At 37.8% G+C, this 144,179-nt stretch overlaps 3 protein-coding genes and 1 pseudogene across 4 annotated transcripts; 2 read left to right on the forward strand and 2 right to left on the reverse strand.

Moving 5' to 3' along the window:
* Positions 1-1,481: 1,481 nt before the first annotated feature.
* Positions 1,482-58,902, reverse strand: sh3yl1 (SH3 and SYLF domain containing 1). The gene is made up of 10 exons (XM_015358232.2): positions 58,789-58,902; positions 42,356-42,466; positions 41,262-41,375; positions 37,555-37,619; positions 21,139-21,251; positions 19,063-19,191; positions 18,556-18,709; positions 16,213-16,285; positions 15,423-15,473; positions 1,482-2,885 (listed from the first exon to the last, which is right to left on the reverse strand). Coding segments are annotated over exons 1-10 (1,005 nt in total). The 5' UTR covers positions 58,790-58,902; the 3' UTR covers positions 1,482-2,691.
* Positions 58,903-59,090: 188 nt separating this feature from the next.
* On the forward strand, positions 59,091-81,075 carry acp1 (acid phosphatase 1). Of its 2 annotated transcripts, none has more exons than XM_006626391.3 (6): positions 59,091-59,196; positions 60,313-60,386; positions 61,120-61,233; positions 75,723-75,784; positions 77,259-77,364; positions 80,655-81,075. In XM_006626391.3, the coding sequence occupies exons 1-6, from the start codon at positions 59,154-59,156 to the stop codon at positions 80,730-80,732; spliced, it is 477 nt and encodes a 158-aa protein (XP_006626454.1). In that variant the 5' UTR covers positions 59,091-59,153; the 3' UTR covers positions 80,733-81,075. The 2 variants fall into 2 exon arrangements, with proteins under 2 accessions (XP_006626454.1, XP_006626455.1); XM_006626392.3 differs by lacking the exon at positions 61,120-61,233 and adding an exon at positions 61,295-61,408.
* Positions 81,076-87,261: 6,186 nt separating this feature from the next.
* On the reverse strand, positions 87,262-92,564 carry alkal2b (ALK and LTK ligand 2b). Its single transcript, XM_006626393.3, has 6 exons — positions 91,767-92,564; positions 91,011-91,345; positions 90,375-90,428; positions 90,202-90,282; positions 89,703-89,776; positions 87,262-88,089 (listed from the first exon to the last, which is right to left on the reverse strand). The coding sequence occupies exons 2-5, from the start codon at positions 91,288-91,290 to the stop codon at positions 89,712-89,714; spliced, it is 480 nt and encodes a 159-aa protein (XP_006626456.1). The 5' UTR covers positions 91,291-91,345; positions 91,767-92,564; the 3' UTR covers positions 87,262-88,089; positions 89,703-89,711.
* A 31,831-nt stretch (positions 92,565-124,395) lies between these two features.
* On the forward strand, positions 124,396-128,193 carry LOC138225513 (uncharacterized; annotated as a pseudogene).
* The last annotated feature ends 15,986 nt before the right edge of the window (positions 128,194-144,179 follow it).

Below are 144,179 nucleotides of genomic sequence, written 5' to 3' on the forward strand. Positions count from 1 at the left end.
ACCTGTTCTGACTTCACACCTCTTGATTAGCCTTTCTGTCCCCTGCTCCCGCCTCTCACTCCTCCTCCCCCCTCCCAGCCTTTCTTCTCCCGCTACATTACCTTTGCCTACTGCCTTGTCTCTCTCACACCTGAAGAAGGCTCCACGGCCGAAAAGTTGTTTTCTTCTTTGTTTTTCAACATGGGATAAACCTATTACTTGTTCCAGTAATCCAGATATATAAGTCTGCATATTCTGTTCATGATGGTTTTGCTTTTTCAGAGAATTAGTGTTGGTAATACAAGACCTCTTTCAAAATGGTACTGTGCATGACATTTGCAGGTGATAATCTTATTACTAAAATTATTGGAAATACAAATGATCTGGAATAAATGTAAAGATGACAGATCTGTTATAATGCATTGTCCAATGTCTTATGCAGAGTTACAGTATTATGCTTTCAATTTCCCTCCCTACCTGAAGCAATTCTCAGTTCTTTGGGAATGACTAAAAGTGTCATATTCCTCATTTCTTCTAACTCAGTAGGATGCATACATAACAGCCAAAAAGAGGTACTCCTTTAAATTGCTTCTAGTCTCTCCAACACTAGTGCTTCACTTATGATAAGGTCACCCATGATGGTGTGAAGATCTCCTGTTTCCTGGGGTAAAAAGTTCATATAAAAAAAAAATACAATGAAGAAACTTCTACTAGAAATTGGTATATCTTATTTCCTTTCCTTCAAACATATATACAGTATAGAAAATATAGTTGTGGTAGATGCACAGCCAAGTGTGCCCTCCTTAGTTATAATGGTTCTGTAAATAGATAATTGGTTTTCAAAAACAGTTCTAACTAGGTTGTTAAAGAATAGCCAAGGGCAGAACTAAAAAGTAGTGAACTATCAATCAATTTCTTACTGAACTGTGCCATCATGCAAATTTCACATTGAAATTTAAACAAAGATGACGCCATTTGGCCGGACTGGTTTGTTTTGTTGCTAAGTAGATTGTGGACACAAGAAACACATCCAGCTGTTTCTTGGATTAAAGGTTTTCAGTTTCAAGAACATGGCTGGGTAGTTTATTCCAGATTCTAAATGTTTTTTCACAGTTTTCCCTAGTGTCCTATGTTTAGTGTTTCACTGTTGGCTCTGAGAAATTCCCCACAGGTTCACTTTGTCAGTGCCTTTGAGGTGTTTGAATACCTGAATCTGGTACCCTCAGTCTTTTCTGCTGTCACTACTGTATAGGACATTCCTTAATCCTTGCAATGTCTGGACTCCTTCCAGAGCAGTAATGTCTTTTTTATCAGCTTGACCAAACCTGTATACAGTATTTTAAACACGGTCTTATTAGAGCATTGTATAATTTAACATGGGCATGCCTTGATTTAACCTTTGATTAATGTCACACACTCCGTTTCATCATGACAGTACTTTCACACCCACACATGCAAATTGTAAATTGTATTTCTTAATGAAAAGAAAAACAGTGCACAAATTACAATCACAATGCAATGTCTTTATTTTAAACCATAATTTCTTCTAAAAATATTTCCATTTGCAACCAATTACATACATGTTATGTTTGAAGTGGTTTTTTGTAATCAGAATATTTTTTATAAATTATCTAAACAATCTTTAAAAGTACATTACAAAAACCAGGCAGTAATTAATCTACATTATAACAACTTACACTTTTATCAATCGTAAATGCATTAACCTGTACATTAATGAGATTAAGATTGCCACAGTAATTTTGTGATATAAAGAAAATGAACAAATTAAAAAACTTAATACATCAAAGATAACTCTCATAGTGTTAGTGTTCACACATTTTTAAATAAGTGTTCCAAGATGCTGCACTACAGAGTAATGCCAGCTTTCTTTTGGCAGCCAGTGTTACAAGGTGACGAACGCTGAAGGCTTTCTTATCAGCCCATGTAGTGTTAGTGTCTCGTTTTAGGCTGTGGCTTCACTGCCCGGTACAGTTTGGTAGAGTTGTGGAGTTTACATGATTTCTTGTTGTGAGTTTTAGACTTCCTCATGTGTTGTTTCCGTGGTATTCTATTTCCTATCTAACAAACAGTACTTTTATGGTAATGAGCAAGTCATTAATGTCTCCAGGCACAGAAATTAAAACGTTAATATTAAGAGGTCACTGTAGCCTTGCTTTTTTCTTCAACATTTTATGAGTTTCCACCTTGCAAAGTGTCCATGATGTGCGAGGGTAGTGTTAAAGGGCAGAAGGACTGGAATAGTGACACACTGTGCCTCATAAGTTAGCCCTTACAGTTTTGCATATTGGGCATTCTGTTTTAATCAGATACAAAATCTTTTCTCGTAATGTTAAGGCTACAAGAAGTGACTTTTGCAAGCAGCTTGCCAGTGCATTATGGACTTGAAACCCCACCTCAGATCAGTCCATCTTCACATACATATTAAAATTTCAATTTCCTCTCAATAGATACCTCATTATACAAATTATAAATAGACAATTGTTTAATCAAAGACACTTCATTTACACCCGAGGTTAAGTACAGCATAAATATATAACAAACACAAAAATAAAATAAACCTACAAGGCACACCATACACATTTTAAGGCGGTTTTTCCCCTTCATTTTAAGCCATGAAAATCCAAACCCCAATGCAGAAATGTGAAGCAGCTTTACCAAACCCAATGTTAGAACAAAGTTCTTCTGTTGCTTTTAGCTGTAGGATACAAAGTTTGCTGGGAATATCCCAACCTCTCCTCTCAGCTGGCCCTCCCACCAGTCGTACTGGGAGTCCGATTTTGTGATCACTGTGATTTTGTCTCCAACGTTGAAGCTGAGGTCTCCCGGCTGTTGACCTACGAATGAGTGTATCGCCGTAACAACCAGTGGGCCTTCTGAGGGTCTCCCTGAAAATGTATACAACCATGTTTTATGTCGCCTTCAAAATATCAGAAAAATAAACTGAGCTCGTTAATGTTATTGTTACAAATCCTGTGGTTGTCTATTTTGGTGATACATTCAAATATATTCTGAATTATATGTATCAAACACATATGATATACATCATGAAATATAACTAATAAAATATGAAATGAGAATCTGTCCATTCTAGTGAGTATAGAGAAGTAAAGTTCAGTAGATGATGCGAGACAGAATTATTTGAAATATGTTGTTAGACCTTCCTTAGAATCTGATTTCACAGATTTGACCATTTTCATAGTCAGACAGATCTTAAAAACCTTTATTGGTATTATAACACCCAACGTTTTTCTTCCAATTTTGAATTAAGCTACAGTCCCAAGTCTTGCATTGTATTATTTTTAAAAATCTATTTTTAATTTAATAAATAACACTATAATAGTGAATCATGTGGTAAGGCACACTAACTTACATTTCAGTGTTTTCTGCAATAAGTCATGCACTAAGCATGTGAACCTGTGTGCTAATTTTTTTATGAATAATATCAGCAGCACTGCATCTGTGATTTGGACAATTTGTCAGACTTCCAGTACTTTTGTTAAATATTTCCAATCCGCTGACATGACTAGGGTCTCGTCTGTGCCAGTACACATGTACTGAACAAAACTACCCTGAGTCCTGAATGGTTTACTTTCTAATTACTTACAACTTAAAGCACATTCCCCAGACAAACACCGTTTCCAAGATACCACTCCTATTTACAAATGTGTTGTAAGAGAACAAGAACAAATTCCATTAGCTATTGCCCTCCACATATCTATCTTCTTCTGTAAACATTTTCCTTAATGATTCTGTTCAGGCTTATGGCAATAACAGCATGCTAAGTAAACAGAAGATTAAACTCGTAACAGATGCATCAATTGATTGTTGTCTAATTACATTATTTATCATTGTAAAGGAGAGATCAAAGTCCTATACATAAGATTTGAGACATCATAAAAACCACCTTGTCTAAATATTTTAAAGAATGTGGTGCTGAACAGGGCAAAGGAGCTTTGTTTTTGTGTGCTAGGGGATGGCTAAGGTAAGCACTTGCAGAATGCAGAGTTGCCACAGGAATCTCAAATGTAGTGAAGTTTGTAAATCAAGACTCACATCCAAGTTCACTTGCAGGGAATATTCACACTGTCTGTGAGTTTTTAAAATGTTCAAAGGTACATGTTATCATGACATTGACCTGCCAGGTGGCTACAAGTGTAACTGGCCGCCACCATATTATTGCTATAAAAGAGCAAAAGTAGCTTCGCCATATCCCAAAATCCTAACCTTAAGACAAGAGGGGCTCGCTTGTTGAAGAGATTGTTAATGTTTACCATGCAAACTGTTAGTGGTGTCTTTTTTTGTTAAAAATAAGAAGCAGAGATGGACTTCCTAAGTAATGCTATCAGGGAAATTTAAAAGTACATTTACTGAAAACAGTTTAACAAGCACTGCCAAAAACGCTAAACTTTAGACACTAGATGGCAGTGTACTCATTCTGAAGAAAGGGACCCATTATAAGTTTGTATGAAAAAAGGAAATTCCTTGAAAGTTTCATACTTATTAGGTTTTATGTTAAATCTCCTTTGTCAGAGTATAGAAGGTATGCCAAAATAATTATATTTTTCAGCTAATTTGTTTAATTTTCTGAATGCACATCCTGCAGGTAATGTGAATCTGAGATCTTGCAAAAACAACTACTCTTCAGTAAGAAAAGGTTAAGTATTAAACTTATCCATCTTCACTTGCATTTTATTTTACTCACAACTCAAAGAACGTATATATATTTGAATGCATTATTATTACTCTTAATTAGTGTAGCACTCCTGTACATGGGCATATTTCAACACAAGAAAAGAGCTGTGTTTAAAAATTAATCAAGGGTTTTTAACTGTAAATCTGTCCAAACAAAATTAGTGAAAAAAAAAGATTAACCAAAAACTGCTCTCTTAACTTCTCAAATAATTGCTAGAGAATGTGCCAATTGTGAATCAGCTTGAATGAAAAGCTAGATTCTCACATGAGGCCATAATACATAGTCTAGTTCTTCGCATGATAAACTCTTCTGTCTTAAATCTGCTAGACTAACATTGACATCTTCACGAAGATCAGCAGCTTGAGCCACACGCATAATGAAGGCTCCACAGCTGAAACGTGTTTTGTCCCCGTCTTTCTTCCAGCATGGAATTAACCTCTACTATACATCTCGTATTCCGACATCTCCCTACAGGCAGCAGCTGCAGAAAACAACAACGGCATCAAACTGCAACATCACACAAGGTGAATTTTCAAAATGAGCATGACCGGTTTGAAGTGTGGAAGTTTAAAAACCCTTTGGGATGTAACTAAAGACAATCAAAACCAAGGACATTTGACCTAAACATATGCAGATGTATATTATGCAGTGTTTATGGCACCGTCCTACTCTCTCTGCAAGACTCTCTACAGACTAGAGTAACTGAACCTGTACTAGTGCCTGAAGGTTCTCTCCTAAATGAGTCAATGACCCTCCCCTACAGTTCTTTCGTCTCAACAGCAAAAGGTACAGATGTTGAGGACTAATTCTGCAAAATACATTGTCAATACTGTATTTCTAACTACTGTACAAATGTTCATCCAAAGACAATCTTACACCACATGGACATAATAAATATCCCTCTGCTTACATTCCAGCTATGATTTGCATACAGATCTTATCACTAGAAGGATCAGAGGTTGTACCACAGCCAAATCACCATCCACCAAGCATAAAGGTTCATTCAGGACTGTTGTAAACAGTATGAGATCCAGATCTCCGTTCACAGCAACTGTTATGGGTAAATTATTAAAAAAAAACTTAAAATTCATTTAGTCTATAGAAGTTGAAGCCTCTTACTACACCCCTTTAGGACCAAGACACTGTGGAAACTGTAAATTCCAACCATTTCAAAAAGCTTTCATGACTGACAGTCATGTAGTTTAAAGACAATTAAATAGCATATTATTATGTATTTAGAAAGGGAAGAGGCTTTGTAAGGTCCATCACTTGCTTCACATAATTGTTTTTTTTTAAATATGTCAAAAGGAGGAACTCAGGTTTTCAAAAGTACATTCCAAATAGAAAAGTATTCTCAAGGCTTTTAGTGAGCAGGAAAGCATCTAAGGTTTTGTTCTGCAGAGGGAAGATCTTATCGTTTTGGTGCTCCAATCAGCTAACATTGAAAGGCCTAAAATAGCACATTCTGTTCATACAGAAGTACTAAAAACAATATGTATATTAGCGTGGATGTAAGCTTATCCTGTTAGCAGATATAAAGAAATATAGTAAAAAAAGATAGTAAAAAAAAAAGTTTTCATTTTGCTTTGCTGAAATTTCACAGTTGACTTGAATTTGGAAGCACATTAATATTTATTCGCAAACTAATTAAGGAAAATACCAGAACGACTTTCCATGTAAAGGACTGGTTTATTGAACATTGAGGTAGACTGTGTTACACTAAGCAAAGGGATAAAGACATCTAGCTAATCGGCACATTCAATACTATATTGGCACCAACTGTGAAAGCTCTCTCTCCCACACTAGTACTTAATTATTGTGATCAGATATCCAAGTTGTCAGAGATGTTCATAAATAGGAAGATTCCTCAACCTGAGTGGATTTGTCTTGCCATTGCTTTTGTTTCAGTAGTATTGCTGAAATAAGGACTTCTATGAGAAGTGAAATTAAATGAATGTATGTATATTTATATATAATTAAATGAATTATTATGTGAATGTTTGTGAAACATGCAGCATTTTGAACACATCCCAAAGCTATATAGGCATATACTGCAGGATTTGGTTTCTAAATGTTATCAATTCGCTTTAGGCTTTCTTGGGATATAAAACTATTAACACATTGTAACAACTTCTCGAAACTCAGAACATTTCAAAGGCTTCTGAGTTTCAGAAGCCTTTATTGGACCCTTTGTTTCACGTTGGGGCTTTAAGCTTCAGACTTTTGCAGCATATACAGGTAGCTCAGCTGTTGTAACTCACTGCTTAGTGCGACGGGGCTCAGTGGACGAATGACAAAGTGTGGAGAAACTGCAATCCAGGCAGCTACCCACTTGCATTAGGTGCACTTTCACTTGCGCAAATATCCCAGGAAGAGCAGACAGACATAAGGCATGTTTTTCTAGTGCACACTCTTATCAGGTGTTTTGAAACTTGTCCTCGTATTGTCTCCAGTGTTCTGGATGCCTTCTGAACTACATGCAATAATTTTGTTTGCTACATTTTTTTTAATAGTGTAATGTCTTCATCTATTTAGAATACAAAATGCCCTCACTCAGGCACGTCTCCAGTAAGAAATACAACACATTCCGATAGAGATTGTTACAATGCTTTCAGAAGATGTCAATTATGTCATGGCCCATAATTTGAGAACCATTGTTATAGTAATTGCTCGTTTGTACTGCGTTTCAGTTAGTTTGACAGGTGACATTCCCCTTACATAGCTCGACAATCTAATCCTTACTATAATTACACTTTTATTAAAACGCCGCAGGCCTAACAATGTCAGAAAAATCAAAAAAGGGCTTTGCCCATTCATTTGCTTTGTTGAAGTATTAGAATCCTTACTTATACCTTTATTATTAAGTGAACTTTATAGTTCAGCAGTTGACAAGCTTTATTACACTGCTTTTTGTTTAATATTAGGAATATTAGCGGATGCACTTTGTTAAATTTGAACAATTGCAGCAATATTTATACATAACTGTGAACTGGGATACAATGCAGAATGGCTTTCCAACACTATGATAATAAAATATTAGCACGTAATAAAGGAGTGTCTATATACATGGCAAGTGCTACTTATTGCTATATAGTGAGTAATGAGGTTACTGAAAGAGCCTACTGTTAAGCAACACCAGAACCCATTTAATCAATACAGAATTCATGTGGATCTCAACAAGTCTGTCAGCACAAGGACAACTTATTCAAGATACTCCTATGCCAGCAAAATATTGACTCGACCAGTACAGGATGAGAGTTGGGGGTGCTGGGACATCCTGAGCTTGTTGGAGGGAAGTTGAAGGGTGTGTGAGACTAGGCTGCCATACTGTCATGTTATTTGTCCTCCAATCCTATGGAAGCATCTGCTGGATCTCTTCGGTTTTGTATTGTACTCTATAGACAGACATACAGCTCAGAGCAAGGCTAAATATTTAGAGAGCAAAAGGGGAGCTATTATCAGATAAAAAAATATTTTGATTTGGACACACACAGCAACTTTAAAAAAGGAAATTTAATAAAATTCCCTTACTCAGTTAATAATACCACACGTACTTGCATCAACATTGTAATCCTACATTTTTGGGCATATAATTGCTTCTCTTTTAAAGAGCGCTACTCAGGGTTAGACTCCAGCCCAACTAGAGCTTCATCCTGGTTGATCACTTTTTATTTCACATTACAAAATTAGTCTACAGAAAGCCCTGTAGCCCTGCGGAGTTCTACAAAACATTTATTGCTCCTTTTCCCCAGTCTATATTCACTCTTTGGTTATCACACTCTAATGCACTCTGTTGCCTTGTTATAGGATATGATATATATAGGTCATGTGAATTAAAATAAACCCATAAATAATATTATCTTATCAGATACTGTACAATCACACTCACTAAATCATGGTGTTTGATGACTGTTTATAATAAAGATAAAAGAAAGAGGGCTTTCATGTAACGCAGTGAGACCAATGAACTTGAAGTACTGAGGCTACATCTAGGTGATGGCGAGAAATTTAAATGGTAGGTCCTTCAAAAGACTGGTTTACCTTCAATATCTACACTGATAATTTTTCAATTGAAATTATAAGCACTCAGTTATACCCCAAACACAATGATGCAGCTTCCTCTACAGTCTGCTTGTCTATGGTGCAAAACCGGAGAACCCAAGACAATACTGGCTTGTTCACGTTAAAAGACCCCCTAGTATTTTCACTGAAATGTATTATCAGATTCCTTCAAATTCAAAATAAAATAGAGGGGTTTTACACCATCACCCTTTCATTTCACAACCTAAATTTCTAGTTTTCTAAAATCGAACTCACTCCTTGGGTGTTCCTCTAGCATATCCTAAGAATAAAATAATGTGCATTTATTAAAATTAATTTCTGCATTTGTGTGTGTGCATTTTGGTATTTTATAAAGGCAAAAATTCATTAATGCGCCTTAGGAATTACTTTCTTTAGGGAATCATGACAATGCTGATAATTAAAAGTTATTTTTCAATATTGTATTCCAAACGAGCATTACATACACATACATTACACATTGAACTACAGTATAACTGAAAGGTAGATGAAAAGTAAAAAAGACAGCCATCTCAATCCAGGATGACTATTTTAGTATCTTCTGCAGCTGCGTCAAGGGACACAACAAATGTATTTGTAGGGCATTGACTACTACCAATTTAATGTGGCACATTGATGTTCTTCGTATTCTAAATAAAAAAGTAATAAAATAGTTTATACTTAGAAGAAAGGCAAAAACAAGTCGGGAATAAAAAACAGAAAAACAAACAACTGTTTAAAGGCCATTATTGCAATTCCTAACAAAGCAAACATCATAATTCAGACAATGATGAAGATGTCATGTTTTTCACATTGTTGCAAATGTTTAAAAAAACGTACAGAATTACATGTGTATTTACACATAAATCAACATCATTATGTATAGGCTTAATGTAATTAATATGCAATTTATTTTAACAGCATATGCAACTACATGAATATAATGGCTATCTATTATTGTAATAATGTATTTTTACTGGTCTGATTAAGAAAAGAAAGGAACAGATCAGAATGAGTACTTAAGGGTTGATATAGGAAATTTACCTTTAACAAAACAGAAGTAAAATGATCATAGGTAGATCGTTATACACCATGAACCCACTTACACACTGCCAAAACACACGCATTTAAATAACAGTGAGCAACAATTTCTTCTCACTATTGTGTCATGTTATTTTGAATGAGAATTATTAGTAATGGTTAAAGATAAAAACTCGACAGATAATTCACAGATTAATCTTATAAGGTATTCCACCATGACGGGGAAAAACAAAACTGAGCCAATTTAAGAAGACTTTTCAAACAGAATACTGGCTGACTGCCAAAGAGGTTAAAATGACAGACATGCCTCAGTCTCTAAAATACAGTAAACAATGCAGAAAAGTAGCATAGCGGGATGAGGGTGCCATGACTCTCATAAGAGAGAAAATTGCACAAGAGCATTCTTTATGAGTGACTCACAAGCAAAAAAAGACTTATGTCTCCAAACATCTATAAACATCATTTCTAAACTGTATGTGCACAAATTTACAAACTCAATTTTGTTTGATGTGAAGCTGTGTCTATTAGTCTTATTCACCAATGAGATGAGAGCGAGCTTTTCTTACACCAAAGAAGGACCAAATAATTAATATTAATATTTCATTTTTGTGGACTGATTTGACTGAGTGTAGCCCTTTGTTGAACAGTTTTTTTTTTAGGAATTTAAAACGAGGAAACGCAGATCATTTTGTACATTTATTTGGTGCGTGTTGCCGTTTTGTTATTGGCCTGTATGGAAGTGATGAACAATCTATCACAAACCAAAATTACAACAGAGGGTTTAGAAAACAAAGTTTTGATCTCTATGAATGATCTTTTTTACATATATATTTTATATAACACTACGATAATTTCCAGATGATTGCAATTACAACAACCTTACGCCTGTACTCGAAGCACTAATAACCTGGCATATGTAAAAAGTTGTTTATGTTCAAAACACTTGTGAATATGTCCTTGTGACTCTGACACAATGCCTAGATTGCAGGCAGCTACAAATTAGGTTTTTGATAAAGGCAAGAAAGGAAAATCATCCAGCTACTGAAAGAAGGGGCTACGTGGGAATGAGAATTTTAACTTCTGTTATTTGTCTATAAAGAGAACTCTGCTAGGGGAAACGGGCAGAGAAAGAAAAAGGAGAGAAGAACTTTTTCTTCCCCTCATGCTGCTGTATGGTGCCTTAACATCAGCTGAAGCAAAGGCCTGGTGATTGCTTCTTTCAGCTCCATAGCCTGGACTCCCATTCTCTTCCAATCTCCTGAAGAGGGGTTACCCTCACCCTTGTGCCTTCAAAAGCCATAGAACAGAGAAGGCCCACATTTCAAATATAGATGTAAGATAAAAGGACGCTCTGTGAAGCATGATATGGAAATGTATGGATGGCACCGTACTCCAGTGGCTTGTATAACTGCCTTGGGGCCCAGCGTTCAATTTTTGGGGCACTATCTGTGAGGAGTTTGCACGTTCTCCTCATATTTGTGTGGGTTTCCTCTCAGGGCTTTGGTTTCCTCTCACAGTACTGGTAGTTTCATTGGCTTTTGGGGAAAATTGTCCCGTGTGCATGCGTGTGCCCTGCACTGGACTGGTGTCCCACCCAGGATAGGCTCCGGCTCCCCCATGACATTGTATTGGATAAAAGGATTACAAAGTGGATAGACATGGAAACTTCAGTCCAGTCCTGCGATTAAGACATTAAAGCTTAAGTACAAAATGTCCTGTGGCACAAAATATTACATCAGATATTTTTGTTTAGTAATGCTTAGAGGTCATTAGCTTTGCTGGTTCTTAGAGGCAAGTACAGAAATATCAGTAAAGGTTACTTTGCCTCTGATGACCCACGGTGGTCCTTGAACAATTGCAGAGTACACTGAAATACCGTAGGTATCAAATGGCAGCACTTCATCCTATAGGCTTTAGGAGATTCACAATATTTCCCAATTAACCTCAAGGGCTGAAAAGAACACCTGTCCAGTGTTTATAGGTGCTCATTAAATGTTTACGAAGTTTCCTGTGCAGCTTCCAGCAACAAGGTAAAATTGAAACCAAACATTCAGACTTCAGCGAGGGACAGGATGGGACTTGGAGAGAGAAAATGTTGCAATAGAATTTAGAAAACTAGCTATTCTGCAAGTCTGACTTTGCTGAGCACACCATTATGAACAGGTGACACACGAGTTCCGTTTTCTTTACTAATTTGGTGTAAATATTTGGCATCCACATTTTTATGGAGAAAAGTAAATGTCTTTCTGTAAATGCGATGCAATCCTCGATAACAATATTAAAAATACAGAAGAATTTTTTAATGCTAAAAATTGAGAACAAAACATGATTTACCCATACTGTGTATGTTTGGTATTATACAGCATTAATATTTTCAACATAAGTAACCTGAACCTGAAAGAATTTCAGATGTACACTAAAGAAATAAACGTTGTTCCCAAAACTGCACTGAATTACGCAACTCAGAATTACATAAAGACTAGTAAAAGAACACATTCTAACAATTAACACGTTCTCAATAATGTTTTCATTTCAGGCACCTGCAGTAAAGTGAGAACTAAAGTGACTATGTCTTACTGCTTCTAAGAAATGTTTTTACAGACTGCATAGTACATCCAAAAGGCAACTTTTGTTTTACTGCCACTCCTTTTCTATAATGCATTAGAAAGGTATGCTTGACTTTACTTTTAATTATGCAAGAGAACCATAAATGATTACAGAAAGTTTTGAAAGAATGTTGTCTAACAAATGTTGTTGTGATTTGCTTAACAGGTCAAACATGAATTGAATTTGTCCAAAATATACATAAGGAATTTGAAGAGCTCCAACTTGCTGAAATAAATAAATGGAAGTTTCCCATTTTACAGTGCCTCTATTCATTATACTCTGTTTCCTGCGTGTAATGCACTGCAGGGAGCAGTGGTCCTTAAACAAACCACTGTATTATTCCACTTAATAAACTCTCAACATTCTCAGGACTGCCCTCCAAAGATGAATACTGATCACTGCTTTGCAGTCTTTCATTTATTTGCTCTAGAGATGAATTTGTTAGGTGATTCGTTAGGCGATACAAGCAGAATATCCTCTCCTCCACTGCCTTCTGGTCTTTTCTGTTCTGTATTCACAGCATGTATGGTCACTTGCTTTGTCAAGCGCCTGGGGCAACCTTGTTGTGACAACCAATTCATTCTTTCATTCCATGGCTATCCTTTTCATTTTAACAGTGAGCCAGATGTTCACTTACTGTATGTTGTTAGCAATCAAATTCTATAAAAAACAAAACCACCACAAAAACATTTATGCTAATTTTAAAACCACAACTCTCTTAAGTTTCCTGATGCAAACTCTTGGAAAGTATGTGAAAAATGTACACTATTTAAATGAATATCCTTGAGCATTTGAGTTAAAAGGGTATTGTTAAGTGGAATTAAGAATGAGCCAATACACATTTTTTGGTAGAAAATAACAGTTTGGCAGTTAACTAGTTAAGTACTGCACAGTACTCAAACTCAGTACTCACTGAATAGTACTCGGTACAAATATTCAACCTTTCTTTAAAAGCAAACTGACATAAAATATATTACACATATATGGTATTTTCCTGAAGCTAAACATCAACTGATTTTTTAAAATCAGCGTTTGTTCAATCTTCCATTCTAAAATACATTTGATTGTATTGTTACCTACAGTATTCCTCACTCTACACAATACTGCAATGCATCAGTGTGGTAGCTCTAATGATACTGAAATAAACAGACCAAAGGATTTTTTTTTTGCTTGGTGTTTCTTTATAAGTTCTTCTAGCTCAAGGACACCTTTGGTGTCAGCCCATCCTTGGTATCCTGGGGACATCCTGGGAGCCATAGGCAAAAAGCCAGGCACTCACAAAGCCTGAGAACTAACATTGAACGTACAATAAATTAATTACATAGAGTTCAATGTTCCATGAGTCTTAACTGATTGCCTTACGGTACAGAGGCAGGGAAGCAGTCCAACAGAGCCAAGCAAAAACGCCAACAGTCAGAAGTGCTCATTTGTGATCACTCATCTCTGCATATAACCCTGCGGCAAACCACAGGACCCTGCCTGACACCTTTTGACAAAATTAAAGCAGGCTGTCATCTAGACCGTGATGATCAAGACTACTCAAATATACACCACATTTCATTTGCAACTTCCATGACAAACAGATCATGTGAAAGCCCTAATTGGAAATGGCCTCAAACACAGAACAATGAAAAGAGATATGGTGACACGCAAAGTCAGCCCTTTAAATCGCATTGTTACACTTACTTATTTTCAGTTCTCATCTATGGGAAAATGTTAACAACCACAACATTGAAAGCTTTTTACCAATTTTAAGCACACTGGACCAAATATTTCTCGGAAGACTGAGATGGGAAATTATGCAGTCCTCAGTATCAAACATCTGTTTAAAATGTTATTTATACTGTATAGTGCATCACTAAAATGCTTTTTAAAATGTTTATAAGCAAAGTTTAACTATTCAATAGTCATTTTGTCTTGTGCTGTAGAATCAGAACTCTTTACGGCCAGAGTTTTTTAGGCAATAATGTAATGATGTGGTATGTTTATGAAATTATAAGCTTTTAATGTATTTAAAGGCTTTTGGATGAACCATGCAAGAATCCTTTGGTAAGATGTAATACAAACAGCTGGGAGTAGGTTAATTCTTGCAAAATTCATTAGCATTTCACACACTCACAATAAAATGCGATGCTATCATAGGGGTAAATGACCATCCCAAACCTCTGTGATCATGACCTTTTTTTTTTTTGTGTGGTTCAGCTGAAATCATACCTCTCAGCAAAGCTTGGAATGGCGTGTGGTGCTTCAGATCTTAAAGGTCTTGAACTGTGTCCTAAACTGTTAAAATCACTTTTTCTCTGCCACGATTTGAAGGTTCCACATGCCAACAGCTTTGGTTGCATTTGGAGTTAACTAAATTGGTAGAAAGTCTGTAGAAGCTGTGAATTTCTACACTCAAGTATCTTTTATTATTATTAAGACATTTGTTGTTTTAATCTGTATGCATTAGCATCTGCTTATATGGTGTATTTATTGCACCTGAAAGAAAAACACAAGTTGGAGGTATGAGATATAACAAGAAACATAATTCTTTGTATTTACAGTATATAGAGCTTCACATATAGAAGACCTACTTCTGTCTACCACCAGATCTACCACTGAGGTGCAGCAGCTACAGAAATATTGTGTTCCAGCAGTCCCGCTACACTGCACATCACGTATGGAAGTGAGAAGCTGCTTCACCACCTGAATGCCATTTACCTCTACGACGAGTGTATGACAACAGAACGAACAATAAAAAATAATTAGCATAATTAGCACTGCATTTCTCTTAGAAGTACTCTTGGAACAAGTGGTTATTGAAATTACTGGCTCCAACACCTGACTCTACTTTAGAATAACTAAGCCCTAATCAGTTATTTGGGGAATGTGGAACATCACATTTTGCAAGCAGTTTAAATGCATATTTGCCATTTCCCTGAAGAAAGCACAACAATCTTGGTTAATAATCAAATTGACTTACAGAATCCATGTTTAAATACATTGCTTTATAACATATTTATCAAATCTGCCTGCTTACCCATGTCTGATCTGTAATCGCTGATACCAGGGTAGAGATTTGGTTTTTGATCTAAAACATCCAAAACACAAATGTTATTTTTCTTGAATAAAAGAAATAAAAACTGCTTAGTCTCTAGAGTTCACAAGATGCAATGTGGGATAAATTGATAGAAGGGGTAAGCTATGGGAGCAGTGTGTGTAAATACTGTATACAATTAAAACAAAAGGCTGCAGGATTATTGGTGGGCCAACTGATAGTTTACCTTGGTTTAATTACATGCAATTGTTTCATACTGTGACTGGATATTTGTGTATAAAAGGCTGGAACAAACACAGGTGCAAAGCTTTCTTTTTTGTAACCTTTCTTGCTGGCGGAGTGATCATTTGTTGGAAGTTTAGAGAACTCAAGATTTCAGAGAAAAGGAAATCAACAAAAACATAAAATTACGTGACAGGTAAACTACTGTATTATCTGAAAGAAACATGGTATTTGTCAGGGTTATGTTTTCAGAGTCAGCAGGTAGATTTGCCTACAGAATGATGAAAGGAGTACAGTTAGGACTTCATATTTCATATTTCAGTGTTCTTGAAATTTGCATTCTTCCTACAAATACATGCATCTCCACACCAGCACTAAACCTGAAACACCTTTTTTCTTAGGTTAAAGGAAGCCAGCCTTCTCCACAGCAACCCAGAAGCACAATTTACACAGTTATCTATATAATATCTACATACATTATTTTCTAAGGAAACACTTGTTCAAACAGTGCAATTGCAGTTGCTGTTAATGTTTATTTACTGAGTATTACCTTGTGGTCTCTGATTCACTGATGATCTCTGTGACTGTGGTCTTGATAGAGGTCTTTCTGGGGGATTATTCACCTGAAATGAGACGGCCACAAGTGAGTTTTTAGTTGCTTCACACAATTGCAATTCTAAACAACTAAGCAGTTATCTGGTGTTCTTTCACTATAATTCCTGTGTATTTCTTCTAAATAACAGTATACTTCAACTTTGCACACTAAATCATATTCAGTGCCATCATATGCTTCTCCTTTTTATACAAACGATATAGGGACGCCTGAATAATTTAGTTGACTGCATTAACCTCCACAGACCAAAATTCATGAGGACAGATTTAGACTGGCATCATTACCATGTTTTAAAGTAAATTCCACACCATAAAACCTACCTCCCTGCAGATTTTGCAATAGGTACATTCAAACAATCAATTCCCCAGTTTTCTTCCCAAGCCCCATCCATTAATAGAGATGAAAAGCTGCAACTATTTTATTTGTATATGAAACTCTTCCCTTTTAGTAATTAGAACAATCTAGAGAGTTACCGTACATTATGGCTGTTTCCTGTGAACAATTCTTAGCTTTTAAAAAATATCTTTTCCTCATTAATGGTGAGAAATTATGCTATACTGGACGTGGATGAAGGTGCAAGCTATGAAAATATTGACCTTATACCTCTTTGGACTTCACTAGTCAAAATGTTGCCTTTTTGCAATAACTCTTACGGAACATTCATTCTTGAGTTGTGAACTTTAGACAGTCACCATTATCATTTTGTCCATTACCTTCGAGCTACTGACACTCTACCATACACTCTTTCTCTGCCCCCTTTCAGGGTCCCTGTTTAGCAAGAACTTGACAACTACTTAGCTATTAAGCAATAGCTGTGTCTGCAGCTTCCTGAATGTGCGTTCTTATATGGGTTAACATTCTGGGAAGAAACTGAAATAACATCTAATGAGGTTTATTAATACAATCTATCGTATTTTACAGCTCTAAAGAGCTGAACCCACTTGCTCTAGATGTCCGTAGATTAAATAATGTGCAGGTATTTGGAAAAGTTAGCTTCTTTGCGTCTATGAAGCCTTGACATTTGTAATTCTTCTATAGCTTTTCTTTCCTGGTATTAGACAGTTCTGTGAAGTTATGCTGATCTTATGCTATTAGTTGTCTGTTCTACAGCTTTTAAGAAGATATTATATACATGTGATCATGTAGCTCCTCCATATCTGATTATATAACTCAAATCCCACAGACTTCAATGGGGAAAGAGTCAGTTCTGATTGGGGTGGGATGACGCTCAAAGCAGTTAAAATCTGGCAGCTATATGGGATTTAGAAATAGCAGTCCAGAAAAGGGTAGGATAGTACTACTATACTGTGTTCGTTTGTTTTTTTCTAATTTCTTTACTTACATCATGACTAAGTCTGAAAGAACACACGGTCATCACATCTCAAGAAAGGAATCCAACTGACTTAAAGCCCTCACTAACAAACACACTTCAATGGAGAAAACAAAATCAGTGAATAATATTGTTTCAGATAAATTGTCCCAAAATCTAACTGTGCAATTATTTATCCATGTCAGAAGATGCATGTTGAGCAGCTGAAAGCACCAGCTCTGACGCATTGCATTTTGTTTAATCAGGTTTAAGCAAACACTTACATTTGTTTGGCAACCATTCCTAACAGTTTAGTGGCACAATGCTGCAGCTGAACTTTATTATACAATTACCACCTCGTAAATATGCTATCCATATCCAAAAGGAAGTTAACTTCTTGGCATAATGTGCATGCCTTTGTTTCCTAATATCTTTTGCATGTTTTCAGTACTGGGTGGAGAACAGATGGGTTTACACTCATTATGTGAGCATGCTTTAATGCCCAGGAATTGTGTTAAACATAGGACCTTCTAATAATCCTTGGTTGTTCCGTGTATTCTCAACTGCAAAATGCACATTTTGAGTCACTGGAGACAGAACAAAAAAGGGTCAGCTGGGTTTTCCCACCATCCATGCATTAGGCAAACCACTGCATATGAAGCAATCTACAATCTAGAATTACCCTTCCTTTGAAGTGAATGTCTGAGGTGGTCTCTAAGGTAGTGTTACTGCCTGGTACTAAAATACTCCCCAGTGTGGATCCGAACCTTGTTTATACTTATTACAGTGCATCTTCAAAGCAGCCAACAACATTTATTTGAAGTACATGAATTTCAGTGAGTCTGCAAAGTAATCTCGTAAAGTAATACACAATTACGTATCATGAATTCCCTTGATTTCAAAGCATGATAAGAAATCTTGTAGCAATGTTCACACCACACACAATGAATGCATGAATGTGTTGTACAAACCTTACGTGAGGCTGCCCTCAAGTTCTTACGTTGCCAATCAGTTGTATACTTCTCAGTGTAGACCTCAAGAATTTCATAAAGATTACTTGCAGCTGGGGGTGGCTCCACATCACCATTCAAAATGTTAAAGGCACGGATATCTTGAGCATAAAATCTATCAGAAAAATACAATTAGAAATATAATCTAATAACATAGGTTTAAAAATTAGGTCCCTGTAAATTTCTGGTTGCAATGTAATATAGAAGATATGTCAGTAATGATGATGACCTGATAACAGAAGTATTTTTCCAATGAGCTTCACTTCTGTGTTAAAGCTATAATCATTTTCAAGAAACGGAACAATGTGAAAATGTGGCTCATATTGCAGCCTCTCAAACATTAAAAGCCTTTGTTCAATATAAAAAGCTTTTGTTCAACGAACATTACTTCAGAAAACTGATGGACAATACTACAACACTGTTCATTACACAGTAATTCCTTTATGACAACTGTTGGAGATCACCTACTTCCTGTTGGTTTCTCTCCTTTCAATTAGATAGGATCCTTCCAGGGAAATGCCAGCAAATAACCCTCGTGACTTGCAGTATGTGTACACAGCTGCAGTACTTCTTAAGGCAACATCTGCTTCAACATTTCTGTAACATACATGCATGCATGTTAAGTTAGGAAGTCATTCTCCTTTGGACTTTGGTACTGTACTTTATATTCCTCTATTCGACAGGACATCAAGGAGTCCACAGATGTGGGGAAGCCTTTTGGCTCATTGAGGTGGAAGTTTAAGAACAGCCTAGGAGGTAGGAGGACACCATGACACCAGGTAGGTGAAAATCCAAGCTCCAGTCCCAGTTTGAGACCTCCATTAAAAAAAAATACAGATCTCATAAGGAACGTCTGATTACACCAGAAATAACACTTTTGGGATTCTGCTCTTGCTCAGTCAAAAACACCAAGTATTAAATACATTTTAAAAAGCCATGTTTCATTTTTTTTCTAATCTTACATACTTGAGGGTTTTCTAAGTTAAATGTGATTTAAAGACATTTAGCAGAAGATAATAATAATGAACTTCATTTTAAAAGGGGACTTCTCAGTGCTTTACAAAACAAAAACATATACACATGCAAAATATATACACAATGAGAGGAGACAGTAGATGGTTACTTTAATGTAAAGTTTATAGCCAGAAGCAAAGGTTCTTCAGCACTACAAACAATGTTATACACTTTTGATAAATCATGGCTACTGAGCCCTAGTGGTTCTAATGTCACACCAACAGCATTTTTTAATCAGGGAAAGAATGTCATCATGTACACAGTTGAGTCAACTTCACAAAAGATCACCTAACACCATCATGTTGCAAAGTCCTCTATTTTCTGTGCTGGATAAGAAGATGTGAAAATTAAACTCTCCTGAAAAGTGTTTCAGCTTCATAGCACTGCCTGGGTATCTCAGCATTTAATTAAAGGCAAACTGGTCATTTTAACAGGAGTGCAGAGAACTGACTTTGTATGACTTTGCCTGATGGCTTGAAGATAAGATTCTGTTCAAGACACTGTTCCACAATAAAAAACATTTTTTTACTCCTTTCAAGATTCTTTTAAATACATTTAGCACTTTTAACTTTCATGTTCTACTTCTGAATAAATTATTTGCTTATTTTATGGGCTGTTTTTGTTTTGTAATTTCAAAGCCAACTCATGCTCTTTTTAATGTGCCCTTTGGACCAATATGCTACCTTAATAGCAAATAAATAAGATGGTCTTCTGTTGCTTTTAAGATTTCTTACGTTAACCTCAGCAAAGGATGCAGAGAAAGAAGAAACCACAGACTAAAAATCCTTTTTCTTTATTTGTGACTGTTTTTTGTCTCGATAGTTTTGCAAAGAACTTTGGCACTCATACTGTTGTTCTCATTTATTTATTCATTTATTCTCATTTCTGGCATGTTTTATTCCATTGGATCATTATAAAAGACTTTCATGGTGTTGAGCCTATATATTTAAAAAAATATGGAATTTGTAAGTGAAACATTACCTTTGTTTTCTTTCTTTTTTTAGAGTTTCTGACACACTTAAAATGCATTATTTTGCATTCTTTGATCTAACTTCAAAACAAAAGAGGAACAGATGTTTCCAGAATTCATATGCAGCAACAGTATGAACATTTTTTTACAATAATGATCTTACAAGAGCTATACTCTTACCAAATTGGTTAAAGCAATGTGCTACAAATGGCACTATTGCATTGAATAGCAATATATCATAGGTATTCGCACCGATTTACATTTTCAGCATCATTTCAATAGATTTAAAGCCTAAGCTACTGTATAAGAAATTATTTATCAAAACCATGAGTCAAAGAACTGACTGTTTGCTCAGGCTTAAAATAAAACCACATGTTCTTCAGTATATTATCCAAAACACATTAGAAAGGGGAACTGTTCTATTGAAATCAGCTCTGTAGTTTAATGCTAAATTAAAAATAACAAATACATAAAACCCATTTAAGCACTGATACTTAAATCTACTTAACTTTGTCTGCCTTCCACGAAGGATAGCTAGAATTAAGAAGAAATATTCTTACCTCCCCAGGGGTCCAACTGCCACTGTACAATTCCCTCCTAGTGTGAGGTTACCCCCTTTCCCAAAAGCTTCAATTGCTCTTCTGTGATTCAAGATGATGACCAAATCTGACACCTGTCAAAAAAATGTTATTACTTTTTATTCTGATAAAAAGTGAAATACATGGGAAATTATTATATCAATATGAATATCAGATTAACAGATTTTTGCAAATTGTATTTTGAGAACGACTGCAAATGTCAATAGTTTTTTTCTGCGTTTTTGACACTTTTTGTAGGTTCTAAAATTCAGAGGTAGTCATTCTATATTATTATGTCTTTAAAAAGTGTCATTATGCTTTAATTTCCACTTAGCCTTACTGACATTGTATTACGGCAGAACAGTTAGGTCTAATCAGGGGAAAGCTAGCAATCTGTATGGAAAGGCTTTCAAAAACAGTACAGCATCTTAATAGACATCACACTCCATAACTTCCCTTTCACTGAAGAAATTGCAGCATTATTCAAAAGTTTGGAAAAGCCAAACAGTAGGAACAGCAAACAGCAGCGAAAAACGTAAATTATCTCAGTACAATCAATAAAACAATAGGCTTTTCCAAACTTTTTAATAAACACTTCACATAGTAAAGATTTCCACATTCCAAGCACTAACATTTGCTCAAAAACAAACAAAACAAATTGAAGAAAAATCACAACACGGATTTACAGATGAGACCCATTTTCCCAAGACACACATGGTTCTATTTACTACCGAGGCGCACATGATTGTTAATTTCTAAGAAAAAGCTGCAGCACAAGAATAATTGTGGAAAACAAATTACAAGTGACCCCTGAAGGTGCCTGGAGTGCCCTGAAACATGTTTATGAAAGTAAATCAGCAAAAGAAAAGCATATCTATGCTATAACCCATAACCTTAAGAGATACTGCAGGTACAGCAGTTTTAAAATATTAAATGCATGAGACCAAGGGATGTTATGGTAAAATTATATAATGCACTATAAAAGCCTCTTCAAGAATATTGTGTACAACATTACAAAAAGATTCTGCCGATGTAGAATATGCCCTGAGAACAGCAAGTAGATACATTCTTGGGCACTTGTACACTAACAGGATAAAAGACCAGAACCTTTTTTAGTCTTGAACAGAGAAACTATGAGGAGACCCAATTTAATTCTTCAAAGTCCTCAAAGGAGTTGAAGTAGTCACTCCTATGGACTTTTTTTTTTTTACAATCAGCAGGGAAACACAAGTGGAAGCGATTTTGAAGTACATTTGAAATAGAAAAACAGGAGGTTTTCTTTGTTTTACACAAAGGGTTGTGGGAAAAGTGGAATAAGCAACTAGCCATACTGTTGAAACCGATATCCTTGAGTCTTTTAGGAATGGCTGAATGGCTGCCTCCTGTTTTTGCAACTTTTCTGATGTTAATATATTCCTATGACTGGAAGAAACACATGGAATCACAACCACAATTTATTTCAGACTGAAAGACGATTAACCATACAGTATGGCTTCCACAAAGAAGCTCTCTTGAAACCCTTAAAATAGTATAACATTTACATTTCAAGACCGCATACCCACTGAAACATAAGTGACTGACAGACTCCACAAACGTCGGATTTGATTAGTCTAAAAGTTGAGATTTGTGAAAGGTAGACTCAACACAGAAAAGGAATGATGCAACATCATGTTTCCATCCCACAGTAACATTTTGAAGGGTCTTAAAGTATTTTGGGCCCAAATTTTCAAATGAAGAATAACTAGATTCTTCTGTACCTAAAAATAGAGCTCAAATTACAGTAATAGCTCAAAGGCTGAGTTTTCAGCATGACTATTATACTTTTTAAGAGTAAAGAAAAAAGGATGAGCTTTGAAATGCATGTTAGGAGACAAGGAACACTGAAGTAATATGCAAGCAGCATAACAGCATGCTTGCAAACAAACAAGCTTAAGCCAGGCTGGGCTAATGCAAAATAACTCAAAGTGTTGTACTTGCAGTAGCAGGAATTAAAACATTACAACCTTCTTCATTACTATCAAATTCCTATATAAACACAGTGTATCAAGTGTAAAAGACAAGTGTGTATGTGCACATACAGTATCTCTTAAATCATGCTGACAGGGGTGTTTCCACCAACAGTCTTTCATCACCAGAAGAATCTAAAAAAATAATTGACAGTTGACGACTACTTTTTATTTCATCACAGGAACATGACACCAGGTTTGGAACCATTCCCATGTTAATAAACTAAGTTGTACCCCTTTTGTCATCTTTGCATGCGAGACTGCTTCCCTTAAGCTTTCGTGTAAGACAACAATTATCATACATAATATCGCGATTAAAAACAGAATTATGGCAGCTAGTGTATTACATGTATATGGATGGCCTGAAAACTTGAAAAAAAGTATATTCAATTCCTTAGAGTTCTGAAGCTGTACATGTGCAATAAAGGGCAAACAAAAATGCATACTTATCATGACTTACACACATCTAATCCACATATTGCAGTATGTTGACATTTAAAAACATGTAATAACAATAATAAGTTCCTTACATTTACAGTATATAGCACTTTTCTGGACACTCCACTCACAGCGCATTACAGGAAATGGGGACTCCCCTCCACCATTACCAATGTGTAGCCCCCACTTGGATGATGTGACTTGAGCCAGTGTGCCTACTCTTTTTGAAAAACGCCCTGGGATTTTTAATGACTACAGAGAGTCAGGACCTTGGTTTTACGTCTCACCCCAAGGATGGCGCCTTTTTACAGTATAGCGTCCCCGTCACTATCCTGGGACATTAGGACCCTCACAGACCACAGGGTGAGTGCCCCCTGCTGGCCCCACTAACACCTCTTCCAGCAGCAACTTTAGATTTTCCCAGAAGGTCTCCCATCCAGGTACTGACCAGGCTCACCTCCTAATGTTATGATGATATGGCTGCTAGCTACCATACTGTGTAATATGAGGATTGACGAGATAAAGGCGATGGGGCCTCATTTGCAAGTAAGATACAACATGATGAGGCTTATACAGAAATAAGCCTATACATAAAATACAGTCCTTACTGCACAAGGACATTAATGAGGCCTTTACTGTATCCGTTAAGAACCAAATTAATAACACTAGGTATTTAAAACAGTAGAACAGAAACAGCAATGTCATAGGACATCTTCAATGGCTCCCCGTTACCCTGCACATTCAGGGAAATATTTTACAATTAACTTTCTAAAGCCTTATGCACCAACTCCTTACAAAACTGAGCATCTCTCCTTCTTCCCTGGGTACCAATCAGGGTTTTACACTCAGCCGAAGCACATCATTTAGTACCTTTTTACAGGTAAAAGCATCTCAGTGGCACATGACATAAATATAAATATAAATATTAATCCTTATTCTGCAACATTGAAGTTCTTGCCACCATGCAATAAGTCACTAATCCAATCAATAGAACAATTTTTGATTATTCAAATTTTTAATGCCAAATTTTTCAGGGCACAAAACACATTTCCAGGGTCATCTGGTGTACTACAGTTTGAGAATGACTGCTTTAGTGCAAGCGAATTCTGCTACTACGGCTTATTAATTTGAAATATTTTCATGAAACCGACACACACAGGGAGACAATTTTTTTGAGACACCCTTTCAGGTATTGCATAAAAAGAGCAACCTTATAATCCACAAAAACGCACTCATAAAAATCAACGTTGTTAGGAGCCCATGTTTCTCATTTGCTTACAGTGCCTAGCGAGCAGGTAGGGCCGCTTTCACGTCACAATTCACACAAATCTCCCTTTTGTTTGTGGAGAAACCAGGAGTTTGCAATATAGCAACCATACAGTACTGTCAAATATTTCACGATTTTTATTTGACACAAAATTTGTCAAATTTTGTGATATGTGTCAATTAATTTATTTGGTTACCAAAATGTAATAACTAATCTGAGAAATGGGACTGAAGCTCCCCTTTAGTCCTGAACCCTCCGTTATTACATTTATTTTCAGTTCCCAAACCTCGACCTATATCTGGGACTGTCTGCAGGGGGAAAGAACAAAATGAGATACGGATTGGATACAGTGTCTTGCCGCAAACATTTCTTAAAATCATTATAATGGGGCGGAGTGGTGGCAGTGTGGCTAAGGATCTGCACCTGTGGCTGGAAGGTTGCCGATTGAAATCCCGAGGCCAGCAGAGGAATCCTACTCCGTTGAGGCCCCTGAGCAAGGCCCTTAACCCCAGCTGCTCCAGGGGTGCTGTACAATGGCTGACCCTGCGCTCTGACCCCAAGCTTCTCTCTTCCTGTCTGTGTGCCTGTGTGTCTCATGGAGAGCAAGCTAGGGTATGCAAAAAAAACAAATTCCTAATGCAAGAAATTGTATATGGGCAATAAAGTGATCTAATCTTATGTTATTATACTGTAAGTACATTACACCGAGCAAAACCAAATCAAAACAATTAAAAGTAGTAGTAAAATACATTAACCATGGAACTATAGGATATTGAAAAAATATTTTAAAACAATTAGATAATTGATAAAATTAGATAAAAAAGTAAAGCTACAGCTGATTTGGTAACGAATTAAAAGTTTACTTAGTTAAGGAGGGAACAAGGCTTACTGTTTTACCCAAAAGATTTGGGAGTGCAGTGAATCATCCTCCTACAGAGGCTTCAACAAACCTACAGAAAATAAGTCATTGGTTTTTATTATCTAAGGAAATCTGATGTAATTCATACAATTGGTTCTCGCCTAGCTTGGCAATTTCTATTGCAACCTCTGCAACTTTTCAGCCTGCGCATTTGGAGGTGATATATCATAAAATCATCAGGATGGCCAACTTCGGGAAGGCAGTTGTACTTGTCTGTATTGATTTTTTAAAATTAAGTTTGCAGAGGAAGAAGTCCACCACTTATTAGTGTGGAATACTTCTGGACAAGACAAGTTATTTTTCTTGTCAAGCAATTATTTTCACCTTGCTGTGAAGCTCTTTTTATTTTTTTACAATTTAAAGCCAGAAAGCCTAATTTCATATATCATAACTTTGTGGATGATATATAATTCAGCATTGGTATGTTTTCAGCTTATTGCTTATTATGGTGGACTTAAATGCAAACTCAATTACTGGCTGGACAGGTAAGAAAACATATGTACATAACTCATAACATTTTAAAAATTAAACACTTCATTTCCTTGCAGATGCTATTCAAACACTGAAGAGAGCTATGCTTCTTATCTAATGCTCTTGAGATCTCTCAACTCTAAACTCTACCAGTTTCTCACTACAGAGAAAGACAAAAAACTCAGTCATCTTCTACAAAAGAAAACCATCAACACCCCGGACACCCTCACCAACCCTAACCTTGTTGTCACCATACCTTCTGACCTTTCCCTTTCACAGGATGAGCGATCCCTCCTCAGCAAAGGGCTCAGTTTTGTACCAGTTCCCAGGAAGCTGGACATCCCCCAGACCAATGTTGACCTTAACCGCTTTTACCGCAGGATCCGTCTCAGAGCACATTTTGCTGACAATTCCTCTTCACAGGCAGCTGATAACTACCTGGTTATTAATGTCATTAACAACATTAATCCCAAACAGAGCTGTTGGACTCCCTCCTCTGGCCGTTTTCCACCAGTTGATTATTTCATCAACAAATGCACTAATCAAGCTCCCAAGGCACTCTCTATACCCAGTAAACATAAGTCTAACCTCACCCAAGGAGAAAATCAGGCGCTCCAGTCTCTCCGCAACAGGGATGATATCGTCATCAAACCAGCGGACAAAGGAGGTGCTGTTGTGGTGTGGCGTAAGGATCTATATATCTTTGAAGCCTCTAGACAACTAACTGACACTTCTGCCTACCTCCCTCTCCAACAGGACCCTACCACTGACTACCAAAAGGAAGTGGTATCCACCATTTCCCCTTCTTATCAGCAGTAACGAGCTCCCCCAGGAGGCGAACCGGCTCATCATTGAACATCCACAGGTATCTCAATTTTACCTCCTCCCCAAAATCCACAAACCGGACACCCCATCGTATCAGCATGTAACTGTCAAACTACTTACATCTCAGCCTTTCTCGACAGCCTCATGAGACCGCTGGTTGAAGATCTTCCCTCATACATCAAAGACACCAACCACGCGCACCAACTTTTCAATGATTTCCAATTTCAGGGTACCGAATGCCACATTTTTACCATGGACATCACATCTCCGTACACCGTCATTCCCCATAATGACGGCCTTACAGCCCTCAAGCACACGCTGGACAAACGCACAGTGCTTGATCCACCCACCCACACCCTGGTACGCCTTGCAGAATTGGTCCTCACACTGAACGCATTCTCTTTCAATAATCTTTTTTACCAACAGGTCAGTGGAGTTGCCATGGACACTAGAATGGGACCCAGCTATGCCAACATTTTTGTCGGCTGGGTAGAAGAACGCTTTTTCGCCTCCTACACTGGCTATGTCCCTGACCTCTACAAACGATATATTGATGACTGCGTCGGTGCCGCCACATGCTCCAACGATCAGCTTGAGTTCTTCCTGCACCATTTCACCAACTTCCACCCGTCCCTCAAATATACGGTTAACATATCTTCCACCACTCTTCCGTTTCTAGACATCCACTTGTCTATCAACTACCCCCGACTGTCCACTTCAGTTTATTACAAACCCACGGATTCACACAGCTACCTCCTGTACAGCTCATTTCACCCCAACCACACTAAAAACTCTTCCCTTTTCACAGTTCCTTAGGTTACGACGACTATGCAGCGACGACATCGACTTCGAGAACCAAGCCCTCGAAATGTACTCATTTTTCATCAACAGAGGATACCCCAGCAGTGTGATTGACAGGGCCCTTGCCCGAGCCAAAAACACCCCCCGGACCATCAACCCGATCAGGAACTCCCGCCGTAACAACCGCATTCCCTTGGTGCTTCCTTACCACCCTAACACACTTCCTATCCCCAGGACCATTAACCAGAACTTTTCCATCCTACAGGATGATCCCTCCATTGGGGCCCTCTTTTCTGATCGCCTTATCATCTCATATCGCTGACCACCTAATCTGCGTAACCTCCTTGTTCACAGCTCCCTTGACTGCCCTCAACAACCATCCACACCAGGCACTTCCCCTTGCAACAGAGCTCGCTGTATCACCTGCAAGTACACAGCCACCACCACACTCATTCAAGGCCCCTCAGGACAATTCCGGATCACCCAGACAGCATCTTGTACCTCCAGCAACCTTATTTACTGTATCTCTTGCAGTAAATGCCCAGCCATCTACATTGGAGAAAAAGGAAGGAGACTCGGAGACCGCTTCAGAGAACACGTCAGGGCTGTGAAGATTAAAGATCTCTCCAAGCCCATTGTTTCTCATTTCACCTCTGACGGCCACGACCACTCTAATCTCTCCGTCTGTGTTCTCAAAGACAGTTTTCCAAACTCATACATCAGAAAGACCACCGAAACTAAAATTATTCTGCAGTTAGGATCACACATTCTCCCTTAACGACAGATTACTGTTCTTTTAAATTTTCTCCATTCATTGGAAGTTTCATTTCACACCTTTCTGCACCCATTCTGACTTCACACCTCTTGATTGGCCTCTCTTTCTGTCCCCTGCTCCCGCCTCTCACTCCTCCTCCCTCCCAACCTTTGTTCTCCCGCTACTTTACCTTTGCCTACTGCCCTGTCTCTCTCACACCTGAAGAAGGCTCCATGGCCGAAACGTTGTGTTCTCTTTCTTTTTTTTTTCAGCATGGAATAAACCTATTACTTGTTCCTTATCTCCTATCAATATGACTCTGACCTGATTTCAAACTTGGCTGGATGTCAAGGGATAGCTCAGGCACACATTAGTATTGCAAGTATAATACTGTAACAAATATGCTGCAAGTTACAGAGGAATAGGTAGATTTCACTTATTTCCAAAAACTGTTTTCCTATGAAACCAACAAACAAATAAGAACTAACCTATCCTCTTCTGAAGCTATTCCCACCCTATTTGCACTAATAAGAAAACACGTTAACAAATGTTCCCAAAATCTGAGTTCATGATCCTGATAGGATTCCATTCATCAAGAATAGGTTCAGTGGTGAAGAGGGGCTGTAGGCTGTAAGTTGTTCTCATACATCTTTACTGTTCCTTGCGGCCTGTCATTTGTTTATCACCTAGTCAAATTTTCTGGAAATGTTCAGCCTAATAAGCAGCCCAGCTATCCAATTTCTACTCCTATTGGTCTGTTATCTAGCAAGATACTATAATATCCAGCAATTTCAGCCATTGTTGCGTCAAGGGTGAGGTCTCTTTATAAGATTAAATAATAGTGGCATTCAAAACCACAAAAACACAATATCCTTTTTGTGGTTACAGTGGCTAAAATTGAACAAAATGCTCTACCCCAGTTCCTAATTAATGTGTTGCAATGCTTTTGTACAAGTTCCATCCATGTATATTCTACTCTTTTTGCTATATACCCAAGCATTCAGTTTGATATCTGTATCGTTTCTCCACATTGTCTTAAACCTAAAAATCATAACATAAGGACACACCTCAGAATCCTGCAGTCACATTATGTTACAGTATAAATTATTGCTTCTCATGTGGATATCTTGTACTTCTCAATGCTACATTTCATTTAATAAGTGTCTGCCCAGTCTTTTTGTAATTCTCATTTTTGTCTGACACTCCCTCTGTCTTTGTATTTCTTTAGATAGTCTGCTAGCTATACCAGAATTTAAATTGGTCACTTACATCACAAAGAGCAATGAGCCTAAAACAGCTGATTTCTTAAAGACTACTACTTAAATATGACCAATTATGTTCTTAAATTGTCTATTTGATAACCTGTTTCTTATCCATGTACCTATTCCCATGGATACCTTTGAATCCTAATGTGTTTAAATTTGAGAAGGAACCTTATCAAAACCTTTCCAAAAGTCTAAATATATTGTGCTAGAGTATATGCTTCAGTGTTATCAACTGTCCTTGATACTTGTTCAAAGACATTCAAGCATGTTACTTAAACAGGGCCTCCTGTTTCTAAGGCTGGCCGTCTCATAAAACACTTCACGTTTAGCTTTTGTTAGCGTTACTGTACTTTAACAGCAAGAGCAGAGCCACTGATTACTTAATAGTTTCCTGGTTCATTTTTAGCTCCCTTTTCTAAATTGGTGTCATATTTGGAAGTCTCCAAACTGTAAGTACTGCTCCTTTTCTATGCGAGATTTAAATATCGTAGTTAAGGGATTATGAACAACATCCCTCTCTTCCTTATATACAATTGTGGAAAAATGCCATCGAAACCCACTGATTTATGCAGTGATTGTAGTAGGCCATCTTCCAGATGAGACCTTAAACCAAGGTTTTGACTTTTTGGTCATTAAAGCTGATCTCCCCCCACACCATTTAGCTGTTAAAAAAATAGGATCATCAACCCCTGTGCCATGGCCAAATTCAACTCTGAGCTTGTAGGATCAGGCCAACTAAAACAAAAAACAACAAAAAAAAAACCCTTAATCCAGGTAGTAAACAACTTTCTCACTTCTCTGGAGTGAGGTTTGAAAAATCTGGTCCAAAATGACAGCAGCCCACCCAAAGCATTTACAGCAGCAACACGCTCTTTCTTGGAGGTTTCCCAACTCAGTACTGCTCAGGCTCTCCCTCGTTTAGTTTCCCAGACCCAAGAAGTGCAGGCTCCAAGGGGGCATGATGCCGCGATACTGGCTGCCAAAAATTCCCTCCTCTCTACGCAAGCAATCTGATTAGCGTGAATTAAAGAGTGTGAAACAGAGCTTGGCATCTTCTCCCTCTTAGATGTAGTAATAGTCAAAGCTGTTATAACAGGTCAAACACACGAATGGAGGCTTTGGGGTTCTTTGAACGGCATTAGGTTGAGCCAAATATTTGAGACATTTGCACAGCAGTGCATTTCCATTAACTTTTTATGAGTGCTAAAGAAACTGTGTTGTTAATGTCAGATAGTAAGCCGTACCATAATCCCTTAGATATTTTATTATTGACTGAAAACAAAATACATTAATCTAAGTAGACACTTTGCACTCCATGCCATTTTACAAAATAAGATCAGATCATTTTATTGGCCATGTACAATTTTTTGTATTAGGAATGTATATTTTCACATACCCCAACTTTCTCTCTATGAGACACACAGACAGGGAGAGAAGCTTGGGGACAGAGCGCAGGGTCAGCCATTTATACAGCACCCCTGTAGCAGTTGGTAAAGGGCCTTGCTCAGGGGCCCAACGGAGTAGGATTCCTCCGTCGGCTGTTGGATACAAACTGGCAACCTTCCAGCCATGAGCACAGATCCTTAGCCACAGAGCCACTAGTGTATTATGATATATATTACAGTGCAAAAAAAAGCCTTATAATCGTTTAAATCTTTCCTTAAGCCCAAAGTTAAACTATTTTTCTTGCAAGATCTTACATCCATTTATTTTTCAGACAGCAGTTTAATTACGAACTTAAAAAAACTGAAGTGGTTCACCCTGCTGTTCTACAAAAAGAGTGTTTTAGGGAAACAAGCAGTTTACTGATTATTTTATAGAATGCCTACAGAAGTCAGAAATTAAACCCTGTTTTAGATTAAAGGCATGAACTGGCCGCTGGAAACAATACAAAAAAAAAAAAAGACCTGCAGCACAGCTTCATCTGCTTTACATTCAGCATGAAATTGGACAAGGTACTGGAAAGAAGCTTAAACTAGGAAAAATTGAAAACAGCAATTAACTGCATGTAAGTTTTTCTTCCACAAATAAGCAGCTGGAGGGAAATGAGATCCTGAGAGGACTTAGAATGTCATCAAGTGTGTTAGATCTTGTTATAAAACGTCAGTCTCACTCACATTTATCATAACTTCATTTCTGAGTCACTGGGGAAATTCAAATTTACATACAGAAGTTAACAACAACAACAACAATAATAATAATAGCCAGCACAATTACTGCAATAACATTTTCATGCTTTTCTCGTGTTACTGGCAGACAAAATTATCAAGATAATTGAGCAAATTGGATACCATTGTACATTATTACACAAATGTAAATAAAGTCAATTTAAATCCAATTTGTAGTAAGGCTTCAATGTGTAAACACTATTTATGCCTATTTAGTCTTTAGGCTTTATTGAAATTCTGGGCATACTGACTGTCCATCCCCTTTGACAACGTCTCACCACCAATAAGCTTAACACTTTTTTGCATTATAATAAACTGTTGAACAAATTCTGTTTACACTTTCTTCCAGAACTGTTTCTTTCAAACTACCAATTAACGGCCAAAACAGCGTATACCACCAAAACTGACCGCCATTCCAAAAGTACATACTTTTAAAAAAAGTAAATCAAAGCAAATGACTTACCTACAATAGTTGGGTTTAATTAACGTGTTCAAGCATGATATTATGAGAGGTCATGCGTCTTGAGAAAGTTTTTTTTCCTCCCATCTTTGTTATTTCATAAGTACGTAACAATATATAAATAAGAGGTCTTTATTCCCCCTCAAGAGTTTGTCCAGTATATTCATCCACAAAAGGAATGGGGCCAGAGAAAGTTGCTAGTATATCAATAGATGCCATGAGCACTACCTACGGACAGGAAGTTTCTGCCATCAACCTCATGTCACAAAGCAGCAACATCATAATCAGATTCAGATAATCCACCTGTGGGATGGCTACTATTCAACAGACTCTCTGCCTGGTAACACTGCTGGCATCAGGTCACAGAAGATTATTATTGCCATCAATTGCTATTTCCTTCATCCATCCATCCAGAAAGCCTCTCATTCTCTGTAAGGGTCACGGCAACCCAGAGCCTGTCCTGGCCACTTTATCTAATGCATAAACCCGATACGTGATGTGTTGTGCTCCAATTTATCAAAACGCATAAATTTATCAAGGCTATAAATAAGTAAATAAGTCAGTAAGAGTTCTTTACACACCCCCATATTTATTATACATTTTTTCACATTAATTCAGCTGCACAAATTGCATACAGGGGTTATAATAAGGCACTGGAACAGCTCTCTATAAAGATATATGAAAAATGTAACTATTTTCCGAACTTAAAAAGAAGACTTTTAAATTGTAAGTTGTATACATCAGTTCAAAGAAGTTTGACAAAACCGCACCTCTGGAAAAAAACAAAAACAAAAACCCACCAAATGTTTTGAAACAAATTAAAATCCTTGGGGCAAAACAGAAATTCTACAGTTTTGTCATTGAGGACACCTATTTTACTGACACAGTAGTCGGTTTTATGGGAGGCTTTAAAGTTATTTAGCAGTCCTTTGTTTCATGTGGTGTGTTTATGACTCATAAAACACAAATTGAGTTTCAGTGTGAACAAATATATAAATTTACCAAGCTGTTACTATTGGAGCTTGGATGAGATCATGTAGTTAATTATCTGAACTTTTCTATTTATCAGTAATCATTCTGATTCATTATGCTGGTACACTAACTGAAATATCCGACTGCTGTTTATCACAATGAATATAATTTTCAGTAATTTCTCCATCTGTTTTCCTTCTGTTCAAAATTAATTTTTTTATATTTAACAATCAACACCTACAATTCACATTTAATAAAGCTGCTAGGTTTGTCTCCTGCTAAATAATCCAAATTACACATGACCTAGATTTAAGTGACATTGATTACATGAAAGCTCAAATCACAGAGAGACAGCTATCCCAGTTGTCACCTTTACGTAGGTGAGGAGATTTTAGCAGAAGGGGACATTCAAAATAACTGCAGTAAATACTATAATTCCCATTACTTTTTAAGGTTACAGGAAACATAGGTGTTTTGAATATATTGTACCGTAGGGCCCAATGTGTTTCTTTGTGAAGAAAATATATTTAAGATAAAATCACAATTTAATACATATACAAGGAAAAACAAAGACTTAATGACATTCTTATACCCAGAAAATGTACAAAATTATCAAAAATATTTAAACCAATGGGAATTGAGTTAGAAATTTCAGAAGGGAACAATATATTGTCAGCAGCATAAAGTGGAATTATCATTATTTTAATGAATCACTTAACATTAGTACTACTGTTAGGGAATACTTATTTTAATCATGTAGCATAAGCACAGCTAAAAATAGTGAACCGAGGCCAATGTTTAATCTTGTTCAGGTCATATTACCAGTTGCAGTGCACTCCAAAAGTATTGGAACATTAAAGCAAATGGGATTTTCACTATGAAATAATCTTTTCTCATATAAAAAAACATTACTGATAAGTACAACTCCTAATTATTTTATATTTAATAAAATCTATGCAATTCTAACCCTTTGGTTTAACTGAAGAACTTCATAGTGGATGAATCTCTTTATTATGAAGGAGAAATGTTACTGGGATAATTAGCTGACAGGTGTCTCTGGATGGCCTGGTGTCATAAAAAAGCTGCGAGCATCCCATAAAATCCAATTAATCATTTGCCGCTATGACTGAAAACTCTGGAGTCTTTAATTTAAAGTAAAAATGAAAACCCAAACTAAAAGTAGGCAATTCTGAAGCCGAAAGAAAAACTCCAAAATCAGTATTTTGTACTATACTTTTGAAAGAAAAAAACAGTTGTAATTATCATCCATGACTGGGTCAGCAAAGAAAAAAATACGTTGACAATAGAAAAATGTATTAAGGCTCTCAATGAGAACACTACTGTCATATAACCAACAAGCACCAGAGTGCAGGAGTATCACAGGTATCAAAACCCATATTTCACAGACTACTCATACAGCAGAAATTCACAGGCTAGTCCACAATATGAGAATTTGCTAGGAACATTATAACAAGATATGAATATCTATTCATATTGAGCTTTATTCAATTTCTATTACATCTATTATTATGTAACCTTAATTTTGTGATTGTAACCTTAATTTTGTGATTTTTGTGATTCTTGTGAGCTCGCAGAAAAGACATTTCATTGCCAGCAACTACTGCTGCACGCTGTATTGTTGTGCATTTGATTAACTTTGATTTGAAAAGTTGCAAGCAGTTGAAACTTCTTTCACAGCTCATTGGCATGCAGCAGGACAATGATCCAAAATGCACAGCTAATGCAACCAAGAATTTAATCAGGTGAAAAAAAGAAAACCTTACGTTGACCAAGTCAGTCTCTAGTTTTAAATCCAAAACAAGATGCATTTTATAAGGGGAAGAAAAACTTGAAATCAGAACCGCCAAGAACAGGCAAGAATTGAAAGTGACTGCAATAAAGCCTGGGCAATTAAATAATGATTTTGGCAAATTCAATAGGTCAGACTTCATGGAGTTATAAGCTCAAAGGGATCTGTAATAACTCCTGACTTTTACACTCTGAAATGCACTTAAATTGAATGTGTCCCTAGACTTATAGTCACTTGAAATCCCTAGGTTGTTTGGAAAGTATGTTTTTATTTTAAAATATGACCCACTGCAAGCATGGAACTACCCAGGCATATTGTTGTGACTGGGAAGGGAAGGATGCAGCTGAGTTTGAGAAAGGTTAGCAATATTTGCACTTCCTAGGTTGATTCCCTTAATCAGAAGGTTTGGAGCAGTCGGTATTATTTACTATTTTTGTTGCCATTCTTGGGCCAGGAGGCACTCCATATCAAAAGGTGTTCTAATAATTTACAGTAAGTTATTAAGACCCCCATATTAAAGGATTAACATTCAACAGCAACCGAGCCATTTGCAGTGAGCTCATTAAAGTGGCTACCACAGGAATGGACCATAAAATACTGTACATACAGAAACAGAAATACAGAGAAAGGAGACAGAACAGCGAGAGAAGAAGAGAAAATCATCATTCGGCGTCATTATCAGCATCATCAAAACATGCACTCTGGAAGAGCTTCTCCTTCCAAACAACTTGAAACCATATTTTATTCTGGTAATCTGAACAGTGAAAAGAGTACCGCACGTCATTATGGATAAGAGCTTGGTGTCATACTTATTAGATCATTTCAGATTTCCTGCATTGTAAGATCTTCAGACAGAAGATGTCCCTCCGATTGGAATTGTTACGGCCCTAAGTGTCTTGGGGTAAAGGGGCGTAACATTTAGGAGAGTTTTTGAATGCAGGCGGGTTGTGGTGAGGGACTTAGGAAGCGTGATAACAAGGGTTGGTGCAAAAAGTGATGAGTTTAAGTTGAATAAGTGACTGGTTTGTAATTGGACACAACATACAGGGAAAGGGAACTAGAGTGGTGCCAGAGAAAAGAAAAGAAACAAAATGGAGCTGGCTAGGACAGTGAGGGAAAGCTAACCTGTCTACAAAAGAAAACCAGAAACACACGGTCTTCGGCGCCTTCAACACCCTAGCTAACCTCCACTGACTACCCAAAACCATACCAGACAAACGGCACTCACCCGTACTAAACTAGTGTGACTAATACAAAAATCAACTACAGTACGTGTGTAAAGTGTACCCAACAACCTAAACTAACCCAATACACAAGAGTTCACACAAATACACAACTATGAGTACAAACGAGAGTAGACAAGTAAAAGGGTACAAAAGAACACAGAGGTTGATACAATAACAAGTTTGGGCAAGGTTATGGCAAAATAAGGATAACACAAACAAAAAAGAAAAAGAAACAAACAGAAACCAACAAAACTACAAAGCCGAAGCTATACGAACACATACACACACAAAGCAAAACAACAAACCAACAAAGCCGAAGCAAAATCAAAAGCGAAGCGAAAACCAAAGTCAAACGAAAGGCCCCTTCCTTCTGAAAAGCTCCATATTGTATACTGAATAAGATGCACTCTGATTGGCTGAGAAGCTGATTGATGATGACATCATACTGAAACAGTGGTGTAATGATGGACCAATGGGGGAGGGAGAACAATCAAAGGTCAACAGTGTGGAACATAAAAACACACATGGACCACACACTGGGACGTAACAGTAATGATGTATTCCTAAGAGTAGGCAATATTTTCTTATTCACTTGTGAAATGAAAAATTCATCTAGGAGATACAGTACATTATTCTATTCTCTTAAAATACTATAAAAAACTGCAAGCTAGTCTCCTTATAATTTTAAAAAGCCATTTTACAGCTACTGCATGTGAGGCAAAATCAACCATCACCAATGCTTTGGGCTTCTCTAAAAATCATCAGCAGTAATGTTAAAATTATTTTTAAAAACTCATTTACAATTTTAAAGACCAGACCCCAGGACTCGGACATCTTTTCTATGGACTGAACAGCCCAATATTTCGCTACACTACATTCTTCAGTTCTAAAGAAAGTGATACAAATGAAAAGTCTTAAAAGCTCTTAAGAACAGAAAGGTGTGTTTACTTTTACCATCTGACATCTTTTTTTCTCCCCTTAGATCAGAAAACAATTCAAACAACAAAGCAACCTACCTCCACACCTATTTCAAATCCACCACCAAGACCTGCAATGCCAATCGCAGAAGGAGCTGACCACCCTAACGCAAGAAAAAAAAAAGGAAATACCCTTTAAAAGTACACAAATACAACGGGCAAAAAGGTACAAAGTAAGAACATTAAGGGGGGAGGGGGAGAAGTAGTGGTTTTAATGCATACCTTGTACATTAATAATTATTACTTCGAAATTTTTATTTTGTTTGTTTTTTTTTTTAAAGAGTGGCATAGTGGCGCAGTGGTTGGCATGGCAACCTCACCGTGCTGGAGCCCTGGGTTCAATTGTGAACCTAGAAGTGCCATCTGCATGGAGTCTGTACTCGTCGTGTTCGTGCGGATTTCCTCCGGGAGCTCCGGTTTTCTCCCACAGTCCAAAAACAACGCCGGGAGGTTTCCAGAAGCCAGTTAACATTTTGCCCTTGTCCGAGTGTAAATGTCTGTGTGGGCCCCCCCGAGATGGACCGGTACCCCTCCAGGGCCGGATCTACCTGGAGCCTCCTGCTTGCCAGGATATGGCCCCTGCAACCCTACATTGGATGAGCCGGTTAGAAAATGGATGGATGAACATTTTCTTTAAGTGTTCCATAAATGAAACTAAAAATACATGTACAAGGGATGAAAATACAACATGTCTACAAGGAGAAGAGAATGGGTTATTCCACAGTTTCCCTACAACCCAGTCTAGCTTGCTATGTGGTTCAGGGAAGCTGTACTTTAGTAGGTACTGAGTGAGGTCTGCAATTAGTTCAGTGCTAACAAATCATAAGTAACTGTATATGATTCAGAGAAGAAAGCAAAGAACATCATTCACATATTACCAAAGGGGACACAGTCCTTATGATAATTTTGTGCCCAGAGTAAAGGAGGTTGTTAATTTATGTGGAGAATCATTAATTTCTTCTGCACTGTATCTCCTTGTCTTTAACTTCAAAGCCTTTATTAATAAAATTCTATTCTTGTGGTGGGTGGCATGGTAATGAGAAATTTACTTATATTAACTAGTTTCAAATCTTTTTGCATATACTTCAGTAGCAGGTTAACTCAATTAAAGGTTCTTAAGAAAAACAACAGCTTATATCTTACTGTTGTTTCAGGTTCTTGTTTCGTGACCCAAGGTAATTAAAAACTTTTGTTAGGATTCTTGACAATCCACAACACATTTTAATTCTAAAATGTATATGGTAGTTGAAGTAATTAAAGGCTGCAGTGTCCAGATTTTAAATCTTTTTCAAATATGCTAAACATTACAATTTTTCCAAAATTCAAACTGAATGTTAAATGTTTTCAAGGAAAAGCTGTTCTGGACACTTCTGTTTTCTAATTGTTGTTTTCATACTGGCGATATTACCAGATTTATTCAACTGTTAATTATCCTTTCAATGTTATGGAGCATTCTGATGTCAGCAAACCTATTTGAACCACTAGAAATTCATCCTTGTGCTATAAAAAGCATTGCTATGAGTCAGAGATGCTAGTTATATGACCCTAACAGTAGCCAACTACAGCCAAGATTCTTTTTTTTAATCCACCAAGATTAAACTGTTGCATTTAGGTTATTTGTTTTGTTGCTGCAGGTCTGAAAGAAGAAGGAGACTTACAAAGTATTTTTCAGTTGACATTTCTCACTGTCAAGCAGTGCTGTGAGTGAAACACAAGCAGAATCTAATAAGGGGAGCCAAAATAAGAACTGTGACCAGAGATGGACGAGATGCTCTAAATAAGACCGCTTACAGAGTTGCGGAATTTGAACATTATCTACCTTGATTAGATAATATTTTTTGGAGACATCTGTTACATCCTCACATTGACTAGATACAGTAATTGATAAACCAACTGAAAAATAAAGTTGTATTTTTCAGAGGTATCTCATTAACCTACAAAGAGTTTTTGGGGTTCCATTCTATATTTTATTTGCTTTCTATTAACTCCCCTTATCTTAACCTTAATATTATACAGCCACCGAGAGCAAGAGGACATTTAAAAAAAAGAAGGATGCATGTCTTCAGCCTAAACAGCTCTATCCTATTGTAACCCACCTTAAATAAAAACTGTGCAAAAAAGTCAATTAATGTATTAACATGTACATTCAATTTCTTATCTGAGATTTTAATGCCTTTCTTGCACTTTGATGTGCAATGTTATGTGCCGATTATGGATGTAAAGGTTGGTGATTTTCCTTTATCCCAAGCAGCATCCGATTTATTTGAACTACTAGAGAGAGAGGGGATGAGTGTCTTAGCAGCTCAGTGTTACCTGAACAGAAAAGCAGCCCGAGACCGTGTGGACATGCTTGTCAACTTTACAGACTGGATTTTCTGGATGAGAAAGCCAGGGTCATGGGACCCACACTGCACGCCATGGTAGGGTCACGAGTGGTCTGAAACCAGTGTGAGCATGTTCCGCAATTGCATGTTTATCCTTATCACTTGGTTTCCTAGTTAATGAGCGGAAACCTACAGTATATTGTATTGGATACCAAAAAGGACTTTAAGAAAGATGCAATTATGGAAACAAGCTGCGTTTTCATATTTGAGGAACTATACATCTTTCATTTTTAACTATCCAGACAGACATTTTCATTCATGTTCGTATTTGGATGCATTTTGATATACTGTAGGAAGCAATGATTCCCTCGTTTAAGTATCAGTTTAGGGTGTGGACGTAATTTGGATCCTGCAGTAATATTTTTTTTTAAAAATAAGGATTTAATTAAAACAGTTTTATTTTCGAACATCTGTGTCTACCTCAGAGTGTATTCAGGCGTGGCAGTGTGAGAAACTGAATGGAGAAAACTGGGTGGAGTGTTTTTGGCTCGGAAACTCACCCAAGATGTATGTGTTCTCAAAATATATTTTTGTGTTTCGCATCTTGCGTGCTTGCTGTTTCTAAAATTGTATTTTTGTCATTTTATTTTGAAGATATTACCTAAGAGGATGGCACAATGGCACAGAGGTTAGCGTAGTAGCCTTTCAGCCCTGGTGTCCTGTGGCACACGTTGCATTGAGTTTGCATGTTCTCCTTCCTCTACAGATGCTCTGGTTTCCTCCCACAGTTCAAAAACACACTGTAGGTTATAATATGGGGAAAACCGGCCCTGGTTGTGAGTGTGTGCGCATCTGTGCGTCTGCTCGGTGATAGACTGGTGTCCTATCATGGTGTACCGTGCCATGCCTATTTAACCTCTAAAGCCAACCCTAATCCTACCTTTATATAACACTATAACATCACTGCATATTATTTTTGGGGGTTTTAGGGGTTGACTTGAAGCTTATTCTTCTTTCATGTTTATTTATTTTTTTATGAAATCTTCTTAGTCTCCCTCCACAATGCAAAAAAATAGTTATACCCAGTACCTGCTAATGATCCCTTCACATTAAGATCAAGACTAGTGCGAGTCACTTTGTAAGAGAGCATTGGACAAAGTGGATTTCTACATTGTGGTGGAGGCGTGGGCAATATCTAACTTGAAAGGTAAAGTTGGAAATAAAACAGTCACCTTACAGCAAGCAAATTCCAAATAATTGGGGAAAAGCACCCTTATATGAGTGTAACCAAGATGATTCAAGACATATTTGTTCTTCAAATTGTAATTTTTAGAAAGTGGGTCTAAATCTGCCTACATAAATAATGAAACCTACTGGAATAGGAAAGAATTAGAAGCACCGAGAGAAAAATGTTAAACTCACGTCCATCTGGAAGACGGGCCACTACAATCCCACTTCCTCCACGAGCGGTGATCATAAACCCAGCTTTTATCACCGATATGATGGCAAGACCTTGAGCTTTGGCAATCACATGAGCTGAAAGGACACAGGGAAAGAAATGAAGCTCTACAAGGAACGCAAAGAAGATGGAACAAAATTTACTGTACTTCATACACATCCAGAGACTTGCAAAAGCATTCATCTCCTTCCAATGATGTTTCATTTGGGTTAATTACAAACAATACATTTTTAAAGTGCATATTCTTAATCAAATGTTGAATGCTGAAACTGAAGACTTGAATGGGCAAAAATGTTAAATTTGCAAAACCTGCAAAGATACTGTAGAATAGCTATTGCTGTTGATGTTCTGCTAGAGATACTAGTTATAAAACAAGTTATTAAGCTTGGTATAGGCCCATACTATATTCACAGAAAATCTGAGGGTCAAGTAATAAGATCTCTATTATAAAAGATACAAAAGTCATATTGAAGCACTAGGAAAACAAACCAGTGGCAAATGAAGTGGGATTTATTTGTACAAATTTGCAGTCATTTTGTAGGAATGTCTATCTGTATGCACAAGCATTTTCCAAATATTCAGTACTTAGTGAGGAACAGCATCTATTGAAAACTTGTGTTTATTGTGGGATGTGCACAGTACATGCATTTCCATTTGATGTAGGAATGCTTGTTTAACTGTGACTGTTTAGACATTAAAAAAAATGTTAAAGAATTGGTTTGAGATAAATAAGATTCCTACAAAAAATAAGTAAAATAAGTTATGCTTCTCTTCTTTATTTATCTTGGTGTACTTAATTTAAATTATGTAAAAAATACAAGCAAAAGACTTCAGATTATTGTCTTCTGTATAGAAGAATGCTAAACAAAATAAAGTTCATTCCCTGTTCTCAGACAATTAAATATCACACTACAAGGCAATAAATCTAACAACATGCGCTAATAAACATGTTTATGTGTTTGATGTCAGAAGTTATTGGCCTCAATTTCCATAATTCACAAAGTTTATCCTCTATGGAAAATATTTCCGACATTAAAAAAAAAAGATTTGTTCCTACCAGGTATGAGTTTGTCAGGGCCAGTTCTGCTAGAAATCTCTGTGAATTCTCTGAGTATTTTGGCAGCCTTTTTTGCTTCAGACTTCAAGTTTGATGGAATTGGGTTATTCACTAGGAATAAAAACAATAAGAATTAGTGGTTAGGTGGGTAACACTGTAGGATCTAAAAAGTTAGGATGTGTATTCACTTTAAATATATAGCATAAAAATCATATAGTGTATTAGCATTTTAATGTTTGTCCTTAGGAAATATTATATTGTAATAGGTGACATACGGTACATAAAATACACACTCTTCTGTAATTAAATGGACTGCAAGAACCATCATATCCCATAGTCTCAATTCTTCATACTGTAGTTCTCATTGTCAAAATACTTCAATAGTCAAAAGTAGATGTTCCGGGTTATTAACTAAATGCTGCTGGCATCATTTTGATTAATTGATATCTCATGATTAGCTATGATATGGTGATTTTAACTGCTGAATAAGCACTTACAGTAAATCACCTCATTAGTTAATGAGCTGATGTGGCACAGGTAAGGCAATTAAAATCATGAACAGACCTGTGAAAACTGACAATAATACAGGAAGGTTCTGCTATGCCCTGCTTCTAAATGGAACAACTATGTTGTGCCATTGGCATATTGGGGCAAAACCTCAATGAACCAAACTCCTCTTTAGAAATGAGTCAGGTTGTGTGTAGAGCAGCACAATGGGCATGAGGGAATACAGAAGGATTTGCCAAGTTCTGCGCACAAGAGACCCATGTGTGATGGTGTGGGTGGATACGTGTATTCACTGTGTAACTCTACTTTTACCAATTAATGGCAACCTGATTGCATGGTACCACAGTGAACAACTCTGGAGCTTCACTTGCTGTGCTTTGCGTGAGCTGCTCCTTCTGGAATGCTGTCAAGTCAGGATAACGCACATCTGCGTGCTGCTTGCGTCACTGCATTCTTACAAGATGAGAGTGTGGCACTTATTTCACGAGACTTCACCCACTGAACATTTATGGAACATACATGCTTGTCCAGGCTCCAAAGAAGGAAAGAATATAAAACCAACAAGACAAAGCAGCTTGTATTCATACACTTTCAGCGAGAGCGCACGTGTACACAGTGGCCACAAGTGCTTGACCTCCTGTTGATCAACCTTGTTTCTGACAAATGTTGAGGAGCAGAAGGACATTATCTGGTTCGCATCTTCTCTCAAAATTCCAGTGCACCTGCCACAAACAGATTTGCTGCAATAATACTGTAAGTGATAAGTTTCTTTTGATCTTTAATATAAATGATTGTTGTATAGTGATGTGAGGGTTTTAAGAGACCGTAGCAAGTTTTTGAGGACTGCTAGGAATCGAAAATAATTTACAGTCACTTCCTGCCTTCTGTCTTCAGCTGGAGTGGATTCATAGAACTGCTTACCCACTCCAAATGTAGACATTTCTTTCTTTCTTTTTTTTTTATTCACAAAAAGAACCTTTAAAAAAATCATCCTGATCATTTCAGGAGTGCATTGTTCCCAAAACTGTAATCTATGCCAAAAAAACCCACAATATGCAGTACAACACAACTGACGGTATAGTGGATACCTCTTAAATTAGGAGATTTCTGTTTATGCAAGACAAACAAAGCCCTAAAAGTCTTCTTTATAACAACAACAACATCACTTTATTAACGCTTTACAATTTCTTGCATTAGGAATGATCTTTTCTCATACCCAGCTTGCTCTCCATGAGACACACAGACAGGGAGAGTGCCTGGGGTCAGTGCGCTTTATATGCCCTTTCTTATAATAGCCAGACAACTAAGCTGCTTACAAGCACAAAAAAATAAAAATTATTTTAACTCCTAAACTACCAAATCCATGACCATAGGACAAGCCAATCAGTCCTTCTTTCCTCCCTCTGAAGGGGAACATTGGGCACCAACAGATCTCCTAAAGCCTCCTCTTCTTGGTTTTTAAATTGTTTTCCTCCAATTCCTCCTTTGATAAAATGTGCCATTTTCTTTGAAAATACTGCCCTCTTACATTCAATAACTAATTTTCTCCATCAGGCTCCATGATCCAAATGTGTGTAGCTTGCTTATTAATATGGAAAACACTTCCAAAATGTGTCATGAAGAAAACTAAAACCTATAAAGTACATTTATAACATGATTAGTGAATGAAATAGAAAAGTACTGGCACTGTAATTAAATTCCCCTTAGAATGCTTAAAGGCTATTTTATTAATAAGATCATTATAAAAGCACATATACAGTATAAATTATATGCCATTCGATTCTCTAGTTCTCTATTTACATTGACTTTCTTATCTTAGCATAAGTCACAACAGATGAACTCTAAGCCATGAATGTCTTGCTGTATTCATTTAAATTGTAAAAATATTTTTCTTAATCATTCCTTATGACTAGTATTTGTAATATGTACAGTATTCATTGCAATATTGTATTCTTTACCCAGATTACAAGACAGTCATATTTTATGCTACTTGGTGCATTAAGGATTCAACACATTAATTGATTAAACAAATAACCCACGAAGTACAGAAAATCTTGTTTAAAATATTTCTGAACTGCTATATTTTTTAAAATCTCATACTGCGAGTTCACCACCCTGTGACTTAGAAATTTAGACATCCACATCCTATGTTTTGCAAATAGTTGTAGATTTTTTTTAAAACTTAAACAAATGTTTAATTTTAAATAGGAAATCTAAGGTATAGTCACCTCTCAATTTTTAAACCGATAAATATAGAAGATACTTCATAATTTTCATGCAATTGTGTATCATCACCAACACTCATGAGACTCATCTGCTGGTTGCTCTGTTGACTTCCCAATATGTTGTTTAAGCACTTGTGCTCCAAGATTTAATATTGAGAACATTTACATACAAAATCTGATGGCCAATTCTGTGATGATTTACTCATATTACCAATTTGTGGCAACAGATTTTATAGATTCAGCCTGATCCACATGCCACCAGGTACAGTACAGTAGTGCCAATGATTATACCACCTGTGAGTTTGGTGAACACATTCATTTCATGCTTGAAACAAAACGGTGCAAAAATGTTTTTTGGAATAAGATTCAAAGACATGTTACAAAAGGCACCCTAAATGACTGCATTTTCTATTTGTTTCCATCTTTCTCCTGTAGACCATATTGGAGGAAACTTCCTGGGACCACACTGACCAGCTGATCTGCTGATACAGAAGCTCTTGGGCAAGCTTTTCAAACATAAACCCACCAAAGGCAGTGGCCAAAAGCCTTCAATACTTTTAACAACTCTCTTTAAAATATTTGCAATTTTAAAAGAAAAGTATTGCTTTGCGATAAGCTTTGCTTCAAAAGAAAAGGAAGAGAAAAACTCAGTTTCAATGGAAAAAACTATTCTTTTTGAAAAACTGTTACTGAAATATTATCGATTTATAGTTTAAGGTGAACAGTTTTAATGCAGAAATATACTATGTCCTTTCTTGTGATTAAAAAAAAAAAGATGTTTACATTTATTTTATGATCATTAATGCATCCTAGTTATTATTAAAGACCTGTTTAATCAATATTTGTTATTGTTTTATTATAAGATTGTGATAAAATAGATTTCCACGTATATCATTAGAAACCTAAAATAGACAATCATTGGCGAAGTGTTTTTTGGGGGGCAGCCTCTACTTAAAGTGATTAAAGTAAGCTCGTTATAAAAACTCAATTCAATGCCGTCTTACCCGTTTTCATGTTTCAAGAAAAACCTGTAATGTCACTCAATAATGTTCAACAATATCTTCACGTCAGCCAGTTCGTCAAAGCTAATAAATCCATTTAATAGACATATTCCTAAAGAAGACATATCAATCTGTGAGATTTTATTTGAACTTGATGACATAAATATCACCCCAGGAAAAACAGTTTTACAGATTGTTTGTTCTTCAAAAGAACTACACTAAAAGAATAAATTAGTCTGGGTGGAGCAGTACTGCATTGTATAAAAATAAGCTTCCAGGTTTTGAAAAAAGAAACTCGATATAGTGAACAACTGTGCGAGATGTGAAGACTACGCGTTGACAAATAAGAGGAAGCCGTTCAGCTCATATAGCTCATTCAGTTTCTAGAGGCAAGGCCACGGTTGTGCGATTCTGCTCCTGGGGGGGGGGGGGGGGGGGTCAGTGTGTCTGGACATGTTCTAGTCCAGTATTTCTTAAAGTGCTCTTGGGACGGCACTGCTCATGTGAGCAAGCGTCAGAAAATGGCTACAAGGCGGTACGATCCAAATTGACCAAGTGCTCAGTGGTATTTTTATTATGTGCGTGCGTGCGTGCGTGCACGCGCTCATGTTGGTAGGTAATGCGTTGGTTTGATCATGGGTGGTACTCGGTCCAAAAAGTTTAAGAACCACTGCTCTAGTCTCTTCAGAGCAGCAGCAGCACTTGAAAAGCTAGAAGAAGATGTTTAAAGTCATTAATAATGTCCAAGAGTTAAAACCTGCAGATAAACAAAGCCCCCAAGACTAGGATTGGACAACCGTGAGTGAAATAGTATTGAACAAAATAAAGGTTATATTTGAGAGAAGGCTATCTGACCCATCTACCTCTTCTGGATGATAGTAGTTAAATGAGCTGAGGACCTCTTCCACTGGTTTCCTGAAATAATAGCCGCTTTGACAACAAGGCTGAAGAGCTTGTTCCCAAAACACTTTGTGAAAACAAGTGGCTCCTTTTTTACCATAATGATGTAGTCAAATCATTATGGTAAAAAACTGTACATATACCAGGCAACTATAATAATTTTAATTTTCGGTAACATTCATTAGAACATCTCAGGCTGCTTGAAAAATCCGGAAAAGATCCAGGAAAGGCATGTTTAAGAAGGTAAGATGTAAGTGTACTTGCAGAGATTTAAATTCTTTCATTCCCATTCATTGCGGCACATGGTTAATATTAGGATATTACATATCCTAGGTGGATGTATGTGCATGTCTGTGTCTCTGCCCTGCGATATACTGGCGTCCCATCCAGAGTGTAGCCTGCCTTGCAGCTGTTACTTGCTCAGATAGGCCCCAGCTCCCCCATAATGATGAACTGGATGAAGGGGTTAGAAAATGAATGGATGAATGGAATTCCCCTTGCAGTTCTAGTTTGGGTGCAGAATACCCTTCCACCAATAAATTTAAGAGTCACACACCTAAACCCACATTCCACTAATCTTAGACTTCTTTATGGAGTGTGGATAAAGTCTTTAACAAAACAAGAAGCCCAATTCTTAAAGGCCAAGTTAAAATTTAAAATGTTAAAAATCAATCCTGGACTATCAACGCAGAGATTAATTAAAAAAAATATATGATGAAGGTGTTCACAAAGCTAAGTATTGGATGCTATTCTAGAGATTGTGTGGACAGGATAGATCCAATTAAGAACATGTTTAGAAACACCAGCAAGGGGAGCATTACAATAATCCAACATAGGTCTTACAAAGACATAGAACAATTTTTCTGCATCCAAATGGGAAAGGATGGGATGTAATTCGGTGATATTATGTGGAAGAATGATACCATTTTAGTTTTCTCAACATTTTTCACTTCAGAACAGAGAACATCATAACTGCCAATTACTATGCTAAAGTTACCGATTTTGGTTTAGAACTACTTTATTACCATTATAATCTGCCTTTGAAAAATAGTGGAAAATTCATATTAAACAGAGAATAACAAAATAATTTACAAAGCATTATAGATATGTCTAATTTGTCCATAACATCATGCAAACTTTCTGATGAAAAGGGTTTATTTTTTTTTTCGAATGCCATATATATCTCCCCCATTCACTCAAAATTCTTAAAACTGTTGGATCAACATCCTTGGAAAACCACTTTAGCCTGAGATATATTGGACTCTGTTTTTAATATGGCCCTTTTACTGTCACTTATTTTGCGATCTTTGTGTCCAAAAGTCTAGTAGAAAAAAAATGCTTTTGTCCAATACTATTTCTTTTTAAACTACAACACCATTTTAAAGACCATTATGGCTGTGATTGCAACAAACAATGAATAGCTATCTTAGTACTACTGTACTTTCCTACAGATTGCTCTTAACCCACAGTAAACATGAAACACCAGTTTTAATAAAAACAAAAAAACCCATCTGATATGCGATTCGAATGCATAACTAACACCGAAACTTGAAGCAGTTCACAGAGCCCCAGTTGGACTAAAGCAGTTGAATGGACAGTAATTCCCAAACGTTTTGCGATAGTTTACCTCTATGACATTCTGCAATTCTTGCTTGACTAAAGACAAGAGATATTATTCACCTTGCTTTGTTGCCACCCAGGGTGTGGTATACTTTGATTTTCACTGCATGGTATTTCACATTTGTACACCTGGACTGTGTATGTCAGAGAACAGATCCTACAGCTGCGTACATGTAAAATCCTTCATTTGGCCAAATAATGCAACAGCAAGGGAATGCTCACGAGCCTTCACTACATTAATGTAACCGGTATGCTAACCTGTCAATCTAAACTAAATCTAAAGAGTCGATTAGTTCTTACAGTTTATCAATGCAAAGTTGGATAAAGTGCAAAAGTCACTTTTTGAGTTGGCTTGTTGATTAAAATGCGATTCCAGTGATATCTTAAGATGCACATTAACAAAACAGAATGGCAAATATGGCAAGTGGACAATTTACATTCACTCAAATCAATACCAAATGATGTGCTGGACTTCCAAAAGCAGCAAAAAAAGAGCCAGATCAGTGCATGATGCAAGTTCCAAAAAGTTCAGAAATAACTGCAGCACATCCCACCTCATTCCTCCAGCAGGATTGCCTTTAAGTTAATTTGTGACGAAAGCAAACCATCTACAGGATTGAACTGCATTTTCTACCAGTTTCACTTGGTTTCAGTAAGATTGAGATCTTGGAATTGTTCTGGCCAAGTAAAGTCAAGAAAATCAGTTTCATGACTTTACAGGGATTGCCTTCCCCAGAAAGAGTGTTTGTTTTGACTAGGTCTTAATATGTTTCTCCTCAAGTGTACAGTAAACAGCACCAGAACACGCCCAGCATCACTGAGAAAAGGCAGTGTTATTTAAAGGCTTAACCACAATTTCCTAATGAACTCCACTCTGTTCACCAAATGTATTTGGTTCTTCTTTTCTTAACTGATTCCAGGGTTGTGATAAATTTCTTTGTAGCGCAGTGACCAGAATTGTACATGATATTCTAATTTAAAGTGTTACAAATGCATTGTGCAAATCTAGCAGAGCCTACCTTGGTTTTAATTCTACAGTCTTAACATATAACCTAACATTAGATGTGCATCTTTTATTGCTTCCCGACAGATGAAACCTAAGGTTCTCCCATAATTATCTTCACCAAGCTAGTCATGCCACATTTTATATTTCTAGTTTATACAAAATGCTTCCCTGCGTGCCAAGACTTGCCTACATTAAATGTCACCTGTCAGGTGTCTTGCCAGTCTTAAATGTTTTAATCCTTTGGAATTTTATGAGTGCCTCTAGATTGTGTACCAATCTTCAGAATTTATTATCGTTCATGAATGCGTTTGCCTTGGTATCATTCCAGTTAGTCAGTACTATCCTTGTCTTACATACTGTATATTTCATAAATACAAATGGTGGAATACAACCAGACATTGGGGATTTGTTTGGGTGTTTCTAGGACATGTCACACATATCTGTTCCTTTTCTGGTAAACACCAGAGACCATATTAATTTGCCACAGGAGATCAGAACCTTCCCATATGGAATCGTAGTCATCCGTAGCTCAGAGGCTGCAGTAGGGACCAATTTATAGGTGGCTCCTCCCTCTACCAAATCACCCCCTCTCCATGGATTATTTAATCCTGAAGCGTCACAGAAGGGGTGCTTCTTCTCGAGCTCATTCAGCCACCAGTGGCAGTACCTACTGTCCATCAGTAAATGCGGACTCTTTCTAAGGATCGTGGATCCCAGAAGCAGTCTTTGCCACCGAGTGTTTTTCCTGCGTCATCAACCCCATGTCAGCAGCCAGCCACCACTGTGACTGTGCCAGCTGCTACCCTACTGGACAGCCAGCCTGCCTCTGCAACACCTTCATCAGTTGTTACTCCAGTCAGGAGCCAGACTCTGCTTCGAGGGTGTCAGCTCCTGCCCCAGCTGACAGTCTGCTCCAGCTATGACTAAAACGGTCTCTCTGGTCTGCCTTTACCCGACCGCCAGTTCCTGAACCAGCCTGCGGTGGTCAGTTTACCAGTCTCTGCGGCTTCGCAGCAACAAGCCAGCTGTCAGGCCGCCTGCCTGGCTCACTGGAGTCTTGATAGCTTCATCAGACTGTCATAATCTCCTCAGTACCCCTGGACAGCTACAATGGGCAGCCAACCCCCGCTGTGACTTCAGTGGTACTCCGCTCGGCTACACGCCAACAGCCCCCCCCCCACCATGGTCTCTCTAGCATCACAGTCTGCCACAGTTTCAACAGCACCACCAGTCAGCTGCAAGCCAACAGTTGGTCCTCTCAACACCCTGTGGCTCCGTTGCTCCGCCATACACCAGCAGCCAGTCTCTGTACCAGAAGTTCAACCAGGAGAGCTCAACAACTGAGTCAAGTAACAGTTCGCAGCCCATCCCTACAGCAACTGCCTCAGCTCTGCTGGTCCATCATGGCCACTTCCAGTCCACCACCCACTGTGGCGATCCCATCTACCACTCAACAGACTGAAGGGATGACCTTCGGGCTTCTCTGGCGAGCTCATTCTTCAATGTTCGGATGTCTCCAGAAACCTCCGGAATTCCTCGAGCTCAAGCGATTGGGATCTGACCTGAACCCCCTTTGGCCACCTTTGGGGTATTGCCACTGCATGACAAATGGTACATTGCTCATTTCCCCCCCATCATCATCTAAAATTCTCATTTTTCTGTCAGAGAAACTTTGCTTCATACTTTGTTGTTCTTTTGGCGATTGCAATACTGAAAAAAATATTAGGCTATATATTAGCCTATTGTTGCTGTATTCATTTCTCTCTCCCTTGGCCTTCTATAATCTCTGCTTACAGCTCATTATACAGTAATACCTTAAAAAAAGAAATGTTAAATTAACTTAGCAAGTAAAGTAAGTGGTCCCCTAAATTCTCACATTTGCACTTCTTGCAGAAAAGGATCACATTCAATTAGAAGACAGAATTAAACAAGCCACAGGATCAGGGAGGAATGAGTACACTTAGTTTGGTTGTCTGTTATTACTGTGTGTAATAAATTTAATAACAGTTCAAATGCTGCAGTTATTGTAATTATATGATGTAAAATGAAGAAAATACACACTACTAAGATAAAAAAAACAAACTCTAATCCAGGGTAAGCCATAATATCATAATAGTGATCTAATTTGTTTTCACAGGCTGTAATTTGAATTGCTACAGAAATGCCCGTTTCTCGAGCCGTGGAAGATAATACCTTATGGGAAAAACAGGGTAAGTCCCACATTCATGAAACCACAATTTCCGGACCCTTCAAGGTACTTAACTCTCACAAATACCGAGGCACTGTACTCATTTTCTTTAACCGCATCTTGTTTTTTTTAAATGTTTTGTTAATTGCTTTCATTCTCCTTACACTCCACTTAATTGAGGTGACTGCATTCCTGATGTTCTGTGCTTCACGCAGGAGGATGGCCTACAGAGGTGGTAAAAGCAGGTGGTAGTGAGGTTCTGTGCCTCACTTAAGAGGTGGTAAAAGCAGACTCAAGATAAAAAGCGCAGAATGGCATTCAACAGCCAGATAGAGAATGATGAAATTTGCGAGAAAGTGTTTGCCAAAGCAACTTAATTACATGTTATAAGGCTATAACGGCCAATAGAATTATATATTAATGGAACTATATATATACTGTAATTATGGAAACGTTCATCAGGGACCACTACCCACTGTTCCAACCAGTGCCAAGGGTCATGAAACTCCCATTTTTTCTCAGATTACTCCTGTATCTGCACCACAAGATATCAGGCTTAGTGTGCCATGCAAGATCAATAGAGATCGCAGAATTAACATTATACTACGATGGCCCTTTTAAATATAGAAGGGCTCAGCCTGAGTGGATACTCCCAACTAGAGTTGAAGGATATCGCAGCCAGATCTTGCACTTCTCATCTTAAGGCTTTTAGAACTTACAGCTGCCTTCTCCTCTTTGTTCTAGGAAGTAACGGTTTTAAATTTGTTAAGTATTAACATTTATTTTGAATGTTTTAACATTGCTGTTGTTATTCAAGGATATAGTAGAATACAATTTTTGTTATTAGTACTGTATAAATAATTGCCATTCACGCAGGTTAGGAGAATACCAAATTAGGATTAATATAAAAAAGTAAATGTTTGCAACATTCCAATTATTCTTTAATTGAAATGACATGATAATCAATGTTTCAGAATGCATCAGCCCTGTTGTAAAGGTACATGAACATCTGTTGCTATTAATGCTAATTAATATAGCTCTCATTCAAAAAAGAAAAATATATAATGTATGAGAAACAGATATAGAAATTTAACAGACATGGGAATCATTTAACACTGAAGGCATAATACGCAAACTGCCACAAAACATAACTAGAGGTTGTTATGCCATACAAAAATAAGGCCTGACTGTTTGCTACGTTTCAGCTAGGGAGGAACACCTACAGTACCTGTAGGATAGTTATACTTTATGAAAACAATATAAAATTAATCAAAAGGTTAAAAACCAAGAACAAAAGTGATGGCAGCTCTCTGATAACGCTCACTATAATAGTTCCCAGTAACTCTATGCAGGAGCCAAATTAAATTACAGACGCATAAAAACGGTGTTTAAATTCACTGTGCAATATGTTTGCTGTTAGTGCAGCAGAATCAAACCAGGGACAATTCTGGACTCAAAAGAATACTCTCTCAGAAAATCAATCACAGAAAACAGAGCAGGCAATGATCAACTGGAAAAAGAATACATGGTACAGTACGACAGGTATAAAAAAAAATTACACATTCTGAAGTACGAGGTTAAAATGGCAAACAAAGACCTAACACATTGCTGTAACCAGGAACAAACAAAACAGGGAATGTGTGGGAGTTGATCTTGCAAATAAAATCTCTTCAGCCAATCAACCAACATGGCCTTGAAATACCAAATATGGACAATATACGATAAAAAAGATGGCTCCTTAGGTTGAGACTTGTATATATATATTGAAACCGAGGGTCCTGACTCTCTGTGGTCATTAAAAATCCCAGGGCGTTTCTTGAAAAGAGTAGGGGTGTAACCCCAGTGTCCTGGCCAGCTGTCCCTGTGGCCTCCTAATAATCCCCATCTATGAATTGGCTTCATCACTCTGTTCTCCTCCCCACTTAGAGCTGGTGTGTGGTGAATGCACTGGCACACTCTGGCTGCCGTCGCATCATCCAGGTGGGGCTGCACATTGGTGGTGGTGGAGGGGAGTCCCCATTACCTGTAAAGCGCTTTGAGTGGAGTTTCCAGAAAAGTGCTATAAAAGTATAAGTATTATTATTAAATCTTATTCTGAAAAGTTTGTACATTTTGGCAAGATACTATCTCGCCCCAGTAGATTCCATCAGAAAGTATATACTATATCAAAGATCAAATTATTTACAATGTCCTCCATCCAAAAACAAAAAAAACAACTCATGCCTCTTTCAGTTCTTAGAGGGTGCCTCATTGACAGTGACAATTTTCACTGATGGGTCTATGCATAGCTGCTTCCCAGTTTCACCCACTGGGTTTAACAGGTATTCACACCTGAAGGCATGACTGTGCTGCAGAGCTCCTCACTCCCCAGAACTCCAGCACCCTCTCATGACTGCCACTCGCCCTTGCCATGAAATTATAGTGTGGTGGCACATTCCAAGACACCTGCCCCCGAGCAGAGCCACTGGTGCACCACCAAGAACTCATAATCCCAGATGCAACCACGTCTAGTCAGGGAGTTTGCGATATGAAAGGGGTGTGAAAGTTGCGTAGCAGACACATGGTCCTAGATACACCTCATTCTAGAGACTTGGAGCATCGCCTATAACTCTGAAGCACCTTCTGAATGTAGAAGACAAGTATGCCCAGGTTTCGGCCGCTTCCAGAGGAGGTGTCACTGGCTCTTAGTAGCCAGAATATTTCTGCTTTGGATTCAGTTCATTAGTTCACTTGATTAGTGAAAACAGCTGTGGAGTTGGAAGAAGGGATGTTCTGTAATCCATGTGTGCGTCTGGCTGCAAAATGGGCCTGCTCAAGCACAACAGCATTAATGGAGTTAGTAATGGCCAACCTACAGGGTGCTCATGTACTTGCCACCAGAGCTCATTATATAGGGATATCACAAAATATTCAAGCCCATGACAACGACTCCATCTCATATGTTATGCCAAACATCTTGTACCTTCTACAGCACCTCCCAGACCTGGGAAGGTCACCATCCACACTGAAGGACTAGCTTTTGCATGTCACAACTGGAACTTGTTCTTTAGTGGGTCAGTTCATTCACCAGGAACACTCCATACGCAGACTGATTCTTTTATTCAGTGCATTAATGTAATGTACTATATATTCTGCAAGTACAGTGGATGCACAGAGGCACTGATTTGTACTTGTTAAAATGCAAAATGTTGACCGTTTCCATTGTGTGATGTCACATATGTTTTGGTTCTTATTCTGAGAAGCACAGTTGGGGTGTCATAGGTATCAACTTAGGGTGATATTTGATTCTGGCTTAACATTTGACTGACATGTGCAGCATATTGTCAAAAAAAAATTTCCACCTCAGAAATAATCGCTAGACTACACCCTATGTTATCACTAACCATGGCTGAAAAGCTGATCAACACATTTGTGTTCTCTCGAATTGACTACTGTAATGCTCTAATCACTGGGGTATCTAAATCTACACTGAACAAACTGCAGTATGTCCAAAATTCAGCAGCCATAATCCTGACCAGGTCTAGTGCAAGTGTTCACATTACTCCTATCCTGGAGTCCTTGCACTTGCTTCCTGTCAAATTCCGCATAGACTTTAAAATCCTCATGCTCACCTATAAGGCTCTGCATGGCTTGGCACCTCAGTACCTGCCTGAACTATTATGGCCCTACTCCCCACCTCACAACCTTCGCTCTTCTAATTCTTGTCTCCTAACTGTCCCCCAAATCCATCTACATTGTATGGGTGACAGGGCCTTCTCCTGTTATGCCCCCAAGCTCTGGAACTCTCTCTCTAAGGATATCAGTGAGTTACCTTCTCTAAACTCTTTCAAATCCAGACTCAAAACCTTCTTCTTTGGAAGAGCCTTTACTTAACTGGTTCCTTTCTTTACCTCTCTGCTCCTACTATAGTTAGTACCACCATCCACGGTCTCCTCTGTATATTATAATTGTGTTTTATCTTGTGTATTCTTCTTATTTATTGTTGTCATTCTGTAAAGCGCTTTGAGAAGCCATCTTTCAAGGCACTATATAAAATAAAGTTTCTTCTTCTTATTATAGTTTCTGCAATGAAGTTAAAAGTTAAATTTCCCAAATAAAAGGTGGCACTACAACCATGAGTTATAAAACATGAGTTAACCTCCCTTGCAGCACTAGCCTTACTTTTACACTATGAGAAGTGAGTATACGAGAATGAACTTACTGCATCGACCGTGATTTATTTTGAAGCCCCACAGAGCGTATATAGTGGAGAACATCTGGAAAGAACACCACATTTCACATCCACTCACATAAAGTAGTGGGGGAAAGATGCCAAAACATGCATAAAACTAACAAGACTTCTAAAGCTGGGTAAAAAAAAAGTCTCACCAGAGGCTTGGAGCCTTTTATGTCTGTTTTGGCAAAAACCAGCAATGTAGCACTTGCTGTTTAAGCAACAGCTCAACGACCAAGCAAGGAAACCCAAAGCGCAGCTAATTGCAAATAACAGAGCAAAACCCAGCTGCTCAAGTGTTAAAGTAGGGCTATCAATCTCCATGACGGGAAGGGGTAGTGTCTTCTGTGTTAATAGTTTGTTTGCCAGTGTTCTTATTCCCAACATGTGTTGTGAATTAAACAACTGGGTTACTCTATGCAAAATCAACCCTTTTTTTTTTTATTTTGGCAAAACCACCTTAGATTTCCAAAAATGAAGCGCACATATTTGTTGTGTAAAGGAAGGAGTCAAGGCAAATGTTTCTATTAATATCTCAAATGTTTTGGGCATACAGCCTTTCAAAGTGGTCACTTCCAGCCATTTCTCTACCCTCTCCGTCTTCCTTGAAGGCATTGTAACGTCTCATGTGCTACAGACACTGTTTTAGTGTCATTTTAAAGCTCCAAAACCCGTGATATGAGGAATTTGTCCTGTGGAACATTTCACATCACTAAAGGTACTGTTACCTATAAACTAATGCATCCTTCTCCATTTGAAAGGAAAGATTTTTACATGAAAGATAACCATTTTGAAAACAATAGCTCAAAAGAACACCTGAATATCATTTTCTGATGTGCACTTGTGTAATGTAAAGGACAGAAACTTGGCTGGCTTTTTACTATTGGTGTACAGGCATGAAGGAAGGTGAAAAGAGCAGGAGACAGAAGTAGAGTAATGTACCTTTGCGTGTATTCAGACTCGCATGTTATTTGTTACATTTGCATGAAGGATGGACCATCGCTGCCTCCCACAATGTAATTGATCATAGTTCTGTATGCATACAAGACCTCACAGTGTAGTTCAATGCAGTATTGAAGAAAGTGGCTGGCCAAAACATTGCGTTTTCTTTCTTCTTTTTTTCCAGCACAGAATAAACTTATTACGTGGTCTTTTTTAAACCCTTGTCAACCTCTGTTGTTACCACCATTTAGGACAAGGACAAAACATTGTAAAGCAATATGATGTTATACATAAAATGACATTTATGTTCTAGTTACTGAATAACTCCAAGGAACAGGTTGGTTTAACATATTCTGTCACAATTGTTATGAATTTCAAGATTGTACAGTTTGTATTTATATCACTTGCAAAAAAGAATTACAGGAAAACAAAAGCCTATTGCCAGTCATCTGTAAAGGTAGATGATTCCTGTATTTATATTACAGTGCATGTCTTTTTCAGATTGTGTTTTTACTGCCCGTCAGGTGTGAAACATTTCGTAAATATATACATTCTTGATAAAAGATAATTTAGACACTGCACACAGCACAGGTTGATGAAGGGTATGTAGAAGACAAAAGTTTGTGGGGAAAGAAAATAGGAATGTCAAAATTAAATCTATTTCATAATTCTAAAACTAAATCTGAGAAACAGTGATTGAAAACCCAATAAATATACTGTAATGGTTAATTAGCAGAAACATGAAACATTTCCTCCGACCAAAAGTTAATAAGGTGTACACTTTCAGGTATGCTGAATAACCTGAATGATATATTTACTTCTTTTCACTGCTATAACATTTCCTAGCAGAAGAAAACCTCAAATAATTTTGGTTTAAACAGAATAACTTGCTAAATATTTGAAGGGCCAGAAGATTTTAAATTACTGAGTGGAACCGACACTGTTTCTGATATCACATGATGGAAGCTATACAGACATCTGAGCTGACAGTTAAAAATCCGTTCATATACAACAGAAGACATGCTCCCTTTCTCTATACACAGAGTTAAAAAAAACAGATGAAAAAAGTACAGCACTGTAATCTGTAACTAATAATGAGTTAGAACTTTTATTTCAATGGCATAATTAAATTTGCAGACGACTCTTTCACTTATTGCAAGCAGATGAGTGGGGCCATGAGCCAATTGTAGGTAGATTTGCCATTCGGTGTGAACAGAACTATTTGAAATTGAATGTCTCCAATACCAAATTGATATCAGGAAGAATCCTCAGTGCCAGACACTATTTTTCTGAAGGAAGATTTAGAAACATTTTAAGGTAATTTTTTGGTGATCAGTTGATTATTGAATCGGTTTTAACTTTTACCCTGCGCTATTTACGCTAAATAAAAACAAATTGCATATTGGGCATAGTTTTCTCTCTCAGTCTCCAACTCTTTTTACCTTCCTTCCTGTCCGTACACTCATAGAGAAAAGCCGGTCAGGTTTCTCTCCTGCAGTTTACACAAGCGCATCATTTTTTCATTTTTTCCTTTTCGGTTGTTTTCTTCAAAGAGCTCATCTTTCATGAGACAATCTGGGCTTCTTTTTTGACTTTTTACCTTTAGTTTTTTTAACCAAATAGAGCATGAAGCATTTAGTCAACATCCGACCACTGTCAACAATTCTAAAACTTTGCTCATCACTCACTAATGATAACAGAATATCAAGTTACTCGTTCACTATGGGAGCGAGCATCAGACCTGTATACTCTACACCACGAATCCACCAATTTATCACGATAAAAACAAACTCGGTAAATGTAAAACATATTAAAAAGTTATTCCACTTACTTTTCTAAGAATGCTTTATCCACAGACGTCGCCAGATACAGAAGAACTATATTGTCAACGATTCAGCAATTCTCACCTGTTACAGGTAACTCACAACACACCCGCCAAACCTGTTGCGCTGTGAGCTTTAAATAAGGACCCAACCACTCAACCTTACGAAGGAAAAAAAGTATGTCATATGCAGTTTAAAATAGTTCTTTATTAGAGTTTACTTCTAAGTTTCATATATCTTTTGTAGAATTTGTAGTGCAACGTTATTCTCAATATTATTTTATTTGTAATCAGGCATTTTTTACAGGTACTAAGAATAAGTGGTGACGTATTCGATTGACGGTCAGACAAGACATAGGACCCTTCCAGCGAAGATGGCTTCTAACAGTGGGAAGTCCGTTTTATTCGTGTGTTTGGGTGAGCAAACTCTATATTTTCAGTTTATTCCGCCCTTTGAACATACGTGCAGCAAAAGCATGTTTCAATCACCAATGTAACTGATTTGATTTAGTTATTCTTTGGGTATATTTCATAGCAAGCTCACTGAAGCAAATTAAAATCTCGTAGATGTGCTACAACCGGCATGTGGATGTACTGTACATGCGTAACTGTTCATGAGCCCAGTGCTTTTTCCGATTGGAGGGATCCGAAATGGTTTACAATTAATTGGTAGGGTCTGCTGTCTATTAAGATTCACATGAAAGCAGATTGTTAAAGTGACTTTTGAATTGCACCTACTGGTGAATATACAGTAATAAGGTTTAAGTGCATCGTGGTTGTTATTCTTGATTTAGCCTATTGGGCTGCATTGGTTAAAATTTTACTTCACCGGAACCTTCTCACAAGACACAGCCGAACCGAAAATACTTTATATCAAGGCATTAATTAAAGTCGCGATGCATTTCCTGCAAGTCATACCAGTAACGCAGCAGCACTTGCGGAATGGCGTTCTTTGCTTCCGGTGAAAGTTTCATATGAAAACACCGATTTCAGAGTTGTTACTGTATTATACATATGAATGGATAGCACGACTTTATACGTCCAAGTGCTAGTGGGCAATTTTTTTTAGTTGAGTGCCTATTTGTATTGTATTAAACGTCTATTTTTGTGCCTTTCTGGGGGCTTAGAAGCGTAATACACGTTATCGTTTGGCAATTAACTATCAGGCAGTAAACACCAAATATTGCTCGCTGCAGCATTTTGATAACGGTACAGTTCTAAAACATCGGGCCTTTAAAGATCTTGTGGCTTCCAAAAACAGGCATCTTATCATTTTATAGGTCTTCACATTTTCTGTAATGGCAGTTGACATTCATTTTAAAATATCTTGAGAATTACTACCATCTGTGCTGGTATTGAGACACTTCAGTAAATAACTTGGTTGCATTATCCTGTAATATTGTTTCCCAGTCTTTTGAATAGGAGACAGTTACTAATCTTTGGCAGTATCCATATGCCTCAAAAATATTCCCCACACTTCTACACTATTTTTTATTTTCTTAGATAAACTCATACAGTATTTATTTTTTTAAGGGAACATCTGCCGGTCCCCAATAGCTGAAGCTGTCTTCAGGAAAATGGCAACGGATAGAGGTGTTGTAGGTAATGTAAGTATATAGTTGTGTATTATTTTTACTTCTGCTTTCTTGACAAAAGTCTTTATGTAATGTACTGTAGATGGCCTACACCCAGGGCATCAGATAAGTGAGTTCCCATTTGTATGGCAGGTCAAAACATGAAATGGAAACCATGAAAGTACTTTTCTGCTGCATTTTAGCAGCTGACTTTTTAAAAAACAATTAACTTGAAACTTATTTCTGCTAATTTTACTAAGTGTTTATTTTGGCCCTATAAAAGTTTCTAGGTACAAGTGCTGGATCTCAAATCTGGAGGTCCCGTCAGGAATGAAGGTGAACTGTATCACTTTTGCGCCAGCTGGATTTGAGATTCTGAAATCTATTTCAATGTAATTAATCAAGCAAGGGTACCTGCTCTTTCCTCAAAGAGGTACTTAACAAACAGTGAGCATTTCATGTTTGAAATCTTTACATCTTTAAACGTTCCCAATACGGAATATGTAAGTAACACAAATTACAAAGTCTCCTCTGTGAAGTTTATTCGGTAAGAAAAGGGCATTAATAGGTAGTTTAATTGAAGAGTGCAGGTGGCAAATGTTCTAAAGATACTTTAAAAATGTGCATTTGTGTTCTCAGAATTTTTGCTTTTATTTGTCAGACATATTTGCCCAAGTTGGCATGCATTAAAACAATCAGTGATCTGTAAAAGGTAATACATTTAGATATATATACATGTTCTGTACGTGCTTTTTTCTTCATGTAGTGGAGGATAGACAGTGCAGCAACATCCACATATGAGATAGGAAACCCACCTGACTATCGAGGACAGTCCTGTATGAGGAAGCATGGCATATCCATGAGTCATGTTGCCAGACAGGTACAGTGCTAATTTTTCTCTTTCTCCTTCATGAGCCGTAGTCTCGTGTTTTGTGTTTCAGTGGTTTATAGACAGTGGTGCAGTGTCTGACTGGAATGTGGGGTGCTCTCCTGATGCTCGAGCTCTTGCCTGCCTTAGAAAACATGGCATTGAGACAAACCACAGGGCGAGACAGGTAGAGAGATTCATCTCACTTTCATTTTTCTGTGTGTTTAAATAAATTCGGCTAATTGATTGTATAAAAATCATGTGTACCGCTGTCGAAGGTTGCTAGATTTTGATTTGGATTATTTTTTTGAATGGAAAGGTGCCTACATTTCTACCTATGTACAATATCGATGCACAGTAAGAAAACAGTAATTAAGAGACAAATGTAGCAGCTGGTGAAAAAGTGTGCCCTGATGTGTCTGTTCAAGAAAACCGAGAATTGATTTTCTTTTTTTAACCAGAGGCTGCATTTTTATGACTGTCAAGATGTTCCCCTAAAATATGGCAACAGAAAGAAGACAGCTAGCCCATTAGGTCGTTAATTGTTCACTGATCTACGAATCTCTTCCAGTTGTTTCTTGAAAGAAACCAGGGTTTCAGCTTCAAAACCGCGGTAGGGTAGTTTGTTCCAAACCCCCACAACCCCTTGGATAAAATGTGCTTTGTGTTCTGGGTTATTAATGCGCTTTTGTAGAGTCATTTATTGCCGTATGTACACGTACATTGGAATTCTTAATTGTCCTGATCTCTCGGGATCTACACAGTACAACAGACAACACCACACAGTGTAGACAACAGGAACAACAAATATGTTGTGGAAAAATAAATAAATATGCTGTAGTAATGGCAGAAAAATTGTACACTATGTAAAAAGTGCGTAGTGCAGAAGTGCATTAAGGCACAGAAGCTGTTCTTGAGTCTAGTGGTCCTGGCTTTAACATTGCAGTACTGCCTGCCAGAGGGTAGGGGGGAAGAACAGTTTGTGGCCTGGATGGTTTGTGGAATGAATGATGGATGGGGCTTTATTGCGACAGTGGATGTTGTGAATCTCACCGATTGATGGTGAATCACATCCTATAATAATCTGTGCCATTACCACAACCCTTTGTAGTGCATCTCTGTCATGCATGGCAGTACTGCTGTACCACACAGTGATGCCACTAGTGAGGACACTTTCTGTGGTGCTGCGGTAAAAGTTCATGAGGAAGTGCTTCCCTGTACCACATTTCTTTAATCAAGTGCAAGCGCTGTTGTGTAGTTACCATATGTGCCATCTGGTTCATGTTCCACTGTTCATTCTTGTTAAATTTACTGGGTTATGTATTAGTCAATCATGGTTCAGTTCCAGAAGAATGGGACATGTGTTCAGCCCTGCACTGCATCAGGTCACTGTTCTCTGGACTGATTCCAGAGCAGCAATATCTTTTCAGTACAATGGTGAAATAATTCTATGCAGTATTCTATATGAGACCCTGCTATTGTGGTACACAATTATAAACTATTCTACGAAATTATGTTCTAACATTTTCCTTGCTTTTTAAATACTTCCAAATATTGTCTACAGGATGGAAATGTCAACATAAACATCCATTTCTTTTTGGCAGTAGTCTCTCCTGGGTAGATTTTACAGCCTGTAAAAGTAATGATTAATTAACAGAAATGTTTCTATATTTATTATGTAAACATTGCTGTTTTAATGACATCCACAAGTCCTGAAATCCTTTTAATCATATAAGCACAGATGTTTCAGATAGAGGTCATATCTGTGATCACTGCGTTAAAGATAAAAGCATTTAGTGTTTCACAATGTGACCATATTGTATTACTCCAAAACATTATTTTAAGTTAAAATGTAAAGTTGAAAATAAAGGTTTCAGTTTTGATCAGATAAGATGAGTGCCCTATCTGCTGGGTCTAGATTAGTCTTCTGTATTAAAGCATAGTTGTTTCATGCTTTTTTTTAAGTGCTGCAAGCTAATTACTAATTACCAAACTAGCATAGTAAGAGTACAGAAGACTTATGTCATTGAATATGTATTCTAAGTGTCACAGGTGTGTTTGTAAATGAGGGTTTAATGAGTAATGCAAGAGTAGGCGGGGTACTATAGAGTTCTGAATATGTAAAAAACATTCATTATTACCACACACCTGGATTTTACTGTTAAGAGGAATAAGTCCGATTAATGTTAATTGAGTCTGAAAATGATCCATTGCCTGCTACATAGCCCTTAATTTTATTCAGCCAATCATAAACATAATAACATTTTATAGTGTTATTTCAAGCTGAAGTAGTTCTGAATATGAAGAAACCTTTATTTGATCTAATAATACTTAAGAAGATTTGTAAGTAAAAGCAAAGCATCAGTATTAAAATTCATAAGTTTAGTTCTTTAGTAGTAATAAAGGGGAATTTAGAAGTTAATTCCACTGTAGGTTTATAGTTTGCATTTTTCACTGTTAGGGATTTCTTTATTCCTTTTATGTGAGCCAAATCCTTTTTATATCCTTCTATCACAGTTTTATTTAAGCCAAGGAAATGCTTTATTTTCTTTGTAACACCTGAAGCACCAGCAAGACATTTTCTCATCATGATGTTCAAAAAATAAGAAGCATGTCATCACAGTCACATCACTTTCGATTACTGCTCGTCCAGAGGTCACAGTGACCCGGATGTTGTTCTCGGAAGCACTGGGCGCAAGGCGGGATACACCCTGGAGGGCACACACAGACGTAAACGTGCACACTTTCACGCTAGGGACAGTTTACAGAAGCCTATCTGTATTCTTTAAACTGTGGGATATAACCCGTGTCGCCCAGAGGAAACCTTCATGAGAATGGGGAAATGACATGGGGAAAACATGTCAAATCCATGGAGATGGAACCCCAGGAATTGAACTCGATGCCCCAGGGCTGCAAGCCAGAAAACCAGTGTTCCACTGTGCCAACCTAAGATTATGGTACAGATCCATAATACAAATCTGTCATGTATGAGAGTTGTCACAAGGCTACAAATAGAAGTGCCTATACTGTTGTGAAAATTGCTTCATACTGCAAAATAGCAGGTACAGTATTAAAATGCACAATTTGTTGTAGGAACAGTTAATATAAGTTGAGTGTTATTTAGCAAGGTGTGGATGAGTATAGTTGATGCTTTATTTTCACAAATCATTTAATGTCCTATCCCAACTAAATTATTTTACGAACAGAAATCGAGATTTACATAATGTACAGTAATCCCAACTACAATATTTTATTTACTGACATCTAGTGACAATGCAATGACTATCGATTGCATTTTAAATGAAAAGTGGCCCGCTTAGCAAATGAGTTTGACACTTGAATGAGTTGTAAGATTAATCTCATGTTTTGCTCAGTGAAAAGCTTTCTAAAAGTTCAGATATATTATGTCACATTTCCTGAAGTTAACTGATGCACTAATGAAAAAATCTTGTAATTTAGACAGTTCCTCTTGTTGTCTTGTCCTAGATTTGTGGTTTTCCAATCAGTAGGTACTTCATCCTCTGCTCTGAGAAATATCCAGGAGCCAGCAACATTTTTGGTCGATTCAGCTTTCTTTATGTCCTGCCACAGCATCTCTATGGTGTTTAGGTCCTAATCATAACATATTCTAAAGTTTGTTTACAAATACCATGTTAAAATAGTTTATCTGATGCAATTGTACACATAATATATCAAACTTTTACTAATGCGTAAAAGTGACATGTTGAGTTGTAGAATAGGGATTTTACTCAACACTGAATTTTTTCTGTTTTATTTCTTCTGCAGCCCCTCTTGTGAAAATGTGTAGGTTCTGTAGGTGAGGGATATGCCTGTTTTTCAGTCGGTGAAGTGTAGCCTGCGAGGTGTCGAAAGACAAGTGATTCGCAAGAATCTGCTTATACTTCCTCATTCTCCACGGTGCAGTCACAGGGCTCATAGCAGTGAGGCCAAAAGTTAAAGACGCAGTTTGATGTTCCAGATATAAAACTAATCATCAATTTTAAATTAAAAAAGAAATACCAGTGCGTGGGAGGTTAACTGCTGCGGACACCAAGTTTAGACATCAGGGGGCAGGGTAAGACTGTTTGGCAGTGTCTGAGAATCCAGGCAGTGCCTGGAGCATGTTTTTGCTTGAGATGTAAATTAATTGCAGCTATATATGAATATAACATCTTTTAATAAACTAAAAGGATCCTAAAGGAATGGAGATGTTTCTTTGAGACTAAAATGCCCAGTCTTGCAGTAAACTCCCCTGAGAAAGATTTCAGGAATTTTCAAAGGGGATATTCTCTTGGGTTGATATTCAGTTGATACTTCGACAAAAACTAAAAGGGTTATAGTCTGAAGTTTTAACGGTGTGTAAGAGCACAGTGCTTTACCTAGTCACAGTAAAAGGAAAGAGATAGCTACCACTATTGCGGTCAAGCCAGTTTGCTGCATTGGTATGGTGTTATGAATTCGATAGTCGACAGGCTGATCTGTTCTGCTGGTAATTTGAAGAGAACCCTAGGAAAACGGTTGATGGCACTAATCTGAGAAACATGCATAATAGCCACAGGTTTAAGTAAGTTCTGAGACTGAAAGTCATTTTAAGTACAAATAAGCAGGTTCACGGCCGTTCCAAAGAGTGTTAAAAATGACTGATAACAGGAATGGGCCAGCCTGACTGTAATAATGCTGCACTAAAATAAAAATAAAATAGGTGAATAAATACTGCATGAACCACCTGGCATGTGAGCATGTGAAGGTCCCTTACATCCACTATTCAGAAGGAAGATCTGCTACAGTGGTAACGAGGAGTGTACAAATAAAGATTTTATTGTGTTTCTGATGTGTGCTGAACTTGATGGCCAGTACCAACTTTATGTGGATGTTTGAAAATAAAAAAATTATAATAGAACATAAATATCATCATTTTCCTTTATTTTCGTTAATTCAAACATTTTTCTATTGCATTTAAAAATATGTAGAAGAGGAATCCTTAATCTGATCTGTATCAAAAATGTACCTTGAGTACAAAATAAACACTTGGCCGTTCCCCTACAGATCGGTGGTGGAGGAGGAGAGTCCGTATTACCTGTAAAGCACCTCGAATGAAATGACTTATATAAGTGTAAGGGATAATAATGATTAATAATGAATAATAATAAAATATTAGAGCTTGTAAACAGTCTTTTTTTTAAAGTAACTCAGGATACTTTCCTACAACTACGTTTTGGTCAGCTTGGAGCATGTGAGGTTCTAGCCAGTGAGAAGTTAAATGCTTTTGTTTCTTTAAACATAACATTTACTGAAGTTGATGTCAGATCAAAGGAGCAGCTGCACATACCAAGAAATGGGGGCAAGACCCAACCCTGTTTCCTACAACCGTATTTGGGGAGGGGGTTTAATTGACCATCCTAGACAAGTAGTTTCTGCCACATTATGCATTGAAAGTGGATGGGATCTCTTTAACAGTAAGAGAGATCGTTTTGGCCCTTGTTTTAAGTTATTTTGGTTTTAATGTTCTTGACATTCTGCCTGCGTTCTGCAGTGTGTGAATTTTCCAAAAAAACATTCCTTAATGAATATAAGATTAAGTCTTAAAGCAGTGTTTGTTTTAAATGACCATAACAAGGCAATGTGGTTATTATTAAATTCTTGTCTGATCTTAATGGAGACTGATCACAAATTAAGACTGGATAGGTAAAGTGGCTGAAGATTCTGGACAGGAGTAAGTTAAATGCTTTATGTAAATAAAATAAAAAATATGAAATAGCTTAGGAATTAAATAATAAAATACCTGAGTAAGCAAAAACTGTAGATCAACTCAACTTTGCTGCTCTTGCAATTTATATAACTTTGTCTCTTTTTATTTTCTATCATTTTCCTCAGGACACGCAAGAACTGGTACTGTGATAACTTAGGGACTACAGAGTTTTTCTATTTCACTTTTATTTCGTACAACACTTTGTCATATACAGACATTATGCTGATTACAGGTCTACACATAATGCACGTATAACCAAACGAAAACTGAACATGTAAAGCTTAGCCAGGATGCACTTAAACATCAACATGTTAACATTTTGTCACCACAGCTAAACCTTTACTACATAGGCCAATGCACGCTGGGTGAAGTAGATCAGTGAAATGAAAATGTGCAAGTGGGTCCCCACATATACAGTACTGTGCTGCTATGCAGCCTGTGAATAGGCCGATTTGGTCTTCGAATGTGGAAAAAGTGATCACTGAAAAAATCACAAAATCATGACTATTTAACTGGTTAATATCAAGGTTTTATTTAGTGTACTTAACTAAAGGTAACTTTTTCTTCAATTTTCAAAGCTTAAGAGTTTATTACTGAGAAATCTAGAAATCCAATCCACATACGCATAATGTACTTATGGTTTAGATTTCTTACTTTAATTAGCAGATACTGATGACTGTGTGGCCACCCTCACTTAAAAAACAAAGGATGGCCAAATTCACGTTTAGGTTGACTTTCTACTCTCAATGTTTATTATATAATTTCTACTCTGTATGTACTGTATGTTTTTATATATTATTGAAATTGATCTGAAATACAGGAAGTCAATTATTTATTTTTTGGGAAGTGTATATTGCTTTCTAAATTACTAAGGTTTCTCTTAATTCAGTTGCCAGAGCAGTCTCTCTGCTGTGTAGTGCAGTTACTGGTGTAAAGGGCTACTAGGTGTCTACCGGGTGGCTGGCGGATGAAGTGCATTCTGTATATAAAGTGTTTTGGAAACTTTCAGAATAGAACATGCTGTATAACTGAAAGCAATTATTTGACACTGGGCAAGGGCAAATTTGAATTTAACAGCTGCAAATGTTGTATTTCACTCACTGCACTTCGCTTCTATTTATTGCACAGTGCATTACAGTGGTTATTATATTTATAACACAACGAACTGTCCATAACCGCTGTATAATCACATGTTTGAAGTGAGCTGTAGTTACTGCAGTTTACTTTAAAATAGCAGGTGGCCCACATCTGTTGTTTTTGTCGTGTACAAATCTCCATGCTTAAGGCATAGGTGTTTTAACAGTACTAGGTATAAATCTATTTAAAGCAATCATGAGTTGGCTTAAACTTGCTCTTATTGTTTTTGTAACAGATCAGCATTCCTTGTGGTGTAAAACATTTTTCATAACTCTTCCCAGCCCCTGGTAGAAATTTAGGAGGGATTCTTTTCTTTTTTTCTTAGCTTAATTTCCTTGTTGCTAGGTATTGAAATATGAAATAATTCACTCTTAACAAACCTGTTTTGAAATAAGTGAAAATTTTAGAGCTAGAATTTTTTGCAAAAGAATCTTCAGGATTATTAATTTCTTTATACCAACTAGTTATGATTGTATCAAACGGGTTTCATTTCTTTGCAGTCCATTTTGTGCCGGTTGATTAAACAAGACAGATTATGTATGTCTTTTATAACCAGTCCTGTATTAATTTGCATTTTTTAGAAACAAAGTATTAGTTATATAAGATAAAAGTAAGCAAAGTTAATAGTTAGCTGAATATATGTTAGTTTGATACATACCCAGGCATAGAAGAACATAGTTTCAACACGTTTTGACTTAATATATGCTATTTATGCAATAGACAATACTGTGCAGCTCTTTGTTCCTAAACATTGGACTATCATACACAACATTAGCATATTGGATCAAAGGAACAATTGCATTTTAAGTGTAATTATATTTGGGAATCAAAATTTGAAAAAGATTAACCAAAATATCAGAAGTGAGGAATTGGTGATAGGCAAGACCAGAGGAAAGGAGAGAAATAGGTAAGCAGAAGGATGTTGGACTGGATCAAGACAGGAAGAATTAGTGAAAACTGTGCAGAAGGGGGTAGTGTGCAAGAAGGCAGAAAGAATACTATTTAAGTTTTAGACTTTCGGATGATTTGGTGAGTGTGGTTTGGTGAAGCAGAGAGGACAGCAGGGAGAGAGTTGAAAGGGTGTGGACTGCGAGGTGAGTAGAGAAGAATAGGCCTGGTCTTATAGATTTTACGTAGAAAAACACGCCGGGGAAGAAGAATGGTATGAGTAGCAGTTCCTTAAGTCATGGGGTGTTTCCCCTTGCACTTCCTCCAAAATTCTTTCCAGATGAGTCGTTTTGTTTCCAACTTGTCTCAGTTTTGTTTTAACATTGGTCAGCTTTCAATTTGATGGTCGATTGGAGCCAAGTCATTTACAGTAGGTAAATGTCAACTACATGAGTAATATTCTTTACGCATTTTTAATGAATATAAGTGTCAGTGAGGAAACTAATTTGGATGATTATTGTCGGATTTTCAATCTTCTACTTTAGATTGTATTGTGTCTTATAATCATGGCACAACTAGAATAACAGTCAGCTAAAACTAGACTCCAGCCAAATGCAACACTTGCAAGTACTTTTTATAGCACTACATATTAATTCAACACTTTCTGTTGCAGGTTTTTTCAAATAAACTGTTTTGACTAATTATCTCTCCATTCAGCCATCCGTTTTCCAGCAGCTTAATCCAACTCAGCGTTGCGGGGCAGCCTGACCTTGTTCTGGCAAGCAGCTGACTCAAGCTGGGATACATCCTGGGCAGCGCACCAGTCCACCTCCAAGCACACACAGACAGACACACGCTCATACCCGGGCCAGTCTTCTCAGAAGCCCGTTAACCTACCAGTATGTCTTTGGAATGTGGGAAGAAACCAGAGCCCCCTGGGAGAAACCCACATGGACACAGGGAGACTATAAAAGCTCCACACAGATAACAACACAGGACTGGAATTGAACCTCTCGCCCCTGTGCTGCAAGGCAGTAATGCTGACCACAGTTTACTTAAATATGCTTTAATTGAAAAAGTTTCTGTTTTTCACTTGGAAGAGTTAAGTGTTCATGAACAATGTGAACAAAGGTTGCGGGGAACAGGGGCACTGGGTCTTTAGTTGACCAGAATATATAATCTTTTGAATACTGTAAGGTCCTAGTTAGCTACAATATGACAGTTTATGGCCTGACAGTGAATTATTTATTTTTTTATGTCCATTTGTTGTTGTTCTTTTACTTTAAAATCCTTATTTGTAACGATTAAATCAATGAATTTAGCATTATTAAAAAATAAGTTGAAATTTCACCCAGTGCTGAATGTTTTTTTGTGCAGGGCTAAAAGATGGTTAGTTACAAAAGCTATTGTTCTAATAAACAGTTACTAATTTCTTTGTAGAAAATAATTGCATTTGATCAAGAAATCCTTTGATGATTTTTATGCAACACTGTATGAAAAAACATCTTCCCAGGTGTGTGAGAAAAGAAACCATACTCTCTTTTCTCCAACCTGAGTCAGATTGTTGCAATATTGGTAACACGTATTGAATCCATCATGAATCTTTGGACTGCTGATGCTATTGTCTCTCTTCATGGAGTGCTTTCTGGCTGCAGGGGCATTATATCTCTTGAGGTGTTCGGACAGCTAAGGCATTTAATCAGACTAGTAGCCCACTTGAACTAAGCCATAAGCAGACCCCAGCTGAGAGGAGACAAGATGCCTCCTTATCCTGCTGAAACTTCTCCAGCATATGAGGATTGAAGTTCCTGATGATAACCAGGAACTGATGTGACCATGTGAAGTTTGTGTTCTTTTTTTGTAATCATTAGGGGGGAGGCACACCTCCTAGGAGGATTCATTAATTTTTGAAAGTGGCCTTCCTTACCCTTACAAAGGGTAATGCACTTCCATATTCTTTAGGGTTATCAGTGTTGGGAATCTAGTGGGAATTTCTGTTACAGCCCCACACCTTTCTATTACAATACATTGACTCATTTTGCAATGCGTCATGAGCCCTGTTGAGCCCAAGGTAATATTTTAGTTAATTAATATTTGATAGTACAACAAGTATTACCTTATGCTTTGAAAATGGGCAGTTACTGTGAACCAAAGGGTAACTAAATGAAACAAATACACGAATTACTGAAAATAAAAAGAAATATATGGTATCTTTCATGAGACCGTCGGGTCTGCATTTAACAAAATGTCGTAACACCTCGCCTAAAAAGTAAAAGAACATTCAGCAATCCAAGCATGAAACTTCTCCAGAAGCTCCCAGAGTTGTAGCCAACTTCTCACACCCAAATATGCAAGAAATGTCAGAAATGTCTTCCTTAACCTTTCGAAAGAGGTGCAACTCAATACCTGGTGAAACTGATCCCGTAAGATTAATATACAGCAACTGTTTACAAACAGTAAACACCAAGGCCGCAATAATGTAGTTTATAAAGGATTTAGAAAAATTAAGATCAGGTATGATCAAGCTTCTGTGGATTAGGTATGTCAAGCACTTTGCGTTTTGCAGTTACTAAATGCGTTCAAATCACGCATTGAAGTGTTCTGCTGACACATTGTAATATGTTTTTTGTTCTTATTCAAATGCTTTGCTTTAGTTAGATTTATGCAGATCTTTGTGTTTTCGTGCTTACATTTGTAATATGGATTGATTTAGCATTATACCCAAAGGTGTTTTTGTTTTGTATTTTATTGCACCTGCAAAAGATTACTTGAAATAATTTATTGAATTGTTTTTGACAGCATAGTTGAGAAGCTTGTTCTAGACACCAATGTCCTTGGTTCTGGCAGACAAATGTATTGAGTTTTAAATCTTCTGTTTCAGAAAAAAACACTTCCATTTGAAGAATCTGATCAGATAACCCAGTCAGGCAAATATCAATTCAACCACACTTGCAGTAACAGCATAGAATAACAGTTTTGATAATCAAAATTAGCAGAGGTCATTAGGTCCATCTCCTCTCTCGATTCCTATTAGTTAATTGCTCCGAAGAACTTGCCAGGAGGCTTTTTAAGGCATACCAGTGATTCAACTTCTTCAGAATTCTTAGTTTCTTAATTGTTACTGTGTAAAGAAAGTCCTATTTTCTGTCCTTAAATAATTTTAACATCTGTTCCATGGGCTTCTTCTAATCCAGTTGTTTAGATTAGCTCTCAGGATTTTGACAAAAAATCGACAGAAGTCTCCACAGAATATTCTCTGTTCCAACATGGTATATGGTACTCTAAACCACACATCACCAGATCTTTCACAGGCCTAAATAGCATTTTGTCCTGACTATCCTAGGGCTCTATTACCAGATCTGTCTGCTCTGTCACAAATACTCTCCCTGTCCCTTGCAAATACGTTTAGTCTATTGTCAAGCTCCCTTCACCATTGGTCCTTCTTTGCAGTGGTGTGCTCCATTTGTCTTGTTACATATTGTTGTCTGTTGTGTCATGTACTGCCGTTGGACTTCCTTCAGTGCTTCTGTTCAATCCCCGAGCTGTCTCTCTTACTGCTGTGGCAGGCACCTGCTTCCCTAACTCTACCCTTGACAGTGTCGGTGGTGTGTATCTTGGGCCATGCTTCCCTCAGCATCCCTCGCGGCTGTTTTGAATGACACTTTTTTTAATCAGGAACAAGTAATAGGTTTATTCCATGCTGAAGAGAGAAGAAAGAAAACAACATTTCGGCCGTGGAGCCTTCTTCAGGTGCCAACTTCCTGAAGAAGGCTCCAATGCCAAAACATTGTGTTTTCTTTTTTCTCTTTTCAGAATGGAATAAACCTATTACTTGTTCCTTTGCGACCAATGCATGCTGACACAGCTGCCCACCTGAACTATTTTTTTTAATCAGTCTGTAATATCCAGTCGGTTTCCTAATGGTTTTATGACACAGTACCAATGTATGTAAAGTTAGTCAGTTATCTTAAACAGTTATGCCCACGTTTTTCTCAGCGTTCCTGTTCCCTATCTGTTCAGAAGTGGTTTTACACAGGTTCTGTTTGCAAACCTGTAAAAGGTGCTACATCACTTTTACTCATGTACTTTTCAGAAAATTATTGAAGGGTTTATTGTCACCTGGAATCTATAACTGGACAAGTGACTATTCAGTTTTATGTTCCTCTGAAAATATTTTTTTTCAAGGATTTAAAGGGCTGCTTCAAGACGGTACTCTTTGAAGACTAGTGCTGAATTGAATTAGCTGTACTCATCATGACATTCTTTGATCTCCTTAAGGATAATCTATGTCTTGTAGTACTCCCACACAAGTTATGAGTAAAGAATTCATTTTTGCAAAGATTATTGTCTTTGATCCATTCTGTAACCTTATAAACCCTTTTTGAGGAGTTATTTCAATGATAAGCTCAGTAGCAGACGGAGAGTTTTAAGACATTGGCCTGACAGCTAAAGGAATTCTTTAATTCACTTTTGAGTGACTTTCCAGGCACACCAAAAGAGCATAACATATGCATGCTCCTAAATTGGAAATGCTTGCATTTCATAAATAGCCCTGAGGCAAATATTTGCTTTTATGAGATATTAAAGATCCTAATGCAATTTCGATCATTCATGCAGTTTTTGCCTGTATTTTTAATCAAAGTTTTAAAATAATGAAGATGTATTTGTACTGTTTAATGAGACATCTGTTTGTGGAATGGTAATATGTTGTGTGATCTACATTGTTAAAATTAAACATTCAGAGTTGTGCTGTGTGAGTATTATTTTTCTTACAGTGAGAACAGCTCTGCTTCAGGGGAATGCAGCATTAAATATAACTGGATTTTGAAAACGGTTGTTGAAAAACTGCTGTTCTATATGATAATTTACTTTACATCTGACTTTATTTTATGCTCATCTAGATAATATTCTCTGAGCAATATATGCATAATGTGGTTAAAAATTAATCATGCGTGCATTTTATGTGTTTTTTTCTTTACGTAGTTTTCAGGAATCAGTGGTTTCTCCAGTTATTCTGCATCAGATTAGTTCAAAACCAAAATTAGAAAAATCCTGGAAAGCAAAGATGAACTCACTCAGGATGTTACTCACTGCACACACTTCAAACCACTATCAGAGCCCTACTAACATTACATGCCTGCTTCAATTTGCAGCATGCTATAAATAAGAACCACAAAATGCATTATGGTAAATATAAACTGCCATTGGCAGCTACCGGTACTGAAGGAGGAAAATGACGGGAATTTCTAAGGAATTTCAGCTGACTGATTTTTGTGCTTATTGGAGAGATTTTTAAATCCAGTAAAGGGTACAGCTTTTTTACTGTAATTTGATTAACATTTTTTTACGAATAGTTATTTTAATATTAAAGAAGAATGAAAGTAATTACAGTAACTGGCAGCCTGGGCCCTGGTCTATAACATTATGGCATCTTTCCCACAGAATTCTCTTCTCTATTGCCAAATTGTTGAAGTTGCCAGGTTTTAGGTATAGTGTACCTTTTGTTGCTTTTAGGATGTCTAGTTCTACAAAACAGAGTGAGGTACACTGGTAGTCTGGCAGTTTGTTCCTGCAGTGAATTGGTACTTTTATGTAAACAAGGGCGTTGCTTAGTGCCCCCTTAATGCTGGGAAAGTGCACAGAGCAGAGTAACACTCAACCCTTTCCCCAATCCATGAGCAGTCCCCTGCCAAGCTGCTTATCCCCTTCTCATGATGTCCTTCTCGTTTTGCTGATTTACAAATGTTGAATGCACATGTCAAAGTGAATATTTTTATTAAAAACGTGAATCAAATGGAATGCTTTAATGAGTAAAAGGTTAAATATCAGCAACAGCTTAAAATGTATTGATTTCATGAGATTTACCCCAGTTCAATGCTCTTGAGAAAGAACCTTTGACAGCAAGTACAGCTATGCGTCTTCTTGACACCATCAGCTTTACGAACGGGGATAGTATAATTTTCGTTCATTTTATCTTTGCAAACTTGCTCAACCTCTGTCACTTTGGTTTGGAGTTTGTTAATGGCCAGTAATCTTCAAGTATTTCCTCTGATTTTCTGTTGGATTCAAGTCAGCACTTTGACTGGGCCAAACAAGGTCATTCTCTTTTCTTCTGGTTAAGAAACTGAAGCGGGTTTTCCTCTAAGATTTTCGTGTGCTGTGCATCATCCATTTTCCTCTGTGTTGACAAGCTTCTCTGTTCAGCCAGTATGAAGCAGCCTTTTAACACAATGCTTAAGACACTGCCCATGGACTTGCCTTCCTGCGTTTGGCTATTTTCTTACTGCCCAGGCACAAAAAATTGATATCAGCAGATAAAAAATTAATCATTGACTTAAATTATCTGCTAAGCACACCTCTGCTTTTCAGTGTATGTGGACATTAAAGTAGATTCTGTTGTATTCTAATTCTTATGTAATGAGGCTACATCTATCTGATCTTACTTTGTCTACAGCCATCTTTGTCTTTGTCCGCCATCATCTGCATATTTTGGCATTTAATAGAAATGAGTTGGAATGAGAAATTGTATGCAAGAAACATAAAAAAAAATAAAGGAATGTGAAATCCAGAAGTTTAAGGACTCACTTGAGCTAGCATCACATAGTGATGTTATAGACATGGGTAGGGCTTTTTGTGTCAGAGGTATGATTGTGTTCATGCTTGTACATTAAGCTTAATTTTTAATGTAAAACTTTTGCCTGAAAAACAACATTTTCTGTATTTTTAGGTTACGAAGGACGATTTTACAACTTTTGATCACATTCTTTGCATGGATGAAAGCAATTTAAGGTATGTGCTTGCAATTCCGCCAGTATACCACAGAACAAGAGTGTTATGCATGCATGCAAATGGCACCACATTGAACACTTCCCAATAATGAGACTACACACCAGAGGGCATTAACATTACCAGTGTCAACCAGAGATTAAGTTGTAGTTTCTAAGGTACAAAACCACTGCCACACCTGCTGATGTAGCGCCCTCTGGTGTTGCAGGGTTCTTGTAAATATGTTCCCTGAGTTCCCCTTTACCAAAACTTGCTCTATGTAGCAGTAAATCAAAGGAAATAATCATTAACGAGTACTACAGTAACCCAACCCTTTCTGTATTTTTTTTAAATATTAGTCGTACCTTTATCTTTCATCTTCTTTTCCCTTAACGTATTTTATACTTAGCGAGTATTCGCATATTTAATCATGCCACATAGATCTAAAACTCAAGTTATAAAAGCGATGAGAACTTGAATAATCCGTGCATTCCCAGCTAAGTTCTAGTAATCAATCCTGTTTTGTGGTTTTTGTTTGGCTTTTGTTTTTGTTTTTCTGCTTTACATGTCTTTTGTCAGAGAAACAGATATCTCTACCAGCATAGCCTAGAGACAAAAAGCATGAAAAGAAAAAATGTGATAGTAATTATATGTAGTTTTCTTGTGTTTGTCTAGTCTAGCTTTTCTTCTCCACATTCACAGGAGAACTGCAGTGATTTAATGTGTAATAATTTGATCAAGTTTGTGATTCAACTTGTTTTCTTAATATTTCCTCTTCTATTATTTTATTTGAACTTATGTTCACTGATTATTGCTGAAATATCTACCAGCGCTAATGATATTAATCGACAGAAATGTATTCTTGTCAATCCTATTGCTTGCATGCAATTGTCTTTTTGTAAATAACCCTAAGCTGTTCATTTTTCAAATATAATACATGGTGCTGTTTTGAATGCCATCAGTAATCATGTGATTATATGGGTTCACTTTGTAATCAGCTTACTAAGGTTCCTTCAGTGATTGATGCCACCGAAGTAGAATTAATTTTTTTCTTTTGATTATCAGAGAAAGGACCAGAGAGACAACTGTCTGGGTTATCTATTTTAAAAATAGATTTTTAAGTGTCTATAAATTATAGATGTGTGTATATAATCTATAGGTGTTGCAAAACATATTTTATATACAATCTGATGATAGTTGGACCTACAAGAAAAATAATAAAGCAGACATAATTTCAGAATAAGTGGAGTATATTATTTTAATAACTTATGTAAGGAATAAAACTTGAATTTTTAAAATATAAACTTAATATCTACTAAATTTAATAATCTATTTGTGTTAATGAATTAATATATACTTTTTAGGATTTATTTTTATTACCATTAATCATTATATTGTTTGATATGAATTTATAAAATTAGCGTAGTTAACTGTTCAATCTATTGTGAACGAATAGGAAAAACCTTTTAAATAAAACTTCTTATTTTGTACAATGCAGGGATCTCAACAGGAAGGCTAACCAAGTGAAAAACTCCAGTGCTAAAATTGAACTTCTTGGGACTTATGACCCCGAAAAGCAGCTGATTATTAAAGACCCCTATTATGTAAGTGTGCATTTTATTGAAAAATATTCTAGTTATTTTGTACACACATCATAACATAAGTAAAGCTCATCAGATCAGACAAGATTTCCTCATGTATGAAGTGTGTGGTAGGGTGTGTAAAAAGAAGCAACTGATGAAGAAAAATGTATCTGGGACAGTAACGTTTAGATGGTGAAAGGGAAATGTCTGATGTACTTAATATTTTTATTAGGTGTTTACCAAGTAAGAAATCAAAAATAGTCTGAAAAACATTATATATTTAATAAAAGCAGCAAAGAAGAAGCATTCATTAACTTAATTAACTTGTTAGAGTGCTGCAGATACTAGAAGCACTTAAGAATTACTTGATGATCTTCTATCAGTTGTACTTAAGAAAACATGAATATGATTCACAGGCCGTTAACAAACTTGCAGATATAATTTATGACAGGGTAGTAACAATTAACTGCAAAAGTACTGGTATATTGCCCAGCAATAACAAGGGTAACAAAAACAAACCAACTATCAAGACCTTTAAATCTTGCTTCTATTAAATTTACAGTTATGCTCATGATAATTGGAATTAAACTAAAGGATGAACTGTTGAGAATTATAATCCTAGGGGCTAATCGATATCATTTAAGTAAAGGTAGATCTTTCTTGATTAACACGTTAGAGTTCTTTGAACAAAGAACATCAGCAGTACAGTATAGTAAGTAAAAGCTTTACTATTTGGCATCCTTGGGGACTGAAAGGTGCAGAATTGTGAAAAATGCACGTTATTCAATATTTATTCTGAAATACTACTGGTTTTTGCTCAAGACGGAAATGTAATCTTGTACAGTACATTCACACTTTTAACAGTTATCATTATCATAATCACAGTGCTATAGTAATACATATTTACACTATTACAGTGTTATTTAATACAAAAATTTTAATTCAAGCAAAGCGCATTGCAAAAAATTGTGTATTATAAAAATTCACATACTGTAATTCCAAGTGTTTTTCTTGCTTTTCAGCCATGACGAAGAGGGTAACACTGCAAACACCAGAAATTATTCCAGAAACACACATGTACAGTAAGCGAAGATATGCACATGAAGCAATGCGAGAGAGGGCTAAGGCCATAGAATGCTGAATAGTGTTAATATTTCAAGACAAAATTGGGTAAAGATGATGCATCCAGCATAGCACAGTGCTTGCAGTAACAAGCGTATCAAATGACGACAAAAATAAAGGATGCAAGCTGGATAGAATCAGAAATGTTCCTGGATTGTAAAGCATTACTTTGCATTGGTTCTTTAAGAAAATGCCAGTTAGTAGACCATTCCAGTTAGTAAAAGGCCAGATAGTAAAGTTTTTACTGAATTTAGGTTTTCAGAATACCTTATAAACGGTTAATTCTCTTGTCGCAGGCAGTTGGCATTCATAGAGATATGTCTTGAAGGGTAAATCATAGAAACCTATAAAGATAAGGTGTAAAAATGCCAACTGGGGTGATGTAATGAATGGAGTACCACAGGGATTAGTACTAGGACCATTTTATTTTTAAAGATGTATATCAATGATCTGAGTTGTACTTCAGGTATGGGTAGAAGCAAGCAAGGCTTATTCCGTCCTTTAGACGGAATTCAAGACTTACAGTACATGACGGATTTTATTAAAAGTGGACATCCTCAGAGGACTGTGCAGGTAGAAAAATCAAACTGTGAATATAATATGGCTAACACTGAGCTTGAAAAAAGTACTTATGGGAAAAAGTCAATATGATAAACCAATAAATAACAAATTAAATATTAAGATATAAAGCTAGAATAATTAAAGCAAAGGATTTTATGCTAAAATTATACAGTGCACTAGTGGAACATACTTAGATTATCGTGTACAATTTTGGTCGCCAAGATACAAGATAGACAATGCAGCTCTGGAATTGGTCCAGAGAAGAGCAACTAGATGCATGGAATGACATATGCTTGACAGATAAAAGAACTAAGCATTTTTAGTCTTAAAAAGAGAAGTCAAGGAGAGGATTGGGTTCAAATATCCAAAATCCTTAGAGGCATTGACCAAGTCAACCCAAAGGTTATCTTCAGAATCACCTGTGACAACTGAACCAGATTATGCATGTAGAAGCTATGTGAAGGCATTGTTTGCTGTGTGAGTACGTGTGGAAGTGTATTAACAACTGACAAAGCTTTGTAGGACTATGAAACAAGCCACCAAGCCATGCTGCAGGAACCAATAACCTGGCTTTCTTCAAGAAACAGAATCGGAGTCAGACCCTCATATTAATCTGCTACTAATAACAGACCTAGATGGGCCAAATGCTCTCTTTTCACTCGTAGTTTTTTTCTTATGTTTCAGTTGACACTGCAGTGACTGACCTATATAACCTTTTTCTTTATTTAACCAGAAGTCTAAATTCTATTTTTTTAACAATAAATGCAAGCTCAAGCACAGGTTTAGCACCATAGTCCAGGCATAAGAGTCGATGGAAGAGCATAAGTATTTGTCGATTTCAATTTAAAAAATACTTGCACTGTATGATACAAGATTATGAAAGCTTCTAAGAGGTAGAGGATATTAAAAAAGCAATAACTAGTCTTTGAAGAGAAATTTAGGATTTTCATTTTTAAGCAGAGAAAGGAAGGTTTGCAGATATTTCCATAGTTACCTCAGGTGTGTGTGAGTTTGTTCCTCTTGATCCTGTTTTTTGTGGTATGCCATGACTGAGCTTTTTATGTGACGTCACAGGATTGCTTTAGAGGCGTCTGTTTGCTTTTGTCAAGTCTTTATACATTAAGCAAACAAGGTAATGAAAGAAAACAGGAGTGTTGAGATCCCTTCTTTGTGTTTTGGTGTTTTTTTTCAGATACTTTAGCTCTAGTTTTTTAGTGCAGAATGCAAACCAGTTTGAAATAAAATATCATTGGTACTAAGTTGCAAGCAGTAAGAATGTGATTTAATGTTAATAGCACACTTGTTTTTATTAAATTATTCCTGAGGTTAAAATTGAATATGCCCAAACTGTGCTTCCTTGTGTTAAGACATTGTTCAAATTTACTTCCCTGGTTTAAGAGCTTCAAAGTGCTTTTCAAATTGTTTATTTAGCACAGCCATTGACCTGACGATGTTTGGAAACTGCCTGAAAAGCTTGGTAACCACCACACAAGCGTTTTGGAAAATGACCTTTTTAGTGCTGTACATACAGTGACAATGGTACTTCATGTATTAGCTTATACATCTCTACAATGGTGTCTTATTGATGTGCACATTTATATTTCAACATTTTGTGTTTTTTATTTTAGGGGAACGACGAAGACTTTGAAACAGTTTATGAGCAATGTCTTAGATGCTGCAAAGCATTTTTGGAAGAATATTCTTGATGCTTCTATATTTTTGTCAACTTCAGTATTTGTCAGAATAAGTAAAAAAAATGACAATGTTTATGTTCTTGTAATCACTCAGTATCCTTTTTTCTTGTTAAACATCAGATTAATAGCATCATCTGACAATTGCCCACCTAAATTCATGTCCTTTATAATGTGCATTCTGTTACTTATTTAGTTTAAAATCAACTAATTGGCAGTTTTAGAAAATTACAAACAAAAATTGTTCTCAGTAAATGTAATTAAGACAAATAATTACTTTGAAACAAAATATTATTGTACATGTGCAGCTGTGTAAAATTATGAATACCGCTGTCTATAAAAGAATTCCTTTGAAATACCAGCTTCATTTTTAGTGATTTACTGTATCAAATACGTATCTGGGTATTTTAACATAGAGGTTGTATGCTTTTAGAGGTATTATCTGCAACAATATTAGTTTCTGTACAAAAAAAGTAAGATCTGTCTTTTACACATTAAGTAGAATAATCATTCATTCGTTTCAAAGACACCCAGACACTCTAGGGTGAGGGGCCAGAGAAAGAACGATCCAAACTAGACTTCCGTGATGATTCCATTAAAAACCGAGTGGACCCACCCTCCTGAATCAGGGACTCTAGGACCCTGGAGCCGGGCCTGGGCGTGGTGTTTGCCGGTGAGCGCCGTACTCGCATAACCCGGCTGGGCTCAGCTCGAAATGGCTACGTGGATCCATCGTTGCAATGCAAAGGATGGGGCTCCTGTGCGATGCCAGTCTGATGACAGCGGGACAGATCTGGACGGACTAGACCTTAAGTTGCACAACATGGTCTTAAAATATGTAACGCTTTTACAATATAAATTGCCGCACAGAAAACCCATCTGGAGTATTTATGCACACACAATTGATTGTGTGTGAAATTTTATTACATATATGTAATATTGGTAGAAAGCTGGAAGGCTAATGCTATTTAAAGTTTTGTAAATGTCATAAATTCACATAGTTTAAACTGTAAGACACCCCTTTCAAGCATTTTCGGTATTGTCACTTCGTCCCACAACTTATGGGAATAACCTTTGCTTTATATTCAGCATATGGTGTTTTGCAAAATGCTTTACCACCTGCCAATAACACCACATTTGAAGACTTTCATGTATGCATTTGTTCAAAACTATAATGACATTGAACACATTTTTATGTGAAGGAGGCTGAATGTCAGCAAAACCTGAAAGAAGACAATAAAAGTGAAATTTACTGATTGCAGTAATTACTACCAAAGGAGCTACCACTATGTACTGACTTAGAGGGCTTAATACTTTGGCAATCTTCACGTCTATACATACATTTTCTATTGTCAGAACTTTGACTGGGCCAATCAAGGACACAGATCAGGAGAAGGGTATACAAAGCATTTCAAAGACCTTTAATATCTTTGCTCATGGTAAAGGTGGTCATTAAAATGTTAAAAGCCTATAGTATTACCTTGTGCTTTGGATCATTGCCATACCAAAATGTCATTTTTTTATTCTTCGGTGACTCAAGCAGTGTTTTGTTTTCAGGTTTCTTCTGTACTTTGCTCACTCATCACTCAAGTCCAAATGCTCCTCATCTTGATTCCTGCCTCTGCTAATAAGAAGCTGCCCATTAAACTACTCTTGCTGCCACTGTGCTTGACTTGGGATGTTTCTGACTGGGTGATAGGCTGCTTTTGGTCTGCACCAGATGTGTAATGCCTTGTGTTTAGATCAGAAAGTTAAATTGGTCTAATCTGACCATACAGTTAAACTCAGGTTTATGATGGGGGAAAAGTATATTGTCAATGCATATACTGCAACTTAACATTGCAGGCATATGTTATGTTGTATGTCACCATATATTTCCAAGCCTTACAAAGTCACTGTTGTCCTTACTAACCAGTTTTCTGCACGGTGCAGTGCCATCCAAAGGTATTGGGACAGCAAAGTCAAAATATTTTTGCTTTACAGTGAAGCATTGGTATTTATGATTAAGAGAAAAATATGAATGATAAGTATGTTCTTGGTTTTTTTTTTTTGTGTTCCACCCAATGATTTCAAATGAACATGCATATTGGGGCATATTCACTTTAAGTACAATTCAGCGTATTAAATTCAAGTATATGGTTGTGTACCCCTTTGAAGCAACAACTTGAGGTATGTTACAGATTGAAATCACTAATCTTAAGAGTTGAGTATTGCCATATCTACATGTACATTGGAATTCTTAATCACACTAATCTCTCGGGACATACACAGTACACAGACAGCACCACACAATGTTGACAGTACATTACAAACATAATAACAAGAGGAACAATAAATATGTTGTGGGAGAAATATGTAAATATATAGTAGTGAGGAAAAAAACATGGTAGACCATGCAAAGGTCCTAGTACAGATGTGTATTGTCAGAGGCATTGAAGTTAATAATAATAATTGCTTACACTATTATAGCAGCTCCACCTGTTACCTATTGAGGATGTGTAAAGCAGTGGGATAGAAGCTGTTCTTGAGTCTAGTGGTCCTCGCTTTAGTAGTGCAGTACCACTTGCCAGAGCGCAGGGGGAGAACAGCCTTAGTGTCATCATTTTAGATGCTTTGCCAAGCCTTTGCCACAGCCACTTCTTTCCTAGTTTTTGATTGTTCTTCATTCAATATTTTCTTCAGCATTTAAAATACTCAATTTTATACTCAATATTTTTTTTCTTTTTAAAAAGAGGTTTAATTTACTCACCTATAAGAAATAAGTACCTGTAAAAAATCAGCTAAATAAACAGACTGGAATGTAGGAATGAATCCAAACAATGCATTTTGCACAAACTATCAAAAATGATCATGCATGTATGATTATGTTTCAAATGACTCTTATTTTTACAGTGCACTATTGCTTAAGTAGTTTTAGCAATGAATATGGTTTGCAGTAAAATCTTGACTTTTGCAAATGAGAGCAAATACATCTTAATGGGTCAAAATGGTCCACTTTGGGGGACTTTCAGATTTTATCCACATTTGTATCTGATTTAAATTGATTTCCTCCTTTATAAGGAGAATGCTTTCTTTTATTTCCACTTAACATGTGAAAATAAAAGGATCAAACACATTTACTGGTGTGAAAATGTTGACTTAAACAATAAGATACCTAGACATATAATCAGCTCTTGTATTGTTTAAAACAGTGTTTACTGTGTCTACACAAGGTACAGTAGATAATAAGAAATATTTTACATGCTGAGGATGTTACTGTGTTATCTCATGCTTAATCTATTACTGCTCTTCTATCACGCTCCTGACCTGCACAAGAAGATTTAATCTTGGCAGGAGACTGTCTGAAATCGTGTTTGTTACCATTTTTGGTATGATATTACACAAATCTGGTTTTGCATTTGGAATGGGGAATAGAGCTGTCCTATGCCATTTACTTTCATGTTTTCTAAAACGAGCAAGAGACTAAATAAATACAAATAATTGTGAAAAATGCCATTTCTGTAGCAGCATATGTGGGAACTGTTATCAGCTACTTAGAACGAAGTTCTAGTGTTTATAAACAAATGTGTTTTTTTATCATTCTTCTGTCAAACATCTGTTGGGAATGATTGTGTCCCTTAAACATGGAGGGATCTTGAGCTTCTATTTTCATTTATCGTTAATAAAATTGGGAGGGGAAGTCAGTTCTCCCATTCCTATCCTTCACCTGGTACCACATCACTTTGAATAAATATGAATCAGAATTTCCTTCCCTACAGTTGTTACTCAGCTCTCTCGCACCATCCGTGTTTCACTACCTCTCCAGCAGCCATTGGTTCTTTTTACTCGGTAGGGCTGGACAGCCGTGTGTCGCCCACCCTTCAGCCAAACAGGAGAATCTATAGGGATGGTAATAACAGTTACCTGATATAGGGGCATGTCTGAATTACTGAACTGAATGTTATTTCACTAAAAGCTTCCAAGTGCTCGAAATCTTATTGTTTTTTTGCATTTAGCTATGTTGCTTCAAAAAACATAGCTTAAAGAACTAACTTGTGAACTGATCTTTTACAGTTAAAAAATGGCATCTTCAGTGCTGGTAATGACAATTTTAAAAGATCCAAAGTGTTTTGGAAAAGTAGCAGAGATATCAATAGATTCTAACAGAAAACATCAATGAAGGGTTCAGCTGTGCTTGTTAAACACGGGTCTATGCAGGTGGATCAAAAATAACCAAATGAAGATATGAATGCTGCCGTTTTTGAGGAATTCCATTAGAATTGATTATTCTCTGTCTTAAGAGCGTAATGTCAGCTGAAGTATTAATGATGGGTAAGAAATGAATGTTTGCTCAAATTACAGGATTTGAGGATGTACAGGATGTAAAACTCCCTCCACACACCTGCAATGGTATTCAAGATTAAAGAAGTGATGCAGATGATCCTTAAACCCCGTGTTTAGTGTTATAACTAAAATGATATACTGTTATAACTATAGTGATACAGTGATGCACAATGACTGCATAACATTATTTGCATTTTTTGGGGTTTGTTGCTTGGAATAACAATAGTTAAAGAGTTATAGTAAAAAAATCAGATGAAATGCTGTGTTTTATATTCAGATTGTGCTAAAATTGACAATATTGGTGATGAGTCAACTGTATAGTCCTTCTAAAGGCAGGATTCAAATAATGCAGAATAATGAGAGATACAACCATGCTCCTTTTGAGTAATGATGATTGCTATCAGCCTTAAGGAAGGCAGCTTGTCAGGTTGTCCAGAGAAAGAGATGATCTTCTTCGACAATCAGCAGACTAATCCAGAGAAACCAGGTCCTGTATTGGACAGGCCACATCTTGGAAGGTGGAGCACTGTTGCACTGGGATAGGACTGTAAAATCTGTCTGATCCAGCTATGTAACAGTTTTGTGAGTGCAGCACAAACAATTGCAGGATGAAATTATTGTAGTTTATGGGGACGATGTGTGTCCCCATAATAGCTCACCGGCTATTCAAGAAAACCTTTATCTGGGTGATTAAATTGATATATCCTGTAACCCAGAGAACATCTGGGTTGGTGTCAGAGTTTTGGAGTGTTTTCCATTGACCAGTGAATACCATGAATGTGGAAATGTCTTGGAAAGCATGGTGCTTTTGTGTTGTTCAAGCCACCTGGTGAGACAGTGGAAGTGTGAAGATGTGCAGAGGAATCTACTTCAACATAAAAGTGCAACTTTGTGCAATCTTATTGCTCGGTAATCCAGTACAGAGAAAGTCCTAAAGCCGATTTTTTTGTTTCTGTTCCTGAAAAGGAATCTAGAAGTGTTCATGTTCCAGCGGGACAGTGAAAAGCCACACAGTGCTAGACCCATCTACAATGTCACAACTTAAAACAATGTCAAAATCGTGCTGTGGGCCGCTCCTTCTCCTGGTCCTAGACAAAATGAAAGTCTAATGAGACCAGTTTTACAATGCCATGCCATCAGCAGGGGACACGTGGCTTCACGCTTCACTGAAAGTCTGCAGGAAGAGTTGCAGAACATCCTCCCATAGCTGGTTCAGAGGTTGATCAGGTCATTGACTCATTTTGAGGATTGTGGTCATGCTTGTGGAGGTCACACCCAGTACTAGGTTTGTAGTTTTATTTTGACACAGTGTCACATTTCTTGCTGAAAACGTACCATGATCTATAATTGCATTCATGTTTTTTTCTATTTTATTTGATCCCTTTGTCCTGATGACAGTTATTATTATTAATAATAATTGTATCATTTTAGGCTTTTCAGCTGAAAAGAGCTGATTCAAAATAGATTAACTGTTGAACAGAGCTGTAAGAGAACCACAAGAAAACCTACATTGGTGTAAACAATACTAAACATGAAGTATTTGCATTAAAAAAATGGTGAAAGCGCTACCATATTATTAGCCATTTCATTTCATGGTGAAAATGTAGAACTTACTCAGTTGTTTATTTCTGGTTTTCTTTTCCAATTGTATTTTTCCTCCCTAATTCAGTTTGTGAAATTAATTTCTCCCTTTTCCACCTGATGTGCTACAAAGTGGGGTTGCTGGAGTATAAGGGCTGCTGTGCTGCACTTCAGTGGTGAATTAAGCAGTTCCCCTCCCATCTCTAATGGGCTCCTGGGATGAAAAGAGCCCTACAAATTCAAGTAATTCTTATTAATTATGGTTATTCTCTACGCCAGTGCGATTGAAGGTTGATGTAGGTTTTTTTTTTAAACCACCTATGTTTTCTTTCACCCTAATGTATTTCCTTTCGGAGACACGCCTAATAATCTAAATGAAAAAGACGTGAGCATGCACATGTTGATCTCCATATAGTGACTTAAATTTCTTTCTGAAAGTGCCACACACTTTCAAATGTCTTCCTTCTGAATTCTCCCTTTGCTTCTCTTCATGCATCATTCCAGATATTAAGCTTTCGTGTACTGTGTAAACAGAGGTCATGTTTCTGCAAAAACTGTAAAGCAAATCTCTTCAATATTGTAAATCACCGCTTACTGCTTAATTACGAATCCCACATGTCTGAAATAAAAACAGTGACTGTTAAGGTCAACCTCATAATTTATTTAAATATCTTTTATTTAAATATTCATTTGTAATTCATGACATCTGATGATATCATATACCAAACACTCATTTATAGGAGATATATTTTATATTTACAATTTTTACATATTGCACGTTAGCTGGAATGTTTATACATTTATTGTACAGAAAGACTAATGATATTAGCTTGAATATATATATTTACCACACTCAAATGAGTTTCAGGAAATGCTGTTTTTCTTTTACAGAATGTAAACTATAGGCAGCACTTCATAAATCACCTCTAGTCAAGAGATAATGTCTTGCAAAGACAAAAAGGCATGAAAATTGTCATGCAATTTATAAATTAATTGTGGGATACATTATGACCCCAGCATTTAATGATTGTGGTTGCAGTGGTCCAGGATTTTGTTATACAAGCCTTATTTGTCAAGTAATAACCAATGCTGAGAAGAAACTAAATGTAACAAAATATGAGCCAAAAACGCATGTTAGACGATATAAAAGTAGCTTTCATTATTTTTGCTTGTTGTATGAAAAAGCATCTAGTTTCTTTTTGGCAGCAGAACATTGGATTTTATTTTCCTAAATATATATTTTTTTGAGTTATCAGAAGTCGTTTTATAGGATTGTTATACATCTGCAAATGATGCTGACCAACATACAAAAAGTGAAGTTTATGGAAGTACTCCATTCATTTGCAAAAATAAATCTTTGTTCAGTTCACAATGAAGTATGACAGATAAAAATGTTTTCAGTTCAGTCGTTTCCCTGTTGTTCTCCAAGGCACTTTTCCTGGTTCTTGGGATTTCTTTCCTAGTTAGGCTGAAATCAGAAATAAAAATAAAGAATTATTTCACTTCAGTTATGCTTGCCTTTATACGAAATTTGTCTATGTTAATTCTGAACGAAGAAGGTTAACATGAAAACTGTCAGAGCAGTCACAGATTAGGATATGGATTCTATCTATTGTAATGAACACAAATAGTAAGTTAAAAAATCTGTTTTCTTTCATGTAACTGAACTTCTGATATAAATAAGAATTTTTTAAAGCAACAGTAATTGTAATCCCTATACCAAACTTCCAACCATATCCTGATGAACCACTTAATCTTCAAGAAAATATTATTGTAAAGATCATATTCAAAATGATCAGTGCAAAGGTATATTTATTTGTAGCACTCCAGTATTTACGTTACGATTACCTCATTCTACATTTTAAGTAAAATCCATGGGGAAAATGACAGCGGAGAGTTAGATGCATTTGAGGATGTAGAGTATGTAGATTTGGTAAGATCTGGCTAAACACACTGGTTACAGGATGAGGAGGCACATTCCCCGAATAGTTAAGGGGTAGGAACTAGGAAGAGGGGTGGAGAAGGTGAGATTTAAAAAGAGTTTTGCGTATGATGTGTATGTATAGCTTCAAGAACAGTAATTGGGAATGACTGTGATTCAGAACAGCTGAGATGAAAGTTGTTTAGTGGCGTTCATCCATGTTTCAGTTACTAAACATTAACCGCATTTGAACTTTCTGTGATATATTATGGCTGAAATAAATGTTGTTGTTTTTTAATCCAGATACTAAAAAGGAATTTATTATGCTAGAAATCAGTTATGCATACTTTTAGTGAACAGTATTGGAGCTACAAACAAGTCTCATAATGTATCTTTAGTAAATGGGGGGTTGTATTGTTCAAAATCACCAACTTGTATTGTTCAGTATCAGCCACTTCTGATGACTGACAAACGTGCTGCTCTTTCACATTATCTTCTAGTTGTCCATATGGCATGCCTCATCAGCACCTTTAAACTTGTCATTCTCTTCTCTATAAACATGCTTACAGTACATGAAACACTCAGACCCTGTTTGGTTTCTGTGAGTAACACACGTTGAACAAAATGTTCTGGAGTTGAACCACATCACATGAAGAAAATAATGTAATTATCCAGAATATATTTTAATTTACTGTTTTATTCATGTTATATGTAGGCAGCATGGTTAAATGTGTGACTTCATTAAATAACTGATATGAACAAAGAGATCTGCTGTTCTAAATTATAGTAATATACACATTTCTTGGCTTAAGAAATGCAAATTTAAAATGTTTAATTTTCCCTTGGGTAGTTTAATTATAACAACATTCTTTATATTTTATCAATAATTAAAACACCATTTTAAATCACAACTGATAAATATTTTCAGAGTGTTGTTTCCAATTTCCTCCCAGTTCAACCTGTATTGTTCCAAACAATTTGCATGTAGTTATCTGGTTACTTTATCTGCTTTCAACTACTTTGAATCTGGGAAATTGTACCTCCAAAGTTAAAATTATTTTATGTTTGGTTCAACTTATACAGATCTGTTGTGCAGTTAACAGCGCAAATGATGGTTTGTTATTTTGTGTGGGGTTTTTTTGTAAGTTGAGCAAGCTCACCTGTTAAAGCTAACCTTCCATGCATCGTGAACTTCCAGCTAATCTCGTGAGGAGTCTGGCACATCTTCTGTAATCTAAATGAAAAAATCAGACTTCAATATATAATGCTGGTTTGCAACAGACAAATCTCATAGCATTTCTAATGCAGAATTCTTATGTTCTAAATTGACATTCTGGCAGTTTATATACATGCACTTAATAACATGAAATTAACAGGCTATCAATAGGGTTTTTACTTCATCCTCGTAAAAACTAGATTCTTTGCATGTTACATTTGGGATTGAAAAAAATGTTCTGGAGTTGAACTACAACACACACTGGTACAGTACTTGTAGCCGGGTTTAAATCTATCAAAGCTTAAAGAAAATGCATAACGAAAACGTTATCACAACTTCTTAGTTTAAAATATCAAATGTACTTGTAATAACTGTATATGGTCATGTGTTTACAGTGTCAAGTCAGGTGTTTTTCTCATTTATCAGAGGGAGGTGGCACTTACATGCAGGTATTGTACAGTCTCTGGTATTATGGTAGAGCCTGTAGAAGTGTTTGCTGCACTTTGGACTAACGGTAAGAGGTCCTGGAAAAAGGAACAATAATATCTATTAGTTAACTCAAATTCCCTTGGTCAATTTACACACGCACACAGTACAGAGGCAGCAAGAGTTTTACCTGTTAAGTGCTTTAAAAATTTTTCCTTTGTCCTGAGATCTCTAGGAAAGATTTCTGTAAAGTGAAAAAACGCACAATTGTTGCATTAGTTGTGATAATCGCCTTTCTTAAGATACAGCTGCTGCTAAAAGAGCTTTTTTGGCAGTGATGAGTCTATTTAAAAGAATATTACTCAAACTGTTTTCCATTTTATCTTTTAAAAACGAACCATTGAATTCTTGAAGAGCTCAATCACTGAAAGCCGTATGTTACACTTCAGGTCTTTCTACCTGTGCGATGTTTTAATGTTGGCTCAAGGGTTAACTGTTGTACTCTCCTCGGCACCGCAACACTGAAAATCCAGATGTATTTTACAGCTGCAAGTTATAAACTCCTTCATGCTGACGTATTGTATACAACAGGATCCTACTGATTACTGATTTACTTTTTTGATTACCAGCAATAGGAGGAATGAAGGTTGTCTTTAAACAAAGCGACCTTATTTTTATTTGCATATAAATCTGTAATGACTTTATCTTTACTTTTAATTCGTGAAAAACAATGGTTAACCACTACTATAGCACCAAAGAGGAAGCCTGTGCTTTGTTACACTAAAAAGAAAACACTCCATATCCAGGTAGATTTGTATAAACTTACCAACAATGTGATCCTCGTGGTGATCCTCGTGGTAGGATTTGTCAATGTGTTGTTGCTCCTTTGGATCAAGAGAATAGTCGCTATGTTTTGAAATGTATTGCACAATATTTTCATTTTGCTCGGTATGATGCTTTTTCAAGTGCTTCACCGTGTCCATTATCAGTTTGAGAAGGGCTTGACTGTTCTTCGTGTCTGTGGATTCAGTGCTTTCTTTGCAGTATCCAGCTGTGAGCAGTAACAGTACCAGTCCCAGAAAGAAAGGTGATCTCGGTTTGCTCATTGCTACTGCAATCTGATTAAAACCAGCCTTTTGCCCTGCGTCGTCTTTTATTGCCCTGAAAGACAGATAAGGATAATAAAAGATGAGGTTGCTTCAATGTTAAAGTATAGAGAAAGTTACATGCCATTTGTGAGTATGTCTTTCTCTTGATTCTACTTGTATCGCTAAGTGCACACTTCAGTTCATATTGTACAGTACAATAGTTGAAATATGAACTTGATAACACGCTTCAAATTGACAGGTGTTTTTGTTCGGCTGAAGTAGTAACATTCAAGATTAATGCTGCTGAAGAAGTCGCTGACATATAAATTGTGCAATCTGTAATCTATTAAATAAAATGTAAGATTGTTGAATGCAATGTTTCCAAGCTACACTTCAAAAAGCTCCGACAAATGAATTTCAAGTACTTGCGGTTCTCACGCTGCGCTTCTCAGCTGTTAATCGTATCAGTATCGAACTTAAAAAGTAAAATGTACCTTTTTCCCCCTTTTTGAAATCGTATCCTTACTTTCTCTGGTTCCTGCAGTGTATCTCCCACTTTGCTCGGGGATTGTAAGAAGCAGCTTGTACAGCAGGAAATTCAAATCCTCGATGCAGTTTTACACTCCTAGATTTCGCAGTACACCATGACAGCCCAGAAGCAGGTTCTTATATATGTTTATACGATGCCAGTATAGGCATCGGCTGATTTTATCGACTTGAAAGTGGGTGGAAAATAATAAAAGTCCACTGGGTAACTTTTTTTGTGTCTTGATGGAAGTTTCTCTCCAGTCTTTTGACAGGGCTCGCTCACTTTTTTTTTCGCTTGCAGACGTAAGGAGCTGTCCCTTGTGGATTAGCCCGGCATGTCTTTAATTAGAAACGCGTTGAGAACCCTCTCGGAAAAAATCATTTTATTTTCCCGATCATTTCGTTTCGTGTTAAGCGCAGTTGCGGTTTTTCTTTTTTTTTTGTCTCGATCCTTTTCTCTCCTTTTCGTCAATCCTTCTAGATTGGAAATAAGCATTTACCAGGAATTTGTTATTTTGTATTTTCTTAAACGGGAATGATTTACGTCCGAATTGAACATTAAGAGATCACGCAGGTTAAATGGTCGTTATCTCGCAATTTTCCTGCAGAGGATGCCTCGATCAATAGCAACTTCATGTTTCACTTATATTTCAGAGCATTGACTGGAAGTCCAAACACTAAATTTAATTATGTGCAATTATGGTAAGTATGCTCCTAGCGTTTCTTTTGGAACAGGAAAAAGAAAACAAGCTTCTTGTGCGGGAGACCTCGAGGCAATGGCAAACGCTTCAGAAACCTGACCAAGGAGGAGACACAAGCTGGTTCTGCCAAGAATGCTTTCGCTATTTAAATTTCTATACCACACCCTTTAAGTAATAAAAAACACAGTGTAATTCAACCTTTTAACCGTCCCCATCCCATGCTTTGAGTGCTTAGTGCAGGCTTGTGGGTGTTACTTTATTGTAATTATAGTTTATTTTATATTCTCAGTGTTATAGTATATTATGCAAGGAGAAGCGTGGAGAAGTTATACAGTATTTTTGAATGATGGCTTGCGATTGCCTGCATCGTGTGCATACAGTATCTAGCAATCCAAGCGCAATACCGCCACTTAGCGAATTAAAACAAAAACATCAGCAGAACTTTGAAAACTTGTTCGTTGAAGAAAAACCAAAACTTTAAAAGGTTTCAGTTCATTGTGGTGTGGACGATGTTAATTGCATTATCCTATCTAGCCTTTATGACTATTCTCCTCAGTCCGGACCTGTGTTTTATCTCCGTTCATCTATCAAATAAATCATACCATTTCAAAAGATACATCAAACAGAAATTTCGCAATTGAAGTTTTCTTTCTACAACATTAACTGGACACCGGCATATTTTTTAGAACACCGGTGTGGGGTAATTAGAAAACGCTAAACTTTGTTTTCACCTTCTCGAATCCAATTGGTTATGCAATTACCTGTTGTTGTAAATTCGGTGCTGAAGGGATAGTGCACGGATGCACACCTTTACTAAGAAAAAGGTTTGTAGTGAAACCTATGACAAACATCATCCGCAAAGTGTCATTTCCCACAGAAGACGTAATTATTCGCCGTTTTAAGGTGCAATATTTGTTGACTTCCTGCTCAGCTGCTTTGAACACTAATTGACTGCATTAAGGTATTAAGATTGTCTTTTCAGAAACCTCTTGGAAAATGGACCGGCAAAAAAACATCCTAACGGTTGTTGTGTTATTCCTGGCACTGTGGCATAAACCGCAAAATGAGCATTCATTAATCTCTCTCCTACCTCCCAGCTCCCAGTTTCACTGTTTAGTCTCTATACAGTATCTAATGTAGTGAATCAACTACTGAAGTCTACAGTTAATCCATATTACCCAGTTCTATTTTTTCTTAAGTATACCTGTCCACAATATTGTTCATATTGTCCATTGTAAATGAATTCCTTTCCTGATAGTTTTAAAAAGGACATTTCTTTGTTTCTTTAATTCCTTAAATTTTAATAACATTTAATTTAATGGGTTAGGGACAGTAGATTACATTCCCAAAATATCAACAGGCTTCAAATAAGAATTGAATAAAACTTATCTATATTCAATACTGAATGATCCATGACAAATATTTGACCAGACAAAGACTTCCAACAACCATAGTTAAGCATCCTGAATAATATGTGGTTAAAACATTGCTAGTTATACCAGCTGGGCAAACAAACTCTATACCACAGGTGGGCAGTCCTGGACCTAGAAAGCCACAATTCAGCAGACTTTATGAGTCATCCTTGAATAAGTTTTATAACACTTTCATTTTGAATTTTAGGCTATTAAACAGGTGATGAGTGTCAGGTAGCTCTCAAGAATAACAGTTATCCATTCCTGATTTTAATGATTGAATTATTTAGGGGTCGCAGTGGTTAAGGAGTTAAGAAGGTTTTATTTTAAAAAATGAATATGCAAATCCACCATAGTTCCTTTCCTTCTCTTAAGACTTTTTGTACCTAGTTGGATGAACTCTTATTTAAAATAAAAATGACTTTAATTGCAGTGCTAGCTGTCACGTTTGGCCTACACTGTATGTAAAGACACATATCCAAAATATTTCTAACTGTACTTTATTTCAAGGGTAATACAAACTTTTTAAGATCATTGTAATAAACAATTATATTGAATTGTGAGAATGAAAATGGCATGTAATCAAATTGAATGTAAAGTTTCATTGTGGATTTTTCTCCACATAGCAAAAAGTTCTGCAGATAAGAAGTTGGAGAATCTCTGTAATTGCACATCAAAGTCTAGCCCTAGACCAGATTCCTACCAACAGTTGAACAGGAAACACATTTCATGCTGTAGGCAATTATGTTGGTTTTTTTTTTCATTTCTTTTTGTGGCTCCGTCTTTTGAATTCAAAAACGCCTGTTGGCTACCTTGAGGAAGTAAGTGTGTCGATGGATCAGTTACAACATTCTCTTGTGGATAAGTATTCCTAAGTATTCCTCTTGTGGATTCATAACAAAAAGGTTGTTCTTAAGGGATTTTAGTCTTTCCTTCCCTCAGGAACCCACAAAATTGATTCAAATATAAAGATCACATTGAAACACATACTTTTAGTTATGGATATAGCAGTACTGTATATCCAGTGATTAAGCAATTTCTACTACTGGTACAGTATGTCACTGATAAAACTCAAAATAGAGTATTCAGTTGTGTAGCCTCTACATATATATAATAAGTTAGAACCATAAAAAAAATGTGTGTTATTCCTTTCAGAAGAAACAAATCTGACTTTAATTCCTTTTCAGTTCTCTGGCCTATCACACCATAAGCAGCAGGCAAAATAGAGCTAACATGCTTCATGTTATGTAGCTAGAGCTAATATGTTTCTTTTTAGGCAATATGCTTTAGACTTTGAAATGACTCTATTCACTCTGAACACCAGTCTAACAACCACTAGGTTTCTTAGTTTTTTTCCCGAACACAGTCTGGCTATTGACAATTTAATCTGCTTCTGATCACTATTTCTTGTCAGCAAAAGCTACTCTAGTGCTCAAATAAGAATTTCACCCCTAAATGAAACAGAGGTGCTACAGGTTTGACATACTGTACTGTTTTTCGTGTGGAGTTAAATATGCTTTCTAAATCCCACAACAACTGGCTTTTAACACTTTTTAATTAGCTGTTTTATTTTTGTTGAATATATTTTTAAAGGATGGTGCTATAGAAACTGTGAAAAGGGAATGAAAAGGGATAACCTTTTCCTAAATTCAGACAGATTTTCAAGCTTTGTTGATTTGGAGATGTGACACTTTCTTGATGAATAGATGTATAGTCTATTGGTGCTTCTGTATTCTGTCACAAGAAAACTTCACTCGTACTCGGTTGTTCCGACTCTTTTTTTTTTGTACATCATGAGACTTGAGTTTTCTTTAATTAATGATAAAACCTGTATGCTTAATAATGTCATCTCTGATGTGTATGTTTAGGAATGCGGAAAAAACCCATCAATGGAAATTCAGATTGTGATGTACAGAGCCCTGCAAGTTCAGAAAAATAATCCTAAATAGTAGAGACTGGGGCAAACAGAATAATTCTGTCTATAAATGGCCTTTCACAGTACTCAAGGCCAAACTACTGTTATGCACCATAATACTGCCATATATTTATGTGTGTGTGTTATTTATTGCTCAGACTTTTTTGCACGTTTATTGCCTGTGTCGTCAATTTTCATTTGGATTGATCTTAAGTAATTGTTGAGAAATCCGTTTCTGTAACGATGAAAATTTAAGTTAATGAGCCTGAATCATTCAGTATTTCAGGTATTGAAAATCAATGAAATATTCACAATCCACTTAAATCAATATTTTTAATGGAAACAAGAATGCTAAATCTGAAAGCCTTTATGAGTGAGAGAAAATCACCCTTGAGTCAATAATTGGTGGAAGCACTTTTGGCAACAATTACAGGCATCTCACCCTTTTTTAAATTCAACTTTACACACCAGGTGTCATCCATTATTCGATGCAAACTTGCCAAACTCTGTGAAGTTGGTTGGGGATTGTTAACAACCAGCAATTGAAGATTTACCAGATTCAAGTGAGGATTTTGACTTGGCCACCCAAGGACATTCATTTTCTTCTCAAAAAGCCAATCCAGTGTAGCTTTGTCCTTGTGCTTTGAGTCATTGTCCTACTGAAGTTGTTGGTGCCTTATTCTGTCCATATTCCCCTCAATCTTCATGACTCATGTTTTGAGTCAACTGCAGGATTCTCATGCTCGCCTTATGCTCGGTACCTATCTGGCTTATTATCTATCAGCTCCTGACCTCCCAACCTTCATTCAACTGACTCTTGTCTTCAATTTTGTCTCCCAAGCTCACCTGCATTCTATGGGTGACAGAGCCCTAAAGTTCTGAATTCTATCCCCAGTGTATTAAAATCTGCTTAAGTATAGGCATAGACTCAAAACCTTTCTTTAAAAAAGGTTTTTACTCAGTTAGTGTCTGTGTCTGCTGCATTTTCTAATGGCCATGTGTATTATATATTATTTATTCATTCTATATATTATTTATATAGAAAGTTGGCATTTGTATATCTACCAGATAACTTTTCTTGACTGATCTCCATGGTTTCGGAAACTAAGCAAGACTGGACCTAGTCAATACTGGGAGGGGAGACCCAATTTTACTCTGTGAGTTAAATGTGATATTTCTTTTACAAATGCCATTAAAAAGATCTGCTAAAAAAAAAATCTTTCTTATTTCGAATACAAAATCAGATTTTTTAATGGTTGCAAAAAAATGGTTAATCCTTGATTTAAGAAAAAAACATGTTTTGAAGACTGCAATGCATAATATCACATGGCAAAAAATTCTATGACAAAATAAAATTTGGGTTATAGATACATTTGATATTAAATGCCCTGTGAGTTTTAAAGCCAACACTGATTTATTTTCAAGTGATACTGTTTGGTATAGAAACCGTGTTTGTCCTAATGAGACACACTCTCTTCAAAGAAATCCATTCCATCACCACTTGTATTGACATCTTCTGCTTATGTGGGTGGGTCCCTTGAGCCACTGTTGGTGATAGCAGTACTTCAGCTTCATGCGTGCTTAGAAGAAATGCTATTGGCTCCCATTACAATTCATTTCCTTTTCATTTGTTCTTGACATCACAATTATGCTTTCTAAAAATAAAACCACAAAAAGCCAGTTAATTTAAAATACTTAATGAAAATATAAATGAGAAATACACTTGAAAATGATGTGGTCATATGGACAGAGAGACCTGTATTCTGCAGATGAAAAGAGATTGACTCTATTGCACAAATGGTTTGAATTCTGTTATGTTGAATTACCAACATAAAATATGATAAATACATTAATCACTAGTCCTCCTCCATATAATTGCATTACAGTCATGCATTGCATGTGCAGCATTTACTGTACAAGAGTACATTTATATGTTACATATTATTTCATACATACAGTATGTTCCTTAGACGCGTTCTTCTCTATCCTTTAGAACTGTCAAGGGATCGTTTGCATAATGCTCAGATCTTCTACAAACAAAATCAAGTACCAGGACCTACAGTAACAATGCTAGCAGTCATTATTTTAAAAGAGTGTTGAGAATAAAGAGAGAGAATAAAGCAAAGATAAATATTTGTTATACAGGAGAACTAAGGATTTATATATCTAATATATTATTCAGATATCTACAGTATGATGCACATACTGTATAAAAATATATTTAGACCACACCTACAGTATGTTATTTCTATTGTCTGTTCAGTCCTTGTTCTTGTTTAGTAAATTTAAAGATATACAATATTGTTAAGATGAATATATCCTGTGAGTTACATGTATAATCTCTCATAATTTAAACAGTTTAAAATTACTTTGATATATACAAAATAGACTGATAGATTTAGATTTAGTCTTCTGGAATTGTCAAGCTCAGATGCCAAGTTAAAACTGGTTTAAAACAAGACGTATGTGTCCAGCAAATTGAATGATAAAAATAGGAAATCAAGGAATGTAAAGATATTCCTAAATGTCTGACCCTGTAACAGTCATTAAAATATTATGTACAGGATAAAAACAAACAAAAAAAAAACTGTTATTTAAACCTTTTAAACCGTCCTTCGGATGAGACGTAAAACCAAGGTCCTGACTCTCTGTGGTCATTAAAAATCCCAGGCTGTTTCTCGAAAAGAGTAGGGGTGTAACCCCGGCATCCTGGCCAAATTTCCCCATCGGCTGTTATCAATCATGGCCTCCTAACAATCCCCCTCTGTGAATTGGCTTCATTACTCTGCTCTCCTCCCCACTGATAGCTGATGTGTGGTGAGCGTTCTGGCGCACTATGGCTGCCGTCGCATCATCCAGGTGGATGCTGCACATTGGTGGTGGTGGAGGGGAGTCCCCATTACCTGTAAAGCGCTTTGAGTGGAGTGTCCAGAAAAAGCGCTATATAAGTGTAAGCAATTATTATTATTATTATTATTATTTTACAACAAGCTTGAGTCCTACAGTAAATTTTTTTATGCATTTGAGTCTTAGTCACCCACGTCTCTCGGAGGCAAAAAGATCAAAACAGTGAGTCAATGAGAGAAAAATTCAGTAAAAGAAGAAAAGTAAAGCCATTCTTACAAAATAAGATAAGTTAGCATCCCTGTAACACATAATAATAGAAATATAGATTTTTCTCCAAGCATTAGAAAATAAAAGATTAGGGTATATTTTAAAATGTAGAGTGGTAAATCTTTCCCTTTTTCTATATGAAGACTTTCACTGATAGTCTTGAAATTGCTTTTGGGAAGGAAACAAAAATTAAGAATATTTAATTTAGCGATTTGCTCAAACACTAATTTAAATGAAGAAGGAGCATGATTCAAACAGGGAGCTTTTTATTGGTGGAACGATCATGGCAGAGGACAACAACCCTATCCTTAAAGGCTGTCTCAGCCCCCAAAAGAAATCGACCAGAGAAAGAAGGTGCGGGCCATGCTCTGGAGAATAGTTTTTGAGAGAGGATGAAGAAGAGGACCAAATGAAAACCCTGTGATCCGTTCAGATCTTCAGTTGCGGGACGAGGTGAGACTAAAGAGGGATGTAAGCTTCCGATCTTCAGAGGACCAGCGCTCAAGGAATTTAAACGTGAGCAACTGGGAGTCCTCCATCAGCAAGGTGAACGAGACTGTACCTGAAAAAGAAATGGCTGCAAGGCTTTCAGCGCTGAAACCAATTCATTGCATCAAGAAAGTGGTGCAGCAACCACTGGGAAGTCACTAACTGTCCATTTGTCAAAGAATAGAGGGTAGGAAAGGATGCCGGTCTGAGGTGTGTGTAATTCATAGCAGAAATAGGGAGTCTGAAAGCACTGAGTGCAGAGACTGACTTTAGATAATGAATGAGTGGAATGTTCAGGGTGCGATGCTCTGGAGAATTTATCTGAGAAGGTAAGAGATACAGAATATGGCTTCTGAAAAGATGTAGGACTGCTAAAGGTGGTCCTGAATTTCTGAAAAGTAGCAGGGAATACATATTAAGAATTGGTTACAGATAGAACGCTGGAGGATTCACAATACTGTACATAAAGATTCACAGTACATTTATTTATAAAGTATAGATGTCTTAGGGGTCGATTGGTAGAAAGCGGTAGGGGAGTATCAGTGAGGTGAGTAGGTTTTGTGTAAAGTTAACCTAAAGGTACAGCGTTAGCACATTGTCCAGAATCACATACTGTATTTCCTTGGGGGAGGTGGTTTATAGATTTTTTTTGCCATTATAATGACCTAAAATGCATTAACAGACTAGTAAATCTTCAGTAAATTACATTACTCAAAAATAACAAACATTAGGGTCTGAAATTGATTTGCTGATTTTGCCAATTCCCTTGCCAGTCCTCAGAATTCCTAGAAGATGTGTCACTCTGATTTCATTCAAAATAATAATTGTATTTACCTAAGCTCACAATTTGAAAAGGCACAATTAACAATAGTTAATGCAACACTTATTAAACTATTTTATATTTTGTGTTTACTGTATTCAGAGAATTTAATGACCCCTTAGTAAATATTTTTTTCCAGAAAAGAATATGTTTGTAAATGAACATGATTAACCATGTTTTTATTTTAAAATCATAGGGAGCATTTGCCAGGTTTTACGCTGTGTTCATTGGCAAAAATTAGCAATCTGTTCTTCAGTCTGTGGGTGCAGCCCATCTTTGTAATCATTCTGTTGGTGGTCCACTTTAGGTTTGTGTGCTTGCTGCTTTCCTGTAGCCACAGAGCTCTCCTCCTCTCTGTTTATAATGACAGAATACATATGGGGAGTATTTCCAGAGTCTGCAGCTCCATTAATCTTCAAGGAAAGAACAGCATTTACAGTTATCCATACAAAAACAGATTTAGTACACTGACACATAATATCTGCATTACCGTTTTCCTTACTATTAAAATCTCATATTATTTATCATCCTGGCACTGGGTTTCCATGCTGTGCTTATGAGACTCACATTAACTCAAATACCACATCTGTAGTTTCAGCACTTTTTCAGTAGATGTGTCTACCTCATATTCCAACATGGATGAAACAGAATTTACTTAAGCTAAACTTTTTAAAGCTGGAGGACAGAAAAATTATGTCAGTTATTATAATGGCTTTAAGTTGGCTTTGCATCGTCGGTGACATCAACTGTTCAGTGTTGCTGACTGAACAAAAATCAAAACCTAAATTGATATTAGAAAATTTTGACCCCATGTTGGCAAATTTGGACAATTTGAAACTGTATGACATACGTTGCTCAGTAAACATCCTTGCTCTTCCTGTCTAATGTTGAAATATTAATACATTAATTTAACTCATGCATTAGCATGACCAGAAATCTTGACCAGAAAGTACGTTACTTCTGTCCTCTCTAATTTGCATTGACTATTGACTATCTCTTGCTCATGTGTGAGGCACCGAATGGTGAGGTTCCAGGCTATCCTAAGGGCTTGTTGCGGTAGTACATTTAATTATTTAAATTGAGGTGTTCGGGTATTGATTTGGGCTATGATCCATCCTAGAGATCCCATAAAAAAGGATTGTTTATAGGTTGGTCAAAGTAAAACAGACACACAAAACAGCTGTAAACGAAAGAGACAGCGCTCTTTTGTTTACATTGCAAAGCAAAATAACGAAAACTTCAAAACATAAACAACAAGCCTAAACTCCTTTTTCAGCTTCTAACTAGACCTCTTCATGAGCCCTCTCTATAAACAGACAGGCAGCTAAGCTACGTATTGGCTTCAAAACAGTCTCTCTCTGAAATTCATTCAAACTTCACAAAGTTCTGTTTGCTCAGTTTCTCAGATCTGCTCTCTGTCCCCATACAGCCAACCTTCATTGTATCTCCAGGCCTTGGGGTCCTGATGGCAGCCATCTCTCTGGTTTTGCTGGTGGTAACCCAGCTGGGTACTGGGACCTCTGCTGCAAGCCCCTGTTTTCTGAGTGTTGTAGCTGCTCATTCCACTTATGTTTTATTTTAAAATATTCAATGTGGAAAGTAATTATAGTTGCCCTCACACTCTATCATTGCCTCTTACAGAAAAGTAATATTGCTTCAAGCAGATTAAATAAATCTGGAATATAAACAGTTCATTATTCATTTCAAACTTTCTTTATTTTCCCCAACACAGCAATCACTAATAAAAGAGATTAGGGCAAACAATATTTCTGAGAATAAAAGAATGGTTATATGTTGTTTAAGAGTGGGAATATTTCCTCAGTCTATGTGTCTGTATCTTGGGTAGTCTACCATGAATGGAATCATAGCGCTAGTGAGGTGTTAGGTTGAAAGTAATGTGTTCCTTTAAGATTAAACCAGATATTGTTTAGAAGAGGTAGCAAGGTATAGATTGACACAGTAGTGTCAGGGAACATTCTTTCCAAACCCTATGCAGACGGCACGATCCAGGGAAAGTGAAGAAAACACGGGGAAAAAAGCATGCAGGATACGGGGATGAGAAGCGGTATGGCGTGTCCATGGAATGCTGGTGGTCGGGGGAGGTGTGGCCAAGGCAAACAATCCAGGGATGAGTCAAACGGAAATCCAAAATGGCGCAAAAAGTCCAAGGCCAGGCGATCCATCCGAGAACGATGATTAAAATCCAGAACTGGGTCGGGAACAGCAGGGGGAACGGGAACAAGAACAGAAGCTAAAATCATAACGGAGCCAGGCGCATCCAGGTTCCGGGCTCGCATGATGCGGGAATCAATGCAGAGCCTGGAATAGCGTCAGCATCTGGCTTTTAAGGGGGAACTGAAAAGGGGCTGGAACAGAGAGCAGGTGCGGGGAATGAATAACAAACAAGGAAAGGCTGGAGTGCCCTTAAGAGGAGGGGTTTGTGATTGTGGTAGGCATGCTGTTGCAAAATTAAGAGTATCTCCAGTCTGAATATGTTTGTATGACAGATTTATTTAATCTGCGTGAAGCAATATTACACTATACACTGTGTATTACATTCTAATGAATTTAATAAAAGTACATTTTATGATTGTTGCATAAATTCAAATCCTTATATGATATATTATCAAGAAAATAAAAGAGCCACTCTTTGGGAACTCCCCAAAATATAGTGTTGTACTTTCATCAGTACCCAATGAATATAAAATATAAATCTGAAAAGCATTATGTTTCTTGAGACATGTGTGTTCTTTATATTGTCTGGCTTTGGTGATAGAATAATAACTAGCCAATGAAAAGTAAAAATTGTTTAATGATATATAAGACAACTACATTGTTATACGATATAGAAAACATATATATCTCCAAATATTGCATTCCTACAGATCTGAAAACCAAGAATTCTGCCCCTGCAATCTGAAAGCACTACAACACCTAAACAGGCTAAAAACAGACAAAATATTAGAAAATGAAAAATACTCTAAACTAAGTCACTATTCCTACAACATTCCCAAAAGTCAATTGTAATTAATCTACCTATTCTAAAAATGCATCACCAGCTTGAAGAGAGAATGTTTTAGTCTAAGGATTCCACAAAACAGGAAAGCCGAATTACCTAAAACATTTTAGACAGCAAGCTAGTTTCCAAGCCTCCAAGACTGATCAGAACAAGGTCTTCTCGCATGTCACAAGATTGGAGGAAGAGAAGGGTGACAGTCATGTTCATTCTTTCTGCATCTACTCCTCTGTTCATCTGTCTCCCTGTCTTTGTTCTTCCTCTGTTCTTCTTTTTTCTCTCTTTACTCTCTCCTTCTTTGCCTCTGTATTTATGCTGAGCTTCATGATTGCTGAATGTTTACTCTTTGTTGTGGTTCCAGTGATTTACCATGAAGTTAATTAACCAGAGTACACCATCAAAAACGTCCTTTGATCATCTGTGTTTACCTGCTTCTTAGCGCACCTGTAGCTAGGCAGACACTTAGCTTTCTGAGTAAGACCTTGACTAGTGCAATCAAGAGGTGAACTGGAAATGACACACCCTTTGGACATTTTGCAATATACTGCTAAATGTCTCTTGTCTATATAAAATGTTGTTTTGCATGATATTATAATACACTTTATCCTTTTTAATTCTCCCTCTAATTGAGTCTTTAAACAAGCAAATCATGGAGCAAATTAAGGAATGAGATGAAACTTGGGAAAAAGAAACATAGCAACTTTTGCTATGCATAGGGAATACATTTTCTATTGATTTATTGCTCCTCGTAACCATACAGGACAGCACAATCAATGTAGGGTAAGATTCAGCCTTAGCAACTCATACAAACAGATCAGGTAGCTTGCAGAAAGTATATGTATCAATGATGGGCCACTCCAGTCCTTGAGGGATGATATGTCCTCAGGTTTTGATTTAAATAGTAATTAGTTCAGTGAACTCATGATTTGAATAAGACAGGAAATTACCTTCCAACATAAAAGCACCCATAAAATCCACAACAGACCCATGCCATTCCTGATCCATGGATTAGAAGAGTGTAGGAAAGCTTTCTCTGGAATTCACTTAGGACAGTAGATCATTTTAAACTGTTTTTATATTAGAAGTGCTCTGAATTCCTCTGTTGTTAAATTAAAAAATGCAAGGAATGAAGCAGTGCAGTGGGAAAAATCTAACCAACATTGGACAATAATGAAGTCTTATCTATACTGAAATATAAGAAACACTCTATCCATCATTACTTTTTAGATTAGACTGAAATTTGTTCTGTGTTTTGTTTGTCTTTTTTTGATCATTAGTAAAGGGGGAACAAGGCAAATGTGGCTGACCTGTGTAAGTGATCACAAGGCACAGTTCCTTTGCTATAATATAAAACTACAAAGTAACAGCCAGACCAACAACATAGTTTGGAAGTAATTGGTATTAATCTGCACATCTACGCAATACATCCCACAGATCCTTCATTGGGTTAAGGTGTTTTAGGTGACCCTTGTTGTGTGCAAATGAGCAATATTGCTTTTTTGAGAAGTAGGATTTCATGTTGGTAATACTTTAACACCAGGTGGAGCACAAGTCTCAAAATATGGTCACCATAATGCTGCACATGGAAAGTGAGAACACATTCAGAAACAATATGCCAGGTCCTAAACCTGGCACTGATAGACCCAACCCCTCACGCTAAAATGAAATTGCCCCCTTATGCAAACCTCAGTGAACCCTTCACAGTTTATTCTGTAAATTCCTGCTCTACTACTGCTAGACACAAAAACAGTAGTCACAAGAAAACCTCTTGCCAACATTGTGTGGATTGCCATCCATATGTATTAACAAACTGCAGATATACATTTTGGTGACTAAGTCAGAATTTAGCGTTGTAGAAATACATGATGGCTTTACTCAGATTTAGGGTTCTGCTTAAGTATGTTAGCAGTCATAGCTTTTGACAAGCAGAAGTGAGCCCTCAGGGTGACTATTAGTCAATCATACGTACAGCATTTCTTGTCAGGTAGCAGCACTGCTACAGCCTAGTGGTGGTGGATGATTTTCAGTGATGGAGTCTGAAAACCCTACTGTCTGCACATTGCAGCATTTCTGAGAGCAATGTTCCCAGATAGTGGCCCCCTTTGTCTTTAATAATAATAATAATAATAATAATAATAATAATAATAATAACAACAACAACAACAATTCCTGACATTTTTATAGCATTTTATGGACACTCCACTCAAAGTGCTTTAAAGGTAATGGGGACTCCTCTCCAATATCATCAATGTGCAGAATCCACTTGGATGATGCGACGGCAGCCGTAGTGCGCAAGAACGCTCACCACACACCAGCTATTAGTGGGGAGGAGAACAGAGTAATGAAGCCAATTCACAGATGGGGATTATTAGGAGACCATGCTTGGTAAACGCCAGCAGGAAGTTTGGCCAGGATGCCGGGGCAACACCCCTACTCTTTTCGAGAAACAACCTAAGATTTTTAATGATAGAAAGTTTTTTTACGTCTCATGTGAAGGACGGCACCTTTTTACAGTATAGTGTCCCCTTCTCTGTAATGGGGCATAGGAATAAACGTATTACTTGTTCCTTTGCAGCTGATGCAGCTACCCACCTGAACTATTTCATAGTACTGAACAGTCCATTATTCATTTCAAACCTTTTTTATTTTCCCCAACACAGCAATCACTAACAAAAGAGATTAAGGCAAACAATACTTCTGTGAATAAAAGATGGGCTATATGTTGTTTAAGAGTGGGAATATTTCCACAGTCTATTTGTGTTACATCTTGGGGCACAGAAGCATCCCCCAGATGGACTAAAGCAGATGCACAATGAAGGGTGCTACACACTCCATAATGCTGTAAGGCTTCTTTGTGAATTTGGGCTGATCTGATTTACCCCAATGATTTTGCTACTTATTTTCACTATTTTCCAGAACATACTGTAATTGTCACGTACAGTTCTTTCCGGGCCCTATGCGGACAACACGATCCAGAATAGTGAAGACACAAGGGGAAAAACGGTCATGCAGGATAAGGGTCTGGAGACAGGGGGCGTGTCCATGCAGTGCAGGTGTCCAGAGGAAGTGAATCCAGGCGAACAATCCATGTAGGAAATCCAAACGAGGAATCAGAAACAAGGGCTGAAGTCCATAGCCAGGCGATCCATCCGGAGGGGGGGAACAGGAACCGGGTCGTAACCGGAGAGGGGAACCGGGAACTAGGAACAGAAAGTTAAAAGCATAACGGAGCCAGACGTAGCAAGACCCTGGGCTCTCATGATGTGGAAATCAATGAGGAACCAGGAGTGAGGTCCGCGTCTGGCTTTTAAGGGGGAGCGGGATTAGGGACCAGGTAATCATTGCAGACAATGGGGCATAACAAGGAAGGGCTGGAGCACCCTTAAGAGGAGGGGTTAGCGATCGTGACAGTAATTACAATTTGCAATACTAATGTTACTGTTACCAACCAACAGGTTAAACAGTAAGCTAAAACACTTTCAATACATGATTTGAAATTATAAGAAGGTGAAAGGGTTCGGCCTTCTTTTATAAAATGGTTAAACAAAATTTGCCCTATCTTAATTTTTTACTTTTGACCAGTCCCAATTACCGCAATATCGACAACCTCTTCAATCTGACTATTTATTCAATTGTTTGGAAGGGAACCACATTTTTCTTAAAGTCAATGTTAAGTTATTTTGTTTTCAAAACACTTAATTCCGAAGAGAACACATTGCTGCATTCAATAAAATCATTTACAATGAGCCCAAAATGATAAGCTGAGTTCCTTATTTAGGTAAGTTGGGCTGCGTAGTCAGTTAATTTAATGAGATATCTATATGTGTTTTCTTCTTAAATCATTCATGTACACAATGTACAATAAAGAGGACAAGAGGTAATCCAATAGAGGTCAAATGTCCATCAGATAACCATTTCCCCACTTTTACATGTTGAGACTTATTCATTAAACAATGTAACCCATCTAATCAAATAAGCATATACCTGTAATTTGCAACTATTTGAGAGATTAAGAAAGAGTGGTAGAATCTTGTTAAATCCCAACTGAATCATGTCAAAATAAAAATTGGCCAATACAATTCAAGCAATTCACTTTGCTTAGTCATAACAATGTTTACCAAAGTAACTATTGCAGCTTCTTCTCCCTTTCTTTCCCTATATTTAAACTCCGGGGAATCAATGCAGTCATGTGTAGTGCGCTGTCCCTTGTAGTGTGTTGTTTCACTATTCTCTCCAGACTTTTCATAGGGAAGAGTTTTAAGAACTTCTGACCTGTAATTGTCAACTTGCGATGAGGATAACAGATTTTTCCACAGAGAGGGGACATTTAGAAAAGATAATTAAATCTGTTGAATCTGTGTGCCTTTTCTACAGACACATCTACTATGCATGTGACAAGGCATTATTGTGTAATATGATCCCACTACTGTTATGTCACTCCCCAAGACTCCTAATAATATTCATGTGACACACACCAGGGAGTTGGCCTTTTGGCATAGTATCTTGTCAATTGCTTGTGTTGACTGATCAGGTCACTACATTTAGTCCTGCTAATCTGCATACAGTATGTGCAATCACATAAGCACATATTTGTTAACACATTCATTAATTGATTTGAGCTGAAATATTAATACAGTATTTAGTATCAAAACTGTATTTCAGGGCTTACAATCTTAAAATACAATCAGTTGAACTTTGTAAAAAACTACTGATAACGATACTAAGTTAGAAAAACCGCAAGGTCATACAAAAGTCTAATTTTAAACAAAAAAAAATCGGGCAAGACTTGTTTCCCATATCTGTGCATTGAGTCTTCTTAATCTGACTCATTTGTATGGCTGGACTATTTTTCTGACTTGTTTACATTAACAATGTTTTTAATTGAAATTAATCATAATTAACTGTTATGATACACCAAAGGATTCTAATGTAATTTAACTTAAAAAATTCTTACCTAAATAAACAAGTGCACATATGAAAGTAGTTTGCCTTATGATTTTACTTGCTGTTCACTCTCATTGTGGGAGCTGGGTGAGTCATTAAATTATCAATAGGGTGAATTAGAACAACATGACGGAACAGATTTTTTATTGCGAAACCTCAGGTTGTTGATCAAGCTGCCGGATAATTCAAACGCATTCCCTTGTAATGAAGAACAAATGTGGCCAATGAGAGACAAAGCTTCAAAACCCTTAGAACAACATCGCCATTCATAAAAAAAAATTGCACTCACATCTCACCAAACATGGCATCAACTCCTTCAGCAAATCACAAGAACCGAGTATTCATGGATTTCAAAATAATGGAAATACAAGTCGATTGCTGACTAACACATCCTTCCGATTTTGGCATCACCAATTGTTCATGAACATATAATGATTTCAGTCCTTGCATGGCAGGGCTGAGGACTGTGAACAGTGTCCTCTGAAATGTATGCTACCAGTTCCATCACTTTATTCCATCCATGAGACCCACAGCACACACAGTAGCATCATTTATCGACAGGAGTAAAGCAGCTCCACCTTATTTTGTTTTTGTACAGCACTAATCGTATTTTGTCTTGAGAAAAATAAACAAATAAAAACTGTGCAGATGCTCCTGTTGGTTCTGAATGAACGCATAAAAGCTTTGGCCTTGAACTCAAAAATATTTTATGATACACGTTTAAACTATTTCTGAATTTGCAATCCAGTTAAGAAAATAAAAATAGTTACAATTGTGAGGTGCAATCTTGCCCATTCGATACAGTACATAGTAGTTAAGTGATCCATGGATCTGACCCAGCTGTTTTTTTAAAGAAACTAGGCTAGGTAGCTTGTTTTATACTCCCAAAACCATCTGCCTAAAGAAGTGCCTCCTAATCTACAGTAGGTTTTACAAGCACTTCCACGTAGTATCTTCTACTCTATGTCTTGTTTCACTCTTAATTCAGAAGAAGTATACTGTTTAGGATTTGCCTTTTAATATAAGAATCATGTCTCCTCTTGGAATTCTCTGTTGAAGACTAAAAAGCTTCAATTATTTTAACATGTTAGTTTAAAACATTCTTTTAAAACACAGGAATGTATCTCTTTGCTCTTCTCTGGACTGATTCCATAACAGCAACCTCTTTTAGTAACCTACTGACCAAAGTTGTACACAATCTAAATTAGATGTTACTATTGACCTCATTTATCATTTATCTTCCATACAAAAAAAATCATAGAAAGGCTACAGAAATGTAAAATTTACAATACAGAATAATGTATTGTATATTTTAAATTTCTGTAACTTTGTTTTAACAAGTATGTTTATTGTTTTTTAAACCAACAAAAAGACATGCTGCATAAGTTACACATTAAGGTAACGTAACAGAACATTTGAATTGCTGGTAGAGTGTGTTATTAGAGAAGAATTAATGAAAAAGATAAGTACAGAATTTCCAATCGGAAATATATTCTAATACAATGTTTTTAGGAAAAAAACAGTAATGTAGTGATGATTTGGTTTCTTTATTGAGCTTTATGAGGAATAAAATCACCCTCAATGAACAACACTGATTATATTATAATCCAGTTATCTGACAACAAATGAAATATTACTAAGGAGAAAAATAAACAGAAGAAAATTCTTTAACTTACGTTTTTTCAAGAAACAAATGGAATGTGTCACAATTAACTTGTCAAAGTGCATTTAAACATTTTAGTAGTTTTCCAACTGAGTACTGTAGATCACATTTATTTAAAATTTGCTTAGAAAATTATATTTTGGGTGCTAAATATAAACGTAGAGAAAAAGTTTGATTTTTTAAACTTTGACCTATTTTAAACACTGACCAAGTTTCTCATGAGAACAAATTGCAAATGAAATGATGTTCAGTGACTTCATTGTTTTTTTTGTATGAGTATCTTGGATTGTCCAAAAAAGATTAATTCTTCTGGCTAAATCCACTCTATGGATTAAATCTTTTTTGCAAAACAAAATAAATTGCCCTACAGAGCTTAAGGTCACTTCTAACCAACATTTGTATCAGTTAATGTCTTTTGAGCCGTGTAGAAAGGTTCTTTTGAGCTTGTGAACAACTTTCTTCTTCCAGTGGTAGCTGAGGAAACATTGTTTATGACAGCACTCTCTTGTCCTCATAAGAACAGGTAAACTGGATAAACTACCTGGTGTAAAGAGACATATCTATACGTCCAATGATGGCAATCATAAAAGAATCTCAGCTTTATACGAGAAACAAGAATTATTAATGAATGTCTATGAACTGTACAAGAACAATTCCATACCTTATTGTAAGAACATTTAGCAAAATGTTTATAGAGAAATTTGTGTTGCTGCTATAATCATAAAAATAAAATGCATTAATTTAAGAAATATTGAAGAACTTTTCATTAATTCAAGTCATCACTTAATGAACAGGCTACTGTACTTATTAAGTTAATCATTACTAATGAATGTCTATGTGCTGTTCAAAAATAAGTTATTTCCCCTTCATACAAATCACCGCAAAATGACACTCAAGATAAAATGTGTTTGAAATGTTTATTAAATATTTAGGTATAGTGAGATTTGTCCACTATTTTTCCATAGGAAAGGGGGCTAAGACCCCAGTGCATAGTGAGGAGTTCACAAAGAAGTGGAAGTGGAAGAGGAATGCTTGAAGGAGAGGGATCTATATACAGTATGATAATAATAAAATCTTGAGAATAAAAATACTTCTGGAATGATTATGATTTAGAACTGCTGAGACGAAGTTGGCTTGATCCTCGTCATCTCTCTCAAACTTCAGTGAGGAATTTCCATTTATTACAAAACGGACGTTCAAAGGTGACATGGTGGCACGGCCATTTGTACTGCTACCTCACAGTTGTCGGGTCGTGGGTCTAGCCCTGCACTGGGGTGCCTTCTGACGGGATTTTTCCGTGTTCTTCATGTGCCCACACAATTTTTCTCCTGGTGCTCAGGGTTCTTTCCAAACACATGCTGGCTGGGTTAAGGAACAAATTGAAGGTGCCTTCAATTTTTCTATTGGTGCTGTGTGCTCTTTCCTGCAGGGTGCAGCCCTACTTTGTGCCCTATGCTTCTAGAATAGACCGATGCAACCTGGGTGCAACCTTCACCAGGAATAAGTGACTTTCTGATAACAAATGAATGGACACAATAATGAGTCTAAAAACGTGAACAGTACAATGTGAAAATGAGTCATTGTACTAAATGAATGTTCAAGGTACTGTATATACTGTGTTTACACTCAGAGTAAATCTGAAATGGATTAAATAGCTGCACAACAAGAGACCTCTTGTTATGGCTCAGTATATGGTGTTAAAAAAAGATAATTATACAAACTATACACATGCTAATAGGCTGAAAAACTGGATATGTTGTAATAAGTGAAATCTTTTTAAAAGATATTGATTATCTTGGTGAAACCCCCTGCCTTTAATCCCAGCCACTCTGGAGTCCTTACGCGGAGCGTAATGAACGACATTTATAGGGACATTATCGGAAATTTTGTTTTGGTATACCTGGTCGACATCCTCATTTTTTCCACCAACCCTCAGGAACATGTCCGTCACATCCAGGAGGTCTTGTCCAGACTCACTGACAATAAACTCTATGCCAAACTTGAGAAGTGCGTTTTTCACGTTTCCAAGATTCACTTTTTGGGTTACATAATTTCTCCCCTTGGAGTGGAGATGGACTCAGCTAAGGTTGCGGCTATCAATGCCTGGCCAGTTCCTCATAATTTAAAGCAAATCCAATGCTTTCTTGTCAACTTCTACAAGCGATTCACCTGGAACTTTAGCTCCATTGTGGCGCCATTACGGCCCTGACCCGCAACCGACCAAGCCTGGGTGAATGGAACCCGGAGGCTAACCAAGCATTCCTATGCCAGAAACACTCCTAAGGCACCCAGATCCCTCTCGGCCTTTCACTGTTGAGGTTGACGCCTCTGCCTATGGGGTTAGTGCAGTCCTCTCCCAGCGCCACGGAGAACAGCACATTCCACATCCCTGTGCCTTCTTTTCTAAGAAGCTCTCCCCCGCCGAGGGGGAGGGGGATTACTGTGGGTAATCGTGAACTCCTAGCTATCAAGCTGGCTCTAGAGGAATGGAGACACTGGCTGGAGGGGGCTCACCACCCCTTTGTCATTATCACGGACTATAAGAACCTGTCCTATATTCAATCTGCCAAACACCTCAACTCGCGTCAGGCCCATTGGTCTCTCTTCTTTTCTTGTTTCAATTTTGTTATCACCTATACGCCCGCCTCCAAGAATGGGAGGGCTGATGCACTCTCTCGGCTCCATGACCCCCCCAGATCTGGACTACACGCCTGAACCAATCATTTCATCCAACAGAAGCGTGGTGGCGATTCACTGCTCTATTGAGGACCAGGTCAGACGTGCCCTCAATGGAACTACAGTTCCCCTGCGCTGTCCCCCGTAAAAGCTTTTTGTGCCGGATCACTTACGTTCTGCCGTCCTACAGTGGGGACATGTCTCCCGGTTTGCAGGTCATTCTGGTAGCAGACGCACTCTGCTACCACAAAACGAAAAAGAAAAAGAAACTGAAAAAGTGCAACACATTAACTTTGAAAAACCCACAGTAAGACTATATTATGCATTAAAAGTGTTAAGTACAAAGATACCCCTTTAAGTGAATTAGGGAAAGTCTTGAAAGGGACAGTCTGTAGTAGATTTGAGCAAAAAGCTTCGTAGATCTGGTGCTGCACATGAGAAGGCTTTATCAACTATTCAACTGAGTAAGAAAGCCAGAATCGCTAGATTAAAACTTAAGAGCTGGACTAGATCATGCAGTGACTAATACATGAGCAGGAGTGCATTGAAGTCCACTTTACATTTCGCATGGAGCCAGGGCAATTTGCAGAGGATGGGAGTTATGTGCTAATTGAGAGTATTTTTAGTTACTACACAATTTACTGACCTTGATATACTGTATGCTGAAATGTCTTTTGCAAAGTGTTAGAGTATGCTATTGTTGATAAAATAAAAATGTGTTTATATATTTATATCAATATCAAACAGAGACAAGATGAACCTTAATTGAATTTAATGAATGTTTAAAAGAATTTACTGATTGTCATACGCATGTTTACTAATGTCATACATTTTCATGTTTCAATGTTCAGTGGATTTGTATTTATCCATAAGTCTCAGCTTTGGTACCTGGAGGGAACAAAAATGAGCTTTCCAGGTTCCTGTTTTTATGTTTTCATTGGTTATTGCCCATTACTCACAATTTTAATCTTCCATTTTCTTTATAAGAGTTACTGTATAAGGCCCGATACAAATTTAGCCCCTTTTTTACATAAATCCATTGATGCCTTGGGTAGCCAGACATTAGGCTGCATCTCAAGTTTTGCAGCATTGGCGTACTTTAACTCACATGCCTATGCTTATGATTTCTGGATTTGCATATAGCCTCTACCGTTTTGTACACATAAGGTTGTAGTGATGTGAGGAGCTTCAATTTACTAAATCAATTAGGAATTGGAACAGTAAATTGCAAGAGTGCTTTGATAACTATAGGAATCAAACACAATATTTTACAGTCTCACATATGGATTCTAAATATGCAACATACAATTTACTGCAACACCAAAACATACATAGATACCTAGCAAGAGTAATAGAATATATTTGTGAACCGGTTTGCAGTGATACAAAAAATTGATCACTCACTCAGGCATTATGAAGACAAAAATTATAAACATTAGAATTCAGGTGTATTAATTAGAATGTGTTATTGTTTACCTGTTATAGTCGACATCCCACCTCTAGAGGGCGCTCCAATCGGTTATTGGAATTGGCTCAGCTCTGGAAGACGGATGTCTGAAGGCCCGCCTATCACTGGGCTAAAAAGAAGCCTGATGGCACAGGCCTTATCCCCAGACGTCCTGACCTCTGAGCCCAGAGCTCGAAGCGCCCAGTCCTGTTCGTGTTCCATGTCCGTGTGTTCTTGGTCTTGCCACCCCTTTCTGGGGATTTTATCCTTGTCTTCATCTCTGACGGACTATCTGGTTAATGGAATACGGACTGCTCTCCCGACTACCCACCTGGACCTGGCTGGACTCGGATGCCTTTGGTTGTTCCCCTATGCACTGGATCATGGACTGTCGCTGATCACTATTGTCACAATAAATCCTTCTGTGTCTTTCCGTGAAGTCTATCTCCTGTCTCTTCCGGATTAAACCGTCATAGGGTCTGCACACTCCACGGCCAACCCGGCTCCCGAAACACTACCTTGTAGGTTATATCTGTCTCATATAGTTAATCACATTTATATTCTCAAATAAAAGTAAACAAGCCTTTACTATCATGAACTACACTTTATCACGTGTTTGTAATAATAGTTTAAATCTTGAGAATTATAATATGAACATAGAAGTTTCATACTGAAAGATCCATTTGGCCAAATGTTCCTTGATGAGTCTTGGACTTCCCTCAGAAGACTGAATTGGCTGTGTTGTATGTGGTCCAATTTCTTCATCGGCTTGCTCTGTGACTGGGATTGTCCCAATACAGAGGAAAGGAGAGAGCTTTGCTTAGCTATTACTACGAAAAGCTCTGAAAGGAAGTAAATGGTATTCCTGAACTTTGCCTTTTTAAAAAAAGTCATTGTACAGTCATCTGCTGTACAGTAAGTAAGATGGACTGAGAAACTCATTGTTGTTCCACCTATAGCTTTTTACTGAATATGTTTAGCTATTCAGATTGTCAACAATAACAATTGGCTTGTAATACACAAGATTTATTCTGTTGCAGTGTTCTTTACTGACTCTCCCTTGGCCTGGAATCTTGGAGAAAGTTAAAGCCCTGGAGAAAAGTTAATGTCTTGACTTGGACTACTTGCAGTCATATGGTTGGAGAAGCCCAACTTCCAGGTTGGTGAGGTTTATGAGGTTCCATTTACTATAACTGAGTTCTTATTGTGTTGATATTGTAAACGAGTGAGTAGTTATGAACCCTGTGTTCAGGTTGCTGAGGGAGTCTACGAGTCTGAGAGGAGCGAGGCAGCAGTGTGCTTAGTAGTTCCAGGCTAGAGGTCGGAGTCTGGTTGGAGAAGGCAGTGAGGCAAACAATTCCAAAAAACGTGAGACGAAAGGGTCGTCGAGGTCCAACGCTAGAAAGGTCTGTATTTCAGTAGCCAGAGGTCCGAGGGTGTCGCAAGCTCAAGTGGCGGATAGATTCCTAATACCAAGTGATGTTACCAGGTGAGCTGAGGGTTTAAATAGTGAAGGAAGGGGTGTGTGAGGGAAACTGGGTAATGAGGACCAGCTGCAGCCGTAACACATATGAGGTGCCACTTGTTTTGCTCGTTTTTTGGACGTCTGACAGCCTCTTATGATCATAGACATCAGCTTTGAAGACAAGCAAGTTAAACCAGATGTGTCTGTAAATGGTCTTGTTTTCCACTTATTGTACTATTTGAGCTATAGGAAAATATCCCTTTTATGGTTGTCAACATTTTGTTGCTGTTCTGGCAGATGAAGGCTGCAATAAAACTAGGCTTCCAGTCATCTTGGTCTCCATGTTATTGGGTCAAGGTCATGTTCTGTCACAATATGTGTGGACTGGTGGGCAATGGTATTTCACGGTATGAGTTGCCACATACATATTCTTTCATCTCGAGCACATTCTGCAAGGCTGTTGACAACCTTTTATTGCAGACAGAAACAGAATAGTGCTGTCTGGGAGCCCCAGATCATGAATGATGTGGTGGCTGTTGTAAGTTTGTCAAACCCTTGGGCTGAAGTGGCACTTGTAACTGTGTCTGAGCAGCCCATCTAGGGGGGTGCTTCGTTTTTTACGAGGGGACTAGAAAAAGTGCCCTAAGTATACACTGTAGTCTGCTAAATTCAGACAAAGGAAGGTTTCTATGCCAAACTTGATCACATTATTTGTGCAATCCCAAAGGATGCTGGAGGAAAGTTCCCAAAACAGGCCATCACCCCAGGGGTTTAACCAACAGTGATTCCACATTACTTTCCAAATGAAGGACATACACAGTTCTTACACGTACTGTATACACAGGTAACAAACTGGAACAAAGTCTTTTTATGGTCTGGGAAACTAGTTCAGGGAATAAAAGAAAAGAGACACAATAAGCGATGAACCAGTTGCAGAGCTGGTGTAAGTTAAAGTATACAGGGCTCATGTGACTTCAGTACCATAGTTCTGGCTTAATGCCAGTGATATATGGTAAAAAGTCCTTAAACAATACTCTGGCTTTATGCCAGTTAGATACAAGGTCATGCTGCAAAATGGCAAAAAGAGAGAAAGTAAAATAGCATATAAGATAATTTATATCATGAATTTATTTTTACCATTTCAGTGAACATTCCATTCTCTGGGGTACAAGCATTGTCAAGAAAGGAGGTGGAAATGTAATCCCCAATAGCATTTTTTTCTATACTATATCCATAGACCACAGATCCCCATCATTAATATCCTGTTATGTCAGAAAAATTGACACAAAACCTCCTGGCAACATCCACACCACAAACACATGTATCTGATTAATTGTGTCGAACTGGCTCTGACAAAGTACCTTTAGAAGAAGTAGTGTCAAAGGAAAATCAACATCCAAGCACTAAAGCACTGAAACAAAGGAGCAATGTTTCAAGAATGCATTAGAAAAAAGCTCTCGTGGGTCAACCAAAAAATATATATAAAATGTAAACCCACTGTATACCCACTTGAGAAAGACTTCAGGACAAATCTTACCAGTTCCTGTAAAGACAATTGGATTTTATACCATGAAACACTAGAAAGGTTTGACACACATAACCATAAGAAAAATAAGTTTATTGAATTTAATTGCATTTGTTGTCTGACTGGAAGAACAAATCAAACTCGAAACAGAAGAAACTAGTACACCAACATGCAGATACAAAGGTTCAACGGAGAGACATGACATGCAGAACAGCCAGTGGTCAGACAAGGTAAAGGAAATTCAACATCTTGTATGCATACACAATATCCAAGTACCCAACTTAACAACCCATTAAAGGCTTCAGGAATGGGGAAACTTAATTAAGGAAAGGGCTGCAAGCAACACTTGTTAAATCGAAGTTTTTGAATGTCTAATCAGTGAAGAATTCACTGTCAACATTAGTATATTCAATTTGATCCCAGAATGCCAAATTAAAGATGACATTGGAACTTTACCAATTCCCAATGGGATGATGAAAGCGATCACACAAATGAAGAACAACAAACAAGCAGGAAATGATGGATCTATGCCTAATAGTACAGACATATATCATACAGATCTGGAACGAAGAGGTAAGACTTTATTTGACATGAGTGTGTGCAGTGTGGGTTTAGATGCTTATTTGCCTTGACTGACTTACTGTCATGACTGACAATGATGTTCACAGCTTAGCTTTTAGAGGAATAATTTAAATTCACACTTACATTCACACCAGCTATTTAGCAGGTTAGATGGACTGAGAGCCCTCATCTCATTTGTTACTTAGCATTCTTTGACTTGTCAAAAGTGTTTGACTGTGAAACATGATGCTTTCTGGAAGATCCACTTGAAGCATGGATGTCCTTTGCCTGCTTCATCTTGATGCAATAATCCCTAGTAATGGATCCATTACAGAGCCTTTTGTATTCTTGTCCCAACACTATTTTCATTATTTCTGAGTGCCATGCTCCATTTGATTCCAGAGAAGCTCCCTTCTAATGTGCAGCTGCCTTACCTAATAGGTGGTAAATTATTAAATCTACAATGACTGCTGCCCAAAACTGGTGTTGGTAGAGCTATAGCTGGCATTCATACTTCTGGATCATCATCTCCAAAACAATTTCCGAATATGACAACGCTGTCTTGTATCACCCAACAAAGAGAACTGAACACCCTCCTGTAACTCTTTGTGAATTCTTTGACATGAAAACTGATATATAAATACAATTAACTATTAATTCTTTATTGAATAACTTACATATGTGTCACGGGGTCAAGGGATCAACAACCCCACCTCGGAAAACAATATTGTTGCGAAACCAGCACCCAAAATATTGATCAGATTAGATTTATGGATTCAACTTCAGTGTGTTAAGAGACATCTTAGAAAACTAAATTTAAACCTCACTACATGGAATGTCCTTTCCTTGACAAGACCTGGTGCTCTATAACAAGTAAAGGAAAACCTAGATGCATATACAATCGCCATTGCAGCTATCCAAGAGGTGAGGTGGAAGGGAACTGGCTTTTTATCATCTGGAACTCCTGTGTTCTTCTACAGTGGAGGAAATACAAGATCACACGGAGCTGGTTTCCTTGTTAAAAAGGAGTTAAAGAGCGAAATTCTAGATTTCAAACCAGTGAACGAGAGGATTTGCCAATTACGCGTAAAAGGGAAGATGTTTAACATCACCCTGTTTTGTGTTTATGCCCCAACCAAGGATGCTACTGAAGAGGTGAAAGTTGCATTTTTATGATAGGTTGGAAATGGTATACAATCTTGCCCCTCGGCAGGATGTTAAGATAGTGTTGGGAGACCTGAATGAGAAAATTGGGCATGAAAGAGCAGTCAGGAAGTAATTGGGTGCGAAGGTTTACACACTGAATGCAATGACAATGGGCTTAGACTGGTGGATTTAGCTATTAGCAGGAACATGGTGGTACGGAGCACGTTCTTTCCACCAAGGGACATACATAAAGAAACCTGGCATTCACCAGATGGAAAGACTAAAAACCAAATCAACCATGTACTCATAGATGCCAGGCATGCATCTGATGTGATTGGTGTGAAAAGTTGTAGAGAAGTGGATTGTGGATCGGATCATATCCTCCTAAGAGTTAAATACAGACAGAGAGTTGCAGGAGGAAGGAGCCGGACCAGCAGAGACTTAGAACAATATGACTGAGTTACTGAGCAACTAATGGAAGGAACGGAGTCATGGGAAACAGCAGACATAGAAAGAAAATGGGTGATTTTGAAGGGAGCCCTCCGCAAAGCTGCTGACTAGACCCTTGGAAAGAAGGAAAAAACAAGAAGAGAGGTCTGATGAAGATTGCAGAAGAGTGATAGAAGAGAGAAATGCCGCCAGAAAAAAGAAGCTAGAGAGGGACATAATAATAATAATAATAATAATAATAAACGTTATTTTATATAGCCCCTTTAAAGCTGGCTTCTCAAAGCGCTTTACAGGATGACAATAACAATAAATAAGAAGACTACAACAATAAATAAGAAGATTTCACAAGATAAGACAGAATTACAATTCCAACAATAACAATAGAGGAGACCGTGGAAGGTGGTACTAAGAAGAGCAGAGGGGTGAAGAATGGAACCAGTTAAGTAAAGGCTTTTATGAAGAAGAAGGTTTTGAGAGTTTAGAGAAGGTGACTCTCGGATATCCTTGGGCAAAGAGTTCCAGAGCTTGGGGGCATAACAGGAGAAGGCCCTGTCACCCATACAATGTAGACGGGCTTGGGGGACAGTAAGGAGGGCAGAATTTGAAGAGTGGAGGTTGCGAAGTGGGGAGTAGGGCAATAAAAGTTCAGACAGGGCCAAGAGAGAGGAATATAGAAGCAGAAGAAGAATTGCAGATAAGGAGCATAGGAAGAAAAAGAGGGACTACGAAAAGAGGTAATTAGAAGAGTTGGAAAAACTATGCGAGATCAAGGAAGTTAAAATATTTTACCAAAGGACCAAAGAAACAAAGAAAGGATTCCAAGCGTGAGCTGTATTTTGACAAGGATTGGTATTTGTTGGGAGGAAAAGAGGAGATTTTGTAGAGATGGGCTGAGCATTTTAGAGAGCTTTTGAACGCACCACCAAAGCAAGGGGAGGAGGAAGAAGAAGAGAAAAGTCTTGGGGAAGAGAAGATGAAGACAAGATAGACCCTCCTATGATAGAAGAAGTGAAAATTGCTATAACAGTCATGAAGAACAATAAGGCACCAGGAATTGACAACCTGCCGGCCAAGCTCTTTAAGTATGGCAGTAAGAACTTAGAAAAATCTGTATGGAGTCTCATCAAGGAAGCCTGGGTGAAAGAGAATATCCCCAATGAATGGTCTATTGGAGTAATTTGTCCGATCCACAAAAAAGGGGATAAGGCAGAGTGTAGGAACAACTGAAGAACCACGCTCCTTGCAGTCACCTTTAAAATATTCTCTAGGATCCTGGCTAATAGACTCACTCCGCTGGCAGAAAGCATTCTTGGGGATGCTTGGGGATTCGGTGTGGATTCCGAGTCAGTCATTCCACCATCGACCAGATCTTTAGCCTAAGGCAGGCCCTTGAGAAGCTCTATGAACATAATGTTGATTTGCACAATCTGTGCTATAATGGCGCGTACACGTAAAGAGCTGGAAGAGGCTTATAGGAACCTTAGACAAGTGGCAACGGAAGAAGGGTTTGCCGTCAATACGGAAAAAACGAAATACCTCTTAGTGTCCAAAGCGAACAGGGTGGAGGGCCAAATCATAGACCTGGATGGAGACCAGTTTGAGAGATATAGGGAATTTAAGTACATTGGCTCGCTGGTGACATAATTGTGTTTCCGTGGAAGTAAAAGCAAGACTAGCTGCTTGGATTTGTTCCTATTTTGGCTTCCTACCCATCTTCAAGTCAAAGAATGTTCGTCAGAACACCAAGGTACTCATTTATAGGACCATCGTGAGGCCTGTCGTAATGTCTGGCTCTGAGGCATTGACCTTAGTAGTAAGAGGAGCTTTTGAGAAAATGGAAAAGGAAGATTCTAAGGAGGATATACGGCGCTGTCAATGAAGGTGGGCAATAGAGAATTCAGACTAACCAAGAACTGGAGATCTTGTATAACAATCTTGATATTGTCAACGAAATTAAAAGTGGGCAGATTAGGTGGCTGGGGCATGTACGGCGAATGTCCAAGGACAGATACCCTAAGAACATGCTAGATGGAAGGCCAGGTGGGAAGAGACAATGAGGGCGACTCCAAAAGCTATGGATTGACAATGTTGAGGATGATCTGAGGAATGTGGGGGTGCGTAGGTGGAGGCGGCGTGCCCTAGATCGAGATGAATGGTGAAATGTGGTGCAGGAGGGCAGGGCCCACAATGGGCTTTAGCGCCAAGGAGAGAGAGACATATGTGTCACAGAATAAAAAAGAGGGTGTGGGGCAGCAGGTGTCAGGGACAGTATTGACTTGCGGTTTGTATAGAATGGACAGGATCTTCATAAAGGTCATTGCATTTCTTTCTTTGTTCTTTGAGCTCCATATCAATCAAACACAAGCACAATAGTAGGACAAGTGCCAATCAGCAAGGATTGAAGGAAACATTCATTTCTCAGATGTCAATGACACATTGAGGTTCATCCAAGACCAGTTTGGGGGCAGAAGGGAGTATGAAGTGAACAAAGGAGAAACATAGCTCCATGACACCTGCTCATCTGCTTACAGGGAGTCTGTTAATTAGCCTGAACTGTTAGCTCTTCCAATACCCAAGACACCATAAGGACATTGGCACACCCCATAATGGGTCCTCAGCCCAGTCAATTCTTCAAGAGAATTTAAGGAAAAGAATTTTGGGGAACACATATCAGACACCAAAGGGGTTCTATACAGAGAACATTAGAGTAAGACTCTGGCATCATCTTCCTCCCCGCCTACCCCATATTGGACTCTGAGGAAACAGGCTAGTGGAGTAGCATAGGGACAATCATTGTTCAGGATGCCCTGGCCTCAGACAGGTGCCTAAGATCATCAAATCATGTTGAGTCCCGTCCCTTCCATTGGTGTGGTGGAAAGAGTCACGCCAGGTCACCCAAATGGAGCTGGTTCCAGTTGAATAACACTACTGGACTTTTCATTTGGGACATTGGGATTTGGTAAATGGAGCCCATTTTAGACAACCTCAAATATGGTAACTTCTAGACTGTTAGATTAATAAAAGGGAAACTTTGTGTGATACCTGTCTTGTGCAGGATTACATTGGCTCTCATGGTTCTGAAAAATATAAAGAACCTATTGTGGGGGAAAAGGGTCCTACCACCCTTAAAATTGCTAGGTGGTGTAGTCAGCTACAAAATCGTAGTATCACACTTATATTGATCGCTATATATCTGTTAAACACATGTTCTGCTTTTCTTTTGTTCTCTGGGACATTTCTAGTTATAATTTCAGTTATGCAAGCTAAAACCAAAGTACAGGAAAAGATTTGCAGATGACAGGAAAAGAAATCTGCGCCCTTTGCTCTTTCTAATGGATAGAAATGTCCTGGATCAGAATTTATGCTCCATAAATTTGCCAGTTCTATTTTAACAATCAGCTTAGTAAATGTCCTCTCAAGGATACTACAATTTTAGTCTGTGGAAATCTTGTGGTTTTTTTCTCCAGATATTTCTCCAGTTAGGACTGTTATTTATACCCAAAGTATCCAGTCTGTGAGGCATGTGTGCATGTTCTCCCAATGTTTGTATGGGTTTTTTCCAGGTCTTACCCACCTCCTAAAGATATGTCAGTGAATGTTGAATGGCTACTCTAAATTACCCAGCAGGCAATTCTTCTCAAGACAAAGCAGTGTGGTCATCCCACCTCATTACCCAGCACAGAAAAACTTTGGTGCCTGTCATCTTATCACCGTTGGCAAGGTATGAGACTATACAGAGAGACAGCTTGCAATCAGCACTGAATCAGAATTTATGGAAGAACAAAACATAGAGGAAAATGGGTTGAAGCATCTCAAGTAATTAATTTAGTCCAAACTTTTTTCACGTAATTCTTTCATGTAAAGCTCGTACTGAACATTACAGTTTAATATCCTTCTGTGGTACATACTAACTGTGTCTTCCTACTATGTACCTACATATCTGGTACATAGTATTGTATCCATATCTGGATTTTTAATATTGGCTGTATATGATTGGTACTGTAAGGGCATGTGTGTGGTCTTCACTTCATCCGGTCAGTGCGTGATTGGAGTATTAACAATCTTTTAGTTCAAGTAGGTACAGTAGCTGCGTCAGCATGCATAGGCTGCAAGGAAACAGGTAACAGGTTTATTCCATGCTGAAAAGAAAAGAAAGGAAACACAATGTTTCGGCTGAAGACGGCTGAAGAAGGCTCCACAGCCGAAACATTTTGTTTCCTTTCTTTTCTTTTCAGCATGGAATAAACCCATTTCCTGTTCCTTAACAATCTTCCATTCTAAATAAACAGGGAAGAGTACCTGTTTGGTCAAGAAATAATACTAAAAGTATCTTATTGTTACCTGTGACCCTGGAATTAACACTAGAATCTCATAGGTATAACTTCATTTAAGCCTTTTCAAAATTGTTTGAACAACATGGAGAACATCTGTCTTTATTGCATTGCTGGAAGACTGGTTTATGTCACTGATGTTTGTGTCATCAAACCCATTTTTCTCTGAAAGTGAAACATACTTGGTTTTGGCTTCGATTGGGATAGCATATTACTGCCAAAAGTCTGGAAAACACTTTAAAATGTAATATAGCTAAATATATCTGCAGATTTAGTATACACTCACCCTTTTCTTACACTGTTTACAGTTTATAGGACTGCTTCATCTTTGACTTCTCTAATGGAGTTTTTAATGAAAGTTCGGGAGGAATGAAGGCAGCCGCGCTTATTCGACACAGCTGCTGCAATTCTCACTAATCCCTACGTAAGCAACCGGTCTCCATAAATATCAAACGTCACCCTCTCCTCTTCCTCGTTCGTTTTCTGCATGGTTTGTTTTTGCCTAGCTCGAATCCGTGCTCCCTTCTCATGGATCTACAAATCCGCCGCTCCGATGAAGACCTTTTCTGCAGCGCAGGAGACTCTCCTCCCCTTCTCGTCCAGTCCACCCCCCACAGCTCCCCTCACCTCCGTCTCATCGCCTCCTTCAGCCGCCGTGCAACATCAGCGCCGCTCATCTCCCAGCCAGTCCTCACAAGATCCAACTCCTCGTCGAAGACTGCGTTCCGCCGTCGCAGTCCCTCTCTCATTACAAACCCAGCCTTCCCGTTCCTCCACGGCAAAATCTCCAAATAACCCCCGCTTCTCTTGAGGATGTCCCTGCCGCCGCGCTTCATGCACATCGGCTCCCCCTTCTCTTGGATCATCTCTCGCGATTTCCAACCGGACCGTAGCAAGCCTCCAGAGGATACTTCGAAAACATGGCGTCCATTTTAAAAGAAACGCTTCCAAAAAAAAAAGCTTCGTTTTCCCCGTACTTAACCGCAGTCTACACAAGGAAACATCAACTCCCCAGCTTCCCCCGGCGCTCTCTGATGACATCACCCGCGCCGCCGCCACTCATCCCAACGTGAGGACCCCGAGGCCGCCCGCGCCTCTGCCTGTCGCATCTTCTGTCTTGTCTTGTCCTGATATATCCGTGTCTGTCTCTTCCCCCCCAAGCAATCCATTCCTCTGCTGAACAACTGCACCTAGCCTCTCCCACCCAGCCTCCTGCCCTAAACTCCTTGCTGCCGAGTCTAAGGCCCCAGGCTCACGCCCCTCCCCCCCCTTCTCCGCTTAATCTAATTTCTGCACTCTCCTGTCTCTACCTCCGGCGTCCAACACGGCTCAAGCTCCGCCAGCTTGGTGCCTTCGGCCCCGGTTTCTTTTCTTTTGGCCCATGCTGCTGTCTCCACGGCCCGAAGGCCAGCTAGTAAACGACCCCCAGCTCAGCTAGCAGGCGGCCCTTACCCTCCCCCACCCCCTGGCGTCCAAGACGACTCGGCAGCCTCCTCAGTCCTTAACGCAGCCTTCGCTCCTGCTTCAATTCCCAGCAGTCTTCGGCTTCCATATCCCAAGCCACCGAGCTTCAGGCCCCAGATCCGTCAAACCCCTCCTACCACAATCTGCTTTCCGCTCTTCTTCTCTCCTCATCTTCTCCCTTCCCCGGTGTCCAACACGGCATCCGTCATCCCATGCCTTCGGCCCTGGATTCCAATCTCCCCTTTACTAAGGACTTTTTTGTCTGAACAGCCGTTCCTCTCCCAGCTCCTCCTAACACACTAAAGTTTAGTCCTCCTCCCATTCCCTTTCCACTCCGGCAGCAAATTCTGAGGTGCGGACGTCAATCTAGCTCACTTTCTCTCTTCTTCCACTTACAAGTCCGATTCTAGAACAGTCGACTGCGGCTTGATTTCCATTACTCAAATCTTCTGACCCTCACTCTGCTTCAGTCCTTCGAATTTCCGACTTCTGCTTGGCTTTCAGCATTTTCCACGACATCACGTGCTCCGCCTTTCCCCAACGTCGTCAGGAACTCGACGATTACATGCACAGCATCCCCGATCTATCTGTCCTTTTCGAGGGCTCCCTGTTCTACGATTACCATAAGCAGTTCTTGGCCGAGGCCGCTGCCCGCCTACTCCAACGGAACCAGCGCACCTACTGGGGAGCCCTGGACATTGAGCTTTACTGTCGCACTTTCACTGGTGTCCAAGCTCTTTCCTGCGACTTCTGTTCCTCTTGGACACATTCATCAAATCTTTGCCCAGGTACCGTCCGCAAGCCCAACCTCGACTCCGCCCCTTCTCCCCCACAGCATCTATTCTCCCGCCAGGTCTTCTTCAAACCTTCCCGGTCCAAAGATGTTCGGAGTCGCCCCATCGTGATGATCAGAGGCCAACAAATTCCCAACATCTTCAATTCCTCTACACGTACCTCTCCCCTTCGTCGCTTCCTTCACATTCGCAGCTTCTGCGGCGAAGCTCATGCTCGCTCTGCCTGCCCCTGCCGGCCCCTTCCATGCTCGCTCCACCTTCAGCGTTCCCAAAAGACTACTGGCTTTTCTGTCTACCCCAATTGACATCCCCGCTCTTGTTTTCGGCCTGCTCCATCACCCCGACCCCTCTTCCACCCACATCTTACTCGACGGCCTTTCCTTCAGATTTTCACCAGGCCCGTGCACACTTCCTTCTTCCTTTGTCTTTTGCAAAAAAAAAATTTGCAATCTGCCACCGCCGATCCCCAGTCCGTTGATTCCTTGCTAGCATCCAAAGTCGAGAATGGTTTCACGATTGGCCCACTTGACTCTTCCCCATTCCCCGCATACCACATCAATCCCATTGGTATAGCGGTTCGTCTGGGCGCCTGGCTCGCTAAGGCCAACATCTCCAGTGCCGTTAAAATTATGCCTCCTGACCCAGACCTCTGGCGCCTCTTCGGAGTTCATTGGCAGAACAAGTTCTTTGCAGTCCGCCTTACCTTCGGACGTAGGAGTAGCCCAAAAAAACATTTTCGGTACCTTAGCCGAAGCTCTCGGCTGGATCCCCTCGAATAACTATAAGCTTCCTTTTCTCGTCCACCTTCTCAACGATTTCCTTACCATAGACTTTCCTCACACCCCACTTGCAAGAGCCTCCACCACACTTCTTTCCGTTTTTAGGAAACTAGGGGTACCCCTTGCCATGGACAAAACAACTGGCCCCTCTCATATAATCCAATTCCTCGGGATCACCCCTCAATTCCATCAATTTCTCCGCTTCCCTGCCTCGCGACAAAATCGACAGGATCCAGATGTATATCTCTATCTATTCTTCTGCCAAATTTCGCACAAAGAGGGAACTTCTCTCTCCGCTCGGCCACCTCAATTACGCCATGCGTATCATCCCTCAAGGACAGTCTACCTTCTCGACCTCGCCTCTTCCGTGCCCTCTCTTTACCACCCCGTAAGCCCTTCAGCCAACTGCAAATCCGAGCCCAGGCTTTGGCAGCTTTTCTTGGCCAACTGGAATGGCATATCTCTTTTCTACGATGACCTCCTCTCTGACACTGAAGATATCCAGCTTTTCACAGACGCAGCCCCCTCAGTCGGTTTCGGAGGCTATTACAAAGGCCAATGGTTTGCGGCCCCTTGGCCTCCTGATTTCTCTCCAATCCCTCTCGCCAACCAGTCATCAGCCTTGTTAGAAATATTTCCAATTGTCGTTGCTGCTTCTCTTTGGGGCCACAATTGGAAACATAAACCATCCTCATCCATTCGGCCATCCATGCAGTAGTTCATATAATCAACAAAGGAAGGTCTTCATCCCAATCCATCATGAAATTCCTCTGCCGCCTTAAATGGATTTCTCTCGCACATCAATTCATTCGCGTAGCTGCTCACATTCCAGGTCACCTTAATGAGATAGCTGACTCTCTCTCTCTCGCTTCAGGAACTTGGCACCAGATGCAAGACCGAACCCGTGCTCAGTATCTCCCTATTCGGAACTCACGTTCCTCCGAATTATCCTTTCCATCGCTATCTCCAGCCGGCCCAGCAAACTATCGCCCCTTGAACTCTCGATTCTTACTGCACTGCCTGAAAGGGCTTCCAATCCTTCCACCTCTCTGCGAACATAAAATTCTGTTCTTTCGACATTCTCACCGCATCATCCTTCGTTCGCTATCGTAGAAACTCACTCAAGGTACGAGCATCCACCACCAAAGTATACCTGTGCGGCATCCACTCCTTTTCGGCACGATCCGTCCATCCCTTATCCACCCTCGAATCACTCTCCTTAAAGGCTTTTCAGTGGCTTGAAAATCACTTCCGAACCTACGCGCACCACTTACCTCAGACATCCTTGAATCCTGCATCAACGTCGTCCGGTTACCACTCACCCTGGGTCGACCGCCCTCTTGAATCTTTATTCTTGTTAGCCTTCTTTATCTTCCTAAGGTGCTCCAAAATTACCGCTAATTCCACATCCTTCGATCCTTCTCCTCAACCCTGCTTATCCAACATCTCCATCTCATCTTCCGAGACACTGACCTTCTATCTCAAGAAAAGCAAAACCAACCAACTCAGATCTGCCACTCTCATCTATTATTTCAAACTCTGTTCCTACATAAGCCCTTACGAGCCTCTATCCCATTACGCACATCTTCGCACCTCTGCCGGAGCTTTGCCTACTGCCCCTCTGTTCGCAAATGAGAAGGGCCGTATCATGATACCCTCCTAAACAATTCTCCGGGCACTCCTTTAGATCAGGGACTGCATCCTCCGCCGCTCGCCAAGGCATACCCGAGTATCTCATCAAGCAACTCGGCCGTTGATCCTCCGAGGCTTACCATGCATACATTAAAACTAACCCCGGTATCCTCAAGCAGGCACTTTCTCTCCTCAGCTGAATTGGTCCAATAATCTTTTGTTTTTGTTTTTCTGCACTGGTGACTGGGGGTCCTGCTTGGTTCTTTTGGGGGTCCTATCCTCCCCGTCCAACGGCCGGGAGGTTGGCCCTCAGCCAAGCGGGTTACGCCAAATCTCCACATCACAATAAACGATTCAAAATTCTCATAAGCTTTCAGCTGCTGTCATTCCTCGTGAACCCATAAATAGCCTGATCTTCTGCTATACACTCACATGCATTCAGTATGCATATTCAAGTTGTTATTGCACATATCCAACCTTAAAATATTTACAAAGGGGGGAATCATTGGTGGTGCACTAAGATGCAGGTTAACGTACAGTATATCCAAAAGGGAAATATTAGTTTGCAGTGGTTTATAAGTGTTATTTATGAAGCATGAGCACCACTCAATGCCCCTGTGGAGTCCCAGCAACTTCAATATACAGTACAGTAAATGTTGATGGTAATATAAGAACTATCTTTAGTGGTCTCAAAAGTAACACGTGGATCTTTTAATTTTCTTTCAATTTTAAAATAAAGTGGTGTTTTTTTACAACATGATATGATTCTTTGCTATTGTGCGTGAAATGCAATAATCTCATCATAGACATGAATGTTTCCATTGTTGGATGAATGCAATAAAACATGCTGTTATGGATAACTTTATGATTTCACATACATTTCTTGCTTTTCTTATTCCAAAGCGAGTGCTAGGTTAACACAACAAGCTCACTGATAGTACAAGAGTAAATTATTTTGTTATTGTTTACGGTTTAAACAATAACATATGCCTGTTGCTAATGTACGTCTGAAAAAATAAAGCTGAAAGCTCAAAATACACACAAAACATCCCGTAACCTTTCTATATATTCTTGTAGGTAGTGTGGTACTTCAACAATTGCATGCCTTTTAGTAACAGTTAAACTGCTGTGACATTTAAACAACTGAAACCTATTAATATTTCATTTCATTTTATGAAAACATGTTTAATTTAAAAGATATCCTAATGAAAAAGTGTGTTTTGATTTTGATCCTCTTAAATATGCTTTGAGTTAGTATAGGAGAAATTCATAACGGTCATACGCATTTATGAAGCAATTTGTGCTAACTTAATTTCTGAGAGTTCTGCAATGTATGCAGCATTTTACAAACTGCCCACTATATTATTAGACTTCATGCTTTGTGTCATGCATCAATTGTAAATAAAAAAAAAGATTAATACTCACAAAGGTTAATTAGACTGTGCTACCACATTACTTATCGTGCCAGGTTAAATGATTAACGTAGTTAGCTATTCCAATAAAATTATAACAATTTGGGAAATTCCTAATAACATTTTTCAAAGATACTTATTAAAATGTGTATTGCTACAGCTATAGGTGACTAGGAGGAGTCACTAAGAGCTTAGATAGAAGTGTGTAGCCCATGCCAGTGTAAACCTTACCAGCATCAAAGCAGATAGGATGTTTGCTGAGGTGTAGAGGGTGTAGGGGACCCAATCCTCTGATCCAAAACAATCGTAAAAAGTTTACCTTTGTTTACCAAGTTAATTAAATTGTGGGTAAATGAGCAGTCCAGAAACACAACATATATCCATCCAGGTGGATGCTGCACATTGGTGGTGATGGAGGGGAGTCCCCATTACCTGTAAAGCACTTTGAGTGGAGTGTCCAGAAAAGCACTATATAAGTGTAAGCAATTATTATTATTATTATTATATCACACATTAAGCCCACAGAAGAAGATGAGAAGAGAAAGTGAAAGAAGGTCAGACCACAAGAGTGGATTCAACAAGAGTTGGAACTTGAAGCTTGTGCCAAGCAAAAGCCCCTACTTCATGATCATCCACACAAAACTGGCTTGGAGTTTTGAATCTTGCTAGAGAAACTTGGCTATTCTGTATCTTGAGGGAACTCGCTGAGTCAATAATACCTTGATTAAAGCCAATCTTTCCTGCTGAGAGGTGCATTTTTAGAATAGGCTCCCATTATTTTGTGACATACGGGTTTGCAGAGAGAGAGAGATTAAACTGCAGGTTGTATTCCATTTTGTTTTATTTAAAAGGCAGCTTATCTCTTATTTTTGCCTCTGTAGGCATTATTTAAGAGTTGAATTCTTGTTAGCAGTCTGGTGTTTTCTGGGTGGTTTGGATGTAAGGCCTCTGAAATGCCTTGTGTGTACATACTGAACATATAGTAACTTGTGTGTCATATGTATTGTTTTGTGCAGTGTTTGTCTTGTCATTGTTCATAATATTTGTGTGCCTGGATTATTACTATTTTCCCCAAAGCTGTGCCAGAAAACAAATAATCTATGTGCCTCTAACTATACCAGCCACTCGGGTATATTCTGGAGTAATCATTTAGAAGTAATAAATAATTATACTTAATTATTTGACTTATTGACTAAACAAATTGTTTAGTTTCTGATATTCACCATTTTCATAACCCCCCCCATTTGTAATGATGTTTTAGATTTAATTATTGAACTATTGTTTGTCTGAAAACAAAAATACTTTGTATTCTAAAATGCAGTCCAGAGAGAGTTGCTTGTTGTGCTAAGGATAACAAGCTGAACACGATTCTAAGGTGTCATCCTTCTTAAGTACCAAAATTATCCATGAATATTGTCTGAATAAAACCTTTGCGTCTGTTGAAGGCCCACTCGCACTATGAGACAAGTTCTGTTAAAAAAATGCATTCAGCACATGAATAACATCTGGCTCTGAGTGAAAATTATAGACCTTTTTGTTTCTTAATTGTCTGTAATATACAGAAATGATCATTATAATCTTAAAATGATAGTCACACATGATAATCTTCTCATCATAAGTCATTTCTTATATTAATAAGATGATGTAGAAGCAGAAGTCATCATTTAGCACACATTGAGGTAGAGTAACTTACAATAGGGCCTCAGCTTACTGTCTCATCTGAAGGACAGCTCATGGGGAAGTAAAGTAGCTTGCTCATTTTTCAGCAAGTCAATTACTCACCTATCAAAGATCCAACACAGCCTCTTTATGCACTTGACTACTCATATAGAGACTGATTAGAACTAGGCACCTGTTCTTGGAAAGGTACTGTAATTTTGCCCTGTGATAAAATTGTACAAACGCCACGAGATAGAGTACCCATTTTTACAGCAACTACAATGTCAATATTCAGCTAGCTCCTGAGTATCTTACTACTAAACATTAAGAGATTATTGAAGGGTATTATGTTGTGTAGGGAAATTGGGATTTTAAACAGAAGTTTAGGAGGTAGTCAAACTTCAGTCCCACCTACTTCTGGTCTGTTATACATAAATATCCCCCACCCTCTAAGCACCCTGTTGCACATCTTTTCTCACACTCAGTGTTTGCTCCTTTTAGAGATAGTTCTCCATCTCCTTTTGTTTTTTTTATCCTTCATTTTGCCTGCATCTGCCTTGGTGCAGAGCCTCTCAAGCATGCTGGCCTCCTACTGGCCCTCAAAGACCATCATTGTAGCCAATAATTTTGGGGTTTCCAACTGGAATCCATACTCACACATTCAAACGTGGCAAAAGGACTAGTCAGGTTAGCTTAAATTCAGTAATTAAAGATCGATTCCACTACTAGCCCTGTAGATCTCTTTGCTCATACTACTCCTTTCACTTTTCTTTGTCAGTCATTTGTTCTGTTCACCGACAAGCATTAGCAAGTGGTTACTCATGACCAGTTCCTAGATCATCTCTGCTTTCAGGTTAACTACAGCCAACATTAGTGCCGATAACTTTTGGGTTACTCTTACTTGGCCACTGCATTTTCTGCAGGCTACTGTGGTATCCCGATATCTACCATCAAATATTAGATCAATGTTCCTCCGAAGCCTTTCTCACATGTACTGTATGTGAACCAGCCAAAGCCTGCTCCAAGCACATAACCTATGCTCTATCTTTAAAGTCTCCAATTGCAGTTATAGGGCTCCTATGATCTGAGGTCCCATATGCATCAGCTTCACGCATATGGTCATGTTGCTTCTTCTACAGCCTAACAAGCTGCACCAAATACAGTAAATTTTAAATATGTTATCCATATAAACTTTGTCACCTTGTATCATTAAGTAGACTTTGCCATTTGCACATCTTTTTTTGTTCCCCCTCCCTTGTGACCTCCTCCCACCCCATCGTCACTCTTTAAGTGGCTCCCTGTCTCATTCCCTCTGAAGTGAGAGAGGAAAGGGAGTCCCGTCAGCCTTGACCTTATAGTCAGGGTGCCAATTCCTCAGCCAGGGAAGTTACAGTTTGTGTTACGCTCGGTGGTTATGCACACTCCTGCTGCTCTCCAGGAGGGCAGTTCAGTGGTTGGCAGCCATGCCTTCGTTCTGCCTTGATTGCTGTGGAGAGCAAACAGAGCACCTGGCTTTAGTGAGAGCTTTCACGGTAACACATGCTCAGACGGTATTTAAACCATGTGCAGTCTTTCCTTGGCGATCCGGCATTGACGTTTACATTCTGAGCCAGCTGGTCTTTGGACAAGACTCCTCTTGAGGGCATGCACCTTGAATTGGCCTGTCTCTTGGTGACCTTCGGCCTCATCGCCATGGTTCGGAGTTCCCTCTCCAGCCTGGAAGGTGCCCTCTGTACTCAGCACAGCTCTAGATCTTGAAGGGTCACCCCTTCCCTCACCAGCCAACCCTGTACTACCCATCCTGTGCTACAGCCTTCCAGTCTGCCTGCCTGTAACCAGGACATCTCCAGTGTGCTGTCCGCCTCCTCCATGCAGCCACCTTTTCCTGGGAGTCTGGAATTCGCCCCTGGGCAGGAGACAGTAACACCCCAGTAGCTGCTGATCTAAGTATATGATTGGCAGACTTAAGTGGAGGCTGCTTAGGGGGACGGGGCTGTCATGACATTCTGTCAAATAAACTTTAAATACACTATCCCTAAAATGTCATTGTCTTGCTGCATTATTTAGAGTTTGACTGAACTAATGAAAAAATAGTTTGCAGAACACTTTACCAGTTACCCATGACAGGATTTTATAAGATGATATTTCTCTGCTACTTATTCTATATATGAAACTATATATGTATATATGCAGTTGTTGCCTCCTGGTTATTTGCTATTCAGTGGTATTACCGTCCTTGTAAATATTGTATTTAGTGTAACTGATGTATCTTGTCTTGGTATGGCATTTTTACTCTGTCACATTGTTGCACTAGATTATATTCTAATCTTTTTGTTCTACCACTCCACAAATAGTATATTATGTTTCCTATGTACTGTAGCACATTACAGCTCTTTAATTTAAATATAATTGGCCTTGTGAGACTATTAGTATGTTTTGAGCAATCTGTTTTGTTATACATTATTGCCGACGTTTAATTGGTTGGAAAATAATGCGACTGTTAAACTGTTAAACACTAATATAAAAAGCTTGTGGTAAAACAAAATACACACCAACATGACTAGTATTCAGAATGCCAGTGATAAGGTATGCTTTATGAAAATAAAGTACTTAGTTAAGTGAATGATGGTTTAAACAACCGTGATATTATATCCTGCAGTTGCACACTAACATGGACAAGATGGACGTATATATTTCACAAGTGCTGTAGAGGACAATACTACAAATTTGATCAATAGTGAAACGTGCTCTTGTCACAACGATGGCATGCTAGAAACCAAAACCTGTTTTTCAATGTAGGAAGCAGTAATTGTATGATACATTACAAAAATACAACATAAAGCATTGATTTGTATTTAAAGTTCCCATGTTTCCATGTTGTTTACTAAGTAGTAGAGTTTCAATTGTGTTACTATTTCCAAGATAATGTACTACTCAGACTCAGACTGTGGATTAATACATAAAAACAACCAAACATAGAATAGGTATGCTACTGTACATTTGGGGCTGTGCTGCATAAAGAGAGAATGACCTCAATTTTTTTTTCTAATTTCAGTTTGGCAGTTATTTCTATATTTTCTATTAGTTGCTAATTATCTCAGCATTAGCATTTTAGTCCTCCTGCCAAAACCATAGAGTTGATATCTATGTACGTTCTCTCCAAAAACATTAAATGTACAGTCAATGCCATCTGACCTTTTTTACACTGCTAGTTCCAGAATGTGTTGAGTTGAGTTCATGTCAGATATGATGCCAAAGATGAGGCTCTCCAAGCATTCTTGGCCCAGAACATAAATTCAGTGTGAATTCTATTTTCTATTGAACATTTATGGAATTAATTTGCTCAAGAGACCACCAATGTCAAAAACTGAACAAGGGATCACCAATGAACAGATTCAGCTGTGTGAGACATACCTTTATGAATCTCTCCATAGGTGTGCAGCATTTATTCCTAGTAATAAGGTCAGAACCATTATTAATCCGTACTGCATTTTTGGAGGAGTGACAGCACTTCAAAATGCACTCCAACAACAAAAACTGGCACTAATAAATTATTTTTGTATTAGATAGGAAATTAGTCTCTCTCGTGATTCTAAAAAGGGATACTGTAATGGAGCTGCAGGATCTGGACTGCAGAGACCTAGAGAGTGAAATAAATCAGAGATGATCAGAGAGATAGGCTGCAGGTATAGTAAATTGATTTCTCACTACAAATGAGGTTCGCTCATAAGGAAGGCTGCCTAAACCAAGACAAGGACAAGACCAGTAAAAGTATTGAGGTGACACAATGAGGTTTTGAAATGAAACTACAAGTTACATTGAATCTTAGAATAGTAATTGTTCTGACTGACTATTGACTGTTCTTACGGGGCAGAAATAGTTCAGGTTTGATATCTGTTCCTGGCCAAACAGGATCAGCCAGTTAATTCACGTTAACAAGGAAAAGGGGAGGGGAAATGGTTGAAGGGTTGAAGATCAGAGTCAGTATGCCAAAAATATATCACACACGCCCTCCAAGCACCCACTTCCTCTTCAAATCAATAGTTCCCCTCAGGATAAAAAAGTAATTTATACTTGTGTTGAGGATTATGAAACACACTTTTATCATCTTTTCATCATCATTTAAGAACAATCCATAAATGTCAATCCTATTCAGTTCTAATTAAACTGGTAGAACATGCAGTTCAGTTTCACATTCTATCATTCTTTAAACTGAATGTGAGGCTGTTGGAAGAAGGGGATAAGAATGGGTTTCATTTAATAAAATTCAACAATCTCACAAATGCTCACAAATTCTTAGACTTCGGTTTACTATATGTGAGGGAGTCACACCTTAATTGCTTTGTGAGGGATTATCATCTTTATTTTTTATCAACAGCCAAACAACATGACATCACATTGTTTCCACTAATGAATAAAATGCAGTATTGTTCTGATCAACATTTCTATCATTTGCCAATTTAGAAAAATAGAGACTTTTGTCTTGTTAAACCTATTACTCCATGTTGTTTGGAGGGCTAACTTGTGTTAATCCTGTGATTTAAAAACTTGTAATACTTAAATACCATGTGTTGTTTTATCTTAGTATTTATAGGTGCTCTTATTTGCGTTTTAGTATTATAACCTAAAAGTCAAACTTTGGACATCCTAGATTTTAGATTGACTTGAATACAGACAATTGTTCTCTAGGAATAGAGTTTAATAAAATAAAATAGAACATACGAGATACCCTCATTTAGTTAAAAATATTTGGGGATCAGCAAAATAAAAAGCCTCCAAATGTTTGTAAAAATATTTGTTGGCTACAGTGCAATAAAGACCGTGGGACTTACTAAACATAAAAAGAGACATGATTAGTGGAGAAATTATTCTTCTAAACAATTTCTTCTAAACAAGAACCCCTGCTAAAATAAAACTAGCATTCAGCGACTAATTATAGTGTGTTTATGGTGCAAAGATATATATATATACTGCTGATTTCTTCTGAAATTCTGAAATGCTTATTACTAAACATGGTCAATATGTTAAAGGCGTAATTCAGGAGTCTAGTCAAATTAATTAATTAAAGTGAAGAGACGACAAATATTAAGTGACAACATAATTAATAAATTGGTGGCTAAGGACATTATAGCCTTGGTCTTACGAAACCCACAGAAAGTTGAAAGAAATACTAAAATATTTATGCATATTTTTTCATTTAGAATGATGGAGGTAGTGGTGGATGAAGGTTTCGTGATTGTCTGTACAGATATGCAGGTCTTTGGAGGAACACAGTCACAGAATGTGCTCCAATATATGATCAAGTTGCAGTAGAGCCACAGACACAAGACAGGTAGAGATTGGAATTGTATGGTGAGTGGAGGAAGGCATTGCATTAACCAGTAAAGAGCAGCCTTGAGGTCATCTGCACGGATGCAGAAATTGATTAGGAACCAGTAGGAAGTTCCCACTTGCTGATGTTTGCTGCTATGGAATAGATGAGGACAGATTCTACCTGGAACATGCCAAGAAAAATGGCAGCTAAAGCAATGTTCCTGTAGAAAATCGTTCTGAAGAAAAATGTCCTTTAATGTGACAGACACAAAGAGCAGTCCTGTTCAAAGAGAGGCCATGAGTGGAAGCTTGTGGTGGGGAGAGATAAATGTTGAGGGCTGACACTGCACCAGCTAGACATGACCAAAGAGAGGGTAGGGAGCAAGGGCCCCCATCATTTGTTCCTTATGGGGTAAGGACATTAAGGACAGCAAGGGCTGTGAATGAGAGGCCCTTCCCCAGTTTTGACTGATGCCATGAGCTCGCACCCTTGGGGTGCAGCAAACAGCAATGATGGAGATAGGGAAGCGACTAAACATTGAAGCCAGGCAGGGGCCACAGATGCACTGGGTTGATGCTTGACCAAAAACAGAGAGAAAGGAGGAAGAAGGAGAGAGAAGAACAAGTGTGTATTCCAGAAAAGGGAGGCTGGAAGGAGATTTTACACTTTGAGAATCATTTTATACATCACTGTGTCCCATTTTACACTAAATGGGACAAACATGCCATAGAAAACTCTATACATGGAGTTCTGTAGTGCAGTAACATCCTCCATATGCAGAGAAAATACCTGCCAGGATCACAACTCCCAATCTTTCAGCTGAACTGGCAGCCCAGCATGTGATCTCCTGTCACAGGCTGAGGAACAGCGAGCCTGTCTCTCCATAATGTCCATATGCGTGTACTTAAATGTTTTATGATTTCTCTACTGTATATTGTAAATGTCTGTAGATTTGCATTGCTCTGCTAACGCTGATTTACTCATTGGTCATGCCAATAAAGCATCTTGAATTGAATTGAATTGAACTGAATCAGAGAGGAAGAGGCCATGGTTGTTCGGGAGCTTCAACTAGGGTGACGACATCAGGTCACCTGGAGAAAAGAGATGTCGTGGCTGGATCAGCAGTGAGACAGTTGTTTTCCATGCAGAGTTTGATGTCGAAGAGCTGCTTGTTCAAGAAGAAGAAAGAAAGCAACTCCCGTCCTGGCTTGGAGGAGGCGAATGGTGGTCAGAGGACTGAGTTGGAAAGCTGTATGTGAGAGAGCAGAACTGCAAAATTATAGCATGGCCTCCTTCTGAACTGCTGAACAGATACTGTATATTATGAATTTTCCCAATGCACAGTATTAGAAATCTAGTGAAATTGTGGGAGGGATGATTAAGTTCTCCTTTTCCTCTACTACTAGTAATTTTCTATGACATTACTTCTAAATAAACTATAAACACCATGGTAGGATCCTCCCTCTGACTGACATTCATCTTTCTGTATCCCTTCTCCAGCCCAGATTTGCAGTTACCTCTTTGTTAACCTCTCTTTGAATAGGGGTAACACAGGATAGCTTTCAGTACTCTAGCAGACTCTTTCAAATACTTTTGGAAGGATTTTGGAAAAATATATTCACTAGGGAGATCTTCCAAAAGCAAACTGCAACAGTAAATTTCAAGAGTGCTTTGATGGCTGTTAGGAATCAAACATACAGTAATAAAGGGACACACACACACACAAATTCTAAACCTGGTGATTGACTAAGACCTCTGACCCAGACTCTTAGTGAAGAGGGTTTCCCTTCATGTGTACCAGACTGAGTGGAGTCATATTGCACCATTCATCTTTAGGGAGGTTGAGAGAGGACTCCGTTTATGATGCCCTGGTCTATGTTATTGCCTTTAGTATGCTGTTCATCAGATATGCCCCTTTCAGCTGCATTCCTAGTGCTTTACAAAGAAGTCTAAAGTGCTAAGGATACTGTCTGGTCAAGGCAGAAAGATTATGAGGAATGTTTAGTTACACTTAATTCTAAGTATAATAATGTGCCATGCTGCTACACTCTCTATTATGGTCATTTTCTCCTCAAGAATTCCGCATAAGTACTTACAAAGTGAATGCCCGCATTGAAGTATTCACCTTAGGTACACCTAATTTCTGACAGAATATTTAAGTACAACTCAAGGAAAGAGCCTGTCACTTAATACAAGAAGTGGCAACACTTTTCAAAATTGATTATGTTTAGACCTCTGTCTATCACTTGCAAAAGGAAGGTTGCATAGAATGTTGTAATTGCACCCTCAGCTGAAAAACGAAAGGGCATGGTCAAACTCTAACCTCTCAGGATGTTCTCCTTTTGAATTGTTATACAGCAGTTATCCCTGAAGTAATCTACTATAATCATAAGCAGTTCAAGTAGTAGCTGCATCAGCATGCGTAGGCTGCAAAGGAACAAGTAAAGGTTTATTCCATGCTGAAAAGAGAAGAAAGAAAACACAATGTTTCAGTTGAAACAGGACGGAGACTTGGAGACCACTTCAGAGTTCATGTTAGGGCTGTTAGGATAAAAGATTTCTCCAAGCCCATAGTTTCTCATTTCACCTCTAATGGCCATGATCACACTCATCTCTGTCTGCATTCTCAAAGAAGGGTTTCTTAACTCCGATTACAGAAGGACATCCGAAACCAAAATTAGCCTCAAACTAGGTTCACACCTTCCCCCTTCTCTCAAGACTCCTTTCCTTCTAATCCTCTCTATTAATGTGCAGGTTTTGACTTCACACCTCTCTCGGCTTCCCACCACCTTCCCACTTTGCTTTCCCCCCTGCTCCTGCCTCCTCCACGCTCCCAGCTTTTGTTCTCCTACAGTATGCCTTATAATCCCTGCTGACGCCCCTGTTGGTTTCACACCAGAAGAAGGCTCCACAGCTGAAACGTTGTGTTTCCTTTCTTCTCTTTACCTTTACTTGTTCCTTTACTATAATCATAGTTCTGGAAATTTGGGAAACTCAAGGGCTGTCTGGTGAAAACCCACTCAACTACAGTACATTGTCATTCTCCAGAAATAAATGATCAAGGTTGCCCCTACTGTAAAGGAATGCGGGAAGGCAGGAAGTGCAATCTTACCTTTGGGCACTCTTTCTCAGCCTGCAGTAATCGCTTCATTATGTGTTCCTGGTAATAGTTGCCCTCACAAGTAGAAATTATGGATTAAAATCAGAGAGTCATGAATGAAACCACTGGTATGCCTTCAGATCTTTGGCCCTTTAAGTCTTTGGCTTTGGAAGGCTATAATTAACTCCTTCTGTTTATCTTTATATGTTTAATGTTTAGCATTTTCTCCAGTCTCACTTAACACAATCCTTTACCAGTCTAAAAACATTGGTTAAAGCTGACAATAACATTGCATTATTGAATATTTGGTACACTCCAAAAACAAATAAATATAAATCTTAATCTCTAAATATGAGTTTCATTGGTTATAAAGATGTAAATACAGTATATATAGAAAGCTCTAAGCAGAATAAGAACTGTACAGTAAATAATTAAGCAGAAATATCCTACCTTCCTTTAGTTCCTCCTCTAAAATTTATATTCCCCCAGATATGTGTAATTTTTCAAAGCTTATGTGGAAGTATCAGTATCTGTGAAGAATTTTCTTTGATATGATAGTTTGCTTGTTAAAACAAGAAGGGGGATTCCTTTTAATGATTTTTTAATGAACTAAAACTGCCATGGGCTTTGCAAGCTCCCCTCTAAAGGGATATCCTCATGACATCAATGCAAATTGCACATAAAGCAGACATGTCAGGGTAAATCTGCTCATCTTCAAGTGGCTTTTGAGTTCTCACTTTGCATTCTAACTTAAAAAGCTTTTTATGAAGGAAGTCGACAGGTTTACTTTTCAAAAAGGAACTCCATGGCCTTTAGACAAACTGTTACCATGTTTACCTCAATTATGTAATAATTTCACGGTCAGCATAGAATATTAGGTATATACACTGCCATCACAAGTTATAGACATCTTTAGATGGTTGACTGTAAACTTTTGTAGGTCGGGTCATAATAAAATCATGAGTCAATAGATGCATATTATGAAAATCAACTTATTCAAGGTCTCTTCTAGTTTTTTTTCTGCAATTGTAACAACTTTGCTATTAATACAATTTTAGTTCAAATAAAACCTACCAGATCACATACCAATCTTTAGTTCACACTAATCTGAATCTTCAAAACATGATCATAACAAATCAAAGTACTGTAAACTATACATGAGCTGCCAGTATGAAATTATGTAGCAGCCAAGACACCAATTGTACAGATTAAATGTAATTGACAACATATCTTTAAAGCTAAATGGCAACATTGTGTTAGACAGAATTCAGATCCATCAGAAATGGTTTGCTTAAAATAAATATACAGTATATCAATAGATGACCTTAGAGTAATGTGCCTGAATAAAAATCTAATTTGAAGAGAATAAAACGTAAAACGTGTAACACTTTTTTACAGCATTTGCCTCCTATGTGGTAGTGTGGATATAAGTAATTGGTTCATATAAAGCTCACAAAAGGGTCTTATAATAGTTTTTTAACATTATTCAGTCAACATTACAAATCATAAACCTACAACAACCTTTACTGTGTATTTTAACCCAATTCCTACCTCCCTACCAGTCTGCGACACATCCTTATATACCGTAAGAATGTAAGAATGTGATTAACAATTATTCAATTAATGATTTAGTTAATTAACCTATTTACCCTCCTAAATTAACCTATTTACCCTCCTTTAGTGGCAGGCCAGTCTTTGTTCTAGCCCAGCTAGTCACACAGTGTACATTTCCTTACAAACGTACAGTATAAAGCCCCATACAATGAAGTCTCATGCTGTTGAATTATGGATGATGTACAGATATGTGACTGGAAATGTATGAAAACTTGGCAGTGAATGAAATATCTAGGTGTTCTTAACAATGCCTGGCGGTTTTTGGCAAACAATGAATGATAAAACCTATCACTTCTCACATCCATGACGATGGCAGAAACATTGAGGGCATCTCCTCTGCCTCTATCAGTATCAGGAAAAGGAATTTGAACTGTTACACCTTGTTGAACTGGCAGGAATGGTTTGTCAAATGGTGTTCTTTTTTTCGTTACTTGCTGCTCGGGATTAACTTTGGTATCTTGTCGACCACTAAAAGCGTTTCCCTAACTAACAACATAGGGCTCAAAACATGTGAGAAAATCATTCTTCCTCCTCCTCATCACTAAACTTTAATAATTAATTAAAATGAGTATGACATCCATGGTCTTGACACTGATAACCTCCAAAAGTACAGTGGGATTGGAGCATACACGACACATGAAATTACATGACCAATTTCCCTCTGACAGTATACATTTTTCTGCAAATATTTTTTTTTCTATTTTTTTGTGCTGGGCTCAGGTTGAGCTTGGGAAAGAATTTCATTTGCTCTGTTTCATCCACCTGTCTCTCTGCGCTGACTGGAGTCTTGTATCACCTGGAGGACCATCTTGCCATCTTGCCTGTCCAGGTGATTTGGGGATATTTTAGGCTGCTCATACTCTGCTCTGGGCTCTGTTCTAGCGTTCTTACTCTAAGCCTCTCAAGTCTTAGTTCCTGTGTCTCCTGTCCTTTGGTTGTTACGGTTTCCTGACGTTGCTTGCTCTCGTGTACATTTCTTAGATCTGTCCTGCACTTGTTATTGTCTACAGTGTTGATCTCGGCTTCGACCTGGCTTGCTTGACCTTCTCTCCTGAACATCCTCTTGTGCTTTGTTACAGTGTCTCCCCGGTTTCGACCCTTAATAGTTTTGGATAACAGCCCTAGACTGTGTTTGCCCGCACCACTCTCTGTGTCTGCACAGCCTGCTACAGCAACATGCCGTCTATGTACACAGCTCAGTCAATGATGCTTGTCAGCAAGCAGCCAACAATTCATCTCCAGAGTGTGTGCTCCCCACTCAGCCTGGTATTTGTAATGTGCAGTACTGCCCAGGTGTTCCCTGTCAGCACACTGCTTGCAATTTCCCTGGTTTCATCTGCCTGTTATCCAGTGAGTGGGTTTATTTTATGACTTCAGACCACTGCTAGTTCCATCAAGTAGCAGGATCCTAGCACTCTCGAATCAATATTTTAATCGTTTAAGTCAACAATCTCTTCTAATTCTTCCTCCTTCATAAGGCTTTTTAAAAATTTCTTATGGGGGATTCAATGTGTTTAAACTAATTTCATTTTGCACTATTTTTCATTAACTCAACAAATCTTGTGCTTTGCTACAGTGTCTTTGGACCTTAAGTCCAATGTCCAATTTTCACATACTGCATTCATATGCATTCTGTTTTTCAATATCTTGATTCGCCCTTTCAATGCTCCTCTGCCTTTGACTGTGACAATGTTTGCCATACACAAAATTCAGTTCAGGACAATAATATTTGGGGCTTGAAATAATGTTATCAGCTGTCTTCTGTTGTTAGACTGCAAGACAGACTGACGGAACTCCTATAAGAGTAAATTAATCAAGTTATAAGCTATCTCCTTGCCTCCTTCAGTCTTATGAGCTAAAAACAACACATTTCATAAGGAAGTCCTGGTAAACTAAAATAAACTTGAATTTACTGACTGGATGGGTTTGAAAATCAATTAGATTGACTTGACAATGAGATTTAAGTTCAGAGCAAATGAGAGGTTTAATGATAACACCTTGTTACGGCCTTTCTGTTTTTGCTGACTAGGCCCGCACAGCTGAATAAACAGTTCAATATCAAGAAGAGTAATATTCTTAAACCTAGTTGAGAGCCCCTTGACCATTTTGTCCACCATGCTTCTCTGATAAACGTGTTGTCTCAAGTACATTGAACAATGTACTGTCTCCTTCCTTAGTAAAGGAAAACTGTAGTAAAGTAGTAAAGTCTACTGTCGAGGTTCTTTCTTCGATATGCTTTTAGCATTTGCCACTTCAGCAACAAATTTTCGATAATGTTCATCTGGAAGGAAAACACTTATTTGATGCAAAATACATTTTTTTGCGTTAAATCCGTAGTAAACCAATCTTTCATTGCATGACATGATCATTAGCTTTTTTCTTTCTTCATGTTGGACGTCACTGACTAAAGGTTAAAGAAAACATAGTCACTGCACATGTGGGGATAAACGTCTTATGCTTCACGTGTTCTAGAAATAAGCCAAGATAGAAGGTTTGGGTGAAACAACTCTTAGCTTTCAATATAGTACTGACTTTAGACTCGTGTACACTAGGACATCTCTTTTAGTCTGTGGAAATTAAGCTGATCTGTCATGAACATTAAGATTATGCAGTGAGAACACAAATAGCCGGAAACAAATCTGCCGTTATATAAAATTTCTGGACAAGCTATGAAAGAGAGTTTTCTTCACAGTTTGCCTAGGATTTTTATGTACAGTATAGTATAGAATGCCTAGGAATTGTACACAATATCTTATTTCATACTTTTCTGGTAACATACACAGTGCACAAAGCTTTTTGGATAAAAATTAATTTACAATTCACCAATATATTTTCATAAAATATAGTGATGAAGAGGTGCCTGTTCATTGAGCTAGAGGAGAGGACTCTTTCACAGCCTTTCTTGTTTTCACATTCATGGCACAAGTTGGACTGGT

Source organism: Lepisosteus oculatus, chromosome 2, assembly GCF_040954835.1.
Source record: "Lepisosteus oculatus isolate fLepOcu1 chromosome 2, fLepOcu1.hap2, whole genome shotgun sequence".
Classification (NCBI taxonomy): domain Eukaryota; kingdom Metazoa; phylum Chordata; class Actinopteri; order Semionotiformes; family Lepisosteidae; genus Lepisosteus; species Lepisosteus oculatus.

Coding starts and splice junctions, on each gene's coding strand:
- sh3yl1 (XM_015358232.2), bottom strand. Junction 18,710..19,062: donor AGGAGAGAAACCAACAGGAA/GTAGGTGATCTC, acceptor TTTTTCTGATAG/ATTTTATGCTCAAGATATCC. Junction 15,474..16,212: donor AGTGAATCAGAGACCACAAG/GTAATACTCAGT, acceptor TGGATGTTTTAG/ATCAAAAACCAAATCTCTAC.
- acp1 (XM_006626391.3), top strand. CDS start 59,154: ATGGCTTCTAACAGTGGGAAGTCCGTTTTATTCGTGTGTTTGG. Junction 60,387..61,119: donor ATAGAGGTGTTGTAGGTAAT/GTAAGTATATAG, acceptor TTCTTCATGTAG/TGGAGGATAGACAGTGCAGC. Junction 77,365..80,654: donor TTATTAAAGACCCCTATTAT/GTAAGTGTGCAT, acceptor TTTTTATTTTAG/GGGAACGACGAAGACTTTGA.
- alkal2b (XM_006626393.3), bottom strand. CDS start 91,290: ATGAGCAAACCGAGATCACCTTTCTTTCTGGGACTGGTACTGTTACTG. Junction 90,429..91,010: donor CCACGAGGATCACATTGTTG/GTAAGTTTATAC, acceptor TTCACTTTACAG/AAATCTTTCCTAGAGATCTC. Junction 89,777..90,201: donor AGACTGTACAATACCTGCAT/GTAAGTGCCACC, acceptor TTTTTCATTTAG/ATTACAGAAGATGTGCCAGA.